Source organism: Dryas octopetala, chromosome 1 (assembly GCF_963921425.1).
Source record: "Dryas octopetala chromosome 1, drDryOcto1.1, whole genome shotgun sequence".
Taxonomy (NCBI): domain Eukaryota; kingdom Viridiplantae; phylum Streptophyta; class Magnoliopsida; order Rosales; family Rosaceae; genus Dryas; species Dryas octopetala.
In genome coordinates, this window is record NC_141366.1 from 17,665,719 (window position 1) to 17,799,200 (window position 133,482).

Below are 133,482 nucleotides of genomic sequence, written 5' to 3' on the forward strand. Positions count from 1 at the left end.
TTTGAAGAGAGTAGTAATGATGGAAAAGAGAAGCTTCGCATTCTGTGCTTTTAAAGAAACTGGGGTAAGTCTTCACCTTCACTTCTCAGTCTTCACTGCAGCTCCATTAACTTATATGCATGTTGGTCCCTTTGCCTCACTCTCATTGGAAAAGAAAACAGGATAACTTGGGTTAAATCTTTAATAAATTTTTTTAAACCCCCTAGTAGAGAATAGAGAAAAAAAAACATTTCTTTAATGATATTCCTATTTAAGAACATATAGTATATGTTCTTCAACTAAACAGTATGTTAGGACCATTAGTCTTGTGTGTAATCATAAAGTTTGACAACATAAAATTTAAGACAGTCGGAAGTAATGTTCTATAAAAGGAAAATGACCTATAAGAAGTCATAAGTCAATACGTGTCAAATTATATCCATTTTGTTAGTTAAGTGTATTAACACGTGTTAAATTGTAATTGGCTTGTAAAAATGAATGACTCCTTAAAGGTAAAGAGCTAAATATTGTTCTATGAACCAATCTAACAAGAAGTCAAGAATCCAAGTTAAAAACATGCATTCCAATTGTTAAAACTATTAGCATGAGTGAAAACTGCGGAAGTTTAAAGAAGTTATAGCCTTCCAAATGGGAACTTGCTATCAGAACATAGTTAAGACCAACCCAAGTTAAGAACATTAGTTGTCAAAGCAAAACAATAATCACACATTCAGACCCCTTAATTGTGGATCTAGTTAATGACCAGTACAAGTTTATTGATGCTTATGCAATGAAAATTTAAGAATACGAATGACTTGTCAGACCAAAACAAAAAAAGCAAAAAACAATGACCAAACAGCTGATGAGTCAAACCACTTTCTGAATCTAACATTCACCCTAAATTTCTTTATTCTGTTGCGAGCAATTCAAAGTGCCCCTGACTTTTTATTTATTCTGTAAGATGCGAATTAAGTATGGTAATTACTTCTTTGTTTTGGGCAATGGGAAACAATAAGTACAAAACTGTGTTAACTCTCACTTTTTCTGGGTATGTGTGTAGTTTACACTCACAGTGCGGATTCAGATTCTTCAGAAATCAGGATGAGGAAGGCCATCTCTCACTCTTTGTGGCATGACTGGATAACCACATTTTTGTAACTGGGTGATTGCTGTTTGATGTTACTACTGTGAGACAATCACCGGATTCTAAAAAGTTAAAATTGTCAACAAATAAGTCAACAATGTAAATAAATTAATAGATTCTCTCATGTGGAATCTCAACTTGCATACAAAGAATAGATATATATAAACATGACAGAATTGGGGATAGAGAATTTAAACCTAAAACCTCCTACAAATAAGATTCTGATACCATATTAAATAGTTACTGAACCCCAATAATATTTTAAGCAATTAAAAAATATGTTAACAATATAAATCAAACTAACAAGTATTTTATTCAAATCAATCGGTTTGAACTTTGGAATGAAATGAGTCCTAGTGGGAGTGAACAAGTTGTAAACTAAGGACCTGTTGGGGGGCGCGCTGAAGCTAATTGGATAGTATGTTCTAATGAGAACAAACAAATAATCGGAGTACTGAAACTAAATGATTTGGATCGAAGAGTGAATAATTATGATGAGCAGAAGAAGGACAAAGTGGTCCCTTCACACATCCCACGAAGACGTGTTTAGATAGAGACACAGACAGTTGTGGTTTATATCTTCCCATTGGTCCGGGATAAACGCCGGTAAGTTTAGAGCAAGCCTACTAAATCCATCGCTAAGTGCACACTGCATTCAGTAGTAGCAGCAGCAGCAGCTGGCATTCATCATTCTTTTGTTAGCTGAAAAGAACCATATACATCAAGTACTAATATGTAAGCATAATATATTGTTTGTCTCATTTTCGAACATGATCTTAAGCTTTTGAAACTTAGCAGTTGTACAGTCTAATAAGATATTAAAGTCTTGTTTGCATGAGGTACTAACATTTGACCATGAGCATCTCGGAAATATTTTGTCATAGTTAGAGCGGTTAAATCGACTCTCATACGAGTTTTCAGCAGTAATCATATATTTAGATTTTGCAATATTTTGTTCATTAATTGGTCAGATTCTTTTCATTTCCATGTAAAAATCATTTCCTTCACAAGTACATTCACCAACTCCGCCAAATACGGACATGCCCCCATGAGCTTTGACAATGTTGTTGATTAATTCCTTAACGAGTATTGTTTTGTACACTTCAGCTCCTTTGAATAATCCTAATTTTCTTCTACAACGATAAGGGGCTAAACCTTTAATCTACATTCTCTACTTCTTTGTTAGTTTGCAACGTACATGATAGGATTGCACCTATATGTTTAATTACCTCTCTTCTTTCATCTATCTACATTTTCACATGTAAGATGGAATTGCGCCGCTTAAACTTTTTGGGATATAGTGTAAGGTTACATTCACCATTAGGTCCACCACACAAGGAGATCGAGGTGCCTATGTACTTATCTTATAGTAAACCCCTAATTGTTTGAGAATAATTTCCTACAACGACATGACTTTTCCCTCCAACATCTCAGCTAACTGTAGGAGTTCATTAATCAGATATCACATATAGGCACTACAATATTTTCACATGTAAGAACAGTACGATGGGACTGGGCGGCTTAAACTTTTTGGAATATAGTGTATACTGTATAAGGTAACATTCACCATTAGGTCCACCACACAAGGAGAGGTGCCTATGTGCTTATCTTATAGTAATTAACCCCTAATGGTTTGAGAATAATGTCCTACAATAACATGACAGTATTTCTTCTCCTTTTCACTCCTCCAGTTAGCTGAGATGTTGGAGGGAAAAGGAGAAGAAGTACTGTCATGTCATTGTAGGAGTTCTTTAATCAGATATCACAGACTAAATCTTGTATTGGGGCATGCTCTATTGAAGACTCTCTTAATATCACATACAGGCGACTTAATTAAGTACTACATATTATTGATTATGTTTTCTTTATTTAAGAATATATAAACAACTTTAGTAGTCAATCAACGTGACTATTTTTTTATATTATTGGAGCAGCCTTTGCTGGTGCAGCACTATCACACTTACCTAGTTACCTGAGCAACTACTCTACTACGTGCCGAGCCATTTGTTTTCAAAGCCAGTTAATCAGAATTTAAGAAATTAATTAGAAATTTGCAATGGGAGCGTTTTTATCATCACCTGAAATTGATTGATTGAGATGGTTATTCATGTGTCAAATCACTCTATTTCACATTTGAAAAATCAGGAACCCCATCACATTGAATCTTTTCTGCGAGATTAGGCACTGGGGCCATTTGGGTTTCATACCAGTCCATTACCTCTACATGTGACTCACGAGTGTGCAATAAATGCCAATATCGTAATGCCATTAATTTAATGTTGAAGCTTTTGCACAGTGGTAATGTATATAGACAGGTGATGAGACCATGTTGATAAGAATTTTGCAATTGCCAACCCAGAAAAGATCGATGAGCACAACCCCACCAAAAGGGATCTCAGATTCATAGAAATTTCCCATGCCAATTGAACCCCACCACTAAAATATGTCTCAGATTCACAGAAATTTCCCAATGGAAATGCTTTCATTGATTCATTACCATTCAGAAGACCAATTGAAAAATTGGGCAATACTTGTGATAAACTTGCATGTTCTGAAGAGAAAAGTTTGAGAGAGAGAAATTGGTTTCTTCTCTCTTTTTTCTTTCATTTCCATAGATAACCAAATAATGAAAAGCAAAATTAATAAAGTAAAAATGAATTAAAAATGGGTGTTGGGCAGCAGAGGAACACATAAATAAAGGACTCATTAATGTCACCTACCAAGAATTACAAAATAGACAGCTAAAGTAGTAAGCCTTGAGCCCTTTTTATGCAAGGATAAAGACAAGTAGACTATCTGGATGTTGCACAACAAACCACACACAGCCATTCCAATTGAAAGCTTATTTTGTGATTTTTGATGAATCATTCTTGAATTTAAAGATCATAGAAACCGTGATACTGGTCTTTCCTTGTCATGGCAGGAGTGACAGCTTGGGTTCAAGTCCTTGTTTTTAATGTGAGGCCCTGTTAATTAATTACATATCTTAATTTCATGAATTTTCTAGGCCCCATACAGTGCCCAATATAAAAAACTAGTACTAATAGTTATATATGGTTTAATTAATTAGGCTTATTCACGTCAATACTCCTTGAAAGTAACTTCAATTTTCAATTTGTCCCATAAAATTTCATTCCTCCCACTTTGTCTCTCAAACTTTACAAAATATCATTATTCCATTAAGTCTATTTATGAATCCGTCAAAAAAGACTACATGACACTTATGTGGAAGGGGCAATAAACTGCCATGTCAGCTTATTTGACGGAGTTTGTAACGGACTTGACGAAATATGATATTTTGTAAAATTTGGGAGGTAAAGTGGGAGGATTAAAATTTCAAGGGGTAAATTGAAAATCGAAGTTAGTTTCAGGAGGCATTGGCGTGAATAAGCCAATTAATTAAGACTAAATCTTTTAAGGCTATTTGCAAGTCAAGAATCAATCATTTCTTCGGTATATTATCATGTGTGTCATCATTCAAGTTAAATATGTAAACAATTCACATTGAAGACGTGAAAGCTCATATGGTGGTTTGATGTAACACATGAATAGCGTGTGTTTAATTAATACTACGAAGAAATTTAAATATTCATCATAAAATCAATTAGTAATGGAAAGAGAAGTCTCATACCTTTATAATTAAACTACTATGCAAAGCCATACATTCTTTTTAGGAGACTTTCTCTCCACATCATATACTGGCTTAATATTTTTTTCACTAATTGATTATAATTATTTCAGGAAATTAAGGAGATCTGAGAGGTATTGCATGCATGTGCCTAATTAGAATTTGAAATTCATACAAAAGTTGGGAAGCTGTCCATACAAACTGAATTGAGCCCTCCCTAGCTCTTGTCCATTGAATAAGACATGCATTCATCAATGTGCAGAAGCAGAATTAGACCATGTCATGTGGTTGATGTCAGTGATCTTTATATCATATGAAAATAAGATCAAGCTGGATGTGAATACATGCACAAAATATGTGCCATCCATGAATGGTGAGATTAGTGAACTTGAGCCTCTCATTTACATTTTTACAGGATAACAGCAGCTCAGTTGCAGACTTGCAGACCCACATAACAAAGAAAAGGAGCTAGCTGTGGGAAACTTCCAAAGTGGAGCATTCGTGAATCGTGACTTTTTGCTTTGTCCCTTAATCAAAATTAATTAAAATCTTGTTTTCCTTTTGTGAGTTGTATGGTTTAACGTATTCGATCATAAATGTGAAACATGCTTTGCCAACTTAATGTATGTATATCATTCATGAAACAGAGTCCCTATAATTCTTACGGGCTAATATAGACACTTATATCTGTATTTTTAATGTAAAACTTTTGTGCAAAAGGTATATATACTCATTATTTCTATCTCTCTCATCACATAATCTAACACATGGCATAAAAAGAAAAATAAACACATAAGTGTATACATCGATGATAGGTGAATTTTTCTCTTGTCTTTTTATTTGCACATATATATGATCCTATACACAACACAAAAATTAGGTCTTGGGCCAAATTTTCAATTCTGTCAAATTATGACCATTCTTAGTTTCCAAATTATGGTATGTTTAGAGCCAATTTAATTCTCATGCTGATTAATTTTGTAAGAAGCATGTATATGTGTGTGTGTGTGTGTGTTCGTGTGTTTCATCACCTAAAGCTCATGTCATTCGGTAAATTTTTCCTTTTAATTATCTTGATCTAAAAACGCTCCTAATAAGAAGAAAAGACAGCGGATATTAAACTTCGATAGTAATATGATATATAAAATAAGATTTGATGAAATCTACATGAACGAATAGGAAGAGGGTGAAGAGGGAAGGAGCCAAATAGCTATTAATGCACGTACCTTTTGTAGCAACAGCTCTGGCCTTTATTTGTTGTTTCCTTGCTTTGCTAGTGAGTGTCTTCTTCTTTGGGGACGCATTTTGTGCTACTGTTTTGGCCATTGGCATCGGTACAAGAGAAAGCCTAATGCTTTTCGAATACAAATCCCACTTTAATAATTAATACGATGGAAGACTGATAAATTTACTTTTTCTTTTGCCCTTTTCTGATTTTCGATCCCTCTGCCTCCGTCTACTCTACCCTCTTCTATATATAACAAACTCATATTTTAAAATATGTATATACATTTATATAATCATGGAATAAAAGTACAAAACATAATGTATATCATTCTCAAAAAATTAACAAAATCAGAAATTGTTTAGTTAACTATTAGCAAGTTAATTGTGCTCATGTAAATGGACGAACACAAATTTTCAATAAAATATGAAATGATTGTAATGATAATCAAATGGCTAAATGATTTCTGATTTGGTTGATTTTTTGCAAGATTGATTTTTGAATAAAGACCTAAAATATGAACGGTTTCGATTATGAAATTACATTGTGTAGTTGGCTCAAAAAGGTAGATAGTACCGTATTATCTTACTAATCTGTTAGTTCTAGAGCATTTTTGTATATATATAAAGATAATAACATACATGTTGCCTAAATTTAAATTTGGACTATACTTTCAGGTGAAAGTTGACCTAATCATTAACTTATTGGACCCTTAACTGAAGAACATTTTCGAGACATATGATATGTATATAACATATACGAAGAAAGCAACAATGAGTGCGTGCTTATATATATATGGCATGTGATGTGAGGATGCATATCACGCTTTGCTCCCATGCAGATAGCAGCATCATATCGTTCGTGGGTAAGAGTGTAAGACAATCAAGTGGGCCTCCTCCATTTCGGACAAAATCATCTCACAATGAGAGAGAAATAGAGACAAAGACAGAGATTTGTCCCATTGAGACAACTCAAACAAAAAAATATGGCATGCAGATACTGAAACTTACCCCCTAATTATAAATAAATTGTTACGATCACAAGCTTTTGGGTTTGCTTTGGCTATCTGACTGTAATTTGGCCTGTAAGTTTTCTTAAGAGAATCTGAACGACTCTGCCAAATTGGTAGGGTCAGCACATAGAACCCCCACAATAAGAGAATTCTCTTAGCTTATTGATAATTGGTCACTCCAAGTACCACTGTACATGTGAATGAATTGAAATTGGAGACATGCATAGAAATGCCAGGCCTCTTCTTTTATTTGCTTCTTCTTGGGTCATGTTCATTGGGTCGAATCTTGAAATTTTTTTGGTGGACTCGGCCCAATATCTTAATCTTCCTCATTCCATATCACCAACCTATAAGTCCATTAATAGTGGAGCTTGTGAGTTTAGCTGCTATAGAATGAGTAGGTCAATGGCATGATTGAGCCCGTCTGCTGACGTTTCCGGCTTTTCTTATTTATTTATTTATTCAAATGGAGGAGGGATCAAATTTAGATGTAAGGGCAAATTTTACGGTTTTTTCAATTGGGCTACTTCAACAATTACGTTTTTTTTAATTGCTTGACCAAGTATAATATTTGTTAGATGGCGCAAATGTGTTATGGATTTTATATAATTGATAGTTGTGGGTGCATATATCAACTTTGTTTGAGTTATATTTTCACACGCAAAAAAAAAGTTTTGGGATTATTATTATTTTTTATTTTTTTTTTTTGGGTTTGAAGAAACTTCATGGAAAGAGCAACAGAAGGCCAAAGCCAAACAGTTACAAACACCAGTGGGAAATATTTGAGTGACAAAGTTGAAGTGCCCTCAAAGTTTGGTTACTAGCCAAAACATTTTGTGACCAACCAAGTGATTTTGCGACCAAATGACTCATTGGATGAGATCATAAGACTGTCTCTCTTATGGCCAAGGGCCCAAGGTCATTCTTGCCCAACATCACCCATTAGTCAATCATGGGAAGTGGGCGTAATGGATAATTTAAATAAAGGAGTTAAAAAATAGCCTTACTTTAATAACGCCAGCCTAGCCCATAACTATTCATAATCCATATCCATAGGACAAGCTGGGTAAAGAGGGTATTTACAACCTACTCGTTTCACTCTGATACTAATCATATTTACATAATATATTAATTTGATAGTTCGATTATAAATAGATTTAAATTTGTCAGCATATCTATACTTGTATTTAAAAGATAGATAATTCAAATTTTAGGACTTCTCAATATTGTGTTGTAGAGATATTACTTGACTAATGCCAAAGGGTAGTTGCATGCGAAGGCATACAGTGGATGCTATGCTAATAGTGAAAATTTAGTGGTTTACCATCAAACACGTTTGGTCCACTAATTTTAATGGCATATCTTAACATACATAACTAGAGATAAGGAAAATATAAGAAAGCCCTTATTTTTGGTTTTAGCTACATTTTCCTTTCTAGTGTCTTTTTGATATTATTTCTTATTATTTTCATCTTACAGTATAATTTCATAATCAAAATTATTTATATTTAATATTACCCTTTAAAGATAATATTTATAAAACATAAACCAAATTGAAAATCGTTTAGTGACATTTAACTGTTATCAAATAACCAGACGATAAATTTAACTATTGTCAAAATTATCTGTTTATTTGATAACAGTTACATGATCAACCAAATTATTTTAAATTTGACTATTGTTTACTGTGATGATCTTTAAATATGGTATTCAAGAAATAAACGGTTTTGATCATTAAATTATATTGTAAAATAATAATAATAAAACAAAAAATGGAATGAGAAAATAAAAAAGAGAAAGTAACTAGCATTGCTTTCTTTAAGAAGTATATACAAAAAAAAAAAAAAACCTTTTTTATGCACAAAAGATAAAAATATTTCAAATAAAGTTTTCAATCTTGTTACTTGTATACCATTTTTCACCTTAAAAAAAGCCATTCACAATTTCAACAAAATACCAAATTCTATATATACTAAACGCGCAGATGAGGCTTACTGTAGCTAGACTGTAGCTGGAAAATTCATTTTGGCCCTTGGGTTTTTTTTGCTGTGTTGGTGGGGGTTGTAATTTTCGGGGTAAGTTTGGCCTTTTTTCGTTTTTTCGCGGTTTTGTAGTTTCTGCCCTTCGACTTTCCGTTTTTTTACCCATGCTGCCATTTGTTCATGGTTCTCTCACATCTTTTTTTTTTTTTTTGATCTAATTGCCACTGTGCAATTATCGAATTGGGCCTGCCCCTTTTAGTAATTCTGCCCCGTTTGCCTTTTCGTTTCTGGGTCTGAGGGAAAATTCTATTTGGCCCTTGGGTTTTTGTTGGTGTGTTGGTGGGGGTTGTAATTTTCGGGGTGAGTTTGGCCTATTTTCGTCTTTGCAATTTTTTGTTATTTCTGGCCTTCGGTTTTCCCTTTTTTTACGATTGCTGCCATTTGTTCATGGTTGTCTCACATTTGTTATCTTTTTTTATCTGATTGCCCCTGTGCAATTGTCGAATTGGGCCTGCCCCTTTTGGTAATTCCGCTCGATTTGCCTTTTAGTTTCTGGGTTTGGTCGGTTTCTAACTGTGCAATTCTTTTGTGAGTGGATGAACGATGCATTTGAGAGAGGCGTTTGCTAACGAGATTTGCATTTCGTCGTCGCGCGACTGGGGTGGGTGAGGAGTTCAGACTATCATGTCGTTGATTGACGTTGGAGGTAAGGTCTGCCACAAGTTTTTAAAAGAAATTTCCCTCTTTTTAAAAAAATTAATAATCAGTGATTGATGATAAGAAATATTGCAGGCTCTGCATCCGAGGAGATAATCACTGTTTCATCCTGATCTGGCGTTGCGATCGTCGTTGATTTGTGTTTGTCATTGCGATGAGTCAATCTGTCCGTTCGCTGGTTCTTCAAGAGATAAGTCTAATTTGCATTACAGTAGCTCTGTTTTATTTGTGTGCTTATGTTTCCTTGCTTTCTGTATTTGTTCTGGGTTCATGTGATTGCCTCTCAAGGGTTTGTGAGTTTTCGATTGTCTTGGGTAATTCTCTTTTTAACTTATTTTGTTTCTGTTGCATGATTGTTTGTTATCAGTTTTTGTTTATCTTGCTGACTGATGTTGTTGCTATGCAGTTATATCGGTGGAGTTGAGTGCTATTGTGTGATTTATTTTGGTTTAGTTTTTCTGTCGCTTTATTTTTATCTAAACCTGCACATACATGGCTTTTGTTCATATGGGAATTTAATGGTTCATATAATACGCTATCATCTTATTTATGTTTTATGAATATATACTAAGTGTATACGGGCTAAGAGGTTGAAGAGATGGAGTAAAGTAAATGCATATACTTCATTTCATCCACATCGTGAGCGGTTCTCTTCATGTATGCATTTAGTCTATTTGATTTCCTTGATTATCTTTTACTATTTTTTGAAATTTACAATTATTTGTTTTCTTTTATCTTCATTATTTATCATTTGTTTTCTTTTATCTTGGTTATTTATCATTTATAATTATCATTTCTTTTGTCAAATATCATTGTTCATTGTTCATGATTTTCTTTGTTTCAAAGGTTTTTTTTTTCTGTCTATTCCCTCTGTGGTTCATTCATTTTAATTTGTTGTTATTGTTTGGTCCATTTCTATCAGAGTCATTTAATGTGTTTCGGCTTCTATCATAAGTGTATTATTTTTTTTTCTTTTCGCTGGAACTTATTGACAAACCTTTAGATGAAAAACTGTTACTCTGGAGGTTGTGTCTCTTTTGGTTCATCAGTACACTAAATGTTTTCACAAACAACATATGGCGCCCAGGCAATATCTTCGCTATCAAATTCACTTTCTCACTTTTGTGCTGCTTTACATATCCAATCATAATTTACGACTGCCTTTTGGATCATGCTACTGACGTCTGTATGTATTTTATTATCTTTATACTTCTGCTAATATATCTTCTACTTTTTTCTAGGGACATGATATACCAATTGTTCATACGGTAATTAAGGTAAGAATGAATGAGTTACTTTTTTCTTTTCTTTTTCCAGTATCATTATTAGAGACAACCAATGGTTTATCTATTTTTCAAACCATTCCCATTTATGAGTCTATTTTCATTCTTATATCTGCGCACAACTGACCATTTGGCCAAAAGCGTGTCCCCTGTATGACATTATATCACCTCCCCACAGCTTAGTTTATATTGTATTTAATGTTCATGGTCATTTTGTGGTAGGTTCATCAGTGAAAAGATATTGGAGACGTTTATATCGTCACAAAAGGTACTTTCTTTTTATCTACATAAATAGATTAAACCATTTTAATTGGTCTGTTCCTATCAATTGTTCCCAACAAATTCTTTGCACTTCAATCATTCTTATATATAAAAAAAAAAACAAGGTCAAACAAAACAAAAGTCTTCAAGTCATTGCATGATTGCATAGTGATACCTGATTAAGTTATATTCATATGTTTCAATAATTTTGGTTTCTTTGATCTTTTAATGATGTGTATTTATGGTGACATAACTTCAGCTAAACCTCAACGTTCATAAAAGCTAGCAATTAATTTTAACAGTCATGAACCAATTTGACTAGATATTTTCAATGTTATGAAATGCATGTGCAATCAATTATTGTAAACCAGCCGTACATTAGTTTGTATGTATGTTAAGTGCATCAACTACTTAAAACATACATAACCAATTTTGATGGTTTAACAAGATCAATCATATCTCCATAGTATTATTATTTCACGCTTAACATACTTGAACAGTTCCATGGATACCTGTTTCTTAAAATAAAGACAATGCTGTGGAAGCTAACAATAACATTCTATGCTTAAATATGAAATCCTTAAATACAAACAAATGCTTATTAAGCAATTTGAATCAACCAAAACAAATTAGTTTGGAGTTATGCTGAAAAAGGATTTTTTGGACCTGGAATTCAATTACTATTTTTCAGACATTTGTGTTCATTTATTTGGTTTGAAATTTGTGCTAAAAAAAGAGTAAAAACTATCATTCAATGGCTTTTTCTTTGCCTCTGGAATTCAATTACTATTTTTCAGACATTTGTGTTAATTTATTTGGTTTCAAATTTGTGCTAAAAAAAGAGTAAAAACTATCATTCAATGGCTTTTTCTTTGCCTCTTTTGTGTTTCCTTGATGAATGAGTCAAATCTATATATCTAATCATAAAAACAAAGGCAAACATTGAGAGGGTTTGAGTGAGCTCAATTTGTTTCCTTTTTTGGCTGAGATTTATATAATCTTTCACAACTGGCATTAATTTTTTTGGTCGCTGCAGCTTTGGGTACATTCATTTAATCTTTAATAACTGTATACATTTTATTGACTTTGTTTTTCATATCAGTATTCAATTTTTTCAAAGTTTGTCAATCGAGCTTTTGTCAATTGTGACATAGGTTCTCTTTATTTTCTAATTTGGAGAATACAATTTGATAGTTTCTTTTTATATTGTTATGGTTTGAATTTTTAAATTTATTTCGTGCTATTATGTTTCGTAGGTACTATTGTCGTGCTTTTGCAACGGTCACCATTGAACTCACGTTTAGGGAATTCCTTTCCTGCTTTTGTGAGAGTTCTGCGCATTAAGCAAAAGGTAAGTATCTGTTTAATCTATTTTTCAAACATTTTATTTACAGTATCATTACAATGTCCATCTTTTATTTTTACAAGTAATGTATCATTTAGAGATGCTGTTATATATTCATACATATTTTTTTTTCCAGCCATCAATCTACTGCTTCCAATATTTTTCTTTGAATTCAATGTTGAATTTCCAGATATGCATACAAAAGGGACTGACCTTGTGAAGCCATCTCAACACACACGACAAAAGAATAGCTGCAGCAAAAGTGTTTGTAGGTAAACCTTGATCAGCCCAAGTCTTCCTCTCTCTCTGTATCTCTCTATGCACTCCTAATATGGGGTAGGAATAATTGTGCTTAATTGGTACATGAGAGAGGGGACCTAAGCCTTATATTTATAGGTGAAAACCTCTAGATTCCTTGCCCATAAAGGAATTCTCGATGCTATCCTAATCACCTCCTGATTTTCATGACCTTATAGTATAGGTATTCCATATAGAATAAAACTTCAACTTCACCAAAACATATCCGACTGTCTAAATTGATTTCTATCTTGTATTCTTAGTTAATTAGGTGTTTAAATAGGATGCAAACTCAATTAGGTTCTTACATTCTCCCACTTGAGTGCCACACCTATTTAAACAAACCCTTCTTCACAACCAAAAATCAATTTCCTTATGTGCACAATTAAGAAAACAATTTAGACAATACCTATTTCAAACTCAGCATTGATCACCACATACTTATAGAGCTACAGACATGATTTCCAATAAACATGGTATCATCCACCTATAACCACCATAAGTAATGACAACCACACAGAGTACCAACAAGCCATGAACAAAATCATATGACATGTGAGCTAAAATGTGAAGTATTTCACTTGTCATACAAATGGTCCTCCTTATGATCACAATGTGATCTATCCTTAATGCTTAATGAAAAGCCCTTATGTCGACAAGGACATCTTTATTATGTTGCATGATAAACTGAAAATTTTAAAAACCTGAAATTTAATCCATTAATAAGCTTGAAAGAAAATATAACACTCCTTAACTTTAATGCATATCCATGAATCACCAACAAATAACTTAATCAAAAATAGAAAATTAAAAGCTAAATAGCTCCCACTGAATTAGGGCATCTTTAAAACTGGATAGTACCCCATGTTGGTGACATGCTCCTGGAAAACTGAATTAGCTAGGGACAACTTTATTCGATGGGTACTATATCCCAAGAATTCCTTATAGATAGGTACAAGAAAAACAAAGTACCAAAACAAATAAGAATCCTAGCTCAATGGAAGTATAATTCATAGTAGAAGAGTTCATGACTGAATATATAAGCACACCAAAATAATGTAATCATAGAAAACTTTGTGCATTAAAAACCAGGAACGCATGATATTTTATGTTATGTAGTACTGTAAGAAAATCAACTCAAGCTCCCACAGATCGGTCCTACCTTTATGGTTCTTTTATGAACCCCTTTAATGTTTCTTTAAGAAGCCTTTAAGTTTAATCAAAATAAGCAACTTAATAGTCATGATAACACCTTATATATGACAGAACATCAATATATGTAAATATTCTAAAAAAAAGCTGAACTCCTACATTTCTGTCCAAAACCTTCTTTATGCATCAAAATGAAGCCCTTACATCTTTATTATAAAGACATAAAACAATAAGATTCAACTTAAATAATACAATGATTTTCAAGATATTCCTAAATTTCTATCAGTCATGTATATGTGAAAAGATCACAAGATCACAAGATCTCCCCCTAGGTGCATAAAACAAAACTTTGCTCTTTATTCCTTATCAATTAAATTTACTACATTCATTAGTGGTATAAATCTTCCCCCGAATGTAGAGAAGTTTAATTGTTCACACAAAACTGTAGAAATTTATATATTTGTTTAAACTGTTGTAAACCGAATACATTCATTAGTGTTAAGAAATTAGGAACTGTAGACAGAATACAAAGAAAATTAAAAACCGTCTTTCTTGAAACTATAATTTATTCGGTCAAGTAATTAACACCAATCAATCAATAAAAGCTTTACAACTCATCAAAGCCAAAATCTGTAAATTAAAGAAATAGCCACTTCTATATAGTGGACAGAAAACCTACAAAGCTCTAATTTTCTGTTCTAGTGTACAAATTTAATATATAACTAACTAAATAAAAGCATCAAATCAAATTCATATCCTCCATCATCAAAATTGCATTATACAGTGACTTTAAGCATCAACCAAATTGATATGGTAGCACCACTGTCAAGCCACCAAGATTCACTAGCATTATGCTTCCAACAAAATATATATAAATAGCACATATGCATGACTTTAAGCATATATACATACTTAGTGAAAACCCTTACGATTGATTCAAAATAAATGAAATAAAATAATTTAGAAATGGAAAATTATGAGAGTTCTCAACCAGCTAAGTCATGATAAAAAAAAGACTATAAAGTAATCTTAAATCTCGCTTTCCACTTCTTAAAAATTCCTGCCAGTCAAGGGTTCAATGGAATATGCAACATGATCAATCTAGCTTTAACCCCAATAATCTTTATGCATGAAAGATACTCATCTGTGGACAGAATATCAACATGCCCTTCGTTTCTTTCACAAGACTAAAAGCATGAACTTAACATGATAATCTTTTATCAAACCCTTATCATCTGTGGACAGAAAAGAGCCAATTGATATTCATATAAGTTAATGTAATATCTTGTTCCATCATAAGTGACATCCAATTAGGGTTCACACCTGTAGGCAGAAAACTCTAATTGACGGTGCCTTATGATGCAATTATGTCACTGTTACCTTGAATTGATAAACAATACCTAATTTATGATTATCTGTGGACTAAACAATAGATTAGATATTCCATATCAAAATGTGACATTCTTATTGTTCATAATTTCTTTATGCAGAATTTAATATATTCATGCTTTATGAAAAAAAGAAGAACATGTGCAATACATGCACAAACTTGCAGTTTATACCATTACCCATATTCAATCACCAAAATATTTAAACACAAATAGTTAAAGGCTTCTTATTTCCTTATTGGTCGTAATTTTCCTTGGCATGCAAACATGTTTCTATAAAAGCAGTAGATTAATTTAGCCTAGCAAAGCATAGAAACAACAAGAAAAATTTCGTGCAAGCAAGCTTCAAATTTTAGATCTTTAGATGCATGAGAGTTCAGATGTGATAAAGAAATAGACAATATGAACTAATGTGTTAATCTTTTATCAAAAAAAAAATTTCATCTGTGGACAGAAAAGATTCGGATATGCACATCAGTTTATATGTCATCTCTTCCATCATGAGATATGTTTCAATTGAATTCACACTTACGAGCAGGAAATTCAATTGATAGTCTCTCATGATACAATTTTGTCAGTTTCACTTTGAATTGATTAACAATAATTGATTAATGATTGTCTGTGGACTAATCATGAAATAATTACCATTAATCAAAGCCTGAAATCCTTACAAGATATTCTCTTTTTGCGGAATTTTAGTTATACTAATGTATAAGAGGAAGATCATACAATATAATAGGTTCTTTAAGCAATTATCTTTATATGTAAGAAAACATGTTAAGGCAGCGAATTTAAAAGGATATGTTCTTACAATGAAACTCTTACAGTGAAACTTGATTGCTTTAAGTGTGACTGATATGATTTAAATATACTGATATGCAAACATATAAATGGCACAACCATGAATTTCAAAATTAACTTTATCCCATAATCAAGAAATTCACAGCATGTGTTCAAAGGCATATCAGTTTCAGCAATTACAACAATGGGGCAGAGTGCTTGGACAGAAAATAAACCTATATGCACCTAATTCTTTAGTTTGTATTGAGATTACACCTGTGGGGCAAGAGAAACAACAATACCCTTAAATTCCTTATCATAACACAGACTTTAAAAACAGAATTTAGAGATTTCCTACACCTGTATGGCAAGAAGGAAATATCTACCATATGTTATTAGAATAATGCAACAAGTTGAGCTAGTCCATAATAAAAATTAACTAGCAACAATGAATTTAAATTTTCTCCAATCAACATGCACACAAGAAAAACATACCTTTGTGCGTTTGGTTCCTGCAAACTTGTTAGAGTTGAAAAGCAAGTAAGAGTAATCTGACTCTAACCCATAATTGAGAATTTAAGCAAGAATAGAAATTCGAAAATTTTCAACAAAACCGAGAAAATCAAACAAAATTGGAGATCCCAGAGTCGATATTGTTTAGTTAGCTTTACGAATTGAGCATTAAAAACAAACAATCAACCAATTTCGAAATTTTCCCAAAAATTCCCAAATTTTTTTTTTTTGAAAATTATCATCGATTCTTAGCATGAATTGGTGTGAATTAAACACAACATCTATGAATAATCTGTAGCAAAACCCAATCTTAATTTCAACAAAATCACATACAAAATCGATTTTAATTCTTGAACCCGAGAAAACCTCAATTTTTGAAATCAAACATGCTTTAATTCGAATAAACCTTGAAGTAAACAAGCATACCTTAGTCGAAATCATGAGTTAAACAAGAACCCCAAGCAAAAACGAACAATCAAGCACCCAATCAAAAACACAAAAAATAAAAAAAATTTAGTTTCCTTAATTTTTGAGCGGGTCAGCAAAAAGAAAAAAATACCACAAAAACTTGTCCTTAGTCTTAGTGGGCTGTCCGTATGCATGTATGGTAACCATCTGTGGACTGAGAACCATACATCCCTTTGTCAATATTACTTGATTTGAACAATAACAATTAATTTATGCTTATCTGTCGACCAAGCATGAGATAATTATTATTGAACAAAAACTAATTTCTTTATGGGATATTTCTTTTTGCGGGATTCTTTTATCATACATAGAGGAAAATCAACACATAAAAGCAAATATAAAGCCTATACTGCTTGTAACGTGTGAATAAACAATCACATATTATATATATGTATATATATATATATATATATATTAGTGACAACTTGAGTAAACAAAACAATCAGAAAGATAGTTTTTTTTTTTTTTTTTTTTATCAACTTGCAAGTTAACAATCATGTATATAAACAACTATATATGTGGTGGCACTGGCAGTCATCAAAGTCAAAAGGAACAAATAGTGCAAATTGTCTTAGCATGCATATATGTTTCGTTAGTCAAAAAAAAAACCAAAATTTGCAGGCAGATTTCTAAGTAACCAAAAATTTATGCACATAGACTCCACAAAATAGACCTTAAGATGCATAGAACCTAAAGCTCTGATACCACATGTTGAATTTCCAGATATGCATACAAAAGGGACTGACCTTGTGAAGCCATCTCAACACACACGACAAAAGAATAGCTGCAGCAAAAGTGTTTGTAGGTAAACCTTGATCAGCCCAAGTCTTCCTCTCTCTCTGTATCTCTCTATGCACTCCTAATATGGGGTAGGAATAATTGTGCTTAATTGGTACATGAGAGAGGGGACCTAAGCCTTATATTTATAGGTGAAAACCTCTAGATTCCTTGCCCATAAAGGAATTCTCGATGCTATCCTAATCACCTCCTGATTTTCATGACCTTATAGTATAGGTATTCCATATAGAATAAAACTTCAACTTCACCAAAACATATCCGACTGTCTAAATTGATTTCTATCTTGTATTCTTAGTTAATTAGGTGTTTAAATAGGATGCAAACTCAATTAGGTTCTTACATTCAATGCGTAAAAAGCCTAGGCTGTGTGATAGAACTTTAATAATAGAACAAAGCCATAGTTCCAATATATCAAGTAGCATTGATATAGCTAGCAAACAAGTATGTGATACTAATTGTAGCAGTGCCTATAAAAAAAAAACAAATAACTCAGAATAAAAGACAGAAAACTGCTGATAGTGGATTGTCTAGCTATGTAAATGCACTTGAAACAAGCACATATCAAATGCTTCTAGATCAAGTGGATTCTCATTCTAATGCTTTCACCTCTGGTGAAAGTCATTTTGATTCTGGTACTGGAGTTTCCAGTTCCTCAATCATTTCTGATTCTCATGTTTTAGCCTCTAATCAAAATCACTTTGATTTGGCTATTGGAGCTTCGATTTCCTCACCTATTGAAGATAGCTCAAATCACATGAATAGGGGTCAAGCACATTATCATAACAAGAGACAAAGTATGTCTTTTTTTTTGTTCCAGTTTTCTTTCCAATTTCAAGATTGTTGATATATTAGTCATACTTTGTAATTCTGATTTTTCCCTCTTTTCTGTGTGTATTTTTTTTTTTAGGAACTCTTCACGAATATGTTGATTTTGGAGATAAGAATTATAAGTGTATATATTGTAATGCACTGTTTTGGTTAAATGAATCTATTCTAAGAAAATCTAAAAAGAATGAGCCTCTATTCACTCTTTGTTGTCAAGAAGGAAAGGTAAAACTTCCAATTGTCAAGCCAACACCCCCTTTTTTAGACACTTTACTTAATCCAGCTAAAGGTCAATCAAGTTTAGCATTTAGGGAGAACATTAGAGCATATAATTCTATGTTTGCATTCACTTCAATGGGAGCCAAAGTTGATAATTCCATTAACAATAGACCAGGCCCTTACATCTTTAAAATTAGTGGTCAAGTTCATCATTTAATGGGTTCATTAGTACCACCTGAAGGAGAATGTCCAAAATTTGCCCAACTTTATGTTTATGATACAAATAATGAAGTAATTAATCGCCTTAGTGCTGTTAACCGTGTTCAGACTAATCAAAAGTTGGATGACAATATTGTTAAAAGTCTTATCAAGATGTTTGACGAATCAAATGAATTGGTTAAATTTTTCCGCACAATGAGGGACAAATTTGAAGAAAACTCTCTTTCTAATGTCAGAATCAAATTGTTAGCTAGGCAGCCAAATGACACCAAACAATATGAACAGCCAACATGTGATGAAATTGGTGGTCTAATTGTGGGAGATATAGGACTTTTTGATTCAAATAGAGATATAGTCATGGAATTGCAAGGTGGAGAATTGCAAAGGATAACAAAATTACACCCAAAATTCATGTCTTTACAATATCCTATTCTCTTTCCCTACGGTGAAGATGGTTATAGGCCTAATATCAAATGGAATAATATTTTGAAAAATCATCAAATGAAAAGAGGTAGAGTGCCTATGAGAGCTTTTATCGCTTATCAAATTCAAGAAAGAGAACTTGAGTTCAGTACATTGTTAAAGGGTGGAAGATTATTTCAACAATTTTTGGTAGATGCTTATGCAACACTTGAGGAAGACAGATTAGATTATATTCGAAAAAACCAAAAAGTTTTGAGAAGTGAGATATTTAAAGGCATTTATGATGCTATTTCAAAAGGTGATAAAAATGCAAATGATATAGGTCAAAAAGTAATATTGCCAAGTTCATATACTGGAAGTCCTAGAAACATGATAAATAACTACCAAGATGCTATGGCAGTTTGTAGAAAATATGGAAATCCTGACCTATTCATTACATTTACTTGCAATGTAAAATGGCCTGAAATTGTTAGAGAATTGGATATAAAGCCTGGCTACAAACCAGAAGATAGACCTGATATTATTTCAAGGGTTTTCAAAATGAAATTAAGTGATATGATTAATTATATCAAATCAGGTAAACCTTTTGGAGACACTGTAGCAGGTACTATTTACAAACCTAAGAAGCTTCTTTTAATTACTTTTTTCTTTTTTCATTATAATCATACTAATTACACTTATATTTTTTTTAACTTATTCCAAACAGAAATCTGCGCAATTGAGTTTCAGAAAAGAGGATTGTCTCACTGTCATTTGTTAGTTTGGTTAGAACAGCAATATAAGTGCACTTCGCCAGTAGATTTAAATAGCATAATTTCTGCCGAAATACCAGATAGGACTGTGCATCCAACTCTTTACAATATTGTGAATCAATTTATGATTCATGGTCCCTGTGGAGAATTGAATTTTGAATCTCCTTGCATGCGAGGAGGTAAATGTTCCAAGTTTTTCCCAAAGCAATATAAGAGTGAAACAATTTTGGAGACAGATGGCTTTCCTGTGTATAGGTGTCGTGAAAATCCAGACAAATTTGTCTTAAAAAATGGAATTAAAATTGACAACAGATTTGTAGTTCCTTATAACTCAGAATTATTATTAAGGTACAATGCTCATATCAATGTTGAATCATGTTGTCAATCAATGCTCATAAAGTATCTTTTTAAGTATATAAGCAAGGGTTCAGATAGAGCTAGAGTTGTTCTTGAAAATAAACCAGAAGATGAAATCCTAGCCTATCTAAATTGTAGATACATATCTCCGTATGAAGCTGTTTGGAGATTGTTTCAATACCCTATTCATCTTAGAGAACCTGCTGTGGAACGATTGCCAATACATTTGCCTTTAGAGCAAAATGTAGTTTTTAGCGCTGATCAATCACTTGAGTCGATAGTTAATCGAGAAAGTGTTCAAATGACAATGCTTACAAGTTGGTTTGAAGCAAATAAAAATTATCCTCAGGCACGAGATGTATCTTATGCAGAATTCCCTTCAAAATTTGTGTGGGATTCTCGCAATAAAATTTGGAAACCTAGGCAAAGAGGAACATCTTTAGGTAGAATTGCTTATGTTCATCCTGCATCTGGTGAATTGTATTATCTTAGGATGCTTTTGAATTTGCAGAAAGGTGCCTTAAACTTCAATGATATCAAAACTGTTAACGGCATTCAACATTTGTCATATCAATCTGCATGCCAATCTTTAGGTTTATTAGGTGATGACAAAGAATGGCTTCAAGCCTTAGGAGATGTTATTAGTACAGCAACATGCTCTGAATTAAGACAACTATTTGTTACAATCATTTTGTTTTGTAATGTGGCCAATCCTAAACTACTTTTGGATACTCATTGGCAAAGTATGTCTGAGGATATTTTGTACAAAGTTAGAAAAATTTTTTACATGCCAAATCTAATTGTGCCAGAGTCTGAGCTCAAAAATTCTCTTTTGTATGAATTAGAACAACTTTTTAATGCATCATCTACCTCTTTAAAAAATCATAATCTTCCACTGCCAGATGAAAATAAGATGTTAGAGCTAAAAAATAAACTTTTGACAGAGGAGCTAAATTACAATATTCATGAATTACAAAGTGAATGCTTGAACTTAATCTCACAACTAAACATAGAGCAAAGAAATATCTATGATTCTGTCATAGCTGCTGTGAATGAAAAAAAACCAGGCCTATTTTTTGTCTATGGACATGGAGGAACTGGCAAAACTTTTTTGTGGCACACAATCATAAGCAAGATTAGATCTGAGAGCAAAATTGTTTTAGCTGTTGCATCATCAGGAATAGCATCTTTGTTATTACCAGGAGGTAGAACAGCTCATTCTAGATTTAAAATTCCATTAAATGCTACAGATTCTTCTATATGCCAAATAAAAAAAGGAACACATCTTGCCAAATTAATTCAAAAAGCTCATTTAATTATTTGGGATGAAGCACCGATGAATCATAAATATTGTTTTGAGGCATTGGACAAATCATTGTGTGATATCTTATCAGAAATACATGATTCATGTAATGCCAAACCATTTGGTGGAAAACCTGTTTTGCTGGGAGGTGATTTTAGACAAATCTTGCCAGTAATTCCAGGGGGAACAAGAGAGGAAATAGTCGATGCCTGTTTTAATAACTCTTATTTATGGCCTTACTTTAAAATATTTTTTTTGAAGCAGAATATGAGATTATTAAAAAAAGATTTGGACATTAATGAAAAGCAAAGAATAGCATATTTTGCCAGCTGGATTCTTAAAATTGGAGATGGTCAAATCAATGATATGGATGATTTAAATGATGGAGAAGCATCTTGGATAGAAATTCCTGAAGATTTGCTCATTCAGCCATCTAAAAATCCCATTCATTCAATCTTCTTGGCTGCATACCCAAATTTTGACAACAATTTTGAAAACATTGCTTATCTAAGAGAACGAGCCATCATTACTCCTAGAAATTCAACAGTTACAGAAATAAACAATTTTGTCATTAATTTAGTACCTGGAACTCATCGAACTTATATGAGTTCAGATTCTTTATGCTCCTCATCTAGCAATTTTGAAAATCTTAGTCTAATGTATCCTGTAGAATTTCTTAACCAACTTGAATTTAGTGGTCTGCCTCCACACATTTTGACATTAAAAGTAGGTATGCCTATCATGTTGTTAAGAAATTTAAATCAATCCTCAGGCCTTTGTAATGGAACAAGATTAGTCATTACTCAAATGCTTGACAAGGCCATTGAAGCAAAAATTGTCACTGGTAATAACATTGGCCACAAGGTATTCATACCTAGAATTATTCTTTCTGCCACCGAAAAAAAATGGCCTTTCATTTTTAAAAGGCGTCAGTTTCCAATCAGGTCATGTTATGCAATGACAATAAATAAAAGTCAAGGACAATCTCTTAAAACAGTTGGTTTGTATCTTCCACAGTGTGTGTTCACTCATGGGAAACTCTATGTTGCATTATCTAGAGTTACATCTAGGCAAGGACTGAAAATCATGATAGAAAATAATGGAGAAGCACCAAATAAATTTGCTAAAAACATAGTCTACAAAGATGTTCTCCAGCCTTTCTTAACAGGTTAAATACACTATAGACATATTATAAAATAATGTCATTTTATTCATGCATATTTGCTATTACAAACATTTCATTGTTTTGTTTTTTTTCTAAATCACAGTTATCTTATGTTTGCAGATCTGCAGCGCAATGAGCTTGGTTCCAATCCGCAATCTAATACCTTTTGAAGACAATAAAAAAATCAGGGTCCGCATTTGCAGGCTTTGGAGGCCAAGGGCATATGGATCTAATGACCAGTTTGCTGGCTTGCACTGCGTGTTGGTAGATTCGATTGTAAGAAAATTCTTTTCTTATACTAATTTATTCATATTGTCCTTAATTTTCAAATACATAAATTTACAATCATTAATATCTACTATATATTGCATTCACTATCCTTTAATCAATATTTACTTTTCATTTCTGTAAATTATAACTGTTTGTTATCCATGCATTGTATCAATTGTCTATGTTATTCATTTTCTTTCTATTTCACTTTCATTAATGACATTCAGTTGAACTTTTCTTTTTCTACATTATCATACCAAACCTACCTTGGCATTTTACTTACAATTGTGTTTCATTCAATTTATGTTTATTTATCAACTTAGCTAATATTACAAAACATAAATCAATGATCTATCTAGCTGTGATAACATATAATTAAAATACACCAACTATAGTAAAATGGTCTCACAAAAATTTAACCACCCAAGGATGCTATTCACAGTCTATCCATCATACTTAGCTGATTAATCTAATCCATACTAAATTTGCTGGAATCAGTCAAATTAATCTTCTTAGATCAATTTTTGTCTCATGTCTGGAAAACCATAATCAAATTTCGTTAACATCTATAACCAACTTATTTGCATTGTTTCGTATAGCCTAACTCATCACATACATCTATCAAACAAATTCTATTACTTATTAATCGTATCCTTACTATTAATTTGGCTCATATATATATGTATATACATATATATATTAACTCAAACATTTCAGCAATCATAATTGTAAATGTATAATACTGCCTGACAATAATGCAACTTCGACATCACAGTCCAATCACTAACTGAATGAAAATAACTTTTCCAAATTTTAACTCTTACCATAACAATTCTACACGAAAATAAATCATCTCAACTAGACCCAACTAAAGCACCTTATGAAAAAGGAAAGCTAGATAATATTCTAAATACTTTTCTGCTGCACACACGCTATCAACTAAACCCAACAAAACTACATTTCGTTTTTTCACTTGCTTATTAGTTAGTCCACAACTAAACTACAATTCACTTTTTCACTTGCTTATTATCTACAATACTATCAAATTTTCGAAATCATCTATGAGTACAAGAAGTATACTTTTTATTCACTTCATTACAATTCAGTACAGATCTACCCATAACACAAAAAGATTCATGTAATAAGATTACTTACTACTCCATTTATTTAGTGCATTGTCAATCTACATTCCCACAGTCAGTTTTGCTATTGCATGCCCCTCATTTATTTCAAACTGCTCCCCTGTGCCAAAATGACCCATGAATAACCAAATAAAAAAAATTAACAATTTATAAATTGATGACACAGCAATTTTCTACCTTCATTACCATACAATCTCCTCATTGGCAGCATCGACTGTGCAATCTACAAATTAATTATATTGTATATTTATACAAATAAACAAATTAGAATTTTCATATAAATGTAATACACTTACTACACATTTTATAGACTTTTAGAACATTTCTTAACCTTTGTACGTATCTGTACATTCTAAACACTTCATACATCCACATTTATCCAATTACATCAGTGCACCTTTTTATACCTTTTATTCCAATCAACACTTACGCTTATTTTTTAAAACCTTACTCCATTACGCTTCTTTTTTAAAACCTTACTCCATATTTTATAGCTCTTTTATTCCATAATCATATTAAACCTACCATCAATTAATTAAAAAAAATCCTTATAATTAAACTTCCTAAATTACTAACAATTTCGAGCATCTTAACAATTTCAATGGCCAATTTCAATTTCCTAACACTATCAAATTATCTTTCTATACATTGTTCACAAATTCTCAGCTTAACTTCATTCCTCTTTTCAAATTACATTGCATTCCTTAAATTCCTAATCATTTAAATCAATTATGATAAGCTCTTATAAACAACTCGCACTTAAAATAATATCCATTTCAATACATTCAATATCTTGAGTTTATACCGCAAGTATAAAACATAAACTAACATCCACAGCCATTTAAAAAGTAAACCAATCACAAACAAATCCAAAATTCAATTACTTTCCTTCTCTAATTAATTTGTGTTTTTAAACATTTGTTTTTTTCTTTTATTTTTTTGGTAAACCTTACAACATGACCATACTTATTGATGATTCTAAATTTTTTCCACTCATTTTCTCTAACACATTTAAAAAATTTATTGTCCAATAATAATTTTCGTTTATAATGATTTTAACTCTGATGCTTATGTGATTCACTTTATTTGCTCACCAACCCTATCTTTTTTGATTAAAACATAGTACTCTTAATCCGTAACTCCCATTTTAAATTCCAACATCTATCCTAATATCTTCTCAACTCTATACTTAACACACTCTCTAATCCAATATACTCATGTGCACAGCAAAATATTTAATTTCACACTGCAAATTTCAATTAGTTCAATCCCTTCAAAACTTGGTTATATCTAACACTGCTCTTAAAAATAGCCAAACCAATCAAATAACTATATATCTCAGGCCCTCAGATATTTAAGAACCCAAAATTTTATATATCCATTACATATTATTTCTGCTTTTAGCAAGCTTCTTCCTAAACAACAGAGTTAATAAACACATACCATATCATGTTTCTTAAATACCTAATCACATAACCAACAATAAGATTGTTTAATGGTGAATATTCTCTATATTATAGATATAATTACAAATTTGAATTACTTTTATTGCTTAAACAATTCGTTATATCTAAGTTTGATCTTCAAAGTACACAAACAAATCAAATCACTCTATATTTCAAAACCTCAAATATTTACACCACCAAAATTCTCAAATATTTACACCACCAAAATTTTATAGACTCATTGTAATAATATGTCTGCTTTTCACAAGCTTCTACATCAGAATAAACTTAATAAACACGTACACATGTTATCAAATCATTCATTTTATCATCACCATTCTTAAATAGTTGATCACATTCCCAAAAATTAAATTATTTAATCATGAATATTATCTATATATAGACATTGCTACTTCACTCACTACAGACATTGTTGCATTCATTTTCAAAACTAATTCATTACATTCCTTAACTGAATTCTCCAACGTAAAATGGACTTACAATCATCTCAAGCATGACTTTAAGTCTCTTAAAATACAGACTACACTTTCTGCTTTTCTTTTTTTTTTTTATGCTCAACCCTACTCTACAAAAGTCATTCCACTTTTTGCCTTCTTATATACCTTATAATTTAACTATGTATCTATTCTCAACAATTTTCCGGACCAAGCTTACTTTTGTTCATTCATTATTATTAATATTTAAACTTTTCTTTCCATCTATTGATTATTCAATTATTTTTTTCCCAACCTTTTTTGTCTCTCACCATCAAGGGAGATGCAATCCAAGCAACAATTAAAGAGATAGATTATGATATTGTTGGTCCAAAAATTGAAGCTGGGTGTATTTATGAGATTTCTCATTTCCATACTGTCAACAATCGATCATCTTACAAAATTGTACCTCACATTGGAATGCTCATCTTCAATGAGAGAACAAATTTCAAAAAATTGACAGCCATTCACCCAGCCATCCCAATCCATCGTTTCCACCTCCTTGACTACAGTCAACTTCCATCACGGATCAATGTCCATACACTTCTTACAGGTAATCATGACACTTAATGTCATAGTTTTGGTTACAAATTTACTTAAGTTCAATTTCCTAATTCTCAGTTGCATTATTTGCTTCAAGATACAATAAATTATTTAACTTTGCTCACTTTGTAATGCCATCAAATATAAAATTACGTGCTGTCATTTCATTCTGCTACCTATTTTACAAACATATCAGTTAATTATTTGCTTTTATGTTTTTTTCCAACTATCAAAATGCAAATTATCATTTAATTATGAATTCTTCCTAATGGTAACATAATTAATGCATGGCAAATTGTCAAATCAGTTCTCCTAGGTTTAAATCTTCACACTGGTGAAAAATCATTTGAATTTAAAGATCAAATATCATTTATCCAATTTCAAATCATTCAAACTGTTGAACATCTCATCCCAATGATTACCAGATTTAATGGGGCGGATAATTGCTATCCAACCTTTGGAACACATGATGGTTGACAACGCAAGGATTGAGAACAAGTGTGAAATTCACATAGAGAATATGAGGTACAATCTTAAAAACTGTCTATCAAATTTCAAATTTTTCATATTAATGCTTACACATGCTGTTTTATCTCTATTACTGTAGAAGAAATGAGGTCAGGGTTACACTATGGAGTGATGCTGCCAAAGACTTTGATCATGAAGCTGTACAACAATTACCACCGCCAGTGTTCGTTGTTTTCACCAGTTTAAAAGTCAAGGAATACCAGAGTAAATAAGCAATTGCTTTATCCTTTTTCCTATTCAATTTATTTATAATCTTATAGTAAATATGATAAGTTCACCCTCTTATAAACATGTAGAAAAACCAGTTCTGAGCAGCACCAATGCCACTGCAGTCTTCCTCAATCCAGAAATACCAGAAATTGATTCATATAAATTAGCGTATGATTCTCACACTTTTTCACTATACAAACATTACTTTTTTTTCCTTTTAATTAACAATTTTCATTCCTTTTTAAATATGAAACATGCAGTTTTCGTGGTTTTGCAATGCCTATCAACATCTTACCACCTTCCACAGCCCCACGACTACCTCCTCAGCAGCTAGAAACTACTGACAGATTAACTGTCAAGGCTTTGAATCGTCTTGATCCACAACTTTGCAAGGTAAACATTTATCTACAAAATACATTTAACAATTTTCATGAACTCTAACTCTTATTCTTTATCTCTAAATCTAATGCAGAATAAGATTCTTACCTGTAGAGCTACAATCACGCGTTTTGACACGCATGCTGGATGGTGGTATAAAGCTTGCCCAACTTGCTTCAAACAACTAAGAATCACTGCCCAAAATGACAAACTCATCTGCCCGAAGCACAATGCAATCAATCCAATCCCTTGGTATAATTAACAACTATTAATGTGGAAATTTCTTTACATGATTTATACTAATTTCAACAATTATACTTGATTGATGCAACATCTAACAAATTGAAATTACAGGTTCAAAGTAAGCTTTGTAATTGCAGACCAAAGTGATGTGGCCAATGTGATTGTAATTGGAAAACAAGCAGAACAATTATTCCGGGTTTCATGCTACAATCTGGTTGTTGAAAGTGGTTTCATTGATCAAAACCAATTTCCAGAGGCGCTGCTTCGCGTGAGAGGAAAGGCAAAAATTTTTCAGCTTCGATTTGGAACCCTGAAAAGTGATTTGAATAGGAATGATCTCCTTATACATGCTGTGTTTGATGAAGAACCCCTTTTGATTGAATCATCATCAACTCCAGCTGCTGAGCAACTACCCATTCCAAAAGAAAATCCATTACCTGAAAAATTGCTTCTCTATAGCCCATCACCTTCTGCTAAGATAGCTCCAGTTACACCCACTCCTAGCTCATCTACCAATTTGAGGAAAAAAGACATATCAAAAGCCAACCTCACAGTGAGAAGAGCTCTTTTCAGCGCTATCAAACAACAAAGGAAAAAATACCAAAGGTAATTCCTCTTCCAATAATTTACATTTTTTTGTATTCTTGCTCTTTACCTATAACTTACACACAAACTCTAATACTTATTAACAGCTTTTCATTTTTCTTTTGCTTTGCATCTCATTAAGTATTAGTGAAACTGAAGAAAAAGCTGAGAAAAGTGATGCTCCAAATCCTCCAGAACAATCTGATTCAGCTTTCGACAATATTCCACTCAAGGAATTGAAGACTAAACCAGCAGCAAAGAAAGCTAAAATCAGGTTTGTTTTTCGCTACACAATGCTACACACTCTTGAATATATCCCCCTCCTATTTATAATTCATAATTTATTCAACTGCAATTAAATTATCTCATTTCTAATTTTTATTCATTACATTAGAACCAACCTAATTCAAAACCAACATAAATTTTGCTTCATTCACACTATTCTTCAACTCAACCATCTTAAACAAACATAGAAAAAATATTAGAAATAAAAGAAACTACGAGTTTTAACACTGTGTATGTGTATCTATCTTTTGTAAACCATTTTCGCTGGTTTCACAATTCCAAACATTTACAATCTGCTCAATATATCTAACAAAGAAATTGTTCAAATCAGCTTGCAAGCAATATACCAATATAGAGAACAATTCTAAAATTTCTTTCCCTTTAAACCGTCTATTTTCCATGTTTCTTTAAAATAGTTTAGCTGCTATATAAAATAATATAATTATCAAATAACTAAATCTATGCCAAAATATATCAGATAACATAAAACACACAAGATACCTTCTCCCAACTATCTACTTTAGATGAAACATTGCACAAATTTTTTTGTTAACTAAGTGCTTTAATAATACTACTTACATTCATTCATTTATCTTTGACTCTTATTTACTTTATCATTAGTTTCCAGAAATCAATTCTTAATCTATTATGCGAAAACAAACTATATACTCTGCTGGACAAATTATTTTTAGGCCAACATTGTTTTCAGAAAAAAACATATACTCCACATTATTTTCACATGCACAATCCATTCAAACCATATTACTTTCAACTACCAACTGTTCTTAACTCCACACAGTCACAGTTTCACTATTCATGTACACCTAACAAATAACATATTCTAATTTTCCAGCAAAACAGAGGAGCATCCACCTGCAGGAGACAACAAAGAGGATGACCAACCACCCAATGTTGAACAAAAATCTCCTCAAACTCATACATCAACCTCTCCAGATCCATAAAACAACTCTTCAACAGTGCATCTTGCTCTTTTTGTTATGTATCACATACAATTCTATAATCAAGTGTTGTAATATTTTTTGCATGCTGTTTGCTTTATTAAGATATCAGCAATATCTTAATCTCACAACCAGCATAAAAAACATACTGTCAACCATCATTTTGTAACTTTAAATGCATCAGAAACATTGATGCTACTATTTACAAATATATTTGTTAAATTTTATTAAGTTATTACAACTTAAAACTCCAGTTCTACACATTTATCATATCTTCACATTTTCATACTTCCATGCACTTCTAGAAAAATTCACTTGATAGAGTCTTTACACATTTTCTCATTACAAATAATTTGTTTATTTATTGCTTCAAATAATTAATTTATGTTTATTGCTGTATTTATATTGCACACACATAACTATAACTTAATTACATAAAATATGAATTTAACAAACCTTAACAACATTTCCAAAACTTTAAACTTAAATATTATAACGTTCAAACACATTTTTAACTTTTTCAGACCCGCGGCATCGCGCGGGCACGAACCCTAGTTTAAGCTAATTACGTACAGTTGTACCATCACTCACTCAGCATCAACCAACAAACCTCACACCAAGCATTGACAAAATGAAATTATAATCGCGCCCCAATCACAGCAACTAGTGTTTCCTGCATTGTCAAGAAGATGCATTGGAGACCCGACCCGTATTCATATCGGATCCAGTTCCTTCCCCAGATGGCACCACCATACCCGGATTATATGCCGAAACCACAGCACCATTCCTGACCCCATAGTACACCTGCTGCTTCTGGTTCACCCCATCATATGGATGATCCAATGCCGCCACTGGCCTCAACCCTCCACCATATACTTGGCCCATGGCCAGTATCGGATTATGGTACCCGACTGGAATTGGACCCGCTACACCCTGGTATTGCTGATGATGAACATATGGGCCCCGTATAGGAACTGGTTGCACTGGTAGATTTGCGGGTGGAACCGGGTACGCAGAACCCGGATAGTAATAAACGGGTACAGAGCGTACAACATGCCCCGGATAATTAGGATCCGGAATATAATGCAACCCGGGGTTGCCCGAAAACCCGGTTGCTTGTGATACGGGTAACTCAACTGTCTCTGCCGAAAAGCCCTCCGATTGGACATTCTCTTTTGTCTCCACAACCGGAGTGTAATCGGGTCGGGTCTTCACGGGCCGAAGATTCGGCATCGACGGTATAGAAGGCGCAGATGAAGTCGAGCAGAAAGGCGACGAAAGAGCCGGAGCGGGAGAGCCCGGGTCCGAAACCGACACGTTGTCTTGCAATACGGGTCGGGTCTTCGCTTTAGTGTCGTCGGAGTTATCCAGCCCGAACAGATAGTCGGGCACTTCGGAGATAATCGAGGAGGCTTCCGAGTGGCCGCGCTCGAGCAGCCCCGAGGAATTACCCGCGGCGCCGCTGTTGAGCGCGTCGAGGAACCAGAGCTCGCGCTTAGCCGAGCCGTCGTGGAGTGAGCTGATGCTGGAGGTTCTCGAGTTGGAGTCGTCGTCGCCTTTGGGGAAGAGAAAGAGGCGGAACCGAGCCGCCTTGGGGGTTTGATTCTGTGCGATGCGGTCGTACTCGTCCATCATGTTGTCCACGTCCTCGTCCGTTGTGACGGAGATCAACGCGTCCAGGTCCTCGTTCGGCAGCTGGTACTTCACCGACACGTTGCTCAGTCCTGCATATAATTAATCAAAGTAAATTAACATTTAATTAAGACAAATTTGCAACCGCATAATTACGACGTCGTTTTGGGGGTCTGCCTGAGAGTTTGGAGAGCTTGGTGAGGAGGGCGGAGAAAGTTGTGGCGCGGTGTACGGCGACTATTCGGGTGTCGCCGCCGACATAGCGGAGCTGATTGTCGTGCGGGCGCGGTAAGATCTTGCCGCCAAAGCTGCACATGAACCGTATACGTGGGTTGAGATCGTGCGACGGGTGGTCCGAGCGTGGGGTCGACGCGACCGAGTCGATGTCTAGCTCAGATGGGTGGTGTGACGTCATTCTCCGACGACTATATAACTCTGCACGAAACTTATGAAGGGTCAGTTTTCGGTGTAGTGGAATCTACGCTGAGAGTTTTATCGACGGTCCACGACTGCCGCAGGAAAAAAAAAAAAAAAAGATCAATAATGAGTCCGAATAATTGGAGTTGGAGTTGCAGACTACGGTGAGGAATGTCTGTGTGTGCGTGTGGGATTAGATTAGATTTAGATGTCTGTGATGGATTGGCGTCACAGCCCCGACCCCGGTTTTCAGTTTAGAAGTTGACCATCGTTAGTTCGTTATTGGGTCCCACTTACTACATTTTCTCCTTCTTTTTACCTGATTGATTTTGCTCTTTTTTATTTTTATTTTCTGGAAGATTAAATATTCCCCACTAGTAGTTGAAAAGTGATATACTATCAGAAGACTCGGAACCACTGAAGGGTCGATGTTCTTTTTCCTTTTTTTAATGCAATTATTGCTTGAGCAATTGTGGTGTTTGATCATAATTCATTAAATTTTTTATCAAAAATGGAAACCCAATTTGGGAAAAGAAGATGAAAGATTGGAAACTTCAATAAACCACAATCGATCAAAAACTCAATACCAGAATCATAAACAAGAAATCATCATAAAACCCCCAATCCCACAATATGATCTTATATTCTTTTAAGTTGTATACGAAATTTGGTACATGCATGTTATATTTTGCATAATTCGATTTTGAAACGAAGTTTCTGGTCTGTTATGGCCCTTAGAATCAAGATTTTGAGATACATACAACAATCGACTGTGATTGGATACAATTTTCAAACTAGGAATTAAAATTAATTAGAAAGAAAAAGGAAGAGATTGATTACTCACTTGTAAATTGCAGTACTGGTTATGGGGATTGGTGATCTTCTCTGGCTGGTGACTTGGTGAGTGATGAGAGCAGAAATGCAGAGATGGAGTGCAGAGTTTAAGAGTTGGGTGAGGTGTTGGTGAAGGTGAAGGTGAAGGTGAAGGTGAAGGTGAAGGTGGGACTTGTTGGAACCTTGGAGGTGGTGGTGGGCAACAATTTACATGACCAGTTATGTGGGTCCAGGTGGGCCCAACTGTCCCTGTCTGTTTGTTAGATGCAACGTGGCAGTTTGTCACCACTTTGTCCCAGGTCACGGGATAATGCTAAGCCCACACTCGCCTGCTCCCATTAGCCCCTAACTGTCCAATTACAGAAGATTGTCTGAATGGTGCTATATAATTTCATTAGGGATTAAATACAAAATAATCCATAAATTTTACAATGAATTTTAATTTAATTCATTAATTATAAAAAGTGTCAATTTAGTCCATACATTTTTTAAGTTGTACCAAAGCAGTACAAACGTTAACTTCCATAAAAAAATTTAAGGAAATTAGTCATGTGCACAACAAGTGACTACATTTTCAGAGGCATTTCAGTCCGTTCATCATATTTTCATGTGACCAAATCCGTTAATTTTGTAATAGAAATTAACGTTTGTACTTCTTTGATACAACTTGAAAAATTCGTGAACCAAATTGATACTTTTTAATTTTTATAATTAGTAGACCAAATTAAGAATCAGTGTAAAGTTCATGAACCATTTTTATATTTAACCCTTTCATCATTTATAGGAAACCGAATAATGGGTCCCATTTTAGCTTTATACAATTGGTGAGTACTGAGTAGTGATCCTACTGATTCTATTTCTAAAAAAAAAAGGTGTGGAAATATATTCACCCAAATTATAACATCATACCAAAAACAAATTACAACAAGTGTATCGTTTTAATGGTTGTTTAATGCTTAAAATTTTATTAATAATTGTATACGTACTATAATTTCAATTGATTGGCCCCACCCTCACATGATGTTACGATCATATAGAATAAAAATATCTTTTTTTTTTATGTGAGCGTAATAATTCCCAATTTAGAGAATTATTACAGTGCGGACACCGCATATATGCTAACAAATTGAATGGTCCAAAAAATATATATCTAATGATAGAAAAAAGTGAACACATCAAAATCATGGTAGTAAAATATGCCCCAATAACATGCGGTGTCCACATGTTAAAATGTTCCCTTAATTAAACTAAGGACCTTTGAAGATAATGAAAAGAATTTCTATAGTGCAGCCACCCTATGTGAGAAAACAAATTTGAGGATAAAGAATTTATATTGCAGTAGGGGAAAGGTGAATCCGTAAACATCCAAGGATCAAAACTTGGCCTCATGTATAGTGATTGTATTGTAGAGTTTTCCAATAATGAAGTTACTACTAATTTACCTACATCTTTAATAATTTCTTTTATAGCAAATTACAAATAAAATAATAAAAAATTTCAAAATTGCATAATAGTCAATAAGTTTTTTCGTTTCCCATATTGGTCACTCGATTTTATATTTTTATCCCATAATGATCGTTATGTCATTTACTATTTGGTTGGGCAATGATATTTTCGCATCTTTTTTTTAATGCCCATGTTTGTCTCTCTCTCTCTCTCTCTCACTTGCATATCGGCCCACCGATCTCTCTTTTTCTCTCTTTCCCCCTCACTATCTTCACTTCTCTCTCTCCCTCACTTTCTACACTTCTCTCTCGCCTGCAGATCGACCCACTGATTTCTAATCTCCAATCCAAAGGTTGGTGAGCTTAGCCAGGATTCACAAATCTCCAACCCAAAGGTTGGTGAGCTTGGCCACAATTCAACCATGACGCCCCTCCTCCTAAGCAATAGCTTCCGCAAATCCGCAGCAGCCTCAACAAGAAGAATCTCTAGCTGCAACTGATGCCGCATCATCCACAGTGTGGAGGTAAGGAGGTCCTTGATTTTTCGGCGGTGGAGAATGAAAATTTGGTTTCCGATAAAGGCCAACAACTGCCACCACAACTGCAGCCCCAACCGAGAAAGAGACGAGTTCCTTTAACCCTCTTCTCCAGAGCACTCGGGTGGGAATTTGATGAATTATAAACAAGGGTTTAAATTTCGAAATTTTCGGCGAAATTTCGCCGAAAATTTCGATTTTGAAGGGGTCCGAAATTTTAACACTGATTCGACAAAAATTCGAAATGTTTCGGCGAAATATTCGAAATTTTGGGCGAAATTTTGAACCCCCTAACAGCCAAAATCTTTTGAATTTCGTCGAAATTTAGCGAAATTTCGACACCTACACAGCAACCCAATAACCCAGACCAACTTACTTCACCTGCACAGTCGAGGGAGAAAGAAGAGGTGGCGGGGGGCGGCAGGGAAGCAGCAGCAGCAGCAGCAGGGTTGCAGAGGCAGCGGCATGGGGGAGATCGAAGGAGAAAGAGGCGATGGCAGAGGGGCGACAGGGGGGGGACGGCAGGGGGGCGACGGCGGGGGGGCTACGGCAGGGGGGCGACGGTGGGGGGGCGACGGTATGGGGGATGGCAGGGGGGAGAGAGAGAGAGAAAAAAAAAATGGAGCTGAAGCTGCTGAACTCGGGGGGAGAAGAAAGGAAAGGAAGGAAAAAGAAGAAAAAAAAAAAGAGAAAAGGAAAGAAAGAAAAAGAAGAAAAAAAAAAAAGAAAAAAAAAAGGAAAAAAGGAAAAAAAAAAATAAAAATAAAAAAGATAAAAAAATTAAAAGGTTTAGGATTGATTAGGGATTAACCCTAAACTAGTAAACTATAATATATTTTTATATAAAAACTAATTTAAAATACCCTTAATGGCCTAAACTCTAATATCATATACCATATCTTAAACAATATAAAATATAGATTATAAAATACATAGGGTTTAGTGTATAGATTATATAGTATAAATAATATACTAATTTTATTTAACAGTATTTGTCTCCAGCGTGCATTATATTCATCTTATATCACATAAAACCTACTATATAATTTGGTTTCTTCAATTTTTTTTTTATCAATTTAGTAGATAATATGTTAAATAAACATATGGTAAAGTTTCATTCAAAATTTCCGTATTTTGATAGAAATTTCCGTCATTTCCGTCTAATTTTTGTCGAAATTTAAAAATTTTCGAAATTTCCGTCGAAATTTCCATCGAAATTTCCTCGAAACCCGAAATTTTATTCCTTGATTATAAATGGGAATTTGTGAAGAAAATTAAAAATTGTTTGGGTTTCTAGAGTTGTAGTGAAAAAAATTGGGATTATAATTAAGAAATTGGAATAAGAGACAACAATTCAAATTCGGTGATTGTGTATGATTCAAAATTGATGACTGTTACACAGTTATTCGTTATCGATGATTGTGTGATTCAAAATGGGAGACTATTTCACATTTATCAATATCGGTGATTTTGCGACTCAAAATGAGTGACTGTCACATAATTATTGATTCAAAATCAATGATTATGTGATTCAAAATCAGTGACTATCACACAGTCATCATAATTAGGGTTAAGAAAAGTGTAAAAGTTGACGTGGACATTGCGTCAGCAAGATGGTAGTGGCAGCAATTATAAGAGTCTTTGAGGCTAGTTTTTAGGATCCACATTTTACTTTATTTTATTTTGGTCAATGGTGAGTAAATTAATATTATAAAATAGTACCTTGACTAATATGTAATTATGATATATTTTATTGATTTTTTTTTTTTTTGTAAATAACCCTTTTCTTTAACATGCAATAATAAATTACGGAAAGTGCTTATAACATGGTAAGTACGTACGTAAGATATTTTCTTGCTTTACATCTTTTACCACCATAGCATCAATAGTTCCAGTTGGAAAAGAAAAAAAAAAAGGTGAAATTTTGAAGTTTCTCTTTCTTCCCTTTAATTGGGCATTTTCTTGAGAAAGTTCGGATTAAATATCATGAAATATTTTCTTCATAAAAATATTGGGTAACAATTATTATTATTATTATTATTATTAAGTTCAGATACTAATCTAATAAAGAAGAACTAGTTTGGAGCCAAAATCTTGTATGAAGTGGAGATTCTTTTGTTGCCAACGGATCAGCTACTCCACGAAACACTTCGTAGTGTTTTTTTGTGTGACCATCTCACAATCATAATTGTAATTTTTGTACAACTATAGTTGTGAATAGACGAAGTTTATAAAAATTTATAGATTATAAGGGTTTATGGCTTAAATAGCTTCATATTTGGATATATATATATATATACAAGAATACTCTAAAACTAATTAGTTAGTAAGTTAATACAAAACTAACCACCATGTTAGGCCCACAGCATAATGTAATCTTAAAATATGAACATTTTATTTTTTAGGCCCTACTTCAAAGATCATTCCTGTAAAAAATCTCTAAAATCGGAAATCATTTAGCCATTTAATTATAATAACAACTATTTCTATGTTTTTATCGAAAATACTGATCGTCTATTTATTTGATTTTAATTAGATAACTACATGATTTTCAATTTAGTTGATTTTTTGCAATGATGATCTTTGAAGTATGGCCTAAATAATTGATGGTTTGGATTATGAGATTAGTGATGTGATTGGCCCAAAAGCATGGTTAGCTTCGTATTAATTTGTTAACTGGTTAGCTTTAGAGCACTCATTTATATATATATATATATATATACAAAAGTGCTCTAAAACTAACTAGTTAGTAAGTCAATACAAAACTAACCACACTGTTGGGCCCACTGCACAATGTAATCTCAAAATCCGAACCATTTATTTTTTAGACCCTACTTCATAAATCATTCCTGTAAAAAATACAAAATCAGAAGTAATTTAGCCATTTGATTATAATAACAACTATTTATATGCTGTTATCGAAAATACTGATCGTCTATTTATTTGATCTCAATTAGATGACTACATGATTTTCGATTTAGTTGATTTTTTGCAATGATGATCTTTGAAGTAGGGTCTAAATAATTGATGATTCAGATTATGAGATTAGTGATGTGGTGGGCCCAAAAGCGTGGTTAGCTTCGTATTAACTTGCTAATTGGTTAGCTTTAGAGCACTCCTCATATCAACATTGTCATTAAGGGCTCACTTAAATGATACAATTAGATACATATCATATTTAAGAAATGAGTTAAGATGTAAGTTTTTTTTATTTTATTAATAAACTAGCATTCATGAGATTTAAACCCTACTCTGACAAAGGGAGATTTGATGTCATCTACTAGACCAAATGTCATTAACAATAAAAAATGTAAGATAAAAGTAAACTGGCAGAAAGTGGAGTAATGTAATTACGATTTTATGATTTTTATCATAACCTTTTATAACCACTATATGCAATTGTTGAATAATTAAATGACATGTGGGATTGAGACATATCCTTTCAAAAGTAAGTTATGGTTTATGAACTAATGCAACCCTTCACATATGAGTTATATTATTGAAACAGTACAGCCTTTCATAGAAAGGTGTAACTCCTAGATGTTTTGAACCATTGCTTCTTTTGGTTTGAGTTTCAAATGAAATGGTGCTTCACCAAATGGTGGAGACACCTACATGAAAAGTCACCTCTCAAATCAAAAGGTGACTTAAAAGTCTATAAATAGCAACCTAATGCAGTTATTTTCATATAACAAAAAAAATCTTCCTCTTTTATTTATTGTCTTTAAATATTCAAGTTATTCTTATGTAGTGCAAATTTTAAGAATAATATTAAGTGAGTTTAAATCCATAATATCCTAGAAATAAGTTGTTTTTAAACTCTTTTTGTACAAGGAAAGAGCGACAAATTAGTTTTAAAGAAAAAAAATTTAATTCGTGCTTTAACTCAAAGTTCTCATTTTTCTTTTGTTATTGCCTTCATATTTCTACATTCTTCCAACATCAATAAGGGTTGACATGAAATTTTCCAACAATTGACAAATATAGTTTTTCATAATAAGAAAAAAAAATATGTTTGTCTATATCAAAGAGCTAGGGTGAGCACGGTATGAGATGGAACATGATGGACCCCATATCGATCCCAATACCGAAATATGAGTTCGGTACGGTATGATACGAGACAATATTGGAATTTTTGGAAATTGCATCCGAATTATACCGTACCATACAAGATCAGTATGGGTTAGGTACCATTTCGGGATGGGCTCTTTTATATATAAAAAAAGAATTGAATCAGATTTGGAGGAGGTGGCAGGCGGAGGAGAGAGAGGAAGGGAGGGAGAGGGAGGGAGGGGAGGATGGTGGAGATGGAGGGGATGGCTGCTTGGAATTTGGAGGATGAGTCTAATGAAGAGGTTAGGGTTGAGGCTTCGGTGGTGGCAGTGGTTGTGGTGGTAGTGGTGGCAGCGGTCGTAGAGCTGGTGGTGTCTTGATCTGGGTTGGTGGTGGAGTCTTATGGGATAGAGGAGAAGGAGGTGGAGGGGTCATTTAACATTGGTTGATGAGAAGAGAGAGAGAGAGAGAGAGAGAGATTTTGACATGGGTGAGCTTTATTACAAAGTAGCAGAGCAGAGCAGCATCCATGGCTTCCCAGCTGGGGTTTGTCCCACAGTAGGAGTTGGAGGATGTTCTCGCCGGAGATGAGGGAAAAGGAAGAGAGTATGTCACAGGGAGAGAAAGGGGAAAAGCAAAAAGAAAGAAAAAGAAAGGGGGCGTTGGAAGATGAAATGTTTGTACCGTTACCATCCCATTGTATCCCGTATGATACGAAATAATTCCAAAAATTAAAACAAAAAACAAAAAACAAAATACAAAACGGGACGGAATCAATATGGTACGGGACAGAACCGGTGGGTTTGGTATTTCGGGATTAATGCCCAGCCCTACATAGAACCTCTCTTCATAATAATAATATAGATATAAGAGATAATTAGACTTAGGTCCTTTCGAAAAATAGTTTTTAAATGAAAATTGGGAGTGTTTTAAAACTTATAAGAAAATCTTTTTAATTCATAATAAAGTTCTATTTGTAAATTTTTTCCAATTATATAATATGCAAAGACAATATCCATAAAGTAATAATAGGAAATTTAAGATAGTTTCTTCTTAATCTTTCTTTTAAAAAAGGAAAAATTCAACCCGGTCCATATATACGGCAGCTTTCAGAATTCATGTGGAGTGAACTTATCTGGTATTATTATATAATAATATGATACTAGTATTTCTCTTTTAGCAAGTTGGGATGATTCGATCATCAAAGGGACGTTTATGGTAATATCTAATTTGGGCGGTGGATAACACCCTTTTCATAGACAGAGACATTTTAAGACCTCCATAAAGATATACGAGAATTAGGCTAACCTACTTATTAATTAATAATTAAAAAGCAACTTACTATATCAAATAACCTATATAAATTATTCAAGATGATAAAAAGTAGTACACATTATTGGATTATTATCCATGTTCGAAAACGTTACCTTAAGTTGAGAGCATGTCAATGTCATATATATCAGCTTAATTGAATTCGTCCACGGCTCTTTTATACGACTTTCAATTTGTGGAAAAAAAATAAAGGAGCTTTGGATTTGAGTTAAAAAGGGTTATTCTTCATTCCCATATATATATATATATATATATATATATATACATACATACACTCGGTCCAAAATTAACATTACCTGACAATGGGAATGAAACAAAAACTTGGTGAGGGTGATCAACCACTTGCCAATGAATCAAATTGTCGATCAATTTTTTGTTTCAAGCTTTGGTCATTCCTCAATAGCTTCACTAGCAAAGGATTGGGTGACCAATCTAAACGTTGACCTATAAATTTGCTACCTTCCAAAAAGACACCATTGTGGTATATATAGACTTTATATGAAGACGCATACATTAAACGCAAGAAGGCTTAGGGTAAGGTTCTTGAGGTCGATCACCTTCAGGTGGCCTCAGAAGATGGTGGTTGGCTCCATCTCCAAGGAGTTCATGCCAAGTTGCACTCGTTTCACACTTATCTGTCAAGTGCTTGCGTTTTTTATGGAAGTAGGGGCTTTTTTTTTTTTGGTCAAATGGAATTAGGGACTTAAAGGCCCAAAACAACAGAAGGTTTAATTCCAAACAAACTGACTCCTGGTGAGTCCAATAACATCATCAACTGCTCACAATACTTGAGGAGGGAAGTCAAAAACTGAGCAGCTAGGCCCGTTTGGTTCCTATAATTGAATTATAGGAAAATTAATTCTTATGCATTTTTCATGGGAAAGAGAATGCAATGTTTCTCTTAATATGTTTGATAATGCTGTGATAGTAACTAGGAAATTTCTTTTCATTCTCATTTCCATATATGGTTTGTGCAGTAATAGGAAACAAAATTGTTAAGGTTTTTAATTACACCATTATTTATTTTAGGATAAACTACTTTTTTGGTCCCTGTGTTTTGGCTAAAAATTATATTTGGTCCTCATTGTTTCAATTTTTTTAATTTGGTTCATGTGTTTTATGTTGTTTTCAATCTTTGGAAAATTTTAACAGAACTCAAATCTTTAATTTGAGGATAAATTATCCACTTATTTTCAAGAAAAATTTTGTTGGGGAATTGAAAAATCATCTTATGAGCGTTCTAAAACTAAGGCTTAGTTTGGGATTGCTGTGAGAAAAAACAGCTGTGAAGTAAAGCAGTTGTGAAGTGAAGTCAGTTGTGAAGTAAAGCAGTTTAGTATTTGGTAAACTATATTTTCAAAAGTTGTGAGTACAAAAAGCAATATGAATGTGTTTGATAAGTTGTAATGTAAAACTGCTGTGGCTATTTATAATTACTAAAATAAGGGTATTATGGGTAAAATAAAATTTTCATTGTTGCTGTGATTCACTGCAGCTTTCAAAAGCACTTATAAACCTTCTTTTTATTTTTGCTATGGGGAGTTGAGAATTGTGGGGCAAATCACTTTTTCATTTTTTTACCAAATAACAAAACTGTTGTGGGTGATTGAGAATTGTCATCCACAGCAGCTTTTGAGTCCTTCACAACAATCCCAAACGAGGCCTAAGTTCAATTTTTATTTTTGTATTTATTTACAAAAGAAATTGAGGCTCACAAATTTTTTAGGGTTTGAACTTTAAGTTTGTGATTTTTTTAATTCTTTTTTGAAAATAAAAAATTCAAGGTTATAAATATGATTTTCAGTCATTGTAAAATAAAACTTGTTAGTTTAAACAAGTTATTAGTTTTGATTTAAGAAAAATTTTCATCTTAGGTGCATAAAGTCCCAATATTGCAAAAAAAAAAAAAAAAAAAAACACACATGAACTAAATTAGGAAAATTGAAATCACGAGGACCAAATGTGTTTTCCGGCCAAAACATAAGGACTAAAAATGTAGTTTACCCTTTATTATATACATCTATAAATAAGAGTATGTAACATAATTGATATTTTCAATTGTAACGAGGGTAATTTGGTATTGAAAAATTGTAACTAATTATTTTCCATGGGAAGGGAAAATGAAGCCTAAGGCATCACTTTTCTATGAAGCATGAATTATTTTCTCAAGTCTGCATTTACTAAACATGAGAATTTCCCAAGTCTCTAATCCATGAACCAAACAAAGGCCTAAGGCCTAAGTATTTGTGTTTTAGTCTTACTTAAGTATGAACCATTTTAAATACCGTGGATAAGTGTTAGACCACATGTAAGGAGTTTATTGGCTTAATTGGCTCGGTTGGATTTATCCATAAATATCCTTTCTTTCTTTTTTCCATTTGAGGGGAATAAATATTTTTTCTTTAAATTTTTTTTTAAGTGCGATTGATACTAAATGTGACATTTTAATGATTAATATTAGAATGACCACATTTTGAGTACAACTATCAATTCTCATAACACAAGTGTATCTATTAGAGAAATACATCCTTTTTTTTGGTCGGAATTAGAGAAATACATCCTATACTAAAAATGTGATAAGCTTAACATTCTTGCAAATTAACAATGTGAGGGGCTTCAACTAATTTTACCTCAACCTTGTTCTCCTCAATCAGACTCTAATCAACATAATTGATAATCACAGGCTCATGCACAATTTGGTATTCAAAATTTTTCTTTTTCTCAGAACATCTTGCTGGTGAACAGAGTGACACTGAAGCACTAAGTGCCACCTTGTGCTATTATTTTGGTGTATTCTATATGATACACATCCCGAGGACCAATTGACCCGTACTACAGTACAGTATACACAGGCTAGTCTAAAGATTTTTTTGTTTTAAAAAAATATATGGACCCAAATTCACATAAGTTCATGTCCATGTTTGATGTTTCTATTAATTTTGATTTTGATTATAGCTAGAACTAAAGCAAATATAATTTTGATTTTATCAACAAAATGGTGCACAATTCCAGGGCAAAAAAAACAATATGGTGCCCTAAATAGTAACCTATATCATTTTTTAGTGCTACTATTTTCACTCACGTTTTCTATTTTCTCACACACTCTTTAAATTTGTCATTCTTTAAAATTACTCTAAAAAGACATATCTGAACATTTCAATGCAAAATAAAAAATTAATTAATTAATTAAAAGGCTAGGCATCAGCCCATGACCCAAGCAGCCAAACACTCATATGAGGAATTAGGATGTTGCCATGGAGGTTCCAACTTCTAAGCCAATTTATAGTTAAGTTAAGTCCTTGCTGAGCAAGTGAGTTTGCAAGACAGCCAACGCCTTAGGGACTGCAAAGATAGATATCTCACACCATCCATAGGAAAATCATACCTATATTTTTTTTTTTTTTTCGAAATATTGGAAAAAATCCTTCTTAGCAAAAGATTTATCTATTTGGAAAGATTCAACTAAAGATTTATCTAATGCCATTATCACTTATACTCATTTATCTTTCCTCTTATTAAATGAGTTTTTTATTTGAATTGATTCTTAATTAATGAGTTGGCAGTGCCTTCAAATAGGGGATGCCAGCAAGAACATTATTACCATCCTTCAAATGAGTTTGGGAAGGTAGATTAGTGTATTTTAAAATTTGACAAGTAGGGTGGGTGAAAATATAGGACACGAGGGTGGGAATAACATCACTCATAAGTTTTCTTCCCGTTCCATAACTTGGGCTGTTTTTGTTTCATCGAAAAACAGCAGACAAGGAAAAAAAATATAATTTAGAAAAAAAGTAATTTTTGGTTGTTTGTCTGACTCAATTGTCTAAAGCTCAAGAAGGGAATACCCTTTATTATTTTGTCATGTGTAAAAAGAAAGAAGGATATTTTGTCAACAAGTAGGAAAATCTTTAACTTTTCCTTCTCAAACAATATATTACCGAAAATATTTCACTCATAAATAAAAACTGTAAAATTGATTAATGTACCTTTCAGATAGTTTAGGAAGTAAATCCAAATTTTCAATTAAAATTAAAAGGGCTTACGGCAAGTGCCGGGCACTTGTTAAAGACTGCAACAGGATCTTCAACTCAAACGGCACCGTTTTGAAGGTTCTTTTGTCACTTTGTATTGCTTGCATGATTTGCATCTAGTGAAGGTTCACTTGTAGAAGACAATCTCAAGAATGAAGATTCTTTTGTGACACTTGCCTAGTTGCCTTCCCACTCTTTGATCTTTTAGCCATTCGCCATTCGCCATTCACCATTCACCATTCACATCACAACCATATCATCCACTTTTTCATAAAACACAAAAAACCCTTTTGCTTTTAAATTCCACAGCCTGCTGCCATTTGTGCTTTCAGACTCTCACTCAGCCTACTTTGCAGCCACCCTCTAATCCCATCCTCATAAAAACGTCTTCCCATTTTCTTTTCTTCTGTGCACATGTGATGGATAAGGTCCTTTTTCCCTTTAGCTCATTTTATATTGGTATGATGTTTTCTGTGCCATTTTTAATAAAAACATGCATTGATTTCTTTTATATTTTATTGCTGCTTGAATTCAGGCAATGCGTTTATATATTGGTTGAACAACTCACACCCTACTGTCCAGCTTGGCATGAGTTCTGCATCTTTTGGTTTCTTAATCATCTTTTATATTCTTGCTTCTGGAAGCAGAGAAAGGATATACTATTGAGATTTGAGAACCCAGTTGCTTATTCAATTCAGCTTTAAGAATATAATCTGGTAATATAGAAAATTACCTTTTCTTTTCCCGGGTTACTTTTTTTTTTTTTTTCCTTTGGATTACGTTTTAATTCTGGGTACCCTTTTTCATTTTATGGTTTTTTTTTTTCCTGCATCTGTAATTTGTTTCCAGAATTCCAGTTGACCATTTTCAACAATAACCATGCTGAAGTCGTAAAAGAGTCAAATTTATAGTCTACACGAAATCTATTTAACATTCCAAGATTGTTCTTTTAGCTACAGGGAGTAGCTATGACCGAAAATAATGAAAACGAAGCTCCAATAAAGCTTGAGGTTTGTGCTTAAAGGATTCAACTTTGTATAATTAATTCATTTATGAGACCTTGGAATTTCTCTTGAGAATTTTTTTACCTTTTCCAATTAAAAAGTGAAATTTGACATTTTGTCCATAATCTCCATTGATGCAACAAGCAGGGACAGTATAAAGCTATAGCAGTTTGTTGGTTTCTGGGACTAGGGTCCCTTGTGGCGTGGAGCAGCATGCTGACTATAGGAGATTACTACTATAACTTGTTTCCGGTGAGCGGTTCATTTTCATTTCTCTCTGGAGCTGAAGCTGCTGAACACAACTTACTAGAAATGTTCTGTTTTGTTTTAAATTAAAAAAAATGATTTTTTATTAATTTAAGCATATGGGTGAGTCTAAGAACTTGTTGAGATTCATGGTTGATGCACTGTTCTATAACTTTGTAAATTAATTAGACTTCAAGTCAGATTATCATTGCCCTTTTATAATTTTGTAAAAATTCCTCTGTTTCTTGTTCTTTTCCCTTTTGGTATTCTGCACAAGAAAAAGGAAAGTCTCTAGACTCTGATGAACATCTCTTTTTCTTGTAGAAATACCATCCTTCAAGGGTTCTTACTCTTGTTTATCAACCATTTGCACTTGCAACAATGGCAACACTAGCATACAATGAAGCAAGGGTTAATACCAGAAAGCGGAACTTAATTGGATACAGTCTCTTCTTCCTTAGTACCTTGATGCTAGTAGTAGTAAGTAATGCCTACACTTTATATTGTGTTACTTTCCACTCCATGTTCCCAGTTGTCACCATGTGCTTTATGTGGTTCACATTCAACTTCACGGTCACCTTTGTAATAGGTGGATTTAGCTACATCCGGGAGCGGAGGAATTGGACCTTTTATTGGCATATGTGCAATTGTTGGCGCATTTGGGGTTGCAGATGCTCTTGTTCAAGGTGGAATGGTCGGCGACCTATCTCTTATGCGCCCGGAATTCATCCAGGTTGGTCTTCTTCAAAGAAGTTGTTTAATGTTTTTGACAACTTCTGTTTACACCACCTTTTATGTGACCTACCTTCAATTTTCCATTAGTGCATGTTGTTATTAATAATATTCTGCTTTTGCAGTCCTTCTTTGCTGGCTTGGCTGCATCAGCTGCTCTAACCTCTGCCATGAGGCTGATGACAAAAGCTGCATTTGAGAAATATAATAACGGTTTTCGCAAGGGAGCAAGTATGTGAATTTCTTTACTAAAACTGAAATGGTGATACAATAAATTATAGAGTTATACTTTCTAATGAATTTTCAGTACCTTGAACAATGACAATTTCTTGTATAATTGGTCTTTTGTAGTTATCTTCCTATCAATTTCCACATTCATTGAGTTCCTGTGTATCCTTCTATATGCAATTTACTTCCCTAGATTGCCTATAGTTAAGTACTACCGCTCAAAGGCAGCCTCAGAAGGCTCTAAAACTGTATCAGCTGATCTTGCTGCTGCTGGCATCCGAACACAAGCAGACGTTGAAGTATTGCAACTTTCTTTGATCTCATAATGTGTGTTCTTCAGGACATACTCAGATATATCTAATTACTAACGTCTCTTCCAATTTTCACAGGTCGAAAATGATGCTAAAATTCCACAACGATTGAGCCTTAAGCAATTATTCATTCAGAATAAAGATTATTTACTTGACTTGTTTCTGATATATGTGCTGACATTATCAATCTTCCCTGGTTTCATATTTGAAAATACTGGAAATCACCAATTGGGCTCATGGTAAGTTTCAATCCTTCTGTTTTAAATGCTTGTTGGGTTCATATATGTGTTGCCAAAGCCAAAGCCAAACAACTTCTACATGTTTTAATATTATCACCCTTATCAGCATGACTCATATATTATCCCCCCTTGTAAATTACAAAACAAGAAGTTAATTTGGGGTGATGGGCTGGTGAATTCTCAGGTATCCACTTGTTCTGGTGGCAATGTACAGTGTGTTGGATTTGATATCAAGATACATACCTCTTGTGGAATGCCTGAAGATTGAATCGAGAAAGGTCCTCTTCGTTACTATTCTATCGCGTTTTCTGTTCGTTCCGGCATTCTACTTCACAGCAAAATACGGTGACCAGGGATGGATGATCCTGCTCACATCGGTGTTGGGATTAACAAATGGTTATCTCACTGTCTGTGTCATGACAGTGGCACCGAAAGGCTACACGGTTGGTCAACATGGTTTATTAGTTGTTGCTTATGACATATTAGTGGTTGCTCATGAATTTTTTTTTTGGTTCTTTGATTTGCAGGGGCCTGAGCAAAATGCCTTGGGAAATTTGCTTGTGCTGTCTCTTTTGTGTGGCATATTTGCTGGGGTTTCACTTGACTGGTTATGGCTCATTGGTAAGGGCAAGTTTTAAGGAGCCAGAGTACTGCAATAATGAAGAAATAAAGCTGGTCTAGTCTGAATGCCTAATGCCATGCTTGGATGAAGACAAAACAGGAACTATGAATTGAGACCATGTAAATTATTGATTTTATAGCTTATAGTTAGATTCAATATTTAGAAATCCGGGGAATCGTATCATTGACAAAGAAAGTCAATTTCCAGGATTCTTACTGTTTCTTGTTTTTTGTCAATAGTGTTGTAAATAAACAGGAGGTGGCTATTTAGTTGGTGATCGAGGTGGCTGTCCACAATTTACTGTTTATGTTTTGTGGACATGTGTCTTTTTATGCCAGATGTCTTTTACTTGATCTTTGCTTACTGTTGTAAACTTATACCACCGAGTTTCACCACTGCCTATAAATAGGCTACCTCTTGGTTGATATAGAGACACAGCTTACTAAGAAGATTTTCACTCTCCTATTACTTCTGTTCTCTCTACCTCTCTCTCTCACTGATCTCCCACTATCAAACTAGCAAAATTTATACTGTTTTCACATCACGTTATCAGCACGACCAAGTGCTATTCTCGGTATCTTTTTCTACTGCATGCTTTGTATACTAGTTTTTATAATAGCTAGTAGGCTCCTGCATGTTTTAGTTTAATCTCTAAGCTATTGTATGCATGCATGTGTTAGTTTTATTTAATATTTCATGATGTTTTCTTATACTGTTTGTTGCACACATATCATTTACCTACATAGTCTGTATATAGTTTTATTATTATACCATTTAATTATACAAATGAGAAAGGACCTGAAGTTCCTTAAATCTCAAAATTACAAGGACCGGCCTGAAGTTCTTTGATCCATATAAGGACCTGAAGTTCCTTATATAAATAATTGGAATCCGAATTTTTCCAAAACCTATTTGAGAACAAAGAGTTATAATGTAGACATATATTCCGAACCTAACATACCTATTTGATCTTCTATTTATTTGATCTTAATTAGATAACTACATGATTTTCGATTTAATTGATTTTTTGCAATGATGATCTTTGAAATATGGCCTAAATAATTGATGGTTTGGATTATGAGATTAGTGATGTGGTTGGCCCAAAAGCATGGTTAGCTTCGTATTAATTTGCTAACTGGTTAGCTTTAGAGCACTCATTTATATATATATATATATATATACAAAAATGCTCTAAAACTAATTAGTTAGTAAATCAATACAAAACTAACCACACTGTTGGGCTCACTGCACAATGTAATCTCAAAATCCGAACCATTTATTTTTTAGACTCTACTTCAGAAATCATTCCTGTAAAAAATCTACAAAATCAGAAGTAATTTAGTCATTTGATTATAATAACAACTATTTATATGCTTTTATCGAAAATACTGATCGTCTATTTATTTGATCTCAATTAGATGACTACATGATTTTCGATTTAGTTGATTTTTTTCAATGATGATCTTTGAAGTATGGCCTAAATAATTGATGGTTCAGATTATGAGATTAGTGATGTGGTGGGCCTAAAAGCATGGTTAACTTCGTATTAACTTACTAATTGGTTAGCTTTAGAGCACTCCTCATATCAACATTGTCATTAAGGGCTCACTTAAATGATACAATTAGATACATATCATATTTAAGAAATGAGTTAGATGTAAGTTTTTTTATTTATTAATAAACTAGCATTCATGAGATTTGAACCCTACTCTGACAAAGGGAGATTTGATTTCATCTACTAGACCAAATGTCATTAACAATAAAAAATGTGAGATAAAAGTAAACTGGCAGAAAGTGGAGTAATGTAATTACGATTTTATGATTTTTATCATAACCTTTTATAACCACTATATGCAATTGTTGAATAATTAAATGACATGTGGGATTGAGACATATCCTTTCAAAAGTAAGTTATGGTTTATGAACTAATACAACCCTTCACATATGAGTTATATTATTGAAACAGTACAGCCTTTCATAGAAAGGTGTAACTCCTAGATGTTTTGAACCATTGCTTCTTTTGGTTTGAGTTTCAAATGAAATTGCTTCACCAAATGGTGGAGACACCTACATGAAAAGTCACCTCTCAAATCAAAAGGTGACTTAAAAGTCTATAAATAGCAACCTAATGCAGTTATTTTCATATAACAAAAAAAATCTTCTTCTTTTATTTATTGTCTTTAAATATTCAAGTTATTCTTGTGTAGTGCAAATTTTAAGAATAATATTAAGTGAGTTTAAATCCATAATATCCTAGAAATAAGTTGTTTTTAAACTCTTTTTCTACAAAAGAGCGACAAATTAGTTTTAAAGAAAAAAAATTTAATTCGTGCTTTAACTCAAAGTTCTCATTTTTCTTTTGTTATTGCCTTCATATTTCTACATTCTTCCAACATCAATAAGGGTTGACATGAAATTTTCCAACAATTGACAAATATAGTTTTTCATAATAAGAAAAAAAAATATGTTTGTCTATATCAAAGAGCTAGGGGTGAGCACGGTATGAGATGGAACATGATGGACCCCATATCGATCCCAATACCGAAATATGAGTTCGGTACGGTATGATACGAGACAATATTGGAATTTTTGGAAATTGCATCCGAATTATACCGTACCATACAAGATCAATATGGGTTAGGTACCATTTCGGGATGGGCTCTTTTATATATAAAAAAAGAATTGAATCAGATTTGGAGGAGGTGGCAGGCGGAGGAGAGAGAGGAAGGGAGGGAAAGGGAGAGGGAGGGAGGGGAGGATGGTGGAGATGGAGGGGATGGCTGCTTGGAATTTGGAGGATGAGTCTAATGAGGAGGTTAGGGTTGAGGCTTCGGTGGTGGCAGTGGTTGTGGTGGTTGTGGAGGCAGCGGTCGTAGAGCTGGTGGTGTCTTTTATGTTGTTTTCAATCTTTGGACAATTTTAACAGAACTCAAATATTTAATTTGAGGATAAATTATCCACTTATTTTCAAGAAAAATTTTGTTGGGGAATTGAAAAGTCATCTTATGAGCGTTCTAAAACTAAGTTCAATTTTTTTTTTTCGTATTTATTTGCGAAAGAAATTGAGACTCACAAATTTTTTAGGGTTTGAACTTTAAGTTTGTGATTGCTTTAATTCTTTTTTGAAAATAAAAAGTTCAAGGTTATAAATATGATTTACAGTCATTGTAAAATAAAACTTGTTAGTTTAAACAAGTTATTAGTTTTGATTTTAGAAAAATTTTCATCTTAGGTGCATAATGTCCAAATATTGCAAAAAAAAAAAAAAACACACATGAACTAAATTAGGAAAATTGAAATCACGAGGACCAAATGTAATTTCCGGCCAAAACATAAGGACTAAAAATGTAGTTTACCCTTTATTATATACATCTATAAATAAGAGTATGTAACATAATTGATATTTTCAATTGTAACGAGGGCAATTTGGTCTTGAAAAATTGTAACTAATTATTTTCCATGGGAAGGGAAAATGAAGCCCAAGGCATCACTTTTCTATGAAGCATGAATTATTTTCTTAAGTCTGCATTTACTAAACATGAGAATTTCCCAAGTCTCTAATCCATGAACCAAACAAAGGCCTAAGGCCTAAGTATTTGTGTTTTAGTCTTACTTAAGTATGAACCATTTTAAATACCGTGGATAAGTGTTAGACCACATGTAAGGAGTTTATTGGTTTAATTGGCTCAGTTGGATTTATCCATAAATATCCTTTCTTTCTTTTTTCCATTTTGGGGGAATAAATTTTTTTTTTCAGTGCGATTGATACTAAATGTGACATTTTAATGAGTAATATTAGAATGACCACATTTTGAGTACAACTATCAATTCTCATGACACAAGTGTATCTATTAGGGAAATACATCCTTTTTTTTTGTCAGAATTAGAGAAATACATCCTATACTAAAAATGTGATAAGCTTCAACTAATTTTACCTAAACCTTGTTCCCCTCAATCAGACTCTAATCAACATAATTGATAATCACAGGCTCATGCACAATTTGGTATTCAAAATTTTTCTTTTTCTCAGAACATCTTGCAGGTGAACAGAGTGACACTGAAGCACTACGTGCCACCTTGTGCTATTATTTTGGTGTATTCTATATGATACACATCCTGAGGACCAATTGACCCGTTCTACAGTACAGTATACACAGGCTAGTCTAAAGATTTTTTTGTTTTTAAAAAAAAATATATATATGGACCCAAATTCACATAAGTTCATGTCCATGTTTGATGTTTCTATTAATTTTGATTTTGATTATAGCTAGAACTAAAGCAAATATAATTTTGATTTTATCAACAAAATGGTGCACAATTCCAGGGCAAAAAAAACAATATGGTGCCTTAAATAGTAACCTATATCATTTTTTAGTGCTACTATTTTCACCCACGTTTTCTATTTTCTCACACACTCTTTAAGTTTGTCATTCTTTAAAATTACTCTAAAAAGACATATCTAAACATTTCAATGCAAAATAAAAAATTAATTAATTAATTAATTAAAAGGCTAGGCATCAGCCCATGACCCAAGGTCCCAAGCAGCCAAACACTCATATGAGGAATTAGGATGTTGCCATGGAGGTTCCAACTTCTAAGCCAATTTATAGTTAAGTTAAGTCCTTGCTGAGCAAGTGAGTTTGCAAGACAGCCAACGCCTTAGGGACTGCAAAGATAGATATCTCACACCATCCATAGGAAAATCATACCTATATTTTTTTTTTTTTTTCGAAATATTGGAAAAAATCCTTCTTAGCAAAAGATTTATCTATTTGGAAAGATTCAACTAAAGATTTATCTAATGCCATTATCACTTATACTCATTTATCTTTCCTCTTATTAAATGAGTTTTTTATTTGAATTGATTCTTAATTAATGAGTTGGCAGTGCCTTCAAATAGGGGATGCCAGCAAGAACATTATTACCATCCTTCAAATGAGTTTGGGAAGGTAGATTAGTGTATTTTAAAATTTGACAAGTAGGGTGGGTGAAAATATAGGACACGAGGGTGGGAATAACATCACTCATAAGTTTTCTTCCCGTTCCATAACTTGGGCTGTTTTTGTTTCATCGAAAAACAGCAGACAAGGAAAAAAAATATAATTTAGAAAAAAAGTAATTTTTGGTTGTTTGTCTGACTCAATTGTCTAAAGCTCAAGAAGGGAATACCCTTTATTATTTTGTCATGTGTAAAAAGAAAGAAGGATATTTTGTCAACAAGTAGGAAAATCTTTAACTTTTCCTTCTCAAACAATATATTACCGAAAATATTTCACTCATAAATAAAAACTGTAAAATTGATTAATGTACCTTTCAGATAGTTTAGGAAGTAAATCCAAATTTTCAATTAAAATTAAAAGGGCTTACGGCAAGTGCCGGGCACTTGTTAAAGACTGCAACAGGATCTTCAACTCAAACGGCACCGTTTTGAAGGTTCTTTTGTCACTTTGTATTGCTTGCATGATTTGCATCTAGTGAAGGTTCACTTGTAGAAGACAATCTCAAGAATGAAGATTCTTTTGTGACACTTGCCTAGTTGCCTTCCCACTCTTTGATCTTTTAGCCATTCGCCATTCGCCATTCACCATTCACCATTCACATCACAACCATATCATCCACTTTTTCATAAAACACAAAAAACCCTTTTGCTTTTAAATTCCACAGCCTGCTGCCATTTGTGCTTTCAGACTCTCACTCAGCCTACTTTGCAGCCACCCTCTAATCCCATCCTCATAAAAACGTCTTCCCATTTTCTTTTCTTCTGTGCACATGTGATGGATAAGGTCCTTTTTCCCTTTAGCTCATTTTATATTGGTATGATGTTTTCTGTGCCATTTTTAATAAAAACATGCATTGATTTCTTTTATATTTTATTGCTGCTTGAATTCAGGCAATGCGTTTATATATTGGTTGAACAACTCACACCCTACTGTCCAGCTTGGCATGAGTTCTGCATCTTTTGGTTTCTTAATCATCTTTTATATTCTTGCTTCTGGAAGCAGAGAAAGGATATACTATTGAGATTTGAGAACCCAGTTGCTTATTCAATTCAGCTTTAAGAATATAATCTGGTAATATAGAAAATTACCTTTTCTTTTCCCGGGTTACTTTTTTTTTTTTTTTCCTTTGGATTACGTTTTAATTCTGGGTACCCTTTTTCATTTTATGGTTTTTTTTTTTCCTGCATCTGTAATTTGTTTCCAGAATTCCAGTTGACCATTTTCAACAATAACCATGCTGAAGTCGTAAAAGAGTCAAATTTATAGTCTACACGAAATCTATTTAACATTCCAAGATTGTTCTTTTAGCTACAGGGAGTAGCTATGACCGAAAATAATGAAAACGAAGCTCCAATAAAGCTTGAGGTTTGTGCTTAAAGGATTCAACTTTGTATAATTAATTCATTTATGAGACCTTGGAATTTCTCTTGAGAATTTTTTTACCTTTTCCAATTAAAAAGTGAAATTTGACATTTTGTCCATAATCTCCATTGATGCAACAAGCAGGGACAGTATAAAGCTATAGCAGTTTGTTGGGTTCTGGGACTAGGGTCCCTTGTGGCGTGGAACAGCATGCTGACTATAGGAGATTACTACTATAACTTGTTTCCGGTGAGCGGTTCATTTTCATTTCTCTCTGGAGCTGAAGCTGCTGAACACAACTTACTAGAAATGTTCTGTTTTGTTTTAGATTAAAAAAAATGATTTTTTATTAATTTAAGCATATGGGTGAGTCTAAGAACTTGTTGAGATTCATGGTTGATGCACTGTTCTATAACTTTGTAAATTAATTAGACTTCAAGTCAGATTATCATTGCCCTTTTATAATTTTGTAAAAATTCCTCTGTTTCTTGTTCTTTTACCTTTTGGTATTCTGCACAAGAAAAAGGAAAGTCTCTAGACTCTGATGAACATCTCTTTTTCTTGTAGAAATACCATCCTTCAAGGGTTCTTACTCTTGTTTATCAACCATTTGCACTTGCAACAATGGCAACACTAGCATACAATGAAGCAAGGGTTAATACCAGAAAGCGGAACTTAATTGGATACAGTCTCTTCTTCCTTAGTACCTTGATGCTAGTAGTAGTAAGTAATGCCTACACTTTATATTGTGTTACTTTCCACTCCACGTTCCCAGTTGTCACCATGTGCTTTATGTGGTTCACATTTAACTTCACGGTCACCTTTGTAATAGGTGGATTTAGCTACATCCGGGAGCGGAGGAATTGGACCTTTTATTGGCATATGTGCAATTGTTGGCGCATTTGGGGTTGAAGATGCTCTTGTTCAAGGTGGAATGGTCGGCGACCTATCTCTTATGCGCCCGGAATTCATCCAGGTTGGTCTTCTTCAAAGAAGTTGTTTAATGTTTTTGACAACTTCTGTTTACACCACCTTTTATGCGACCTACCTTCAATTTTCCATTAGTGCATGTTGTTATTAATAATATTCTGCTTTTGCAGTCCTTCTTTGCTGGCTTGGCTGCATCAGGTGCTCTAACCTCTGCCATGAGGCTGATGACAAAAGCTGCATTTGAGAAATATAATAATGGTTTTCGCAAGGGAGCAAGTATGTGAATTTCTTTACTAAAACTGAAATGGTGATACAATAAATTATAGAGTTATACTTTCTAATGAACTTTCAGTACCTTGATCAATGACAATTTCTTGTATAATTGGTCTTTTGCAGTTATCTTCCTATCAATTTCCACATTCATTGAGTTCCTGTGTATCCTTCTATATGCAATTTACTTCCCTAGATTGCCAATAGTTAAGTACTACCGCTCAAAAGCAGCCTCAGAAGGCTCTAAAACTGTATCAGCTGATCTTGCTGCTGCTGGCATCCGAACACAAGCAGACGTTGAAGTATTGCAACTTTCTTTGATCTCATGATGTGTGTTCTTCAGGACATACTCAGATATATCTAATTACTAACGTCTCTTCCAATTTTCACAGGTCGAAAATGATGCTAAAATTCCACAACGATTGAGCCTTAAGCAATTATTCATTCAGAATAAAGATTATTTACTTGACTTGTTTCTGATATATGTGCTGACATTATCAATCTTCCCTGGTTTCATATATGAAAATACTGGAAATCACCAGTTGGGCTCATGGTTAGTTTCAATCCTTCTGTTTTAAATGCTTGTTGGGTTAATATATGTGTTGCCAAAGCCAAAGCCAAACAACTTCTACATGTTTTAATATTATCACCCTTATCAGCATGACTCATATATTATCCCCCCTTGTAAATTACAAAACAAGAAGTTAATTTGGGGTGATGGGCTGGTGAATTCTCAGGTATCCACTTGTTCTGGTGGCAATGTACAATGTGTTGGATTTGATATCAAGATACATACCTCTTGTGGAATGCCTGAAGATTGAATCGAGAAAGGTCCTCTTCGTTACTATTCTATCGCGTTTTCTGTTCGTTCCGGCATTCTACTTCACAGCAAAATACGGTGACCAGGGATGGATGATCCTGCTCACATCGGTGTTGGGATTAACAAATGGTTATCTCACTGTCTGTGTCATGACAGTGGCACCGAAAGGCTACACGGTTGGTCAACATGGTTTATTAGTTGTTGCTCATGACATATTAGTGGTTGCTTATGAATTTTTTTTTGGTTCTTTGATTTGCAGGGGCCTGAGCAAAATGCCTTGGGAAATTTGCTTGTGCTGTCTCTTTTGTGTGGCATATTTGCTGGGGTTTCACTTGACTGGTTATGGCTCATTGGTAAGGACAAGTTTTAAGGAGCCAAAGTACTGCAATAATGAAGAAATAAAGCTGGTCTAGTCTGAATGCCTAATGCCGTGCTTGGATGAAGACAAAACAGGAACTCTGAATTGAGACCATGTAAATTATTGGTTTTATAGCTTATAGTTAGATTCAATATTTAGAAATCCGGGGCATCGTATCATTGACAAAGAAAGTCAATTTCCAGGATTCTTACTGTTTCTTGTTTTTTGTCAATAGAAATTTCATTTCAAAAAAAAAAATATTTTGAGAATAATAATGCTACAAGTTGTGAATTCTCATTTTCCCCTCAATGTTTTTAGCATTTTTAGGAATTGTGGAGAGAAATGAAAAGTGTATTTCCAAACCCAAAAAAGGACATCAACCAACTATTGATCTAGTGGTATTTCTCTCCACAATATTGGAGAGTCCTATGTTTGATTCCTCATTACCCAACTAAAAACCCCAAAAAGGGCTGCGGGCTGCGCGCAAAGAGGACAGCATAACAAGTTCATTAACAACATATTTTTCCATAGACTAGGATTTCAAGGATTCACCTTAATTTGCAAACGCTGAAGCAAAAGGCCTAAAAGAGATGAAGACGAATAAAGCATGCAGTAAAGAAATTCTGACATTGTTAATTACTTTCAGGCTTCAGCTCCCTCCCCAGCAAGCATAGATTATAAACCAAAGTTTTTGTGACGGTGTCTTGCATTTAGTGACGGCTTTAAAGTCCATATCTTGGTAGATTCTTTTGCTACACTTGCCTTCCCCTTCTTTGTTCTCTTCCCTCAGCTTTTAGCCATTGGTCATTCATGCATCAGTCACAGTTCACAACCATCTTTCTTAAAACCCAGAAAACCCTTTTCTTTTTTTCTGCTTTTAAATTCCACAGCATGCTGCCATTTTTGCTTTCAGACTCACTCAGAGTACTTTGCATGCAGCCCACCCCCGTCCTCATAAAAACGTGTTACCTCATTTCTTTTCCTCTGTTGTGTGTATATTTGTTTGATAAAGTCCAAACCTTTTAGATCATTTTGTAACACGTTGTATAATATTTTATATGCCATGTGGATAAAAGCATGCAATGGCAATTATATATGGCTTCAACAACTCAGAACCTACTCTCCAGCTTTGCATGAGTCTGCATCTATTGGTTTCTCAATAATCTTTTATATTCTTGTTTCTGGAAGCAGTTAAGGATATACTGTTGAAAACCCAGTTGCATATTCAATATTATGAGAAAATAGAAAAATTGCCTTCTCTTTTCCTGGATTAAATTTCAATTCTGGGGACCCTTTTTCATTTAATGGTTTTTTTATTTGTCCTGCATCTGTAATTTGTTTCCAGTTGACCATTTTCAACAATAGTCATGATGAAGTAATACAGGAGTCAAATTCTAAGATTGTTCTTTTAATTACAGGGAGTAGCCACTAGCCATGACCCAAGACAATGAAAGCAAGGCTCCAATAAAGCTTGAGGTTTGCGCTTAAGGGACTGAACTTTGTTTAATTAGTTCATTTATGAGAGAGTGGAATTTCTCTTGTTTTTTTTTTTTTTTTCTTCCTTTTCCAATTAAAAAGTGAAATCTGATATCTTCTCAATTGCTGCAACAAGCAGGGGCACTATAAAGCTATGACAGTTTGTTGGGTTCTGGGACTAGGGACCCTTGTCGCCTGGAACAGCATGCTGACCATAGAAGATTACTATGGTCACTTGTTTCCTGTGAGAGGCTCATGTTCATTTCTCTTTGCAATTTTGATATAATTTTGTAAATTAATTAGGATTCAACTCAAATTATCATTGCCCTTTTGAAATTTCAGGGCAACAGAAAAAATTAGGAATTTGCAGAGTCTGATGAACTTTTCTTTTTATTGTAGAAATACCATCCTTCAAGGGTTCTTAGCCTTGTTTATCAACCATGTGCCCTTGTAACAATAGCAACACTAACATACAATGAAGCAAAGATTAGTACCAGAAAGCGGAACTTAATTGGATACAGTCTCTATTTCATCAGTACCCTTATGCTAATTGTTGTAAGTAATATATGCCTACACTTTATTTTGTGTTACTTTCTGGTTTATGTGGTTCATAATTTATTTTGCTTCTGATCAATTTAACTTCACTTTCATCTATGCAATAGGTGGATTTATCTACATCTGGAAGTGGAGGAACTGGACCTTATATTGGCATATGTGCAATTGTTGGTGCATTTGGGGCCTCGGATGCCATTGTTCAAGGTGGAATGTCCGGCGACCTATCTTTAATGCACCCTGAATTCGTCCAGGTTGGCCTTCTTCTCAGAGTTCCTTAGTGTGTTTGACAACTTCTGCTTATACATTTAACCTTTTCAATTCTTCATCTCAGTGCATGTTGTTTTAATACTGTTCTGCTTTTCCAGTCCTTCTATGCTGGCTTGGCTGCATCAGGTGCTCTAACCTCTGCCATGAGGCTGATGACAAAAGCTGCCTTTGAGAAATCCACTAATGGTCTTCGCAAGGGGGCGAGTATGTGAAGTTTCTTTCTGAAACCAAAATGGTGGATTCAATCAATTATAGAGTTATACTTTCTAATGAACTTTCAGTTCCTCAATGAATGACAATTTCTTTTCTAATTGGTCTTTTGCAGTGCTGTTCCTATCAATTTCCACATTCATTCAGTTCCTATGTATCCTTCTATATGCAAGTTACTTCCCTCGATTGCCTATTGTAAAGTACTACCGCTCAAAGGCAGCCTCAGAAGGCTCTAAAACTGTATCGGCTGATCTTGCTGCTGCTGGCGTCCAAACACAAGCAGACATAGAAGTATTAGTTGCAACTTTCTTAACTTTCTTTTATCTCATGATGTGTGTTCTCTAGGACGTACTCAAGATACATCTAATTATTAACAATCTCCTAAAATTTTCACAGGTTGAAAATGATGCTAAACTTCCACAGCGATTGAGCAATAAGCAATTATTCATTCAGAATATAGATGTTGAAATTGACTTGTTTCTGATATATGTGCTGACATTATCAATCTTCCCCGGTTTCATATTTGAAAATACTGGAAACCACCAGTTGGGCGAATGGTAAGTTCCAATCCTTCTTTTTTAAATGCTTGCTGAGTTCATTTATGTGTCTCCAAACAACTTCTACATGTTTTGTCATTATCATCCTAACGAGTAAGACTCATGTACTATTACTCCTTGTAAATTACAAAACAAGAACTTTGTTTGATATGATTGGCTGGTGAACTCTCAGGTACCCACTTGTTCTGGTGGCAATGTACAATGTGTTGGATTTGATATCAAGATACATACCTCTTGTGGAATGCCTGAAGATCAAATCGAGAAAGGGCCTCATAGTTGCTGTTCTATCACGCTTCCTGTTCGTTCCAGCATTCTACTTTGCAGCAAAATATGCAGACCAAGGATGGATGCTGCTGCTCACATCAATGTTGGGATTAACAAATGGTTATCTCACTGTCTGTGTCATGACAGTGGCACCCAAAGGTTACAAGGTCGGTCACCTTGGTTCATAACTGTCCTGATATAAGTTAGTTTTAATGGTTGCTCATGAAATTATTTTTGGTTCTGTGATTTGCAGGGGCCTGAGAAAAATGCTTTGGGTAATATTCTTGTGATGTGTCTTATGTTGGGCCTATTTTCAGGGGTTTCACTTGACTGGTTATGGCTCATTGGTAAGGACAAGTTTTAGAGTGTAACAATGAAGAAATAAAGTTGGTCTGGTTTGAATGCTAATGTCATTCTTGGATAAAGAAGAAATAGGAACTTTGAATTGTGACAATGACCATGTAAATTGTTTGCTTTTGTGTCTTATAGTCAGATATGCAACATTTAAATAGTCAGGACATCATGTTATGGACAAACAAAGTCAATCGCCTGAATGATATGTACTATATATGTAGAGACACTGTATAATATAGTTGGTCCAATTCAACCCCAAACCAAAACAACAAACAACAAAGTGAAAAGAAATATTATTTGACTAATAACTTAGTTTGTACAAAACATTTATAATCATGATATGCATAATAGGCTCAACAACATAATTATATACAATAAATAATGTCATGTTGAAAAATGAAAAAAAGCCATGGATGGATGCTAGATATCTAACCAGAGCTAACAGTTGACCAAGGTCAAGGCCCGTATTATATGCTTTCTCTATATCTCCTCGGCGCTTTTTCCATTTGATATTTTGATCCTATATTCCTGAAGGCTCCAATTAAAAAATAAGCATCCATATTTTTCGGATATCCCACCAATATATTTATAGGCAAATACAGTTAATTTCCGGTTTTTTACTATTGGGATAAAATCAGTGCTTTTAACTGTTACCAATTTAATGGTAACTGTTTTCTCCTCATGCAAGCATGCACTTCCTCAAAAACTCATTAAAAACAGAGAATAATGTGTTTGACAGTTCTTGAAGAAATCTGTCTGGCAATTTTGATTATCTTGGCATATTAAAATGCTGCCTTGTTGTTGTAAACTATGAATCTACATTGCCTTCCCTCCACTCCAACTTCTTTAGTACGCATAATTACGTGAACCAATAGTTTGTTATTTATGTTCCAAAGAATTAAGGCCTCTGGTTTTATTGCATAACAGAGGATAGTTTTATCTTCATTTTGAGTTAAATGCTGCAAAAACATGTTTAATTAGAACAGTGTTTAACAAATATATACAAAACAAAACATGTTGGCCTTGACTAAGATTTTGAAGTTCGAAAAATTAATACAAAACCCAGTTTCAGTTTGTCTGTTCCGGAGCTTGCACAAGGAGTCAATCCCAGTGGCATGGGAAAAGCCCAAAATTGGGTGGACCAAGTTGAATTTTGATGGATCTTCAAGAGGCAAAGTAGGCAAAGCCAGCATTGGAGGGCTATTCAGAAACCACAAGGCTGAGTTCTTACTTGGGTATGCCGAGTCCATAGGCAGAGCCAACAGCGTCATTGCAGAACTGGCTGCACTCAGAAGAGGCCTCGAGTTGGTGCTCGAAAATGGTTGGAGCGATTTGTGGCTTGAAGGAGATGCCAAGACATTGCTTCACATCATTTCGGAGAGGAAACAGGTTAGGTGTGTAGAAGCACAGAGGCATATTAGTCATATAAACTTGATCATTCCAGAGCTCAACAATTGCATTCTGACTCATATTTATAGGGAAGGCAATAGAGCTGCTGATAAATTTGCTCAAATGGGGCATATGTGTAAAAAGCCTAAGATTTGGCAGTACATTCCTCCTCATGAAGTTTCATCCATCATGCATGAAGATGCTGCGGGTAAGATTGTTTTTCGTAAAAAATGATAAAGATATGATGCTCAATTTATATATGCATCTTCTTCATTTATTGTGTAAGATGTTTATTTTCTTAGCCACGTACCTGATCTTGTTCTTCATTAGATTAGTTGATACTTGATAAAGGATCACCTAAGCTTGTATATATATATATAGTTTATGCAATTTTTGTGAATGAAATATTAATGCAGTGCATACTGCCTTGTCCCTTTTATATATGTTGTTGTTGCTTTTCATGTAATGCTAGGGAGCCACATTTTCGGTATCACAGCTATAATAGATGTGAGACATACTCACATAAGTGAATCTCACCTCTGTTAGGTCTTCTACTATGGTGAGAGCCAAAATTTGTGATTCAAACCCATTTTGGGCCTTAAATAGTGTCAAAATTTTGGGTTTCGGCTTTTACAACATCAATGGTGCTAAGGCCCAAATTTGAGTATTATACTTTTGTTCCCATTTAAAAGTGAACGTTCATTTATAATTTATAAACATTAATGCACATGAAATTATATCATTGTTAATATTTCAATGAGCTCTTCAAAATGAAAATGATATTAAATTTATTTAAGTACCCCTATTATATTTTCTCTAATTTACTTTGATTTGATTAATTTTCTATTCACTAATTTTTCTTTACACTTGTTCGGTGATATTGCAATGTTTGAAAGACTTGAAAAAAGTAATTTTCATAAATTAGACAACATGGGAAGTACAATAGCTAGGTCGTCTAGAACCATATGAAAATATATAACACAAAATTAACAACAACAACACCTAACAACAAAGAAAGTGATGATACATCTTATTTTGTTGGTGGAAACCATCCACGGCCTTCGTCGGTGGTTTTTATGTGGTGGAGGCCAATCAGAGTGTCTTGGACGAATGGGCACCATCAAACCATTTTCTCAATCTTTGATCAGTTTTTCGACTTCACAATCTGAGCAAGGTTTACTGGGAGGGCCTACTATGATGCACGAACATATGACTCAGTCATCAGGATCAGGCAAGTAGTTTTTCTAAGAATGGAGACCACTAGGGTGAAGGGACAAGATGTCATCGTCCAAACTACAACAGTAGTCACAAAGAGTGAATCTGGTTGGGTCGTCACACTAGTCTTGTTCTTGTTTGCTTGGAGCATGGGGCTCTTGGATGTCGGTCGCTTGGCATTATTTAGGGAGGATGGTGTCATTTCTAACAATTGAGGATGGGTGTGTCGAGCTACTAATAGATGCTTGATATTTATGGTGGCAAAGGTTTGGGCCTGCCTCTTGGCCATTACTTCAGCCTGTTTCTCCTCCCAATAACTCTTTTGCATGTCATTCATGTTGGAAAGGTCTTTGGCCATAATATGCATTTCTTCCCATTTTATCTGCATTTCGATCCTCACCCTTTCTCTTGCTTGCTTCACTAGTTCTCTTTCTTGCCTTGCCCGGTCTCTGTCAAGTCTCCTTTTATCCGCTAGCCTTTCTTTCATCAAATTGGTCAACTGCCTTAACCATTGCCACTTGGTGGGGTTCAAGTACCTTGGCCCGCTTTGCAATATATCTTCCTGGTGGCCTTGGCCATGCAGGACCTATTGGTTGAAATGTTGATAGGTCGTCATCTATGTCAAGTGCTATGCTTGAGCTGACATTGTCACTCTCATGTGTTTCGTCAACGTCGATGGGTGTCTCTGGTTCACTCAACCGCACCGGTGTATTTGTCGCCGCATACTTAGCGATTTCCCTTAAATCGTCCCAAACATGAGTTAAGAGAAACTTTTTTCTAGTTTTGCTTTATATATTATAAGTGCATTCACAAACTACAAAAATAATATGAAGTGAATAATTCATTAATAAAAAACTGCGCAAACATATGTCATTCAATTAAATATCAAAAACAAAAAAATAATAATAATAAAACTTTGGTATCATTGGCACTGCTAGGCCGTGTTCTATCGACCTCCATCAACGAACAGTAAAATTTTTTGCAAACCCACACTATGTCCCTTCACCGAGATTTCAAGCTGCCAATCTCACGTAAGGTTGAAGTCTCTAAGTTACGCTTAAAAATATCATAGATTTGCTCTTAAAATACTAGGTTTCTTTGATTGGCACCAAGTGCCGCATTTAGACACTTCTCCAGTCAAGCCTTCACTAGAGCCTCATCTTCCTTTCCTAACCACGAAGCACCTCTAACCATAGTAAAAACTAAAAATTTAATGAAAATTCGATGTAAAAGATAGAATGATGTGAAGAAAAACTATGAATGAATGAGGTATATATAGAGTGTTGGGTTTTCTAGCTGTTAGAAATTTAGGGGAATTTTTTAAATATTTTCTCAGATTTTTTAAAGATATTTTATGATATTTGAAATTTTTTTTAATGATTAAAATACAAAATTAGAAAGGAAAAATAATATGGGTTGTTGATTTGCAATGACCCATTAATCTGAGCTGTATATCTTCATCAACCAAAAAGTGACTTTTTCATTTGAAAGTGGATCATATGTTCCCAACTGTCGAATCGTGTGGGTCGTTTGTCCTACACACGCGCTAGTTCTCTCTCCGCGTTAGAGGCGAGGCCCGCATGGTGTGTCGACCACCATGTCTTCTTCTCTCTCCTCTTTGCATCATCACTTGGTGGGCCAATACTTGTTTTGGGTTTGGGTTTCATTGTTGCCCATATATGGACATTAGTTTGGGTATACACCCTATTTTGGGTCAATTTTGGCCCATAAATGTTGTATGACACCTAAGGGTGTAACTTGGGCCAAGTCAACCCAAACCCAGCCCGGTGTTTAAACCCATGTGGGAGGGTTTGAAAAGGTCAAAACTCGCCCGAACACGAACCCGACCTCAACCCGAATTTTTTGGGTTGGGCTTGGGTAGAGGTCATGCCCGCCCAAGCCCAAGCCCAAGCCGAACCCGAATTCCTAACCCAAATTCTCAACCCGATTTGTATTAGTATTATGCTATATATAATCTATATATTAGATTGCATTTTAGTTTACATTAGTAATATAATATTTAGTTTATATATTGTTATTGAAGATGAACTAGAGATTTGAAAGGAGGTCGAAATATGTATTTAATCTTATATATATTTTTGTATAGAGTAAAATCTAAACTATAGTGCTTGGTAGACATATGGTTGTGGTGTTGTTATTATTATTTTATCTTCATATATATAAAAGCCTTGAAGGTATTTTTTTTATTTGAACCTAGTCGATATTTGAAGTTTTGAACTATGATGATTAATTAATTGAAGTAATTGTGTTATACTTTTAATAAGATTTTTTGTTCACAAGTTGATAACCAACCCATTATTTGATTTTGCGGGTTGAGTCCAACCCAAAGAAATTGGGCAACTCAAACCCAACCTGAATTGAGGTTGGGTTGTGATGGGTTCACTTATTTGCAACCCGCCTAAACCCAAACCCGAGCCCAAACCTGAAAAATAAAGCATGGGTTGACCTTTCAACCCATCCAAGTTGCACCCCTAATGACACCCAATTGTTATCCAAATTTGGGTATGAGCTACACTTCGGACAACCATAATAGAAGACTTTAGAGAGGCGGTACACATTTGGTACCAAAAATATGGTACACTTAGCATTGTTGTTTCATGTCAAAGTTCAAATTTAAGAGCTGCAGGTGCCTCCAAATGCCATATTATATATAGTTATACATATTGTTTTTCAAAGGGTCTGATGGTAAAATCCAATCTACTTGTTATAAGAAAATTCCGGTTTGAACATTAGGTTGTTGCCTTGTTAATTCAAAGACTCTTTTAACTATATAACTGGCTTTGACCAAAAACTATATAACTGGCAGCTGGTACTAGGATTTGAAAATTATGCATCTGAGTTTCAAGATTGGACCCACCAATTAATTAATAAGTAGGTTATTTGAAATATAAGTATGTGAATAATGAAGTATAAAACGACTAATCTAATCATGAATTAACTAAAAAGAAAATAACAGAGAGGGAGAGGGACAGAGAGAGAGAGAGAGAGAGCTTTTGGGGTTTAGGTGGAAATGTAGTACAACCTTGCAGTACTATAAACCAGTACAGAGAGAAGAAGTCTTGCACTAGCAGAGATGAAGCAGCAATAGCTAGTTAGGGGTGAGAGTTTAGAAAGTGAAATGGTAGTACAAGATGGATCAAGATTCAATACAAGAACTGGGTGTGGTACTACATATATTTCTACAGACTGCAGCCAATGTATAAAAGGCATCAATATGTATTATTATTAAGCACTGGAGGTTCCAGATTGAAGAAACGTCATTGAGTGCAGCGTTGATGAATTAGCCCTTTTTTCGTTTCCCATTTCATGGGGGCATGGGAAATTTCGTCAGCGCTGCACCCAATTATGTTTCTCTCCTTTTTGGAAAGTGCATGCGAATACGCTATTCATTTCATTTCATCCAATGTAATGTAATTATAAAACAATATATGTCACAACTTCTCTACTGCTTCATATATTGGTCTTCGATCTTCCTTTCAGGCCTTCATCTTCCACCTTTGGATTCTGGAAGTAAATGGTAATTATGGTATGGATATTAAATCTGTTGTCTTTCATTTTTTATTAATCAAATGTCGTTCATGAATTTTGAACTCAGAACTTTTTTTCGACAAAAAAAAAAATTGAGTATCTACTGAATTATATTATTCTTCGGAGCATATTTTAAAGGAGAAGGGGTTTGGAGAAAAACTTTTCATTTCTCTCCCTAGCTCATTTCAGCCCTTAATTTAAAGAGTTTTTTTTTTTTTTTGGTGGCCAATCAATATGCTAAAGGTTTAGTATAGAAATGAAAAGTTCTTCTGAGGAGAGAATGATTTAATTGACAACTTAATTTAGTATTATTGTTCTTTCTTTTTTGGTAAGAAGATACTTCATACAGAAAGTCAACACAAGGGAGGGAAATTGTGCTGACGCAAACCCAAAGAAAGAAGAAAGCATATACACAACTAAGATAAGGTAGATAACGGACAAGCCAAAGTCACAGTAACCGGTCATCAAGCACTTGCAAAAACAGGAGAAAGGGGGCATGGAAGTCCATCTCATGACAAGACCCAAGACATTGAACAAAGGCTGCTGTACTATACTTTTGAAGTAATAATTAGTAATTGAAAATGTTTAGTGGTCTAATAATTATTTCAATCATACCAACAAGTTATTATTGCTCTATTGATTTCTTTCTCTCTATTTTGTTGCAAGAGATTCTAAATTTGAATTCTCTTTATTTTAGATCAAAAGAAAAAATTATAACTCTAATTTCACTAAATCATGCATTGCAAATACTATAAGAGTCACTAAATTTTTTTACCATATTTGTTCACCAAATGGGGTGTGAATAGAATTTTTCTTTTTGTTTGGGCCAAAAATTACATTTTTCAGTAAATTGGTCAAGGATGAATAGAAGTTGGGCCTTCGCAAAGTTGGCCCAACAAATGGAAGAAACCACCAGGATAGAATGGGCCAATAAAGAATATGGGCCGAGCCCAATCACAAGGATCATATCAAAGAAGACAAGTCTCATTGAAACAAAGAGCCGAAGTATCTCATAACACCAAGAGTCATAACTCTTTGAGATTCTTACTAGTTACAACTCTTTGAAGAACCATAATTCTTGGAATCCAAGACATTTGTTATGGTTTTATCACTATAATAAAGGCATTGCGTCACCAAGAGCAAAAAACCTTGACCCCTAAAAAAATCTCAATCACAAGCAACAAGAACCCTAATGTTTCGACTTCCATAGGTTGTTACTATGTTATATTAAAATCTTTTCAATTTTTAGCTGTTCTTAAGAAAAATTTATGGTTTTTCTCAAGAACTTAGGATTAAAACTCTTGTTTTCTTCAATTTTTGTTGGAACTAATATGAGTATGGTATTTTAATTCGCATATTAATAGTTTAGTTTTACTTTCTTGTTCTTTAAATTCCGCATAATTAAGTAGGCTTATTACTTTCTTAGATTAAAGTAGTTTTTAGATTATGCGTTTTACTGTTCATACTCGTATTATTACAATTAATTTCGAAGATTACTTGTATTTTGATTTTATTTTTACAGTTAATTTTTATTTGTTTGATTTTAATTTTGCACCCATCACTCTCACATTTACCTTCACTCACCGTATCACTGTTAAACCAACCCCGGCCACACTACCCTAAGTTCTTGCAGCCAAGGCATCAGAACCTTTGCGACTGAAAGGTGTTCCTTCCTCGGTCCATGGTCGCCTTACCATAATTCAATTTTGTGCAACATCATCACTTGTACGCTTGGCCTCTCAACCATGTACTGGCATGCCCAACGCAAATTTGAAGGAAGTAGTTTTCTTAATTCGCAGCTTACTCAACATGTGGCCTTAGGAATTTTGAGGCAAACACTTTCGTAAACAAAATTCAATTACTTACCAACTAACTATTGATCTAGTAATATTTATCTCTATAATATTGGCGAGTCCTAAATTTGAGTCCTCCTATCCTAAAATCAAAAACCAAAAAATTTGGTTACTAACAATTTGGTCAATATTGGACTCTAATTGGATCTGGAGACTGGAGTGTGTTGTATAATTCCCCTCCGCAGCCCATTACTAAAGTCCTTGTACTTTGTAGAAGATCTCATGGGTATTCTTGGCCCAGAGCTGTTCCTTGTTGGGCCGTTTTGTTGTTTGGGCCTTGAGCCCCCCATATTACCAAAATAATAATAATAATAATAATAATAATAACGTTTACAGCCGTATATGGTAAAGCTTTGATATATAGTAGTCGTGCATGGCATGAACATATATATATATATATATATGGTCACTCCTCATCTCATGCAACCCTTTTTGTATGTTATAGAAGTCGTGCACTTAATCTCAAGCCTAATTTTCTTTTAAAAACTCCATCATCCATGCATACTAACACAGAATATGCTTTTGAATTTTTGAACAAAACTGATAAATTTCATGATTCAGAATTCAAAATTCAAAATTCAGAACACAAGCTGCGTTTGCGTTTCAGAATTCTAAATCTTGCTTGCTTCGCTTAATTGCTTCCCCTCCACTCAACTGCATAACTAGCTAGGAGCTTACGTCAAGAAATAGTTTTTTACACGATCATCATGCATGCATATACAAGATTAAGTACTTTTTTGCATGATCACATATGCATGCATATATGTATAAATATAATTTCAGGTTGTCCTAAAAAAATTGAATATTTCAGTTGGTCTAAACCTAGCTAGAGAAATGATGTTAAATTTTTGGAGGTGCCAAAGTCTACCTAGCATAACAAAACCCAGTTCATTTTTGGTCAGAAATTATCATAAAAAACCAATTCCAGTGAAATGGGAAAAGCCCAAAATTGGGTGGACCAAGTTGAACTTTGATGGATCTTCAAAGGGTAAATCAGGCAAAGCCAGCATTGGAGGGGTGTTTAGGAACCACAAGGCTGAGTTCTTGCTTGGCTTTGCCGAACCCATTGGAGAAGCCAATAGCACCATAGCTGAACTCACAGCCCTTCGAAGAGGCCTCGAGTTGGTCTTAGAAAATGGTTGGAGCCATGTTTGGCTTGAAGGAGATGCCAAGACATTAATTGATGTTATTGTGAAAAGAAAACAGAATGTTAAATGTGCAGAAGTTCAGAGGCATGTGAATGATATAAACTTGAATATTATGCCAAAGCTTAAGAGTTGCATTGTGAGTCATGTTTATAGGGAAGGTAATAGAGCTGCTGATAAATTAGCTCAAATGGGGCATCAACTAGAGGAGCCTCAGATTTGGTGGCACATTCCACCTAATGAAGTTGTGCCCATTGTGCATGAAGATGCTGAGGGTAAGATTGTCCTCCGCAGAAGATAATTAATAGAGATATTCTTGGTATATATAAATATTGTTTCATTTATTGAGATTTGTTGTAAATATGAGTAATGAGTATGTAGATTTTTAATGAGTTTATTGTATCAAATATACGTTAAAGAAAACATGAAAAGTACAGAACATAGTTTGGTTGTTTAATTTGAACTCTAATAGTTAAATAATGAATTGGAGAATAAATTTGGCTATTCATGATAAGATCTAAAAAGTAATCATACATATACGCCATTTTAAATTTATTATATTGCACTGGAAAAAGTCAATGATATAGATCCTGACAAAGGGTAAGTATCATTAATCTTGAGAAATAATGTCATTTGGAAATAGCTATAAGAAAATTGAGTAATTAAGTTCACATGCTGCATAATATATATGTTGGACCAATATGATGGTCAATCAATCACTTATATAAAGAATTAGTATACATATATCATGCATGCATCATTGGGACCTGCAGAAAATAATGAATGTTGCTCCTCGATTGATATAAAATTGATTTGTCCCATCTGTTATCACAGTAACTCCAACAATGGTACACAAAAAAGCAGGAATATATACGCATATTTCATATTTAAGCCCTTAATTCACACTGTGCTATCTTTGGCATTTACCAAGCAAAAGAGGCAGCATTTCCTTGATGGAAAGTGCATGATACAGTTCTTAAATCTTACCAAACAAGAATAAACGTATATAACATGCCTAGTGATATATCCATTACTTTCCTTTGACATGGTCCATAATAGTAGTAGATAAGGTGTATATATGCATATATAAAAACAGAGAAAGCAGAACCTTGCTCCAATCCTAAAACCTAGTGCAAAAAACAAAGAAGTTGTCAGATAAGGAAAAGAAACAATTTTCATAAACACAGTTACTAATTTCATTGCTCACATTTTCTGTTTTAACAATAAATATCAACCCAAAAGAAAATGCAGCAAATTAAATTTTATTTGTTCTGCATAAAAAGATAAGATTTTAGTACATATATAAAAACACACTAATGACCATCCCATAATAAAAAAATTGCAGTCCTTATTCATTGCAGTACTTGTCATCCAAGATTAAGGATTATACTGAAGATTTCAATTCCCACATCAATATCATCAAATCCAAAACAATACCTGAGAATAAAGCAAAATGCACAATTTCCATCAACCAAAACTTGATGAAAAATACCCAAAATTGATTCAAGCAAATTTGCACAATGTGATTGGAAAAAAGCAACTGTGAAGCCCAATATGGTCACTGTCACTTATAGCAAGTCTGAGGTTTTGTTTGTTTGGTTTGGACTGTCAAAACACAAAAATCATTTGCAAGATGAAATTTGCACATAATATCAGTTCAGTTCGGAGTCCAGACTTGAGAGTAGTCCTGTCTGTGATTGGTGGCACTATCATCAATCCTGAATCAGACCAAATTGATGATTTCGAGACCAAATTGGACTCTCTTTTTCCCTTTAATTACGGAATCTGCCCTTTTGCCTCACTCCATTTTAAGATTAGAGCTCTAACTGTTTCTCCCAATAAATACTCTCCTGAAAAACCCCCAAAACTCTTCTCTGCACTGCTCTCCTCGCAATTAAAAGCCTTTTGGCCCTTTTTTCCCGAGAAAATCAGACATTTTCCGGGAAAATCAAATCAAGGTTCCGGAATGGACGAAGAGGGAGCGTTGCCGGACCATCTACGGTGCAGCCGGACCGACGGCCGGCAATGGCGGTGCAAACGGCGAGTCATGGACGACATGAAGCTCTGCGAGATTCACTATCTCCAAGGTCGCCACCGTCAATTCAGAGAGAAAGTCCCGGACTCACTCAAACTCCAGAGGAAGCCCAAAAACGCACCCCGCAGAGACCAAAACGACGGCGTCGGCGGCGGCGTCAAAATTAGGGCACAGAAAGTCGAGAATTTGGTGAAACTGCTGAAGAGGAAGCGCTCCGACGACATTTTGAAGAATAAGAAGAAGAAAAAGATGAAGAAGAAGCTGAAGAAGTGCGACCTGAATTTGGAGCTGATACGAATGGTGCTCAAGAGAGAAGTCGAGAAGAGGAACACGACGAAGACGAAGAAGGTCGTGGAGGAGGAGAGCGAGGACGATGATGATCTCACCAGAGACTTGCCGAATGGGCTAATGGCAATCTCTTCGTCTTCGTCGCAGTCGCCGCGGCATCGTTCCGGCAATGCAGGTTCCAATTCTTCTTCTGATGTTAAGGTTGGGGTTGTTTCGGGGCCGGTGGGTCGGCGGCGGTGCTTTCGGTCCAAGAACATCGAGCCAATGCCTGTTGGCGCATTGCAGGCGAGCTGTGACTTCAAGCATTTTTTGATAATGTGGGTTTTGTGTGATTTTGAGTTTTTGATTGAGTTTCTTTGATTCTCTTCTTTTAGGTATTTCCAAATGTCGGGAAATTGAGGAGGGGGAAGAGGAAAAGGTGCCATTTTTGTCAAAGAAGTGGAAGTGGTGCTGCTTCGTCCTGTTTAACTCAGTGTTCGAGTTGTCGGAAACACTTCTTTTGCTTGGGTTGCATCAAACAAAGGTTTGTCTAGTGTTTTGTTGATTATGGTCGTCAAATTTATGCTTCAAACTGGCGCTTTAAATCTTTGCCTATGGGAACTTGCTAAATTGCTGTGTCACCAGTTAATCATCAAAATGCCAGCTCATGATACAAACATCAAAATTCAATCTTTTCTAAGAAAGTACAACATTAGTGGGAAATACTGAACTGCACATACATTTCATCCTTATCTTGCATCTTTTCAAAGATGGCAATGCATTGTATAGAATTAACACTGAGTAAAGATAATATCTTTATGCTCTTTAGCTCTATGCTTTAATCTTTCTCCTTGTTATATGAAATGAGGTTTCATAACTCTTGGCGCTTAAAACAATTTAGGTATTTTGATACACAAGAAGAAGTAAAAATGGCATGTCCAGTTTGTCGAGGGACGTGCACCTGTAAGGAATGCTGTGAAAACCAATCGAAAGACGCTGAAAGTAAGGTCTGACATTAAAGTGAGATGATTTGTGAACTAGAGCATGCTTATTATGATTTTGGATGATGCTGAATTGCTCATGCTTGAATTTGCATGCACACTTTTTTATTTTTTTCAGGATTATTTGGGGGTTAAAAATAAAGTTGAAATAATATTACAGTTTCATTACCTCATATGTATGCTCCTTCCTGTGCTGAAACAAATAAACCAAGATCAGAAATTTGAGCTAGAAGCAGAGGCAAAAATAAGAGGTAGCATGTGATTCTTCTCAGAATGTTGCTCTTTGCATCAATTTTAAGGTTGATAACAAACAAGAACTTTTTTTTTTGTCTCTCTTTTTCCTTTCATCTTTGTAATGACAGGGAAAGAGCTATCTGAAATTCATATCAAGCAGGCTGAATTTTGCTGCAATGAGCAACACTGCTGGTATGTTCTCTGCTGCTGTAAATTTTAATGGTTCAAATGAAATTTACCTAATCTTCTAGCACTGATTCTCTGGTGCATCATTGACTTTTGGAACAGCAATAAATGCAAAGCTTCCATTGTGGATCTCCATAGAAGCTGCCCAAGTTGTTCCTATAACCTTTGTTTAAGTTGTTGTCGAGATCTTTTTCAGGGGAGCTTTCATGGAGGTATAAACACATCTCTCTCAAAGTGCTCTAACAGGAAGAAAACTTATGTATCTGGTAACGGGAAACTTTTAAAGAAGCCAATAACCACCCGTAAGCAAAATGTTCGCAGTACATACCTTTCTTCTTCTGCATCAGTACCCAAGTGGAAGGCTTGTAATGTTGTTGATGGTATATCTTGCCCGCCCAAGGAGTTTGGCGGATGTGGTGACACCCTCCTTGATTTGAGATGTGTTTTCCCATTAAGTTGGATCAAAGAGCTAGAAGTAAGTGCGGAAGAAATAGTTTGCAGTTATGATTTTCCAGAAACTTCAGACATGTCTTTGTGCTGCTCACTATGTTTGGGCATCGACCAGAAAGTTGATGGAATTCAACAGTTGCAAGAAGCTTCTGTGAGAGAAAATTCAAATGATAACGCTTTATACTCCCCCACGCTTTTGGACATACATGGTGATAACGTTGAACACTTTCAGAAGCATTGGAGTAAAGGTCATCCTGTTATAGTCCGGAATGTGCTTCAGTCTACATCAGATTTGAGTTGGGATCCGGTGTTCATGTTCTGCACTTATCTTGAGAGGAGCATTGCTACATATGAAAATAACAATAATTCAAATGAAGCTATCCACTGCTTGGATTGGTGTGAGGTCAGTGATAGAATGTTTCTCTTTCAATTCACAAATTGTCTACATCTAAATTCCATTCTCAGTTCTTATCCTTAAAAAGAAAACTGATTGCGCTCTTTGTGCATCTTTATCTCTAAACTCTTCAATTACACATAGGTATCCTACTATCTACCCTTGTTTTTAAGAACACAAAAAAAATATCATATGGCAGGTGGAAATAGGAATCAGGCAGTATTTTATGGGTTCATTGAAGGGGCGAACGCAAACAAATATGTGGAATGAGACACTGAAATTGAAGGGCTGGCTTTCTTCGCAGTTATTTCAAGAACAGTTTCCGGCTCATTATGCTGAAATATTCCAAGCTCTACCACTTCAGGAATACATGAATCCCACATCTGGTCTTCTAAATCTTGCAGCAAGGATGCCACAGGAAATCCCAAAGCCTGATCTAGGTCCATGTGTTTATATTTCATATGGCTGCACTGAGAAACTTGTACAGGCTGATTCAGTGATAAAGCTATGTTATGACTCGTATGATGTGGTAGGCCTTGTAATATTCCCATGTGCATTGCTGTCAACTTTTTTCTTATTTCCATCATTTTGGAAATGCCTTTTTCTTTTGATGTATGCAATGACGCAATTAGGCACAATATTGTATCAATTGTGAAAGTAACAAACTGTTTTTCATGCGTATTATTTATAAAATCCGTAGATGTGGCACTTCATCAGTCCAACTTCACCATGTATTACTCCAACTTTTTCATAATTTCTATTAAATTGGAATTTTCAAACTTATTTAGTTAACATTTGAGTTGAAGTCTATAAAAGAAAACCATAAGCTTCATCTCTTGCATCTCTAATATTTGCATGGATGATCATCTGTTTTTTTTCTGTTATAGAATAGTATTGCATAGGTAACATTTCTTTTTTAAATACCTTTGTTCCATGCCATTTATTCTGTTGGTCTTTGTATCCGCAGGTTAACATCTTGGCACATACATCAGATGTCCCTATCTCTGAAGAACAAGTTTCTAAAGTACGAAAGTTACTGAAAAAGCACCAAGCTCAAAGTCAGATGGTATCTGCTAGGACTACTTCTGAACAAAGTATAGCAAAGCAAGCGAATGAAAAATCAGAATTGCATAGTGAACACATGGAAGAAGCCTCACATAATCTGATAGGAGAAGAGATGCATTTACGCAAAAGAGTTGCTAGAGAATCTTGCATTTCTGCTGCCACACGTGCAGCATGCTCTAGGAATCTCAAGGAAAGTAATATGTCCCATGATGGGGGATCTGATTCTGATTCTGAAGCCACATTAAGTAGCTCCGGGACTATCCATGGCGATGAAACATCCGAAGACAAAAAGTGCCAGCTTCTCCTTGATAGCTCCAATAGCTATAAAAAGAAAACCTTGTCCAAGTCTTGCGGTGCCCAATGGGATGTCTTCCGCAGACAAGATGTTCCCAAACTTATAGAATATCTCAGAAGGCATTCTAATGAATTTACTTGTAGATATGACTTCCATAAGCATGTAAGTCCAAGACCAAAAGTAACTACATTTTAGCAGATCAGATTAAACTCTAAATTGCTTTTTAACTTGCACATCTACTGCAGGTAGATCATCCAATTCTTGATCAGAGTTTCTTTCTTGACTCAACTCACAAAATAAGGCTTAAGGAGGAATTTAGTAAGTATAATTTTTATGGTTTTCATCACTTGTTGAGTTATGAATAACTGAAATTAACTCATCTCTCACTACTACCAGAAATTGAACCTTGGACTTTTGAACAACACATTGGAGAAGCTGTCATCATCCCTGCTGGATGCCCATACCAAATTAGGAATCCTAAGGTACCATGTGTAACACTATTATGATCTAGTATTTAGAAAAACTTTTGAATCTTTTTGTTTTTAACTCTTTTGATTGAGTACGAAGAATATATATACACGACTATCGCTTACTAGCATACAAGTTGATTGTATTCACCAATTACCACACATCATTTGGCATATTAGTTAAATTTTTCGAATTTCATGTGCTTCTTTCCATCTTATTAAATTTGTTTGAAAATATTTGCTAAAGAAAAGAAATTTTGAGAGAGGAGGTTTGCATTACTAAGTGCCTCACGTTTCAGTAGATGTGCAATTGATAAAACAAAACAAACAAACAAACACTGTGCATATTTTAATCTAACTTTGGTCTTAGTCTAAGGACTGAACATATTCTAATCAGTTGTATTACTCTTACTTCTCTTGTTGAATGACGGAATGCCATCCATGATACAATGTCATAATACTGTACATTCTGTTTATTTTGACATGCAGTCTTGTGTACATGTGGTGCTGGACTTTGTGTCACCCGAAAATGTTACTGAGTGCATCCAGTTGACGGATGAAGTCCGTCTGCTTCCAGAAGAGCATAAAGCAAAAGTTGACAAGCTAGAGGTGAACTTTCAATGATCCTAGTACCTGTCTTTCTTTTTTCTCCATAATATGCATACAGAATTGATCAATGATAGAAAAGTGTCTTCACCTTTGTCATGAAAAGCAGGTGAAGAGAATGGCCCTTTACAGCATTAGTTCAGCAATCAAAGAAATACGCGAGCTTACATGTGCAATGTAAGTGCCCAAGAGCGGAACATAGAAGAGACTCAGAGGAGCCATGGCCCCTGCAAACTTTTGAAAAAAAAAAATCAATATACATTGTAGAGAATACCATTTTGTTGGAGATTGGATGCAGTTACTAATTCATGATCTAGCTTGTACATAGTGTACTACAAACTTCATTCTCGATTCAACGAGAATTTTTATGAAAGCCTTTTATTTGCTTCTCTTTCATGGAATTTTTATTGTTCCATAATGTATCCTAGCTTTTGGCCATATGTGTCACTTTTGTAAAAGCTTTTTGTCTTCTCTTTCACTCTTCTCATAAATATTATAGTGATTCTTTAAATTGGGATTCTCTAACCGTTCAAATGCTTCAAAGATTTCAAGTGGAAAAAAAAAAATTTAAGTACTCTACTAAAGACATCAAAAAAACATTTCAAGTAAAAAAAACAAAAACAAAAAAAGTCTTTTAGGGCATCTTGATTTTTACAACACTTCCACTAAATAGCCTTAATAACGGGATTTTTTTTTTTTTTCTAAATTTCTTAGTTTAAAGCCCTCTCATTCTAAATATTAATAATAATAAAATTAGTCCATGAACAGTTATATCAATTCAAAAAATTAAGTATACAATTAGATCAAATTGGAAAATTAATATTAATGAACGGTCGGGACCAAACTTTCATCTCTTTATATTTTAAGCATTACAATGATTAAGATAATATTTTTTTTTGGTCGGAAATGATAACATAATTTCGTTGATCAGTTTTACAATTGATTGTAACCATATTCATCTCCTTCAGTACAGTCATGTCACGTATATAGTGCAACATCCAATGATTTATTTTATCTTAAGCTTTATTTTATCTTAAGTTTACAATTTTTGAAACAAACATAACTACAAAACCTTAACATTAGATAGTCGTATCATAAATGTGGTAATGTTGTCCTATTCAATACCGTTTTCGATAGGAAAGCATTCTCTCTCTACCGAGACAACTATCAGCATTTGGAAGAGTGCAAATAACATTGCCATTATTCTACGCTCACCTATATTTTATACAAATCTGTCAAATAATAAATAAAAAAGAAGTGTAGATTGGAGGTTCAAATCTCATAACTTTATCCAGATAAAAAATGAATTCAATTGCTCCAAGATAAGGAATTATTCAATTCCTTATTTTATGTGGGCTCCACACTTTTTTTGTGTAAATAAACAAGGAAATCGGAATGTGAATGACTCCCAAATATAAGTAAACACATGAATGAAAATTCCGATTAAGGATAAATAAACATACCCTTAACATTTGGGAATCATTATCATTCTCATTCATGTGTTTACTAACATATGAGGGAATGAAAATGAATGTGGAACCCACATGAAATTAGGAATGAGATCCATGATTTTGGAGGAATTTGATTCCTTATGAGGCCGGAATCAGAATGAAAATTTTATGTCAAAAATATCCTCACATATTCTTTGATTATCCAAATACCCTATATAGATAAAATCCAAAAACCATCAGATGACACCATATTCAATTTAGATGAGGTTAATATTTATTTTTTGTATAATGAGGGCCTTTTTTTTTTTTTTAATATAATGAAGGCCTTTATTATTAGCATTTTAAAAGTGGTTATATCAAATTTCTATTTTTTTTACACCACATCAATATTTCCAAAATATTATAACTTATAATTAAAAGTATAAAAATGAATTTCTTTCAAAATATTGTGGTAGGATTTATTTTTGGCAAAATTAATTTTTTTTTCATATAAAAAATTGTGATTATTAATAGTTGACATAAATATTATTAATTTTTTATGAGGGGATTTTCATAATCAAACTAGTTTTGATTCTGATTCCTGCCAATTAGTAAACATGTTTATGAGAATCAGTTTTATGTTAATGAAAATTGCTGATTTCGATTATTGCTGATTCTAATTCATGCTGATTCTAATTCTTGCTCATTCCAATTCATATTCATTCCGATTTCCATTTAGTAAACATGCCCTAGGAGTGCAACTATATACACACCACTGACTAGGAGTGTACATAGCAGCCATCTTATTCTTGCCTAATGACTATACCTCTGAAACACACCAAGTACCAACTACAAATTGTTATACGTCCCAAGATATTAACAAAGCAGCTGTTCCCTGATGGTCAGGGCCTCTCCTTAGTGGCTCATTTACAAATGGTAAAAGTGGCATCAAGAATTATTCACTTTAATGGTCAAGCGGTAAAATAATAATTAGCACTCACCATTAGAAAAATAGGATTACTAAAGGAAATGGAATAACATGAACCACACAGTCACAGAGTTGTTGGAATACACCTAGAAATTTATTTTCTTTTCCTTCAAATGTAATAAAATGCAAGCTGTAGCTGCTGTACAGAAAGGTTATATAAAAATGAAAGAATAGAATTTCACTTTATTTCTTTCCTCTACTTCTACTGTCTGCGTGTGAATTATGGGGCTTTAAAAAACAGCAATGCTTGATGAAAATCAAGGTAAATACAGAAGGATTAAACCTTCAAAACAACATATTGCAATTTCAAAAATAAAATAAAATAAAGACCTAAGACAATCATGTCCATTTCTTAGGACGGGTATATTTTGGGTTTTAGAACTGTCAAAATTGTTTAGTAGTAGTTGACAATCATGTCCATTGACAAGACCTTACGGAGCCATTAGACCCTCAATTGTGTAGGAAAGGTCCTTTGCCCAGTCAGCTTTGAGAAGCAGCGTTTGCAACGTCTGCATCACATTGTACGCAGGATCAAGTTTCCGCTGCCATCCCTGAAAACCACAATCAGTGAGATTGTATTAGATCAGCTATTCATCAATCATGATCACACAAATAATAATATAAATTGGCGCAAAATCTCTCAGCATGTCCATGTCATTTCAACCAGTTAGCCAAATCTCTGTTATTACTCTACTTGGGCTACTCATAGGAAACCTAGTATAATACAAAAAAGTATCCCATTTATTTTAGTTTTATATGAACAAAATTAACTTTATAGAGAAGAAATAGAAAGGAGTGAAGGATATCATGAAGAGACAAAAAGGCAGGGGAAAAAAAAGTGTGGGAGTAAAAGAACAAAATTACTAAACAATTTTCCTGTATGTTTACGTTTTTGGAATCTATCAGGACATACATTCTGTAAGATCTGCAATATAGGCATGGGCATGTGAGAATCTAACTTTATTTTTCATTTCATAAGAGAATTGTCAATCTTCAGCTGCTGTGGATAAAGGAAAAAAAAATTACCTCAAGAACCAAAGTAGTTACCATGACAGTACAGACATTGCCATCAACATTGACTCTATGACGCCTAACTTTCTCCAGTAACTGCTGCATGCACTCAGCAGGATGGACCAAATCACCTTCTGGAGTTCCCCAGAAGCTGAATGACTCCTCCACTTCCTGTTAGAACAAGATGATTAGAAACTTTGGCCAAAAATGGATTAAAATTGTATACAGAAAAGTACATTAAGGAAAACTTGTAAAAGAAGTTTCCCAAGTTCATTATATCGTTGAGGAACTGCATTTGTCTAACAACCATTACACACACACACACACACAAACATGAAAAATCTAAATACGTCTGCAAAAAATAAAAAATAAAAAATCAAATGAACATAAGCAAAGATGAAATTACCAATAAACCTCTGAGCACCATTTGAAAAATCAAATCATGCAACCTTATCCAAATCATTCCTAGTAAGAAAGTTAAGTTGCCCAACAATTTTACCTCAATGAAAGCCTTTGGATCTGGGCAATTCTGTTTCTTAGATAGTCTGAGTGTGCACTCAGCAGCAGTGCGCCCATCACGACGAGCAACAGCCTTGAAAAATTCCAGTAAATTTACTCGGTCATTTTTGGAGAGTTCAGCAGTCATGCCTACATCAAGGAAAATAACATGAGGCTTCTTGGATTTGAAGAGTCGCTTCCGAGAAGACTTGGTCTGAGGCACCCGGACAAGGATATTTCCAGGATGCATGTCTGCATGTATAAAGTTGTCCACCTGAAAGAAGAAATTCTGATAAGTTGGACCATGCTATATCATAGTTAATGCTTCAAAGTAACAAATATCAGAAGTTCTGACTAATAATTAACAAGATGATCACCAAGAAATCAAGTATAATCAAGTATATACTAAATGCACTTCAGGTATATCATTAGCTGGCAGAAACCACTAACTTTACAGAAACAGCAAGATACTTATGATATTGCTACATAAAATAAATATTACATGAGAACAATGCAATCACCACCAACTTCCAAAATCACAAAACCATTGCAAGCAACATCAAAAGTATATATATGTTACCAGGAGCATCTTCAGAAGTGCATGTGTCCCAATGTGAGCAAGTGCGGCTTTAGTCCGATCATTCCCTTGAAGCTCATCAATATAGTGTGAAACACATTCCCCTTGCTCATAAGTTTCCACCAAAACAGCTGGATGCACAAGAGGATAACAAGGCTTTGGGAAAGAGACATCCCTCCAGCTACGAAAATTATAAATAAAGCGGCTCAAATGAGCAGCTTCCCTTGCAAGGTCAACTTGAGACATCATAAAAACAGAAAACTGCTGTACACTTTCATCCAATCTCCACCACTTTAAAGCAGGAATGAACTTTGACATTTTTGCTACCAGATTGATTATTACAAAATCTCTCCTAATTGATTCACCAACACCAGGATGTCTAACCTTTACAGCAACTACTATAGGCTTCGCCTTTTGACCAGGGTATCGAAATCTCAAAGTAGCTCGATGCACTTGAGCAATACTTCCAGATGCTACTGGGGTCTCTTCAAAATTCTCAAAAATCTCATGGATTTTGCGGCCAAAAGCTCTTTCAATAGTTTTCCTCGTGAAGGCAAAGCTATGTTCAGGAGCTTTGGTGTGAAGCTCTGAGAGCTTGGTGCATAAATCTCTAGGGAAGAGATCAGGCCGTGTAGCTGCCCATTGGCCCCATTTGATAAACGCTGGACCTGCTCTTTCCAATGTACGAAGAACGACATGCAGCCAAAATCTCCTAAATTCAGGTCCACAGCAATCGGCAAAAGGAATCATCATTAAGCTGGGTGAGAACAAGATCCCTAGATAGAATGCTCTCAGTAATAAGATTACACCTTCGTAAACCGAAAATATTAATGAGGTCACAAGAGCATGTCCATCTTGTGCACGCGTGTACAAACTATTCTGTGATGAGTAGTGGTCCGTTTCTGCCAAAGAGCTCTGTGCCAATGCTAGCTTCCCACTTGTGAAGGCAAAAATACTGGGAAATAACATGTTAGAGCGAGTTACGGCCAAGCTGACTGCTTGAGCAATATTCTGTATGCGGGAAAATCTATGACCTTTTAAAGAAAAGTTTTTGGAGAGCCTTCTCCAAAGAAGTTGGGCATGATGTGACACTGCACTTCTTGGTGGGATGACAGCAAAATTCCTGGACTGATTACGCTGCAAAAAATTCTTGGTGGTATTGTACAATGAGAATGGGGCATGTTCTCTAGTAGAAAAGCTATATTCCCGGTAAAATCTGTATTGCGGAAGACGTAGGCCAACTCTAGCAATTGTCCCATACTTGCCCGGTTCAAGATAGCTTTGTCTCTTGCTTGTAACAACGGAATTAGCAACTCTCCTAAAGTTTCTGAACGTCAAAAATCTGCGTTGCAAATGTCAACCCAATTAAATTAGCATAATAGCCAATTACCCATTCTTGGAGACAATTGAAAAAGTCATTAAAGCTTGCTTGTTTTTTCAGCCAAATGGGCAGCACCCCCTTCCCATTGTCAACATGAATTCATATATTAAAAGGATCCACTAAGCAACAATTACCCAAATTCCATTGTTGCACCACAAATCAATCCCTGAATAATGAATATATACTCAAAAGCAATTCCATTTTACTCACAAAAATGAATAACAAAACCCTACCCCTACCTCAAAAAAAATAATAATAATAGAGAAAACCCAAAAAGAATAACAAAACAAAGCGACCACCGACCTTGACATGGCGATTGAATCTGGAGGGAACTGGTTGGGGCTACGGTGTGCAGGAGGTGTAGAGTTGTAGTAGTAGCCAGCATTTTCTTCTCATGGACTCGGCCTTGGTTGTTGAAGCTGAAGGAGCTGTTTAAGTTTCGTTTATGGTCGATTAGTTTTAGGGTTTGGGTTTCAGACAATGTAAGCGGCTAATCAAAGCTTGGAAGGAGAAGGTGCAGGGGGCCTTTGCCAGTTTGCTTTGTCGATTGGGTCTTGCTTGGGCCCAGTCTCGTGGGCCTCACGTAATGTTTTTGCCGACTTTACCCCCTTTATTAATTCCTTCTCCCCCAAATATTGGGAAAGAGCCTCCTTTTAAATGGACATGCATGTATTATGAATGTACTTAAATTATAGGCTTAATTGGAGGCTTTGGAGATATATTCCTTCAACTTTTCCTCAATTCTCACTTTAGTTATCCAACTCGTTTTTTAAATTAAGAGGTTCCTAAATTTTTCAAGTTTTTCCACTTTAGGCTGTTTCGTCTATTCCATGCCTCTCACGTGACCACATTTTAAGAACAAAAACGTTCATCCACATTAAAATATTAATTTAAACTATTAGCCTAAGTCGACATTGGCTCTTATTCCATGCCTTCCCACTTTTTGCATTGTCACGATATCAGTACCCTCCAAATTTCTTTCAATGCGAGATTAGTTTCGCTCAAGGAATGAAATTTCGAAATTTTCGCCGAAATTTTCGTTTTTGGGGAGCCCCGAAATTTTATAACATACCCATTAATTTTATATACATGTGTAGGGTATATAGAGAGTATGGCCTTATAGGATATATAGAGGGTATAGCCTTACATGATATAAGGTATATGGAAGGTTATAGCCTTATATGATATATGGTATATAGAGGGTATATAGTTTAGGTTTTAAGGTATGAGGTGTTATTTATATAATTATTAATCAGTAACCCATTTTTCTAATAGTATTTGCATCTAGCGCACATTATATTTACCTTATATCACATGAAACCTATTATATAATTTGGTTTCTTCAATATTTTTTATCTATGTAGTAAATAATATGTTAAATAAACATATGGTCAAGTTTCATTCAAAATTTCCGTATTTTGATAGTAATTTCCATCGTTTTTGTCTAATTTTATCGAAATCGAAATTTTAATTTAAATTTCCGCGAAAATTTCCTCGAAATCGAAATTACACTCCTTGGTTTCGCTAAACCCAAATAATTCTTCAACCTATTTTATGTTAAATAGAGATTTAAGATTGGGTGTAGATTTTTGGCACAAGTGGAGGGTGAGAATGGAGGGACTCTAGATGAAATAACCAGGGTTAGAGGATGGCAAGGTTAATAGTGTTCATGGACGTATTTGCCTTTTAAAAAGTGATAACGTGAGAGGCACGTGACCAATTTTAATAGAAATCTAAATAGAATAGACGGAATAGATTAAAGTGGAAAAACTTGAAAAGTTTAAGGACCCCTCAGTTAAAAAAACAAGTTGGAGGACTCAAGTGGGAAAATTGTAAAATTTTAAGGAACCCTTGGTTTAAAAAACAAGTTGGAGGACTAAAGTGGGAATTGAGGAAAAGTTGAAAGACTATTGCTCTAATTTATCCTAAATTATAATATGGGTATAATTATTAAGAATAAGGTTTTATAGTTTAAGTTTTAGCTTATTAATAACGCACACATTTTTTTTTAAATGTATTATAATTTAAATGAATTAATCACATTATAATTTGAATGAATTATTACACTTTACCAATCTGAATTTTGAGTTCAATCTCACTTCACCACCTAAACAAAAAATTGTGTCAATTTACCACCTGAATTAAAAATTTGTTACAATGTACCACCTATGGTTCATTTTGTCTAAATTTTTGTTAAAAAAAAGAGTATTTTAGTATTTTCAAGTCAGTTTTTTATTGTGTCAAAGCATATAAAGTGTAAAAAACCTTCTTTTTTTTTTCTAATAATAGGAACTTGAAAAGGACTAAAACACTCTAATTTTTAACAAAAATTTAGACAAAATGAGCCAAAGATAGTACATTACAACAAATTTTTAATTATGGTAGTAAATTGACACAATTTTTTTTAGGGTGTTGAAGTGAGATTAAACTCAAAGTCCAGGTAGATAAAATGTAAAAAATCCTTACAAATATCTAAAATAATCTATTAAATTGCAACTATCACCCAATTTATTTTTTTCTTTTGAAAACTAACCAACGAAGAAGGCAGCGTCCCAATACCAGCTTTAACAATGATTCTGCTATATAAACTCTACCGTTGAAAAGTAGACACAAATTTAAAGGTTGAAAAGTGTTCAAAGTACAAATTTGTGTTATAGAATTTTCTTCTAGAAGAAAGAAAAACAAGTCTTGCAGATGAGCAAAGTTGAAAATCGAAATGATATGCGTGTTTGGCTCCTAGCCTCCAAAATTTGCTACCATGTAGGATGGAAGTCCACAAATACGCACCACCACATTTGAGAGAAATATAGGTTTTATATTAAATACTGATAAATATTCTTTATACTTACTTATATTGTTATATAATTAATTCATTTCAAGCTTGTAATAATATTTATTTTCAATGAGAGTCTATTGTGATGATTTTCTTTACCATCACTACTTTTCTAGTTTGTCTTAATTAAAATAATTATCAAAAAGTAGGACAATCACGGTACAAATTAGTTTGATACTTGTCTAAAACTTTGAACTGAACCAATCTAATAGGTTTGGAATTTTCTCAAACTAAAACCTAATAAACCATATATTAAACCAAATCAAAGGTTTTTAATCAAATCCTTTTTTTTTCTTTGGTTTTAACTTCGAAATTTTGGGCGGAGGGAAAATATGCTTTAAATCGGGAGAGGACTTTATTATAAATTAAAAAGATTTTATTAAATTAAAAGAACTTTATTCCCAAAATCCGGAGTTAATACCTAACATGCAGCCTTTACAAATCTCACTCTACACCCGAAGAGAAAAAACATTCTTCAAATCGGGGGAAATACTCTTCAAATCGGAAAATGACTTTATTATAAATTAAAAAAATTCTTATAAATTAAAAAAAATTCTTATAAACTAAAGGACTTTATTATGAATTAAAAAAAATTATAAATTTTAAAACATCTCTGGTCTTCATTTAAAAATTATTTTTAAAAATACCCAAGCCTAATTATCTCTAATTTAAATTGCTAATTGATTTGCAAATAGCGATTTATTTTTATACAATTGTCGAATTAAATCACACCAAATGATTTGATTGGTTTAATTGGTTAAATGCCCATCCCTTAGCAAAAGGAAATGGGCTGCTACAGCTTGAGCAGATTCATATATTTCACTGGACTAGAGCCCATCCTAGTTTCATATCAACAAGTCGCAACCTACCTGTGAGTACAGAAATATCCAAATTGGGCCAACATGAAAAGACAAACCCTTTAAGTAGTATCCAGCCCATTTTCCATTGAAGTCCACGTACATGTTTGGTAACAAGAAGTCTGCTAAATTTTGTCATACAAATCAATTAAAACCAACAAAATTAAATGACCTCTCCATGGAATTTTGACCAAAAAAAACCCTCTCCCTGGAAGGTTTGATGTCGTAATCTGCCGCTAGCATTGTCAATGACTTGACGGAGCTTTTGAAAAATTAGAGAAGAAATGGAGCTTCTCTGTGTGTCTGGATTTTGGGGTTGATCAATGTGAACTCAGACTCAATACATCACATCATAAACCTTTAACTTGAGAAAGGTTTGAATTTTGACTAATTATAAGAACAATAATTAATCAACAGGCCTTGGCATTGTATCATGACCATCTCATATATAAAAGTATAAAACCATGGGCAATGCCTCGGTAGATTTCCAAGATATATATCCTATTTTCAATTAAGTAGCCTAGCTAGCGAACTGTTCATGTAATTAAGTCACCATTAGAGTGCGCCTAGAATCAAATATACTTGGTGAAAGAAGTCATATATCTTCCAAATAATAATTATAATTAATGATGTTAATTAATTAAGACTTGTACATTCAAGTTAATTTCAACCACAAATGTTTTGATTCTTTGACATGAAATGGACAGTTACTAGCTTCTTTCTCACAATGATTAATTATCAGTTTAGGCTAGAAATTAACCAATCAAATTAATTCACACTAATTATATATATAAATGTTCCAATAAGCTTTCTTTGACTCAAAATAGTAGTCTTATATACATGTAGCATTAACGAGTTCGATAATGACAAGATGATGAGGTGATGTTCCAAAACCAAAATTTCATCATCCCGCCGAAAGTTTAACCTCACACTACTCTGGGTCACAGCGCCATTGATAGATATGTTCCAAGTCAGAGGGAGAACATGCTGAAGACGAAAACTTGGAAATTTGGTACATTAATGCATTAGTTAGAAATCGCCAATGAATAAACATTATTGTAAAAGACACTACTTAATTGCATATACACATATTAAAAAGTTTCGATGTACGTTATGTTGAACATTAATTGCACATATAATGCAAGTGGGGTCTACCATGTTATAATTTTCATACCGGCCACTTATGAGATTTTGAACAATTTGGGAAAGATACGTTTAGAAATGGACAATTCCATGATCTTGTGAAAACTCATAATTTTGTGTGCGATTTACAGGGCAGTACTGGCTTGTGCATTAACAATGTATCATTTTAACAGATTCCTACTTAATTGGTTACTTATTAGACTTAATTAGAATTGTCTACCCCAACTAAACCATTAATTCCAATTAACCTCAATTCTTACTATTCAGCGTTTAGGGGTGGCCGATTTATCAGTGGGATACTAGATGCTCTCCGCCCAGCGGCCCTACTCCATTGGGCTAAGTTTAAAGCACAATAATCAAGTAATATTAAAGACATCAACTATTATCTTAATTTTATAAATCTCAATTGATGTGACAGTTTTTCATTTATTTATTTATGAGTCAACTTTAAATTTTATTTATTTACAGACTTACATTTCATCTTCAACATCAGTTAGTGAAAAACACAACAACATGGTAGGATTGAACATGAAAATACCATGAAATTGAGAATAAAAAGTTAAAGAAAAATAGTTGGACTAAATAGTATTCTATATTTTGAGTTGGGAGGTCCCCGATGACATTAAGTAAAGCTTGGAACATGCATCAATTAAGGTTGCATATGCATGCACCTCAGATTTGTCTACTTTAATTTAACCCCCACATATACATTAAAAGCTAGCAATATTTAGTGCTTCTCTAACTGCAACAGAAACTCTCTCTGTCTCGAGCTCGATCTTTCCAAGTGTGAGGAAGCCTCCAAAAGACCATGGGTTGTTTGTCAAAGAAGCCGTCACACCTCAATGGACAAATTGTCACGTACGAGACCCCAGTTGGCTATATATTTCTCATCGTGCATGATTTCGATGTTTGTGCAAATTTTTCTCATTACAAAGAGTAGTGCCCATTTTGTCATCTTAAATATGCCAATTAAGACACAGACAAAGAAAACATGCAAGAAAGTTGAGGAAGCTAGAAAAAGAAAAGAGAAAACTCAGGCGCTGAAAGACACAAACCCACTTTAGGAGTTTACTTATTCAAAACGTTGAAGATGGAGCTTTTTCTTTGGGCGGTCGAGGGTCTCTGTCTTTATGCTGTGGTCGGCTGCTAGTCAAAGACCAGCCGTACCATTTATATACCACTAAATTGTCAGCATCTTTGGACTCGATCAAGCTCCAAATTTGATCTTAATTCTTATTGTTCGTACAAAAAGCAATTTTAGATTTTAGATTATTTATAAAAAATAAATAACAAATATATATATATATTAAGAGAAAAAAACTCGTATTAAGAAACTAAAGTCTTATATCTATAGAGTGTTTGGCTTTTTAATTTTTATTTATTGTCAATTAATTTTGAATTGAATGCTAAATTTTTTTAATAGCATCAGAAGTTTAGAGCAAACACATAAGAGACAAGTGTCATTTTAGGCCTCACACTATTATTCAATATACTTACGTATAAATGAGGTATGGCTTACATATATACATAGTGTATGCATATGAAGGGGTTTGACCTTGAGGTGGAATCAATTAATAATGAAATCGACCTTCTAATTAATGGGGTGATATATCGAGTAGAAGACGAAGAAGTGGCTCTCCATTGTCCTGCAATTGTTGGCGATTTATTGACATTAATTTGAGATGTATGCTGTTCTAGACTTCTAGGTACTTGGTAATTTCCAACTTTTTAATTAATTAGAATTGGACCTTATACACACACATAATTTCATGCATGCATGATTGAGGAACCACGCGGCACAATCTCGTGGAGCACAGTACGAATCGATATTGACCCAAGGTTTAAGCATGTAACAAGTTTCTCACCGTTTCTATGCATTAGTATTTAGAGAAAAGATTTTGTGCCCTATTTTAATGTGGCAAATATACATTATTATTTATTTTTCACATTAAAATTATTATTGTTATAAAAAGACTATTTTATCCAACTCAATTTTAATTCAAATTAATTAATATATTCATAGTTTAAATTAATTTCAAAAAATATATTCATTTATTCATAGTTTAAATAAAATACTTAGACATATACCGTTACATTATTTGAGATCTATATTTGAAATGCAAATTTGAGATTCTTAATATCCTTCTTATGTTTATGTCTTGCTGAAGAAGAATTGAAACTTATCATCAAGGTTTACCGAATTGTTGGATATGTATACACCAAGCTGCTTCGAGAATCATATAAAATCCACATAACACGGTTATGATATGAGAGTCATATCGGTCTTGTACTGTCGTGCTAGTAGGAGAGAGCACACACTATTATCAACTATATACACTTAGCTAGCCAGACACAACATAATGTAGGTGCACAAAATGCTAAAACCATGGGAGAGACAAAGCCCAAATTGTCCATAAATATATATGACCACGAGTTCAATGTGTGTTAGCTAGCTAGCAAATCTGCAAGCAAAGGATGAGTTAGAGACGTGTGGCCGGAGAACACATACCTAAACACACAAGGACAGGAACAAATTCATGATCTTATGAGAAATGTTAATGGGACCCGCCTGAGATACACATATTGATCGATCTCGATCGATCATTAAGGCCAGGCCAAGCCAAGCCAAGCTTCAAATTGAATCATCATATATATCATGGCCATCATGAGCTGTCAATAGCTGATTTAGAGATTAATATTTGCATGAAAAAAAATTATATAAAAAGTATATATATATATTGTCAATGAACATCAAATTTCCATATCCCAATTTTGAAAACAAACTTTTGAATTCGCTAGCTTCCACTAGCTGTTTGTTGATATGCAATATGCATGGGAATTTGAATATCATGTATTCATGTCCAAATCTTCTTCTTCTTTTTTCTTTTTCTTTTTTCCAAGAGAAAAAAACAGTAATTGGACCCACTTAAGCCTATGCACTACAAAATCGATTGTAGAATTAATTTGTAAGCCTCGGCACCATGCACTTTCTTCTTCTTTTGTCACAGGCCCCTCAGCACCACTTCTAAAAGTAGTATAGTACCAAAGTGGATAAGACGCTATACTTAACCGGGTCAACCTATCACACCCAAACTCCATCACGGGACCCACCTCTCTATTATTGAGTCCACGTGTCCCATATGCTGACGCCATTAATACTAGAGGCATACTATACTACGATGGAGTCGTGGAGCATCATAGCTAGTAGCAGCAAAGGATATAAAAGAGACAAAGCCAGCACAAGAAGCACGCAATGATTTTTCAATAAAGCAAGAAAGCAAGGGCTTCCTCTGCGTGGTCCCCACAACATAAAGAATACTCCACCGCTCGTGTCGCGACACATACTTACCCCCATTTTAGTCAAACTCACATTACAACAATGAATAATCCCCCCATGCAAATTATTACTTTATTAGTACGTGAAAACGACACTTTGCCATACAGGTGGCCTGGACAGGTGTCGCCCCCACGTGCTCCGGCAGCTTTCTGCGGCACCATCGCCGGAATCTTGGACTCACTGTCGGGATCTAAGAAGCCACTCGCTCATCTTTTTTCTATTGAGCTTTTCTCTCTTCTTTCTCTTTGTTACTATGTCGAACCTTTTAGCCTTTTCTCTTAGATTTTCCCTTTCCTCTTATAGATTTATATATAAATATTAGCAATAAAAAAAAGATAAAACGAAGTTGCTTTGCTGCAACATATATATTTATTAAAATACCACGCTTCTTGTGAATTTTGAGTCTGCCAACAACATAAAATTATTGTAATAATTGAACTATTATTTATGATCAATGTATGGGGCAATGTGCATATATAATATTATACTTTATGTTGTTTGTATTGGGTTTTGTCTTTGGTAATGGGCATAAGTCGTTGAGTTAATTTGTCTAAGCATTTGACGTGAATTCAATATATATATATATATATATGTATATATATAAGGAATCTTATTCAAGTGCGGACAAGTGAACGTCCCGCCAAGCGCTTAATAACTTCACCGAAAGCTTGGTAGTTTATTTTTTATAATAGTCGAGCACTGCAACAAGCATTAGGTACCGCTTCGGCCTCCGATTTTTGAGAATATTTTTTTGATGATTCACTTCATACTCTCTTAAGATGTAGAATGAGACTTGTGGAAGCTGCATATAAGTTTTTAATTTTGAAATTAAAACTTAACATAAAATTGACAAACCAGTACCAAGTGCTTGAAAAAAGAAGAAAATGACACTGCCGAGCGCTCGGCGACACTACTATGTGCTCGGTGACACTACCATGTGCTCGGCGCTGGGTGCGAACATGCGGACTTCCGTACCTAAATGGACTTGTATATATAAGATAGCTTTTGCTCATATATATATATATCGATAAATGATACATAATTTCATAATATGATATGATTCATATGAAAGGGGACAATTGTTGTACCAAAAAAGAGAGGGGACAGTTGAACATTTTAAAGGCTACAATAATGACATATCATTATGAACTTTTCCATCAATAAAAAAACAAGGGGCAAGATCTTGCTTCCGGATACAGTAAGATTATATATGGAAATTGCACGAATATATATATTATTAGCAAATTTTGCACCTATCAAAGCAACAGCATGAATTCCATTAATGTCCAGAAAATTGGAAATTAATTGAAATCCTTAATTAGGATATTACATGAATTCACTAACAGCCAAGATGTCTGGGATGTCGAACTTCAACATGTTGCTGCAGTAGCTAATTTCACGTTCGTCCTCTGTGCTTGTGCAGCTATTGAAATGATATGTGGTCGAATTTGAATTCAAAGGTGTCGGGCTTGACGAAGGCGTTGAGAAAACCGAAGTGAAACTGAAATTCTGGTTGCTGGAGTTGAAGTTAGAATTTTCAGATGATGGAATGTCTACAATAGTTTGCTGATGATCATTTTGGTCATCATAGCCAAAATGGGAAAAGCTTGGTAATGGAACAACATATTGATCTTGTTCAGTGAAGCTTGTACTTTGTTGCCACTCGCTTAGGTCAGCATTGGGGTGCTGCATGAGTACTTGTGCTTCATTAGGGAATGGGACAGAAGGAGTAGTGCTGGTGCAAACTGGACTATTATGCTGAAGGGGGGCTTGAATTTGGTTAGATTGGGCTAATTGGGGATTATTGCAAAGTTGGTTTTGATCTTGACCATTTTGAAGGAAGAAACTTGGGTTTGAGTTATTTTGATGTTCTCTTTGAGATTGAATGAGAGAAGTGGCAAGCCTTAGAAGCTCAGGGTTTAGTCCTATGGGTTGTTGTTGGTGGTGATGGACCCCAAGAAACCTTGAAATGTTGTTGTGGATTTGAGATGAGTTGTAGAGGATGGAGGAGAAGTCAAGAAGATCAAGACGAGGGCTGTGAGTGACGGGGTCGATTCCCATTCGGAGAAGCCTCTTTCGAATGTGGGTGTTCCAGTAGTTCTTGATTTCGTTGTCGGTTCTTCCAGGCAAACGAGCAGCAATAGCAGACCACCTGTACATAATTAATTGTGTAACTAATTAAGCATATATACATTTATATTAATTTTGAATTAGAATGTTGAACAAGTTGCAATTAATTAATATTTGATTCATGAACTTACTTGTTGCCCAATATGCTATGGAGTTGAACAATTGTCTCCTCCTCTTCAAAGGAGAATCGACCTCTTTTGATGTCTGGTCGGAGATAGTTGGTCCATCGAAGACGGCAACTCTTTCCACACCTTTGGAGTCCTATAATTCAAAGTAATATTAAACAAAACCCGATTAGCATATATATTAATTCAACCATGCAAAACCAGTAAATTAATTTTAAAAATAAAAAGCAATTAATTGAAAGCATGCATACCTGCATTCTTTGGAAGGGTCCTCCAATTGCCATACCCATGTTTCTGAATATAATCGATGAGTTTCTGATCCTCTTCAGGAGTCCATGGGCCTTTCTTGAGCCCATTTTTGTCACAACAAGGTGCTCTTCCCATGGTGAAATACTAGTGCTCGAAGCTTGAATATAGCTAGTTAGCTAGCTAGTGTTGGTTCCAGTAGTACCCAGAAACTTAAATATTAGCTTAATTAATGTAATATTGGATGAAATTGGTGGGGGAGGCCTGCAGAGCAAGAGAGAAGAGAGATGGGGTCCGTATTGAAGACGTAGGTGTATAAATAGGGTAGAAAGAGATGAAAGAAAAAAGGAGAAGTCAAAGGGATTCGGTACCGTCCTCTGTTTCTCAATGTGTCGACGTGTCCCTTCTCCTTTGAGAGACAAAATTATTTTTTGTCGTCATCATCAAGCTAGTATTAAATTATTAATCGAGAGAACTATTAATTCAAGTCCAATATCCCACTCTCTAGCTATTCTATTTTAGATGAATTAATTTGTACCTACCCTACCCATGCACTACCATCAATCTTTGCCCATGCATACATGCATGCATGCATATATTTTAATCACTTATTGTATATTATTAATTCTATATGTGGCCACCACATATTTTAATTAATTAGTGTATATAGAAATCAATGTTTGTTGTGTGACTTGTGTCTAATAAAAATATGTATAATAATATTAATAATTAATTACTTGGTTTCTAACTTTCTACTTGTTGGGTTATCGTTTTCCGGCGGGATGGTGTGATTTGATCACTCCTAGCTTTCTGGTTTCATATTAGATAGCTTAGCTGTCATCAACATGTTAATGGTGCCACGTACCCCCTTCAGCCTGTGACCTGACCAGTCCTTGTATTGCTGGAACTTCACGTTCACGGCGTTTCCATTGTATTCCCAGCTGCATGGCTCGGGCCATATATGATGATCACCAGCCATGGCTTCACCATCTTGATTTTCTCTGTGATAAAAAAACATGTACTATTTTATTTTTGGCTTAATTGTGTTTTTATCACCTAAAATTTACATTGATTCTCACTTTACCACTCAGAACTTTATTTGTCTCACTTTACCACTCAAAGTTTACATTGATTCTCACTTTACCACTCAGAAATTTATTTGTCCCACTTTACCACCCAAAGTTTACATTGATTCCCACTTTACCACCCAAAATTATTTTTTGTGTCCCAGTTAACCTTTTTCCGTCTATTCTGTCACTCTAGATTCATGGAGTAAAGTAGGAATCAATGTAAACTTTGGGTGGTAAAGTGGAAATCAATATAAACTTTGGGTGGTAAAGTGAGAATCAATGTAAACTTTGAGTGGTAAAGTGGGACAAATAAAGTTCTGGGTAGTAAAGTGGGAATCACCCCAAATTTTGGGTAGTAAAAACACAATTAAGCCTTTATTTTTATCCCACCCAAAGTGGTAGTTGGTATAAATAATTTAGAGTTCGTTTCCTATATGGGTAGGTGTGAATCAATTTTTAATTTGTAGGAAATTTTAACTTTAGTGTCAGAGCAAATTATTCCTTTCCCAAATTTGATAGCTAGTATATATGTACAATTCTTGAGTCCCAGATAATATTATTCAATATACTGTTAATATTTAATGCTTCAAAGTTCAAAAACATAAGCCAAATAATATGTTATTGAGACCAAGAAATAAAATTTTGGATTTCGAAGAAATTTCGATGGAAATTTCGACAGAAATTTCGAAAATTTTTAAATTTCGACAAAAATTCGACGGAAACGACGGAAATTTTGAATGAAACTTTACCATATGTTTATTTAACATATTATCTACTACATTGATAAAAAACATTGAAAAAACCAAATTATATGATAGGTTTCATGTGATATGTGATGAATATAATGTGCGCTGGAGGCAAATACTGTTAAAAAAATGCTTCACTAATTAATAATTACTTCAATAACACCTCAATTTTATTTTTACTACAATATTGCCACATGAATTACAAAAGCAATCAATACCACATAGAGTTTCTAGGAGGTTCAAAATTTTCGTTGTCTTCAGTATATCATATCAGTATATCACCAAGAAATTAATATCATATTAGTTATTACTAATTAGTAATTTCATATCATATTGATATTACCAATTGACAATTCTATATTACTAATTTGTAATTTCATATCATATCACCAATTCCATTTTCATATTACTAATTTCATATTAATTATTAATTTATTACCAACTCCATATTAATTTCACTAATTCTAAATTACCAATTTGGCAATTCCATACATGACACATATTAGATACTATTAACAAATCATACAAATTCAATATTAATTATTAACAAATCATACAATTTCAATTCCATATCATATCACCAATTTTAACTTCCATATCAATATTTATATATCATACAAATCAAAATTAACCTAAAATCATACAAATTATACAAATCAAAATCAACCCAAATCATACAATTAATTCCAAATCTATATAAATCAACCCAAGATCAATATAATTTACAAGTAAATCCAAAATATGTTATTCATCTTAGATAATATATTAATAGGTGATAATAATTTATCTTAAAAAATTATAACTGTAAAATTGTAAATTTAAATATCTAATCTATTAGATTTAGGACCGAGAGTCTAATAAATTGTAAATTTGTAACCCAATTTAATCTAATAAATTGTAAATCTATTAGATTTAGGCAGATTTAGCCATTTAGGCTTTACTGCTTTAGCCGTGATAAATTGATAATATACAGTATACTTATAAATTTCTACTTAATTATTTTCCTTTTTTATGTTTCCTCTCCCCATTTATGTAAATACTATTTCTTATCAAAAAATGAAAAATTATTTACATCACAGTTACTTTTTTATTGACTTTAGGCCTCAACTTATGGTCTTTATGTCTTTGGATAAAAAAGAACTTAGTCTTATACTCTTATACTGTCAATTGGAATTATTGTTTGAATGAGTCATCCATGTTAACAATTTCGATGGTTTGTTGAAAAAATATACATTATGGTTACAAACTTACAATTGTTAATAGTCTGTTAAGAGTCTTAAGACTTAAGAGAGAGAGAGGCCGAAGGCTGAGAGGTGGCCGGAGGCTTCGACATGTCAGGGGTTGGTTGGAGCAAAACCCTAGCTCGGGTAATGATGCCGAACTGGTCGAGTCCGCCCAGCACAGCAAAGAAGAGCTCTGAGTTTTCGGATCGTACCGGAAAGCCTGACTGCTCACGCCAGCGTTCGAAAGTGTCTCGCCCACGGTCAAGCTGAGGTAATCGGTCCAGGACCGCGAGGCCATCCCGAACTTCGAAACGCACCGTCGAATCTGACTGTGGCGGCGCACGGCAACGGCCACTCGATCAACGGCTAGGCGATGGCGGATCGGGGACTGGTCCTCGACATGCGGTCCACGAAAGACGAGCATTTCCGAGTGGTAAAGCTGAACAAAGGCGACGGCGGCTCGCTTTCTGGGTAAGTGACTGCGTGAGGTGGTGAGGGTTCGCTGGGCGGCTGGGTTTCTGGGTAAGTGAGTGAAATTTCGACGAAATTTCTCTGAAATTAAAAAAATTTGGCTGTTAGGGTATTTGAAATTTCGCCTAAAATTTCGGTGAAATTTCGGCAGAATTTCGAATATTTCGCCAAAATATTCCGAAATATTGTAGAATCAGTGTTAAAATTTCGGACCCCCTCAAAATCGAAATTTTCGGTGAAATTTCGCCGAAAATTTCAAAATTTAAACCCTTGATTGAGACATTCGAGCATTATATTATGTACATTTACATAACATGTATTGTACTAATAAATTAAAACACATGTTAGCTTAGAGTTCTATAGTGAAAATTCCTATATATGCATGTCATCTAAAATAGTGACTCACAAATTTAAATTCTATTATTTAAAGTTGAATCTGTAAGAATTAAGAGATAAGTTTTGTTGACATACAAATTTCTAATAATAGAGCAAATTACAACCCCTGAGGTTTGGAGGGTTTCATTAATGACATGGCAGTTGCGAGTCCCACATTTTGTTGATTTGTAAGGCCGAATGACCTCCTAGACTGTCCCATAAGAAGTGCTTCAGTAGTTTGGTATGAATTTTTAGTTTTTGAACGATCTCCCAAAATTCATATCAAACTCGATGTACTAAAAATACACATGCAGAGAGGTCATTCGGCCTTACATGTTTGCAAAAATGTGGGATTCGCAATTGTTAAGTCATCAATTAACGTATAATTAGACAGTCAAAAATATGACAGTAATCAATTGTAAATAAATCAAAACTTTAGACACTATATTAAAAAAATTAAAATTATAAAGTGCAAGTTGTGAAACACCCCAAATCTCATAATTTGCTCATAATTATTTGCATAAAGCATTGTCGTGTAAGTTTTGTGCTTGATATGCGGTAGAAGGGCAGGTTCAACATTTTGAGAAATTTGTGTCTTCGTAAACTGTACGGTCATTTCCAAATTCCAAACAGCAAGTCAAATATATATATATATATATATATATATTATATGGGGGTATTAAATTAAGGAAGATAAGATTGGTATGAGCCTATGAGGAGGGGAGCATTTAATACAAGATGTGGAGATGGCAATAATGGAGTTAGCTATTTGCCGAAATATAGGAGCATTTATTATGCAGATCAAAAAGGCTCCAGCAAATTTTTACTAGAATTTGTAAAAATGTATAAATGGCGCAAGTCACATGTTGCATCAGTACACAAGAAGCCAAATTTCCCAAAACAAAATAAATAAATACAAATCCAGTTTGGATTAGCCTAATTTTTTCTTGAAAAAATTACATGACCAAAATAAAATTCAAATATAATATTGATAGTCAAGTTAAAAACCCAATGAGATCGAGTTAAACTATATAAGTCATATAATATTGTTTTTCTTTTTGTTACTGTGGATAAGAAACAAAAGCAGATTGACTTTCTCGATCATTGATTAGTGAAGAAAAACCATCTTCTACTCTCACTCTCGAAGACTCAAACCTATTTACTATTTTAGCACTTTACTTGCTGTCAAGCAAAACGTCAAAAACTCAACTTCATTGACTTGAGGGAATTGAAACTACTGATTGAGCAATTATGTATGGCTCGTTCCCTACAAAAGTTCTTATTAGACTAACAATAGTACGGAAAACGACTGATAGAATCTTCATTAATTACTAAGATTTTAACTTAAATCCATCTTACATTCTTACCTTAAACCTATTCCACCTATTTAATTATGAAAATTAACTACTCTACAAAAAGATCTTCCAAAGATGACAAAATGAATATTCATAATGTTAAACACTTCAACTTAATTATGATCGAGATTTATTTCCTATCAGGTGTTTATAACTTTGTATATATTTCAGCATATTATTTTATAAAATGAAATAATGCAAATAACATTTAGCTGATAGAAAATGTTTGCAAAAATACAACTAGTTAATAAAAATTTGGCGAATCTGGCAGTACATTTTAATTACTCATTGAACCCACACCATGTAGCTTAATTATCATGATTGGCAGTGGGCTGGCTAGATTAATGTTTTGGGTATCTCGATGCCATTTGATTATTAATTGTAAATTGGTAACACAGATAGTTCGGCTTAATTAGCTAGCTCATGAGAGCCGACCCTAACAGCTTGGAGCCTTGGAGGCTTGGACAAATGCCACATACCTCACGTGCTTGATCACGTGCATGATCTATGTATTCCCCTCAACTTTTGTGATGTATACCATATTATTATATATGTAACTTATAGTCTTATATAAAAAAGCAATATAATGGAGGAAATTAAATAAATTGCATTGCATGGCATTGCATGCATGACGATGTTCCAATGTACGAACTACGAACCCGTTATTGCTTGCGCAAAATTCTTTGGGTATTTAATTTAATTTAGTTTATAATTAATTTGATGACGTGGAGTGGACCTTTGCCTGTTACGTGTCGGCATGCAAGACGCTACTTCCTAAAGCGAGTGGGTGGATCATTCATGGCCTAATTAATTAATCATCGGACCATCACCAGACTGCCACTTAAGGAAATCTGACGTCTCATATTTGCTCTCCAAGTCTCTCCTAACAACAAAACAAACACCCCTGCACGTATATATGCTCTATATTTTCTTTCTCTATCTTCTAACATTCAATTCAATATTATAATTAATTTCCTGGATTAAGGAAATGTTCAATGAGTTTCTACGTTTAATTTGGTTTTGAACTTCCTCTAATTGCCATCTGTTATGTACTTATGTTAATCTTATCTGGAGGCATTTTAATTTGGTCATCCAACCTGTAGTTTCTTGCTAGTACAGCATCAAGTCAACTTAAAAGAAACATTAATTCATTGAGTTTGTAAACTGAAAATGGTTAATTTGGACAGGTGTCCATTAATCAAATGCAGCATACACTTTATGGGTGTCCACAATTCGAATTATTAATTTTTGTAATATAGTTGCCATAAACGTGAATTCATGTGCACACAGTACTCTGTTCCCTGGCATCATTTTTTAATATTAAAAAATCATGTCACATTCATCTTTATTATCTATGCATCTCAGTGGAATACGGTCAAATATTATTTTAATCATCTACTAAGATCTTCTCCTTAATCTTTTAAGGAGTAGCCTATAATTTTTAACCAATCACACACCTTTCCTTGCATGCCCTTCTTACCCCTTTCTTTTAGAGTATCATTCTTATTATCCTGCCCTCAAAGCCAGATTAAATTTCATTGGTTCATAAGGAGTTACTTAATTAGTAGGAGAGGGACCAATTAATATATGGTTATATGTTTTTCACAAAAAAAAAAAAAATGATTATATGTTATGGAGTGGTACAAATATGCAAGAGTTCGAAAGTAAAACTTTCAACATATTGAGAGTTACAAAAAACAAAAAAACAAAAAAATAGTTGAAAAAATAGTTGGGTTTTCAAACAATATCGTATAAGAAAAGTACGTATTACTACCTTTAGTATTTCGTGATTAACACGACCGTAATCTTTGGCTAATGTCTCCATGCTTGGGGTCATGGAGACACTCAGACACCCAATTAATTAATTAATCAAGATTGCTTAGTATGTGGAAATGTGGATAAGTGTTATATGAATCCATGATTTATAATACTAAATACCAATGCTTACATCTCAACGTTACTGAAAACAGTAATTAGTTGTCCAAAATGTTGGGGTTTGCTTGTACATACATATACGGATATACCCAAAAGGGTTGCTACATACGTGTACATAGATCTGGCAGATGATCTAAAAAATGCATGTTTTACAACAAACGTTGAATTTTGAATAATGAGTGAGAATTCATTATTTGTTTCAAATGCCATTTTGTTGACAGAGTGCACATAAATTAGAGTATACTGAGATTCGAGATCCAAAGCGTTGCACTGTCACTATTATAAGTCATAATAAACAATACACCATGTGTACGCACAAATATACAATATTTTCTATAGCTTTCTTTCATTTTTTCTATATGTATCATTGTTTTTATTAGTACATAGTCCATATTGAATTATAACTATAATAATGTTAGTGATCAAAGCCTCAAAATTAATCAGATTTCATGAAGTTTCTCCAGGAAGGGTCTTGCAAGTCCCAACTAGATTTGTGTTCAACGTAAGCAATATGGGACACGTAGAGCATTCTGATGGGTTGATCATATATGGATGTCTCTAGAAATGATGATAGGATGAAGTGATGAACACCATTCATGAGACCAGGACGTGTCCAAAGCATTGTGGTTTGAGGTTGAAATGCCCCTTTTGATCTTCAATTGGTTGACTTTCCCTGGTATGCACCGATGCTTTTTCAACACGTCGATAACTTTATGGTGGGCTTAAGTTCATGCAAAGGAGAAGGTTTATCTAGAAGTGTTTCACTAAACACTCATGTGGAATTTACTGTGAAATTTACTCGAGTTGACGACTGATGCTAACATTCTTCTTACCACGAAAGGAACTAAGAACTGACCAAAATTAAAAAGTGGATAAAAAGGTCAGAAATTACAATTAAAAAATCAACATTACGTAGAAAAAAAATGCACCATCTGCCCCAATCACCATGGACCAAGTATCAGAGTGGGCAAGTACCAGATTTCAACAAACCCAACCGATCTTGTACTTTGAGGAACTGAAATTTGCTTCTAATCTAAAGTTTGGTTATAAGTTGACTTCTCAAGGATTTGGTTTCCCTTATCGTGGGATCTGGTAGCTGGAAAAGAAACGTGAATCATAGTTTTAGCGGACAACAGTGCACATGAAGAATTAATATCATATATATGACATTCCAAAAAAGTTTCTCATTTCATGAGAGCTGAACTAAATTCTATTTGCCTGATTTCCAAAAATAATAGAATCATACGTTGAAACCAAAACAACTACAATTAAACATTCAATTGAATATAATATAAAGAAAAAAAAGTACGGAAAAAAAGAATATATTGTATTGGGAATAGACTGAATAAATTAAATATAAAATACCCATCTGAAGAATTTATCGCTGTGAAACAGCTGACGAACGGGAAGATATCAACTCCAGAATCCGGTCGTGTAAGTTGCCATTAGTCACAAGGATACCACCTGAAGGGTATATAATCCTCCGTCCAACTTGATCTGCTGCAAGATCAACTTCATTCCCTTTCCAGTCAGTCACCTGATTAAACGGGATAATCTCTTAGATGGACAATATTGGGATTTTTCAATCAAATAAGTTCATTATTCCATATATTTAGATTCAATAAAAATGTTGCCCATGTTCCATAAAGCTTGTTTGCAATTCTGAGAGAATAATGTAAGGCGAAGCCAAGACATGATAAGTTTACATATGCTTTTTGACAACAAGCTTAAGAACAATGATCTTAACATGACCCAATTAATGTTAGAAAAGTAAACGTGAACATGATTATATCCTGAATAGAGATTGAAATTTATTAGTCATTATTATCCAAGGACCATGTCATGTCCGTATTACAATATCATGCCCATGCTAAACCAAAAGGTAGAAGTTTTGCGAATCAGCACAGACAAAGATATAGCATACAAGCAAGTACCATGTCATGTCCGTATCACAATATCACCCCCATGCTAAACCAAAAGGTCGAAGTTTCGCGAATTAGCACAGACAAAGATATAGCATGCATACCAGTACCAATGAAAAAAAGTACTGCCTCCTGTTGTACATGTATGTGTAAATTTGTTTTATTGTTCTATTTGGTCCAATAAAGCACGAGGGTGTCAACCTAGATGAGCACTCTGTAGGCATTTAAAACTATAAAATACCGAGAAATGTGGGGGAAATTTTTTTGCATTAGATATTTATTACATACATAACTTGAAAAGAAACATATACATACCAGAAATAATAAGTTTCATAGTCACTCAAAACTCAAAAGTAATATATATTTTATTAGTCAAATGCCTCGAATTTTGGTTTTTTGTTCCAAATTCTCGTCAGTTAACTTCTTTGAAGTTTTCATCAATCTTACAGTGTAGGCTAGCTAGCAGCAAATTCATATTTTCTAATATGTATTATGATTTAATATACCAAAATGGATACATCACACAATACTTCAGAAAAGAGCCATAGAAGAATCTACCTTTCCTCCTGCTTCATGCACACATATAATACCAACAGCGTGATCCCAAGCCTATATTGTAATAAGTTGAAGTAAGTCATACATACTGATGTAGTTTCTGTAATTCATTGACAACTAGAATGCAATGCAATACCTTGATAATTTTTTGAACTTTATCACGCTGAATGTAAACAAATGCCCTACCTGAAGCCACCATTAAATACTTGCTTAAACTGCATGTCAAGATAGAAGAAAAATAAAAGGGTGAATGAATACCTTCTACAGTAAGCATTAACTGAGAAGGAGTAAGAAAATTGTAAAGGATCTTGGAATTTTGGAAACAGGGACCCTTGACTTATTCTAAACTGTGAAGCTACAATTGTACAATGGTGAATCAACACTAGAATCAAACTTTTGCTATGCAAACTTTCAGAAAAACCAATCTGAACAGGACCATCCTATGCACACAGTGGCGACTGGACCATTGTGCAACACAGGCATGTGGTGATAGAGTAGATTATTTTTCTATTTTATGCAATCAATGAAAAGAAAGAAGCACAATTCTTAACAATCAGTCATCACTAATTCAATGTATTATGGCAATCTTATTTTCTAGTAGAAGCAGTCAAGTAGGAAGACAATAAACCTTCCACAACAAGGTTGCAAAACCAGAACTGACCATTGTCAATGCTATCAGCATCAGTTGTTGAGGTGAATAAAGATGACAGCGGTAGTAACTCCCATGCTTCACTTTCTAGGATACAAAAGCATGCCTCATGCACAATGCGACACTCAGGAACAAAGCATTGGGTCCAAGAATAAGGCATTTTGGCTGTGCTATCTAACACAAATGATAAACGTTTTGTCCATGTGCCACAGCCAATATGAGCAACCATAACAATCCCTGATCCAGATAGAATGTCTTTCTCTTCCTGTACTTCAGAGGTAGATTTGTTGGATATATCCTCTGGCCAGTTCGGCAGCCCATGACACCTAAACAATTCTCCCCATCAACTACAAGAGCCAAACCTACCTAAAAATATAGGTCATTTCATCAGAAAATGTACGAAGTTCTACACAGTGAACCTTCCTTTACATAAAATACGTTGAATCATTTATTACGCAACATAAAAGTGCTGTTACTACATTTCATTTGAAAGTTTGAAACCATTGGCCTTATAGCTATTCCCTTCTCATAAAAAGAGAACTACATGGAAACCACAATAATTTGAAACGTATGAATACCCTTGAAGATTTCTTTTTTATCTGACCATTAACTAAGGCATTCATTTAGCTCTGAATTTTTCTGCATAAAAACAAAAGTGGCATTATACAGATTTCTGTGAAGATAACTTGCTATTTGGGTTCAATTTTATCTCTGTCTTTGCTTCTTTTGCTTGGCTAGTTTGCGTGATTGCGTGTCTTTGATGACATAAGTTACTACAATTTCATAATGTCAGCAAGCAAGTTACAGGTGACATTAATCAAAACTCACTATAATGACCAAATCCCAGAAAAGAAAAAATAGATAAACAAATAAAAAAGCTGAATGCAACCTTTTTAAAGTTAGTCAGATATACATACCACATATAACGCCTTATTTCCTTTCACAAATCCTTTTGTGCCATCAATTGGGTCCAGTAACTGCGTAGTGTTTTTGAATTCAGTAGAAGCTAACAAAGTAAATGCACAATCCAACCGACAATAACAGCAACCATGAAACAAAAGCATGATTACCAAGTAGAAAACAAGGGGCACATTTTCAAAACTGCAATCTGGGTAATGTTTAGTTTAAGACTTTAAGCACATTCAAATGCAAATGAAATCCAGTCGAACAAACAAACCCAATACGTGGCCGGCTGATTTCCAAATTCAAAAGCATCCTCTCCACCTCTGTCAATGGCTGCCAATACTTCATCAGGCGTCAATGGGTTTTCTCCCAAGCTAGTCTTGTCAACAACCGCATTGAACACTGGTTCTACTAGATTATTCGAACGTAGAAACGCAGAGTCCTCTTCAGCCACCAATGGAATAGAAGGGAAGCGTTTACCCAGCTCTGTGAACACGAACTCCAATTAGGAGCTGAAAAATAAATACAAAAAACAAAAAGGACTAATTAGCAATTACCCAAACTGATGAGGGCCTGGACCCCAAAATCCGCCACCGTCACCGGAGACTGGTCGCTCTTCTCGATAGCTCGTCGTTCGCTTGATAACAGCGACGATTGCACGTCGGCGGCAAGCGCGCAAGCTCTTTCTACGACAGCGACGGCTGCTTCGAGCTCTCGGAAGTACTTGGCTTTTTCAGTCCCAAACGGCAGACTCGACGACGTCGTATGGATTGGAGTCGATGTGGACGAGTGGCAGTGGGTGCGGCGTCGGCGAGGGATAGAGCGGAAGCTGAAGAGTCGCCTGCGGAGAGGCGTAGAGGAAGAATCTGGATGAGTGAATCGGACGGTGGAGACATGGCGGGCTGAGTGGACGAGAATCATGGCCGATTTAACGGCCGATGTGTCAGTTTGTTAAACAGTTGTTGGATACAAGTGGCTGCTGGAGACTGGAGAGTACAGCAGAGAGGTGGATATTTGGGCCCGGTGTGAGTGGATGCATTTTACATTTTTACCCCAAGCCCAACAAATATCATCTTCAGTTCCCACGCACATTGTCCACATATGACATATCCATATCCAACCTACGTAAAGGGCAAACTCAAAGGGCTGTCTTTGGTTTGGTTTTTACCGAACCGATTGACTGAAATATTTTGGTTTGATAAACGGATTTTTATAATTTGAAAATTGAAAATTTCAAAACCAAAACAATCTAGAAAAGGTTGGTTTGATTTTGATAAAGTTGAAAAAAGTTAGTAAACTAACCGATTATTGAAAAAAATCAAATTAATTATTACCAAAAAAATTGAAAGATATATTGAAAAAAAAACTATAACAATTATTGAAATTTAATTATATTTATATTTATATAATACTATTATGTTAGTAATACAAAATACTAAACTTTTTTTTTTGTCAAATAAAAATACTAAACTACTATAAGAAAATATAATGTATAATGTTATCATATTAATATTATAAAAAATGTGAGTTAAGATATAAAATTTTTCTCTAATAAAGTAAAGGTTATCATTTTAAGGAAAATAAGAACTTGATCATAAGGTAAGTAATGCATATATATATATATCATATATATATATATAGTAATCATATTTATCGGTATATATACATACTAAATTAATAAGTAAATTACTCTCATGGCAAAAAAAAAAAAAAAAAGTAAATTACTCAAAACTTCATTTTACAGTCCTTAATGATAAACAAACTCACCTAAAAAGTTGTAATGACAAATAAATCCACTTTTTACAAATAAAGCCCACATTATATTTTCTTATGTATTTTTTGTGCCGAGTGCTCGGCGTGTTTTTTTTTTTTTTTAATTGGACAAATTGCCACTGTCGCATAGTGACAATTATTACCACTGTCAAATCATAACAATTAGTAACAATATAACACTGGTGTTTTATGGAATTCAAATAATTATTATTGCCCAGTGCCAATTGTCGAGCGCTCGGTGAAAGTACCGAGTGCTCGACTCATTAAAGTGGACTGATTTGTCACCATAATTTTGCAAATGGGCCGGCCGATCATGAGCTTTTTTCGTTTAGGACTTAAAAAAACACTAAATTAATAGGATATGTACTAATATATGTTATTAAACTACTTGTACTAATATATATTCTTTGAAATACAAAAATTAATATTATTTCTATTAATACTAGTACTATACCAATATTACTCGTGCAAATATATATCCATCAAACATTATATGTTATACATCATATTTAATTAATATATAATTTGTATTATTATAATTAAACCGAACATGAACCAAAAGTATTAAATATCAAAATTATCGATATCCAAACAAAAAATGAAGTTTACCAAAAATCACCAAACCAAGAAATATTGAAATCAAAATATACCAAAATCAAAAAAATACCGAAATTTTTTGTTTGGTTTTGGTAAACCCCAATATTGATCCGAATTGACCAAATGGTAGCCCTATGTCAAACTGTCGATCAAGCTAGCTAGGCCGGTACAATAACATCGGCACGACATGAAACGTTCGTAAAATAAGTTGTGTCCGTACGAGTACAACATAAATAAGTGGTTTAGACCAAATATTTTAACCCATTAAGAACAACACAACATAAACCAAGCACAGTATGAACCAAAAAATGAACCCGAAGTAAGCACGCCTTGTTTAATATTTGTTTTTTTACCTTTTTTTATAAAACTTTCAACAAAATAATTCAATTTTGAATAGAAAGATTAATCTTTAATTATGAGACAAAAAAAACAATATATGATAAGTTTTTAATCGTAAAAAACTAAAACAAAACAATAGGCTTTTAGAATTAGCGTGTTTAAAGTACAAAACGAACACAAATAAATTATGAGTCATAAGCTATGTTGAGTTTAACTCGTAACTATTTGATTCGTTATAAACACGACACAATTATTAAGTAAACAAAAACACAACGAAGAGTACGAATGAACCTACTTAAATAGTGGATCACTTAAAATGTTCACAACTCTAGACTCAACCCGAGATCAATAATAATTCAAAACATAAACATCCAAAATTATTCCAAAAAATTAGATCCACGTACGCATTCTTGTCCTTATCCAAACTTTTGAGCTAATCCTCAGACACGTGTCCCTGACCCATTGGATTGGACCCCACTGCCTCCAGATTTTATTGCAAACTCCGCTATTATTAAGTATCCATCAACATCGCAGCCGTTGGTTTCCCACTTCCCCGCCGTCAACGAGGCCAGAGATTTCTAAAACCTCGGATCTACTTCTTCTCTCTCTCTCTGTGCCTATATAACCAGCCCAAGCCGATTTGATCAAAAAGGTTTGCAACCCAACATTTGTTATCGTTCAAATTAATGAATAAGTGTGTTATTATTGAAATTGTGAATTGATTTGGGCATGAGCTTGAAGGTGACTACGAGGGTGGTGCAGGTGATGAAAGACCAGGCTCCAAACTGCAGCGACTCCACCGCGAAGTCTCTGAGGGATTCAGCTTCAGCTTCTCCAGGTGCTTTCATGGCTGCCAAGAAGAACGAGAAGCTAATTAAGCAAGCAGAGGAGTCTCTCAGGACTGTCATGTACTTGAGCTGTTGGGGTCCCAATTGAGTTTCTCTCTTTTTTTTTTTCTTTTTTTGGTATTGGGACTTCTGTATAGTTTATATACGTGTATGTATGTGTGTATGTACATATTAAATCTTTGAATCCAGAGGTTAAATATCTTATAAGCTGTACATTATTTGTACACCATTTCATAAGTTCATAACTAAATCCATCGATTACAAACATAATATAGGTCAAATTTAAGGTCAATATCATCTTCAAAACTATCCCATTTAATTTAACTGGACCCAATATTCCAATTGCTTATATAGTTATATCTCAAAGTTTATGAGAAAAACAACGAATTATCTATTACACAACATTGATGATCTTTTTGGTTGTGATTATGGATGAACGACGAATCCATCTTGCTTCATTGGAGCTCCACTTCTCCACTTTTGGAGTGTATGGAAAATGATTTTGATATGTGATGATTTTTGTCCCACGATTCATGAATTCAAGATCCATAAAAGTCTTATTTGAGTAATTAAGCATATATCTTTAACTTTGTAGATTAAATACGATTTTGTTGGGATTTAGACACTGGTGAAGTCAGAGACATATATCAATGGGGGCAGTGAATTCAACAACTTTCTCCTCCTCTTCAATTACAAATCAAATCGGCAATAACATTGCTATAGCCACAATATGTGTTTGAAACTTTGGAGAGAGCAGCGAAGAGGGGGGACGTGGGAGTTTGAAGATTGAAGAGTCCTCTTTTTTTGAGAAGAGAAGATTGAAGAGTCTTCTAGAATAGGGAAGACATAGTTGGAAAAATGTTGATTTTTAGGGGTATTTAAAGTAATATAACTCAACATCAGCACATGACATTGTTTCAAAAAGTAATTTTGCGCCAGGGCACGTGTCCCCACTCGTCCTCACGTGCCTCCACCCTTGGATTTGGATAAGGGATAATTTTACACCTCCAAAGTTGTACCAACTTTCAATTTGGTACCGCATCCTTAACATGTTACAATGTTACTCCTCTGTTTATTAGTACCTTCATTGAACTATATTATACTTTGATGTAGCAGTAGCATATGCAATGCCCACTTTTTTCTCTTACGTGTCACCCACATTGCCTTCCCTAATTGTTTTACTGCCAAAACATGCCACATGGGCTATGACTAGGAGAAATTCAGGCAAAATGCGCCACGTGGCATGACCCATTAATTAAAAAACAGAGAGAATAAAAAAAAAAAAAAAAAGCCACATACATACATGCTCCATGGGCTCATTTTGGAAAACTAATGTTGAAGTGGCCCAAACCCAATTTATTGGGCTTTATGCCACATGATCCAGTCAATGGTTGGGACTTAATTTGCACAAGGATAGCTTCCTCATCCCCTTTTTCTCCATCTCCACCGCACAAATAACAAGGCCTTCAAACTCCAAACCGATAAGCTTCTCTTGCCACTACGAACACATTAAAACCAGAGACCATGTTGTTACTGAAACCCTGTAAAATCCATCATCGCTCACCATTCCTCTGCAACCCTCGCGAGCTTCAAAAACCCACAAAAACAAAAACCCAATTTGCAGAATGCAAGACATTGGACCGCCATAAAAGAAAACTTGGGTTGAGGGTACGTAGTGGAGAAGGTGAAGCAGAGAAGAAGAGTCAAGAAAGACGACCTTTCTTGACTCTTGAAGAAGCGGGTCTCGTAGAAATGTCTGGTCTCGACACTCACGAGAGGTTTCTATGTCGTTTAACGGTATTAATTCATTAATTAACCAGTTAATTCCACTATTTTAATTTCTCAATTATATTATCTTTCATGCATTATATGTAATGGAAGCTCATTATGTACAAAACACACACACACACACACACAGATATCGTCTTTGAATTTGCTGAGAGTGATATCAGAGCAAGAAGGATGCCCAATTGAGGAGCTAAATGCTGGGAGGGTGTGTGACTGGTTTGTGAAGGACAAGCTCAAAAGAGAGCAGAACATTGACTCTGCTGTGCTTCAATGGGGTGATTCCGACCCCTTTTAGTTAATTACTCCCTTAATACAACTTAATTGTAAAATGAGATATTATTTATCTTCAACAAGTATTTTCTTTTTTAGGTTGCAACAACAAGTATTTTCTTCATTATCAATAGAATCAGATCAATCAATACTATTTTGTTCATATAGAATGATTAACCATTACTTTAACCAAAACATTCTTTATTTTGAACAACAATAATCCATGTTCTTTTCAACGCCAAGGCCATTCCAACGCGTTATTGACTTTCATTGTGAGTTTTCTATTGTGGGTGTGGAATCTAAAAACTATTGTTAACTCTCTTTCAAGTCTTGATCATTGAACTTATGACAAAAAGCCAAATTAATATATAGATGTCATGTAGCTCTGGAAACAAATTGGTTAAAAGAAATTGCATATTGAATATTCTTAATTAAACAATAATATATTATGTTATCACAATGTGAAACATATCAAATTGTTTTTTTTTTTTGCCAGGGAAACATATCAAATTGTTTAACAAAAGAGAAATTTTTCTCTAAGACGGATGCATTTGTATTTTTTTTCTAGATATTCATCACTGAGCGCTCGACAGCTTTTTTTAGGATATAGGATACGAGTTTACCTCATACTTTTGTAGGGTGTAGAATGAGACTTGTGAATGTTGCATGTTAGGTTTTAACTTTAGAAGTTATAAAATTTCAGAGTTAAAACATAACATAAAACCGACTTGAAACTTTTAGAATTAAAATTTAACATAAAACTGACAAATTAGTGCCAAACGCTCACGAAAGAAGCAAAAATGTATTATCGAACGCTCGACAATGACTATTAAGTGCTCAGCGTCGGCCGTCGAACGCTCAACAATGACTATTAAGTGCTCAACGTCAGCCGCCGGGCGTTTATAAAAAAAAAAAAAAAGTGCGAACGTGCTACAAAGAGAATTACTAAACAAAAGAAAAGTACTATAAAAGTATAAAGCATAAAGAAACTCTTCTTTTACTCATTTAAAAAGAAAAAATTGCCCAAAGCATATTGGTAATAAATTTGATGTGGGCTTAGTGGGTGGTACCGTGGTAGGCAGGGACATATTGGCCTTTGTCATATTGTAATTTTTATGTGACTTGATTGAGTCTCGCCTCCAATTTTGCCTTGATTGACTGCCATAAACAAAAAAAACAACTAACAAATCATGGAAATATTTAAAGAGACTTCAAAGTCCAAATGTTGTTGCGTCAGCTTGGAAGGAAAATAGCGAAGGTTCGACCGCACTACTCAAGTTTATCTCGTGTTCACAATTCCCATCCCGCGTAGGATTTAATTAATTAAATAAATACGCACTTAAGAATTTGTTAACCTTTCAATAAAAATCAATGATTAAAGTATAATCCCACTCAAACCCACCGTTAAGAAAAACAGAGCCTCAGATAAATTCTATCCAGTTAGAGCACCCAATTTACCTATGATATTTATGTACTATATTCCTAATAAAGATGTGACTCTTCGTCTAATTACTATGTATCTTACATATTAAAAAGATAATCTATAAGGTGGTTAATTAAAGAGATTTTTCAATGAATAGTCCTGCCACGTGTATATTGTGGCATCTACTTTTACATTGACATATGTTACATTTAAAGTAAAGTTTTACAAGTTCTAAGAAGAAATAAAATACACGTCGCGTTATAGCACTTCGTGATTGTATTATACACATGATACAACTCTCTTAGATTTTTCTGATTCGTTAAAATGATTCCAATAACATTACTCAAAGTCAACTCAACAACCCCACGTCAACGGTTTGTCTTTTGTGACTTTGCGAGCCAGCTTTGGGCACAGACGAACCCATTGTTTCACTTTCACGCAATGAGAAAAAAGGAGGAAAAAGCATTCCATGTCGAGTACGGCGTCGTTTTAATTACGTCCACCAGTCTAAGTGAGTACCAAAGCAAACAAAGGATGCCACAAAGCTAAGCAGCATAAAAAAGGTCGGACGTGAACTCAACCGGTCAAATCCAACTCAATCCTCTCCCTCAGTTCCGACTCGCGAAGGCGGTAGAGTGTCTTCAAAACGACGCCGTATCTGCTTCCTCCTAATGCTCTGAGAGTGTGTGAGAGAGAGAGATGGCCATAGCAGCTGACCAAAAGTCGTCGTCGTCGTCGTCGTCCGACGGAAAAGTCTGGGGCTTCTTCAAGCGACCGTTTCGGCCGTCGTCTGCCGCCAACACCAACACCAACACCACCAACAACAACGCGGTCGTTACGACGTCGTCCTCGTCGTCGTTGCACCACAACGGTCCCCACCAACTTCACCATAACTCTCAGCAGGCGGAGGGATCCAATCCCCAAACGACAAATTCGGTGTCGTCGGTCGCCAGGTCGCTGCTTCCCACTCGCCGTAGACTCAAGCTTGATCCCCACAACAAGCTCTATTTTCCTTGTACGTAGTCTTCTCTCTTCCATTTGCTCCTTATTTTTTTTTAATTTAAAATTTGTTCAATTTATATATTTGTAATGTTTCCGATTTAATTGCTTGCACCTGAATTAACTAATATAGATTGTGATAAATTGTTGCCAATTTTGAATTTGCTTTTAGATTATGTTGTTGATTTTAGGTAGTCTGAAATTGGTAAGTACCAGCATATCTTGTTTTAGCTTAATTTTTGTATAAAACATAAGGATTAAGGAAACTCAAATCGTGTGTTTGAGCTACTCATGTAGTAGATCATCTGCGATTGTCATTCGGGTTTTCAAAGGGTGTTTTCGATGATTTTTGTATTGCTACCACAGTTTTTAGAATGATTTAGTGGCTAAAGGGGACAATCGAGCCGGTTTCGACATTTGTTTTCTTGTTTGTTTGTTTTTGAAGATGTTTGCTGGTTCGAAAGATGTTTTTGTTGATTCATTTACTTATTTTTATGTTTGAACTGTATGTCTCTTGAAGGTGAACCTGGCAAGCAGGTTAGGAGTGCCATTAGAATTAAAAACACAAGCAAGTCCCATGTAGCATTCAAGGTACTGTTACACGTTTTACGATTTTCTTTCCCTTCTGTGGTCTCTAAGTATTCTTGTTATTATCAATCATTGCCTGGGAAGTGAATTCTGGGTGCTGTTACTTGAAAATGGTTACCAAAGAATAATGTGGTGGACATTGTTAATGTTCGCTATCCTGATTTATTTTTCTAATAAGTTTGCTCACTTTTCTTGCTTTAGTTTCAAACAACTGCACCAAAAAGTTGTTTCATGCGTCCTCCAGGGGCTATTCTTAGTCCTGGCGAGAGTATCATAGCAACGGGTAATGGTTTATGTATAACTTTGTGCAATTTCATTCATTGCCCTTTATGTTATTCTGTTGGAACCATTGTCATCTTTGTCTTTCTAACAAGTTTATCCACTTAATTTTGGATTGTTTTGATAGTGTTCAAGTTTGTGGAGCTTCCTGAGAACAATGAAAAACTAGTGGATCAAAAGAGCAAAGTTAAATTTAAAATCATGAGCCTGAAGGTGAAGGGACCAATGGATTATGTACCTGAGCTGGTGTGTTGCCTGCATCCTTTAAATTCTATCTTTAGTTATAATGTTAATTTATTAACTAAATTTGCTAAGCGTGTTCAGACGTATTTATTTGGACGTCTTCTATGTTGTGACTTTCCTTTATAGGCCTGAACATCTCTTTTACTGATCTGATTTGGTCAATCATTTTAATTTTCCCCGTATGTTTAATCTAATTCTTCCTTATGATGGTAATCTACCGTATATTACTGATTGCAGTTTATGATCTGGAGCTTACTACTTGAATTAATTTTAATGTATAATGAGCTTCTGGGCCCTACTATAGTCTTCCTGGACTAGATGTCCATAAATTCTGCCCCTTCAGTTGAATAATGTCTATAGGTAGTAATTATTGTTTTATAACAATCATAATGTGGTCTGCTGTGGTGATAATGTCCCTAATGTGACTGGTACACAGTCCAGACTTGATTGGATATGAAATTTTTGAATTAAAAGCTGATTGAATGTTGTTAATTTGACTTTTGATCTTGAAGAAGTCGTAGTCAGTCTTGTTCAGATTTGATTCTGTATAAAGGTTCATTCTTGTTCAGATTTGAGTTCTCTGAGCTGTTAATCGCACCTTTCTGTACAGTAGATATCAAATTGATATGTATTGGCAGGCACATGGAATCTTCTTTTGAAATGTTGTTGATGCACTAACCTAAGAAATTCTTTCTTGGGCACAGTTTGATGAGCAGAAGGACCAAGTAGCAATAGAGCAGATACTACGGGTTATCTTTCTAGATCCAGAGCGTCCTACTCCAGTAAGTGTTGTTGATGTGTCATTAACTTGATGTCAGTTTTTGTGTTTGTAAGTGTATATCATGAACCTGCTTATGCATTTATCTGCTGTTTAAGGGATTCTACCTTTTTGTTTCTTCAAGGCTTTAGAAAAATTGAAGCGCCAGTTGGCTGATGCTGATGCTGCGGTCGAGGCACGCAAGAAACCTCCAGAAGATGCCGGTCCAAAGATTATTGGAGAAGGGCTCGTCATAGATGAATGGGTTAGTACTTTGTACTGTAATTCCACGCTAAAAGTCCTTGTGAAATGAATCAACTTATCATGTGCTTCATCCATTTTTATCCTTTCTAATGTTGTGTAGAAGGAGCGGAGGGAAAGATATCTTGCTCGGCAGCAGGGTGAAGGGGTGGACTCTACATGAACTGGTGCCGCATTTGTTTCGCGTGGTTTTCTCTGATTGAGTGAAAATCAATAATCTACTTTGGTGTATCTTTTTGTAACCCTCTTTTATCTTTTCCTGTAATGTGAAGGATGTTGTATGCGAAAGCAAAAAAATGATGAGGACAGTCCAATATATTTCGATGTAAAAAAGAAAACAATTTGAATAGGAGAGTCTCTTGTAATTTGAGAGTACTCCGAACTTGGCTAGCAACAGCTGTCTGTAGATAATGCGATTTTGTTTCTCTTTTCAGGAATAAAATTGGTCTTTGTTGTGAGTTGCTACAGTAATCTGTTACTTTTGAGAAATATTTCTGTGGGCAAACTTGCATTGCCATAAAATTGTTTTTGGTACATTAAACTCGTGTGGTGCGCGTAGCACGTGATGAGGGAAATGAGGGTATGTGTATTTGTATTAATTAACCAATATACGATCCGAATACGTTTTTGCGTGCGTTTCTTGCTAAGTTGTTGTGGATGGGATTCCAAGAAATTGCCAACAAGGCTTTGGACACCGTCCAAATGGCCAATTCATACAAGAAACCACAAAACCCGCCACTGGTAAAACCAGAAACCATGGCTTCCACAGCTGCTGGTTTTTGGTTTTGGGGTTATCCAAAACCACTAAACCACCTTCCTCATCGCCAACTGATACTGACCAAAGCTCCCTCTACAAATACGCACTTGTTTGTACTACTCCAAACTCTTAAGGCTTTTATCCAATTCAGTTACAAGAAGAAGAAGATACACAACTTCACACTAAGAAAGCAAGTTTGAGAATGAGTTATTGGGGCAGAGATTGGGTAGGAGGCAGCACAGGTACTGTGGTGGAAGGCCATAGAAATGATGGGTCCAAATGGCACTCTGGGCTTCTTCCAACCCTTAATGCCAGCAAACAGAGACACATCTCATGCAGCAGGAGTAGTAGCAATCCAGTGGATGCAGGCAGAGAAAGCGATAGGAGAAAGCAGGAGGCTCAGGCTGAGGAGTCCCTTCACAAAGTCATGTACCTAAATTGTTGGGCACAAAGCTAACATCTTTCAACATTGAGAGCTATGAAATTATATTTATTTGGCTCTTATTGTTATGGGATGCCAACTCATCCTGATGTACAGATCATATCCAGAATTTTTAAAATCATTATTTTCTACTTGTCTAGTATACTCCGTGACATCTTTGTTGAACAGCTAGCAAGCAAGCAAGAAAGAAAGCTAAGACCAATAGAGCATGGCATACAAAGCTGGCTTCTTGTTTGGAACTCAATTATTAACGGCTTTTTTGGCTTCATTTGTTGGTATGCACCACATTTTTGCCAATATAAATACAAGGGGTTTTAATCAAAGATGGCAAGCCAAACCCAGATCAAATTCTCTATTTTAAAGCAAGAACAAAAGAAAGAAATGGCTAAGGCTAACAGCAATAAACCCATGATTATAAACTTGGTTTTGATGCTGTCTCTTCTCCTTGTAGTCTCTTTGGCTGAAAGCAAATTTCTTGGTAATAATCTTTTGATTTTGGTCAATTCTGTAGCATAAATTAAAAAACACATGCAATTCTTTGGTTATATTATTTAAGGCTTATATATATTGACATGTTTTTTGTTTTTGTTTTGATGTTGAAATTAATAAGAAAATGGGATTTTGAAGCCGCGTGCCACCCTAAAATGTGATTCAGTGTACGGTGTGAAAACTGGAGACACCTGTTTTGGGGTCACTCAGACTTTCAACTTGACCACTGATTTCTTTGCTTCAATCAACCCCAATCTCAATTGCACAGCTCTCTTCGTTGGTCAATGGCTTTGTCTTAATGGCTCGTTGAGTTAAGCTGCTAGTGCTGCTCAACTACTACTTAAACTCAAACAATTTGGGAACTAAAATGAATGATCGCATCAATAAGGAGATCACAATTCAGAACTACTCCTACTGCTATTTTTCATTCTATTTGTTGTGGGATTTTCTTTGTAATAATTTTCTGACAAATCTGTGTCTGTGGGTCCGCGCCATTTTTCATTGTATTTAGTGTTGGAATTATTTAATTTCATTGTGATTTTATTTATTTATTTGGGACTTCTTATATTTTGCCCATTTTCATCTATTATCAAATAGTTTTGAGTTGAGTATTTTAATTTCTTTATAATTTTAAAGTGCATGTTATCCACAGCCATACTATTCTCACGTCACTCAAATATTAATAAATTATATATTGAGAATATAAAGCCTTGCATGACAGTTTATACACTCTTGACACTTTCACTCAATATCAATTAATTTTAAAGTCTATTAAGTTTTAGGTCAAAATTAATAATTTACTTACCTAGAAGGATATTTCATTATTACCTCGCGCTCAACGCTCTAATTTACGTTGACAAATACCTTTAACACACACATTTTGTACTTAGCTTGATTATGTTATTGCCTATATTTATGGTTAAAATTTTTAATTATCTAATAGCAGAAAGTAATAAACCTTCAATTTTAAGTTGGATACTCGAATTTTTTGACGGGAGGCTGTTCAGACCACCCTAACATACTAAGTTGATCACCTCATTCAAATTTTACCCCTTTTTGCCCATTTTGCCCCTGCATAAAAAAAAACCCACCCCTCCAATTTTGGCCGGCCACCACTCCCCGCCGCCGGCGCAACGTACCCCCTCCCCATGGCCGGCGCGACCCCCCTCCCCACCGCTGGCGCAACCCACCTCTCCCCATGGCCGGCGCGACCCCCCCTCCCCTGGCCCGATCTCCCTTCTCTCTCTCTTCCCTCTCTCTACCATCTTCTCTCTCTCCCCTCTGTCTGCCTCCCTCCCTCACCGGATCACCATGGGTGGCCGGCACGACCCCATAGACCTCCAGATCGGGGGTCGCGCCGGCCATGGGGAGGGGTGGGATACTCGAATTTCTTGACTGTCTGAATAAATGCATATTTGACTATGGAGAATGGGCCCATGGCAAGCTCTTGGTGGTTCAATGGCTCTATGTTGCTGGCACAGCTAATGGACCTATGGTTGTTAATGGATGCCCAGGGTTTACATTAGCCCAAGACTTTCTAATTGGAGATACCATTTGGGTTGGATCTATCTAGCCCAGCCTTGTTTCCTCAATAAACTTCTTCATGGATACTGGATAGAGTTGTTACACTCTGAAAGTTCTCTTTTGGGCCAGTTGTGCATGGGCTGACTGAATGCAAATCCTAATGGAAAGCTCAAATCTTTCTCTAACAGCAAAATCCACGGAGAATTTTCCCACACACAAAAGTGCTTGGTATAAACTATAAAGGTAGTTTGATATCTTTTTAAATTGTTGGGAATCACACAAAAGACACTGTATCATGCAGCGTGTATGTTAGACTTGTTTAAGTAGATGTCTACTTTATTCTTCTCACCCCCAAAAGGGCTCAATTGTATGCATCCTATGCTTGTTGTATAGGGATATGGGGGACATGCATGAATGAACGGGCATCTAAGGCTAGAGAAAGAGACACAAAAGCACCAAACCCAAAAGAAGGATATATTTAGCATATTATCCCCGAGTTCTTATGAGATAGGGAGGGATAAGTAATGGAAAAAAAAAAAAAGCATCGCAGAGAATAACTATTTGTACTGTCTTAACTGACCATTTTGTGTACTATATTTTTGATAGAGATGAAACCTATTTATATAAGACAATTTTATTAGAAAATTTGTACAAGAGATGATTTGTTGAGATAGTGCAAATAGTTTTATTAGAAAATGAATTTCACTTATCCAATTCTATCCAAAAACATATCCATTTAGGATTTGGGGAGACCCAAAAAAGTGCCCCTATGCATTTAAAGGGTAGTCATGCGATTCTTCTTTTCCTTCATTGCAAGGCCGTGACCAAATTGACAAACACCTCTCTTTTCTGCTTTGCTACAAGGTTTTGGCCTGTGAATTGTGCTATACAATCCGTACATTATGTGTTGGATATATTCACTGTCAAGTTTGTAATACCGAAAGCTCTTGCAATCTCATAATTAGGTTGTGGAAAAAGAAAAAAGGCTACACCAAAAGCATGTGAAATTTGATTCCCCACTTGCAATAAAGTTGTGAATGATAGAAAATCTTCATTCAATGATGGTTGGATTTCAGTTTCCTTTTTTTCCGAGAAAGTCCCTTCTAATTTTCCACACAAATCATTGTTTAAATCCAATGTGCGCCATTATCTATTTTGAGTGGTTAGATGTTGTTGATCAATCGTGCCATCAATAGTTCATAATCATCCACAGCATCATGTAATCATGTGCATAGCTATTTTATTTTCACCAAACATTATTAGGGAGAAGATTCGAATTTAAAACCTCCATCAATACATAGCAAATTTAAGTACAACATCTCAATCTTTAGATAGTCTTATAGACGACTAAAATGCAAATGCAAGTTGTGTTTACAAATGAAAACTATACCATTAGAGCTACTGTTTATCTGCTATGGTTAAATTTCCCAAAGCCATGAACATCTAAAAGGACTAAAGATTTATATATAGTTGTGGTTGGTTCCACAGGAAAATGTGGAAGCCCATAATTAAGGTTGCTTGCAATGCTGTAAAGTTTATGTCCAACTCTTGTACGTATTCTTTAACTTAGACAGAGTGTCTTCAACTACTAGTTTGATTTCTGTTGGGTTTTATCTGCAACTACTAGTTTCTCTGTTAGATGAGCAAAACCAATGTCATTAGTTAAGATCTCACTCAAGACTCAAGAGGGCCCTAAACCAAGTTGAACATTACCATAGCTAGACCCAACTTGAAATGCCTTTATTCCTTTTAAGCTATTTTAAGTAATCCCATTCCCACCTATAATTGCATGGCACTCATCAAGAACTTGAACTCACTTTTGGTTCTAACTTCCTGGACACTTTGCCTCTCAAATTCAATTGCTTTTCTCTTTTTAATGATGGTTGGAGAAGCATTGCTCATGATGTTGTTGTTAAGTGGCAAGTCATTTTGGCCTGTTCTGGTATTATTTAACATTGTCTCTGGTTCACTTTTCTCTTTATTCGGTTTGCTGCAAAAGCCTTGCTGTAAAAGCCTGATTGGCTTATACAGCAAAAGTTTCCAACCAATATGGAAGTGGAAAAAATGAAACTAGAGATGGTGCCACAATCAGACGATCGAGTGCGCTTGTTAAAAGTCAATAGCACGTTTGAATATGATTCAAAAATCATATGATCAGAATTCAAAAAAGAAAATTTACTGCAATGTAATCAGTTGCTATAAAGCAAAGTACACAAATTTGAAGCAGAAAAAAAATTGGACATAAATTGACAACCATTTTATATAACCTTGCCATTGGAATTGAAACAATAGGTATTTACTTACTGCTACCAAAAACTTAAAAAAGTAAATGAACAGTAAATTAGGCAAATGAAGCCAATGACCAATTACACATTCTTGACTGCTTGACCTGGCTTGCCCATCTCATAACCATTGGGGTGATCTTCTTCAGGGACGAACCTTTTCCAGTACCAGTGTTCCCTCCATACCCTGCCCATCTCTTCAATTGGGATACCTCTGGTCTCAGGCAAGAAGTAGTAGACAAAGATGGACATCACAAACACAAAGAATGCAAAGAAAATGAAGAGCCCAAATTTCAAGTGGCACAGCATTGTTAAGAAGATTTGAGCAACAGCAAAAGTGAAGATCATGTTGACTGAGACATTGACACTCTGAGCAGCTGAGCGGATTTCCAATGGGAAAATTTCACTGGGGACTAGCCAACCAAGAGGTCCCCATGACCATGCAAACCCTGCAACATATGTGCAAATGAAAAGCACCACCACAATTGCATACCACTTGGGCAGTTCACCAGGGTTTCCAGATACTCCAAATTTTGCAGCAATACAAGCAGTAACAACAGCCTGCAATCAAAAAAACAAAAACAAAAACACAAACACAAACCCGATTAGTCAATTTGTTTTAGGACTCAAAAATACTTGCTTTGTAAAGTATTGCTGGAGAGGTACGTACCTGGCATATTAACATTTGAGCTCCACCCTCAAGGAAAAGGAACCTTCTACCCCACTTGTCAACACCATAGATTGAAACACAAGTTGCAAGTACATTAACAGTGCCGGTGATGACAGCTGACATGAGCGAAGCATCGTCTCCAAATCCGATGGTGTTGAACAGAACAGGCGCATAGAACATGATCACATTGATGCCAGTAAGCTGCTGGAAGAAGGGGATGAGAATTGCCATACTGAGGTGGGGTCTGTACTTCCTCTTCAGTAAGTTTCTCCATGGATCCTCTATTTGCTGTGCTGAGTCACTGGCTGCAACAAGGTCATCAAACTCCTCGCTGACATCATCCACACCACGAATCCTTTGAAGTTTGGCCTTGGCTTCATCGCGGTTGCCACGTTCAATCAGAGAGTTTGGTGTGTCTGGCAGGACCAGTGAGCCAATGGTGATGATAAGGGCTGGGACCATAGCACCACCCAAGCTCAAGCGCCATCCCCATCCACCTTTAATCTTAGCAAAGAAGTAGTTCAACACATTGGCAACAAGGATACCAATTGTAATGGATAGCTGGAAGCCTATGTTGAGAGCTCCTCTGTACTTGGCAGGGGCCATCTCAGAGAGGTAGAGTGGCACAGACTGTAATTACAAAACAAAAATACAAAAAGTGTTAATAGTTAATCCCCTGAATTTTACATTTGAATAATGGTGATTTACAAATAATTTGATACAAGTGAACAAAAAGGTCATGCTCCAGGGTCACATGGCTTTGACAAGTTGTCATGTTTTATTGGAAGATAACAATTCACATATTCTTTTATAAGCGAATCAAAGATAATGACAATTTGTATAGAATTTAATAACAAGCCGCTATCAATTTGCAATTTGCCATTCAACACCGTTGCTTCAAAAGTAAACGCAGGCCAAAAAAAAAGGTGCACAGTGAAGTCACACACAAAGAAAAACACAAAGTTACAATTTTTCCAAATTCTTGTCACACACCCCCCCCCCCCCCCCCCTGTTTGGTAGTGAATGGAAAAAATGAGCCATCTTTCTTGCCCACATTTTCTCAGCAACCAAACAGTGTATTATCAGTGACAAATTGGAATATATCCCAGAAAACAGATGAGCAAAAAAGATCCAAAAAGATCCCAGATTTTCCTAGTATTTGTCAGAATATTTCAAACCAGATCTGAAGAAACAGTTAACTTCTAAGGCATACAAATTCAGACACACACGTTAAACGACAAACCCAGAAAGAAAAAAATCGTAGCATAAATAAAACTCAGACACAAAGAGGAATAAAATCATTGGGCTCAGTTTTTTGTTTGTTTGTTTTTGGACAGCACATTCCTTGTTCTTCACTGACAACTTGTATATCAAACTAAAACCAAAACACAGAGAATATCAAAATTTCTTGACCCAATACAACAAAACAAACACCACAAAGATCCAAACAAACAGAGAGAGAGGAGAGACTGAGAATCCTATACCTGATTGGAGAACCCGATACCAAACCCGAGTAGCATCCGACCCAGAATCAACATCCAGACCGCTGTGGAAAACCCATTGATGATGGCACCAGCGCAGAACAGCAGACCACCAAACAACATCGACAGCCTCCGCCCAAACTTGCGCGTCACCGTCGCCGCCACAATCGAGGCCAGCAGAGCCGCCAAGTAGAGCGACGACGTGAACATGGTCAGTGTCTGACTGTCGTACTGGCAGTACTGGTTGGTGGTCTTGTCGTGTTGCTTCTTGCGGTACACGGCGGGAAAGAACTTCTTCAAGAACGAGTCCATGGACGTCACCCCACCTGAAAAAAAAAAACAAAACCCAAGAAAATCACATGAGAAACAAGTGGGTTTTTCGAAAAAGGAAATTTATCAAACAGTTTGTGATCTGAAGAAAGAAAGGTGTACCGGAAATCCCAATATCGTAGCCGAAAATCAGACCCCCCATGGCTGCAACAATACATGTTGCGAGGACATAGGGGGTGAGTCTTCCCGCGTAGACCTTGTTGTTGCCATTGGTGGCAATACCAACAGCAGGCATTGTTGGCGTTGTTGAGAATTGAGAGAGAAAGAGAGAGCAAGAAGTAAAAGAGAGTGAGGACTGAGGCCAAGAATAGCGAGATGAAGTTTTGGACGGGGGGTGGGCAGGTGTATATATAGAAGGAAATTTTTGAATTCCTAAATTTACAGGGTGTAGGAATTCTATTTTTTTGAGCTGTCAAAAATATATTATTGATAAAAATAATCATCTTAATTAATTATCAATCAACATTATTCTCATACACGGTATCTACATGTAATTTGTGGATAAGATTGGATATTGTTGGAGTAACCTCTAAACAAGTTAGTGAGTTACTATACTTGGAAATAGGATTTCCTATTGATTTTGCGTTTATGTCCGAAACAATTTGGGAGAGTAGAAGGGTTAAACTTTTTGTGTTTAGGATTTTCCTAATCGGTGAAGGATTAAAATATCCTAAGATCTTGAATTTAATTATATTTAAAACGACTTTGTTGTGAAGTTTTAAGTTAGGATTAGAGTTTGTATATGTTTCTGATTTCTTAGTTAATAGAGAATTCAGACTTTTTAAAGATTTAAGTCTATTGGATAGTCTTTTTGTGATGAGGTTTAAGAATTGAACGTTTCGTTGTTTTATAATTTTTTAATTAGTAGAGAATTCTGACTCTTTAAAGATTTAAGTTTATTTGATAGTCCTCTTGTTATGGGGTTTAAAAATTGAACGTTTCGTTGTTTTATTATTAGAGAGTAGGTAGAGAATTAAACATTTTATGTTAAGTGTATGTGATTTCCTATTCGAGGATCCAGACTAGCTTTAGATGCAAATGCACTTGATGGTCCTACAATTCCAACTTAAACAAATTGAAAAAACGAGAAGAAGGTTGGGGATAGAAGCAGGCATTGAATATGAAACATAACCAATAAATGTTTAACCTTTTGGCAGCAAACTTAAGCAGTAAATAGCAATGCTTGGAAGATAAGGTCATAAGGGTCGGTGACACCGTGACCAAATTTGTCAAATTACACGTCAGATGTTACTCAGAAAGATTGGGATGTTAATATTTGGTTAGGTGTGAATAGTTTCTTTGCTTGTTCATCACCAGAATTTGGATAATGTTGTGGATACTTGACATATACTATGGATTGGATTGGATTCGAATATGGATTAGATTAGTACAGTCGGCTACGTACAATACATAATTACATACCCATTAATCATGGGATTGTTTGTAATAAAGCGGGGAATACGTGACTTAAAAGGCCTTTACAAGTACAGCAAAGTAGTCGGTCCATGTGAATGGGATACGAGAATGCGACTTCAAACGGTCAAAATCAAGCGTGGCAGTATTGTAATTTGGGGCAATGTCCGGGGGTGTTTGGGATTGGGGCTGGGTTACGAAAGACAGGCGTAAGCCGCGTGAGTGATTGGACCATTGGGTGGTCCGTTTCCTCAAGTTCCGGAAAATACAGCCAAGACTCAGAAATTGATTCTCTCAGTCTCTCAGAGCTCTCAACTCACTTCCTTTTTGGGGTTAAATAGTAATAATAAACCTTCCTTTATGGGCTTTTATGACCCAACTGCACAATTTTTTTGCTTGCCATTTCAGCAATCTCACTAATCTTTTCGAAAGGGATGTTAAAAGATCAAGCACATTCTACTATTTGATTTCTTTTTTTCCTTTTCCAATACTTCTGAAATTTAATGTTTATAAATCTAGAATTTATTATATTTATTCAGCAAATAAAGAGTAAGTATGTGCTTAAACTCGAATATTTTAAATTTAAATCGTTACAATCACAACACATTCAAATTTACAATCACAACACATTCAAATTTAATTGATATGTGTCATTGTCCAATAATTACCCATAATCTTATCTTTTAACCAATAAAAAAGCCGAGTGGCCAAAAAAAAAAAAAAACCAATAAAAAAGCCGGTGTGAAAGTTTTCAATGTTGCATAAATTTATATTTAGTGTACCATAATACTAATGGAATCTATTCCAAAAAATGTCGTGTTGGATATGGAACATCATATAGAGACGTTGGTTTCCATACAATGCAACTCTATCACACAAGAGACAAGACTCAAACTTCTCTAAAATGGATTGATTTTCTAATCTTTTTTTTTTTTTTTTTAATTCGAGTTTTCCAACATTTATGGGAAGCTAGCTAGTCCTCCCTTAGGACTAACTTGCTAGGTTAAAAAATGTTTAAATCTTTGACGTTCATGGCAAAAGATGATTGAATATAGGAAGTCACATTTAAATGAGATCACATCGCATTATCTTCAAATATATAATCAAATCACATGCAACTAGGTGATGAAAACTAAACAATGTTGCCCAATCTTCTCAAAACATTATATTAAAATATTTATATATATAAATAATAAGGGATTCCAATGAGATATGCACTAGTCATTGTTTTAATTCGTTAAACTGCACCATTAAATCTCAGTTATGAATAACTTTGTATATTCTTCCAGGATTACAATTATTTATTTCATTGAGTTTGAATAAGGAATATATATATATGCAAAGTAACTAATTCAAAAAATTGAAAAGACAAAGAAGCTCGAATAAAGGAAAAGCGACAGAAAAAAAAAAAGGAAAAAGAAAATTGAATAATCTTTTTTAGTTATTCTCTTTTAGTTGTACCCGTAATCTTCTCCAAAACAACTTCACTTGATTTCTTACATGGGTTTTCCACTTTCTCTCGTCTTAATGATGGATAAATTATTTTATGTGATAGTAATATGAGATAATTAGACTTAGATTCTTTAAAAAATAGTTTTTAGATAGAGACTGAGGTGTTTTAAAATTTATAAGAAAATATTTTTAATTTATAATAATGTATAAAAAAATCATTTTAATTCATAATAAAGTCCTTCCCCGATTTATAGGGTATTTCCCTCTATTTGAAAGATATTTCCTTTTCTAGGGTGTAGAGTGAGTTTTGTAGAGGCTGTATGTTAGGTTTTAACTCCAAAATTTTGTTCGCACAAAATTTTGAAGTTAAAACCTAACATAAAACTAGCCGTCAAAGAAAATTTTGAAAGATATTTCCTTTTCTAGGGTGTAGAGTGAGTTTTGTAGAGGCTGTATGTTAGGTTTTAACTCCAAAATTTTGTTCGCACAAAATCTTGAAGTTAAAACCTAACATAAAGCTAGCAGTCAAAGAAAAAAAATAAAAGGACTTAATTAAAAATCCTAAATCACTACTAATCTTAGTCTAAAAAAAACTCATAAAATAGACTAAACTCTAAATTTTCTTAGTAATATTGATATGGACCAGATGATAGAAATTCATATACAATAGTTTAGATGATATACTGATATTAGTGTAAAAATAACTATTAGACATGAATTTTGTGTAAGTCTAGCTGTCTAGGTGATAAATGGCCAATTTTTTTTCTTTGGGATAATAAATTTGCACATGTCTAATAGTTTAACTTGTAGAGAAATGCTATTTATCTTCTTTTTATTGTTCTCATTTTGCAGTATAATTTCAGAATCGAAATAATTCATTTTTTAAATCACCATTTAATGATCATTTTTGTAAAAAATTAATCAAATAAAAAATTATTTTGTTATATAATTGTGAGATCAAATAAACCTACAATTTTGATAATAATTATATTCATTATCTGTTTATTTGATAATTATTATATGACCAAATAATTTTTGATTTAATTAATTTTTTATAAAAATAAACTTTAAAGAGTGGTAAAAAATAAATGATTTTAATCATGAGACTAAACTATAGAATAAAAAAAATAAAAAACAAGGTTTGTAAAAAAAGTGAGTAGCATTTCCCCTGAGTTGTATACTTGTATTAGTGCAAAAGAGGCTTATTAATAGGGAAGATGGTAAATCCTAAACATGTGCGTGTTATTATGCCCCGTACAATAATTTTTGGAATCGACCAAACGTCTAATCCCCTATTATTTTCATAGGTAACTGTGCTTTTTCAGTTTTGATAAACTTTTCTGTTGGATTTGGTTGGCTCAAAGTCCAAACAGAACAGAAAACTTGATTTGAACACCATATAGCCATATATGGTACTTTCAGTTTTCAAGTGGTGAGCTTGTAACTTGCACGGTTGCACCCATTATGGCTTATAGTTTCAAACATGGTTGGCTTGACTTGGTTGACTTGACCCCATGAAAACTGTGGGACCCACTGCAGTTGGAAATTTGGAATCATGGCCGTCCAGTCATCATCATCTGTGATCATCCTGAATGACATATATATGGCTTAAACCATTTCTGGTGGATCCCACGTGCCATGACTTTATTCACACGTGCGATACATCTTGAAAGAGTGATTGGTCGCATTCACACAGACTTGTTGCGTATGGCAGTCTAGTTTTACCAGTCGCAGAGGCAACGACTACTGTGCTTTTCGTTTGTATTGTCGTCACTTTCGTCTTTAGCAAAGAGTTCGTTTTAAAAGTCAGTCCAGCCCCTCCAAATCGATTCAATTTCGAAGGCTTTGTGTCACGGTCCGTGTCAGGGCCCAAACCGCACATGTAGTACGTATTTTAAGAATTTCAAGAGTAGAACTTTAATTGTCTGATATTTTATTCTCAAATTTTTTAAAATATATAAGCCTGTTTTGAATTTAAAATCAGAATTTATTAAAAATTATATTTTACTTGTAAAAACTAATATTTAAAGAACTACAATTTAATGAGCCAAATTAAAAACAATTAATATTTATATTTGAACTAGTCTCACTGCCTTGTTCTTTTTACGCTGACTCCTCAACTTAGTTAATCTAAAAAATACTCTACACCACGGTATGGTGTACTGGGTCATAGAAAGAACCCCATAAGTGGTGAAGCTCGTATGAGTGTAACCAAATCAACAGAATCTCAGTACACATTCAATTAGAAACATAACCACATTTCTCAGTTCTATTTTATTCGATTAATAATATGAAGACTATTTCGGCAACTCAAGCCAACTCATCAATAATCAAACTCTATCACAATTCCCCAACGACAAGAACATTAACATTCCTTAATAATCCAATTATTCAATTCATATCAAACATATTATCAATTAAATCATAGAACTACCATTTGATTAAATATACCGAAATATTATGTTATTCCAATTAGCAGTAAAAACCATCATTTATTTCAGCAAAACCAAACTAAATTAAATTCATTTAATCATGTATTCAATTAGCAATCCACAATTAGCAAAACCATTAACATTACCAATTCAACAAAGGCAATTCACATATTTCAATCAAATCAAGCTCAATAATGTCAGCGGCCTACAACCGAAATCAGAGTTCGTAAAAAAAATCACTATAAATATGAACAATGGCCGGAAATAGGGTTGGTTGCCACAAATGGTGGTTGCCCACACCATATTCCTACTCAAACACGAATTCATAATTCTCAAGCTATCAACCAGTTGCAATCCATCACAAACAAACCCAAAATTTGCAGAAAAGAACACAAAACCATCGAAATAGGATTACCAGCATTATCACACGCGGCGGAGCTCGCGGTGGCAGTGGGTGCTTCACTTGCAATTTCCTAGTTTACAACCAATTACACAATTTTAATCCAGCCAGCAGCAAGAACACACAAAGGGAAGCAAAACTCACCCAAACCTGCAGCCAAGAGTGGCCAGAGTCGCCACAGGCGACGGTGGCAGTGGCGTTTGGATCGGGGCTTTCCGATTCCGGTCCAATTGACTTCATCCGAACACACTCATGTGTTCAGTTCAGCGAAAGGGGACTAACCATACACTCAGAGCAGCAAGACAACGCCGGAAAAGCAGCATCGCCGCCGGGAGCCACCGACGACTTCTCTCCTTCAAAATAGCGGCGGTGGAAGTCGGTTGGATGATCGGAGACCACCTTCATGTTCGCCACGATGAGAAGAAGGAGACCTGACCGGTCCGACGTCGTAACTCCTTCGGGATCGGTGGATCGTCGACGAGAGCGTTTTCTGTCTCGCGTGGATTTTCCGTCTACAGTGGTCGGCCGACGATGGGGAGGGTTGCTGTGGGTCAGCAACGGCGAGAGGAACTTGCCGGTGCCCATCGATGGTCGAGGGGTGGCCGGACGACGAAGATACGGCCGGAGAAAGGGGTCCGACGTGAAAGAGGAAGGAGATAGAGGAGAGAGGGGTGTCCCGATTGAAGAGAGAGAAAATCCCCCATAGAAAATTCTGGATTTTGGGTATTTAAAACCCACTTATGCAAAATTATGAAATTGCCCCTCCCTTCAAATGCCCGTATCTCTCAAACCGTAACTCTGATTTATGCGTGCTTCGTGTCTACGAACTCGTGAACTCGAGATCTATCCACGGGCCCAAAGTCAAAATCAAAAGTCTACTAATTTTAAAAGTCAACTTTGGGTCAATCCCAATTTAAAACAAAATTTAAAATAAATCCAAAACTTTTTTAATTTCTAAATAAATTCTTAAAATATTTAAAATAAAACTTTGAAAAATACGGGATCTCACAGTCCGCACTTAGAGTTGTGCTTCTGTGACATTAATATGAAGTATGGAGGGTCAAATGATAAGAGAATGGCATTCGTTTGGCGAAGAGTGGTCAGGTTGCATGTGTAGAAGGGTAATTTTGTAATTTGGCTATTTCGGGGTCTTCTGATTGGTATTTGGGAAATCTAAAAATACCGGTAAATCAAAGAGGTTAAAACAAGTCCAACGCAACTGACGGTTCGTCATTCGGAGTTCGGATGAATTATTTATGACTCATTGCGCAAGTTGATGTTTCCTCCTGTTTTTTGAAGAAAGCCATAAAATGCTTTTTAGGGGGAGGCATGATGTCAGGCTCTCCACCACCCCCGACGCCCACACCCATGAAGCGTTAAGCAAGCTACTCTAGGAACCTTTGGGGACCTAGGGGGCGGGCACATGAGGTCCAGAGGGCGGTCATCCTGTCCCACGGACAGTACAAGCGAGCGAGAGTGCTTGTATTACGTAAGGCGCGCGCATACGAGGCTACAAGGGGAATTCCCTTATGCTACGCTGAATGCACATCACGCCCACTACATGTGAACTCCCGGAGACTCCCTGGTGCACAGTGGCCATGTAGTACTCAACGAGGGCATCGACTTGGGTTCGGCCATGCGTGATATATGATGCTAGCAGGCACGGGAGGGGCGACCCCGTGCCAACGAGAGAAAGCTAATGTGGGGCATCAGAGAAGAGTTGCTCACTCGGGCGGTATGCTTGCAAGTTGGCTTGCATGTTCAATTCGAGGAAATGACTATGGGCGTGAGCTAGCCCTTAGGGCCATGATAGTTAAGATGCGAAACAAAGTAAGACCCAACATGTAAAAATGGAATGCCGGGGTCATAAGACCTATCAATCGGGCGAGTGTCCTGGCTAAGAACCTTGACACAAGGAAGCAATCACATAGTCGTTACGAGCGAGACTCGAGATGAGTAGTTCTTGCTGGCAAACCTCGAGAAGGTAACGAATGGGTATAAATCTTGAAAAGAGTAAAGAAAAAGGATGGCTGGCCTTGATTCAGAGGAATCTTAGCGCCGCAAGGGCAAATTCTGCTGCTATGTGAGAGGACGAAGCCTTGTGGTACGACGATTGTGTCAAAGAGTTGAATGGTGCTAGCAAATGGGGAAATTAAGTGCCAAAGAAGACCAGAGAACAGAAGAAGAGCCAGAATGAGGGAAGGAACCAACAATGCAATAGTGTAATGGGTCCTTCCCACTACGAATGAGCATGAGGGTGCTGTAGAAGAGTGCGGTTAGCTTTCAAGCTACACCCAACGGGTTGCATCTCTCTTTGAGTGAGTCGAACAAGAAATACATGCGACTCCAAGTCCAAGAGTGGACTCATTTATTCTTAGAGGAGCCATCAAATAGCTATGGGAGAAATTCTATGTCTTAGAGTGGACACATCCAAGCTCGGAGGAGCAAAGCTGGCAAGTAAGTGGTGGAATCATTGAACAATGAGTTCAGGCAGAGGAGAATGAAGTTTGGGTGAATGCTTCGGTACATGTCTTTGGCCAAGTCCAAGAGAGGGCGCAAGAAGGTCGTCACAGAGGTGATTCTATAGAGGTAGATGGACAATACTCATTGTCATCAACCCTATTGAAGCGAGAAGACCTAAAGAGCGTTTTGAGCAAAGCCAGAGGCACGTCGATGAGGGCATCGACATGATAAGTGGGGGAGGATGTCACGGTCCACACTTAGAGTTGTGCTTCCGTGACATGAATATGAAGTATGGAGGGTCAAATGACAAGAGAATGACATTCGTTTGGTGAAGAGTGGCCAGGTTCCGCGCGTAGAAGGGTAATTTTGTAATTTGGCTGTTTCGGGGTCTTCCGGTTGGAATTTGGGAAATATAACAATACCGGTAAATCTAGGAGATCAAAACAAATCCAACGTAACTGACGGTTCGTCATTCGGAGTTGGGATGAATTATTTATGGCCAATTTTGACTCTTCGCGCAAGTTGATGTTTCCTTCTGCTTCGTGAAGAAAGTCATAAAATGCTCTTTAGGAGGAGACATGGTGTCAGGCTCTCCACCACCCCCGACTACCACACCCATGGAGCGTTAAGCGAACTACTCTAGGAACCTTTGGGGACCTAAGGGGCGGGCACATGACTTCCAGAGGGCGGTCATGTGTCTCCGTGGGACAGGAGGTCCCACGGACAGTACAAGCGAACGAGAGTGCTTGTATTGCGTTGGGCGCGCGCACACGAGGCTACAAGGGGAATTCCCTTATGCCGTGCCGTATGCACATCACGCCCACTACATGTGAACTCCCGAAGACTCCATGGTGCACAGTGGCTATGTAGTACTCAACGAGGGCATCGGTTTGGGTTCGGCCATGCGCAATATATGATGCTAGCAAGGGCCGTGCCAACGCGAAAAAACTAATGTGGGGCATCAGAGAAGAGTTGCTCACTTGGGCGGCATGCTTGCAAATTGGCTTGCATGTTTAACTCGAGGAAAGGACTATGGGTGCGAGCTAGCCGTTAGGGCCATGACAGTTAAGATGCGAAAGAAAGTAAGACCCAACCTGTGAGAATGGAATGCCGGTGTCATAAGAACCTATCGATCGGGTGAGTGTCCTGGCAATGAACCTTGACACAAGGAAGCAATCATATAGTTGTTACTAGTGAAACTCGAGATGAGTAGTTCTTGCTGGTAAACCTTGAGAAGGTAACGAATGAGTCTAAATCTTGAAAAAAGTAAAGAGGAAGGATGGCTGACCTTGATTTAGAGGAATCTTGGCGCTGCACCGGCAAATTTCGTTGCGTAAAAAGTGTGCCCGTGACACTTTGGCTACTTGGACGGATCTAACATAGAGGAATCGACCTAATTGGATCAATCAAATCATGTCCAATCCAACTGCAGTTGGTAACTTAGTACTTCATACAAATTATGAGTAATCTAAATCATTTAAAAAAATTATGTATTACAGAGTAGAACTACATGTCATATTCTTCACATAACGACCTTATTACAAGCTTCCACTATGACAAAACGACATTCGGCCACCAACAGACTTGAGACATGGTCCTTGCATAGGCACTACTCTATGTCACCTTCTCCGCATTGTAATAGAACTGTTGGAGTTGTTTAATTGTTTTACAACTTCATAGTGTTTTACTCTCTTAGTTGTTGAAGGAAATCTGCAGCCTAAGTAAAAAGTCAAGAGTTCAACAATTTCACCTTGAAGCTTATAAGGATTAGTTTTTTTGGTTTACTAAGGTTAAAGGGATTCCTATTACTTGAAGGACAATGAATTAATGTTCTAGGCTAGTAAGGCTATTCTATTGAGTCCAGTTGTGGGTTAGACTCTTAGGCAGCCACACTATAAAGCTGTGATCCCCTTGCACACACAGAACACACACGAAAGGACTGCTCCCCTTCAAGTAGCTAATGTTAAGGTCTGCAAGTGCAAGGAAGAACTCAGCCTTTGAGCATCATCAATGAACCCTGCCATGGTGAACTCTGGTATGTGTTTTATTTATACAACCATTTAAAGATAACAAGAACATATTCTAAACGAATGGATCTAGGGCTGCTCATCGGTCAATTCGGTATTGAGGCTTACAAAAAAAAATTTAGGTATTTTTCGATTTCAGTGTTTTTTTAATTTAAGTAATTTTTTGTACACTTCAGTTTTTAGTTAGATTTCGGTAATTTTGGTATCGAATATTTTCGGTTCATTTTTTATTTACTTCGGTATATTTTCGGTTCATTTTCAGTTTAATTATAATAATATTAATTATTATATACCAATATAAATTGAAATTTAATCAAATATGATGCATAACGTATATATAATGTTTGATGAATATATATTTGCACGAGTAGTATTGGTAATTTAGTATAGTACTAGTATTAATTGCAATAATATTAATATTAGTAATATATACTAGTATATATTAGAACATATCCTATTAATTTAGTATATATATATACCAATAAATATGAGTAGATATATATATATATATATGTATATGCATTACTTACTTAAAAATGATATTCTTATTTTCTTAAAAATAATAACATTTACTTTATTAGAGAATGACTCTATATCTTAACTCACACTTTTAATAATATTAATATGATAATATTATACAATTATATTTTCTTATAGTTGTTTATAATATTAGTAGTTTCATATTTATTGTACCATTAACATAATAGTATTATATAAGCATATATAACTAATTAAATTTCGGTAATTGTTTCAGTTTTTCGGTATATATTTCAGTTTTTTCGATAATAATCGATTCAGTTTCTTTCAGTAATAATTTTTGGTAATCGGTCGGTTTACTAACT

The 133,482-nt window shown here is 34.9% G+C and overlaps 14 protein-coding genes across 31 annotated transcripts in view; 8 read left to right on the forward strand and 6 right to left on the reverse strand.

Annotated features, from left to right (window-relative positions):
* Positions 1 to 69, reverse strand: part of LOC147298716 (putative cyclin-D6-1) — a 2,463-nt gene extending 2,394 nt beyond the window's left edge. Inside the window, exon 1 of the mRNA XM_086229171.1 lies at positions 1 to 69. This exon is cut by the window's left edge and continues 262 nt beyond it. Coding sequence (XP_086085297.1) covers positions 1 to 41 — 41 coding nt within the window. The 5' untranslated portion in view covers positions 42 to 69.
* A 19,064-nt stretch (positions 70 to 19,133) lies between these two features.
* On the forward strand, positions 19,134 to 23,243 carry LOC147298717 (uncharacterized). The gene is made up of 5 exons (XM_086227625.1): positions 19,134 to 20,262; positions 20,365 to 21,972; positions 22,162 to 22,241; positions 22,335 to 22,934; positions 23,088 to 23,243. Exons 1-5 carry the CDS (start codon positions 19,134 to 19,136, stop codon positions 23,241 to 23,243), a joined length of 3,573 nt encoding a protein of 1,190 aa, XP_086083751.1.
* A 124-nt stretch (positions 23,244 to 23,367) lies between these two features.
* LOC147298718 (uncharacterized) lies at positions 23,368 to 30,320 on the forward strand. The gene is made up of 10 exons (XM_086227735.1): positions 23,368 to 23,511; positions 26,866 to 27,139; positions 27,555 to 27,654; positions 27,737 to 27,861; positions 27,954 to 28,035; positions 28,128 to 28,260; positions 28,340 to 28,497; positions 28,600 to 29,094; positions 29,216 to 29,347; positions 30,212 to 30,320. The coding sequence occupies exons 1-10, from the start codon at positions 23,368 to 23,370 to the stop codon at positions 30,318 to 30,320; spliced, it is 1,752 nt and encodes a 583-aa protein (XP_086083861.1).
* A 518-nt stretch (positions 30,321 to 30,838) lies between these two features.
* LOC147298719 (Octicosapeptide/Phox/Bem1p family protein) lies at positions 30,839 to 33,354 on the reverse strand. 2 transcript variants are annotated; one of them, XM_086253401.1, is made up of 3 exons: positions 33,211 to 33,354; positions 32,127 to 32,384; positions 30,839 to 32,041 (listed from the first exon to the last, which is right to left on the reverse strand). In XM_086253401.1, the coding sequence occupies exons 2-3, from the start codon at positions 32,362 to 32,364 to the stop codon at positions 30,999 to 31,001; spliced, it is 1,281 nt and encodes a 426-aa protein (XP_086109527.1). In that variant the 5' UTR covers positions 32,365 to 32,384; positions 33,211 to 33,354; the 3' UTR covers positions 30,839 to 30,998. The 2 variants fall into 2 exon arrangements, with proteins under 2 accessions (XP_086109527.1, XP_086109517.1); XM_086253391.1 differs by having other exon boundaries at positions 32,127 to 32,458.
* An 11,432-nt stretch (positions 33,355 to 44,786) lies between these two features.
* Positions 44,787 to 48,334, forward strand: LOC147298720 (equilibrative nucleotide transporter 3-like). 8 transcript variants are annotated; one of them, XM_086239117.1, is made up of 11 exons: positions 44,787 to 45,056; positions 45,245 to 45,313; positions 45,447 to 45,607; positions 45,749 to 45,853; positions 46,172 to 46,327; positions 46,437 to 46,580; positions 46,705 to 46,810; positions 46,931 to 47,106; positions 47,197 to 47,357; positions 47,542 to 47,800; positions 47,885 to 48,334. In XM_086239117.1, exons 3-11 carry the CDS (start codon positions 45,566 to 45,568, stop codon positions 47,993 to 47,995), a joined length of 1,260 nt encoding a protein of 419 aa, XP_086095243.1. In that variant the 5' UTR covers positions 44,787 to 45,056; positions 45,245 to 45,313; positions 45,447 to 45,565; the 3' UTR covers positions 47,996 to 48,334. The 8 variants fall into 8 exon arrangements, with proteins under 8 accessions (XP_086095243.1, XP_086095258.1, XP_086095273.1 ...); XM_086239132.1 differs by having other exon boundaries at positions 45,551 to 45,607; XM_086239147.1 differs by having other exon boundaries at positions 45,557 to 45,607.
* A 5,126-nt stretch (positions 48,335 to 53,460) lies between these two features.
* On the forward strand, positions 53,461 to 57,028 carry LOC147298721 (equilibrative nucleotide transporter 3-like). Of its 10 annotated transcripts, XM_086241992.1 has the most exons (12): positions 53,461 to 53,512; positions 53,777 to 53,793; positions 53,982 to 54,050; positions 54,288 to 54,344; positions 54,486 to 54,590; positions 54,909 to 55,064; positions 55,174 to 55,317; positions 55,442 to 55,547; positions 55,668 to 55,843; positions 55,934 to 56,094; positions 56,279 to 56,537; positions 56,621 to 57,028. In XM_086241992.1, exons 4-12 carry the CDS (start codon positions 54,303 to 54,305, stop codon positions 56,729 to 56,731), a joined length of 1,260 nt encoding a protein of 419 aa, XP_086098118.1. In that variant the 5' UTR covers positions 53,461 to 53,512; positions 53,777 to 53,793; positions 53,982 to 54,050; positions 54,288 to 54,302; the 3' UTR covers positions 56,732 to 57,028. The 10 variants fall into 10 exon arrangements, with proteins under 10 accessions (XP_086098118.1, XP_086098095.1, XP_086098110.1 ...); XM_086241969.1 differs by lacking the exon at positions 53,461 to 53,512 and having other exon boundaries at positions 53,524 to 53,793; positions 54,184 to 54,344; XM_086241984.1 differs by lacking the exon at positions 53,461 to 53,512 and having other exon boundaries at positions 53,524 to 53,793.
* Positions 57,029 to 57,548: 520 nt separating this feature from the next.
* Positions 57,549 to 60,548, forward strand: LOC147298722 (equilibrative nucleotide transporter 3-like). The gene is made up of 10 exons (XM_086242029.1): positions 57,549 to 57,681; positions 58,138 to 58,195; positions 58,335 to 58,439; positions 58,595 to 58,750; positions 58,858 to 59,001; positions 59,116 to 59,221; positions 59,343 to 59,518; positions 59,624 to 59,784; positions 59,957 to 60,215; positions 60,302 to 60,548. Exons 2-10 carry the CDS (start codon positions 58,154 to 58,156, stop codon positions 60,410 to 60,412), a joined length of 1,260 nt encoding a protein of 419 aa, XP_086098155.1. The 5' UTR covers positions 57,549 to 57,681; positions 58,138 to 58,153; the 3' UTR covers positions 60,413 to 60,548.
* A 10,668-nt stretch (positions 60,549 to 71,216) lies between these two features.
* On the forward strand, positions 71,217 to 76,942 carry B160 (protein). The gene is made up of 12 exons (XM_086247292.1): positions 71,217 to 72,161; positions 72,251 to 72,399; positions 72,757 to 72,862; positions 72,975 to 73,107; positions 73,219 to 73,282; positions 73,379 to 74,129; positions 74,320 to 74,649; positions 75,088 to 75,642; positions 75,726 to 75,798; positions 75,877 to 75,962; positions 76,437 to 76,556; positions 76,663 to 76,942. Exons 1-12 carry the CDS (start codon positions 71,520 to 71,522, stop codon positions 76,732 to 76,734), a joined length of 3,081 nt encoding a protein of 1,026 aa, XP_086103418.1. The 5' UTR covers positions 71,217 to 71,519; the 3' UTR covers positions 76,735 to 76,942.
* A 2,101-nt stretch (positions 76,943 to 79,043) lies between these two features.
* On the reverse strand, positions 79,044 to 82,967 carry LOC147298724 (uncharacterized). The gene is made up of 5 exons (XM_086241196.1): positions 82,742 to 82,967; positions 81,061 to 82,399; positions 80,482 to 80,754; positions 79,998 to 80,153; positions 79,044 to 79,522 (listed from the first exon to the last, which is right to left on the reverse strand). Exons 1-5 carry the CDS (start codon positions 82,747 to 82,749, stop codon positions 79,403 to 79,405), a joined length of 1,896 nt encoding a protein of 631 aa, XP_086097322.1. The 5' UTR covers positions 82,750 to 82,967; the 3' UTR covers positions 79,044 to 79,402.
* An 8,822-nt stretch (positions 82,968 to 91,789) lies between these two features.
* LOC147298725 (transcription factor MYB102-like) lies at positions 91,790 to 93,367 on the reverse strand. Its single transcript, XM_086241206.1, has 3 exons — positions 93,115 to 93,367; positions 92,870 to 92,999; positions 91,790 to 92,760 (listed from the first exon to the last, which is right to left on the reverse strand). The coding sequence occupies exons 1-3, from the start codon at positions 93,245 to 93,247 to the stop codon at positions 91,935 to 91,937; spliced, it is 1,089 nt and encodes a 362-aa protein (XP_086097332.1). The 5' UTR covers positions 93,248 to 93,367; the 3' UTR covers positions 91,790 to 91,934.
* An 8,079-nt stretch (positions 93,368 to 101,446) lies between these two features.
* On the reverse strand, positions 101,447 to 105,300 carry LOC147298726 (Inositol monophosphatase family protein). The gene is given in 9 exon segments (XM_086237223.1): positions 101,447 to 101,821; positions 102,765 to 102,815; positions 102,898 to 102,976; positions 103,390 to 103,420; positions 103,423 to 103,719; positions 103,722 to 103,776; positions 104,328 to 104,387; positions 104,588 to 104,799; positions 104,871 to 105,300. Coding segments are annotated over 9 exon segments (1,308 nt in total). The 5' UTR covers positions 105,235 to 105,300; the 3' UTR covers positions 101,447 to 101,662.
* A 4,004-nt stretch (positions 105,301 to 109,304) lies between these two features.
* LOC147298727 (receptor-interacting protein) lies at positions 109,305 to 110,077 on the forward strand. Its single transcript, XM_086229427.1, has 2 exons — positions 109,305 to 109,667; positions 109,789 to 110,077. The coding sequence occupies exons 1-2, from the start codon at positions 109,395 to 109,397 to the stop codon at positions 109,951 to 109,953; spliced, it is 438 nt and encodes a 145-aa protein (XP_086085553.1). The 5' UTR covers positions 109,305 to 109,394; the 3' UTR covers positions 109,954 to 110,077.
* A 1,751-nt stretch (positions 110,078 to 111,828) lies between these two features.
* On the forward strand, positions 111,829 to 114,936 carry LOC147298728 (PapD-like superfamily protein). The gene is made up of 7 exons (XM_086237234.1): positions 111,829 to 112,366; positions 112,871 to 112,941; positions 113,140 to 113,221; positions 113,345 to 113,463; positions 114,165 to 114,242; positions 114,363 to 114,482; positions 114,582 to 114,936. The coding sequence occupies exons 1-7, from the start codon at positions 112,051 to 112,053 to the stop codon at positions 114,639 to 114,641; spliced, it is 846 nt and encodes a 281-aa protein (XP_086093360.1). The 5' UTR covers positions 111,829 to 112,050; the 3' UTR covers positions 114,642 to 114,936.
* A 4,989-nt stretch (positions 114,937 to 119,925) lies between these two features.
* STP12 (sugar transporter protein 12) lies at positions 119,926 to 122,772 on the reverse strand. The gene is made up of 4 exons (XM_086234831.1): positions 122,556 to 122,772; positions 122,127 to 122,449; positions 120,643 to 121,272; positions 119,926 to 120,533 (listed from the first exon to the last, which is right to left on the reverse strand). The coding sequence occupies exons 1-4, from the start codon at positions 122,686 to 122,688 to the stop codon at positions 120,057 to 120,059; spliced, it is 1,563 nt and encodes a 520-aa protein (XP_086090957.1). The 5' UTR covers positions 122,689 to 122,772; the 3' UTR covers positions 119,926 to 120,056.
* Between the last annotated feature and the right edge of the window lie 10,710 nt (positions 122,773 to 133,482).

Excerpts from the sequence above, each read along its gene's own strand:
- LOC147298717 (XM_086227625.1), top strand. The coding sequence starts at position 19,134 with ATGTTTGCATTCACTTCAATGGGAGCCAAAGTTGATAATTCCATTAAC. Across the intron at positions 21,973-22,161 it reads ATCTTTGTTATTACCAGGAG|AAATACATGATTCATGTAAT; the intron begins GTAGAACAGCTC and ends ATATCTTATCAG. Across the intron at positions 22,935-23,087 it reads GTAATAACATTGGCCACAAG|TGTGTGTTCACTCATGGGAA; the intron begins GTATTCATACCT and ends TATCTTCCACAG.
- LOC147298718 (XM_086227735.1), top strand. The coding sequence starts at position 23,368 with ATGAGCTTGGTTCCAATCCGCAATCTAATACCTTTTGAAGACAATAAA. Across the intron at positions 27,862-27,953 it reads AAAAGTCAAGGAATACCAGA|AAAAACCAGTTCTGAGCAGC; the intron begins GTAAATAAGCAA and ends ATAAACATGTAG. Across the intron at positions 28,036-28,127 it reads ATTGATTCATATAAATTAGC|TTTTCGTGGTTTTGCAATGC; the intron begins GTATGATTCTCA and ends TGAAACATGCAG.
- LOC147298719 (XM_086253401.1), bottom strand. The coding sequence starts at position 32,364 with ATGACGTCACACCACCCATCTGAGCTAGACATCGACTCGGTCGCGTCG. Across the intron at positions 32,042-32,126 it reads CAAGCTCTCCAAACTCTCAG|GACTGAGCAACGTGTCGGTG; the intron begins GCAGACCCCCAA and ends AATTATATGCAG.
- LOC147298720 (XM_086239117.1), top strand. The coding sequence starts at position 45,566 with ATGACCGAAAATAATGAAAACGAAGCTCCAATAAAGCTTGAG. Across the intron at positions 47,358-47,541 it reads AATCACCAATTGGGCTCATG|GTATCCACTTGTTCTGGTGG; the intron begins GTAAGTTTCAAT and ends GTGAATTCTCAG. Across the intron at positions 47,801-47,884 it reads TGGCACCGAAAGGCTACACG|GGGCCTGAGCAAAATGCCTT; the intron begins GTTGGTCAACAT and ends TTTGATTTGCAG.
- LOC147298721 (XM_086241992.1), top strand. The coding sequence starts at position 54,303 with ATGACCGAAAATAATGAAAACGAAGCTCCAATAAAGCTTGAG. Across the intron at positions 55,548-55,667 it reads TGGTTTTCGCAAGGGAGCAA|TTATCTTCCTATCAATTTCC; the intron begins GTATGTGAATTT and ends GGTCTTTTGCAG. Across the intron at positions 55,844-55,933 it reads GAACACAAGCAGACGTTGAA|GTCGAAAATGATGCTAAAAT; the intron begins GTATTGCAACTT and ends CAATTTTCACAG.
- LOC147298722 (XM_086242029.1), top strand. The coding sequence starts at position 58,154 with ATGACCCAAGACAATGAAAGCAAGGCTCCAATAAAGCTTGAG. Across the intron at positions 58,196-58,334 it reads AGGCTCCAATAAAGCTTGAG|GGGCACTATAAAGCTATGAC; the intron begins GTTTGCGCTTAA and ends TGCAACAAGCAG. Across the intron at positions 59,785-59,956 it reads AACCACCAGTTGGGCGAATG|GTACCCACTTGTTCTGGTGG; the intron begins GTAAGTTCCAAT and ends GTGAACTCTCAG.
- B160 (XM_086247292.1), top strand. The coding sequence starts at position 71,520 with ATGGACGAAGAGGGAGCGTTGCCGGACCATCTACGGTGCAGCCGGACC. Across the intron at positions 74,130-74,319 it reads ACTGCTTGGATTGGTGTGAG|GTGGAAATAGGAATCAGGCA; the intron begins GTCAGTGATAGA and ends ATCATATGGCAG. Across the intron at positions 75,963-76,436 it reads ACCAAATTAGGAATCCTAAG|TCTTGTGTACATGTGGTGCT; the intron begins GTACCATGTGTA and ends TTTGACATGCAG.
- LOC147298724 (XM_086241196.1), bottom strand. Across the intron at positions 80,154-80,481 it reads ATCCAAAGGCTTTCATTGAG|GAAGTGGAGGAGTCATTCAG; the intron begins GTAAAATTGTTG and ends TTGTTCTAACAG. Across the intron at positions 79,523-79,997 it reads TAACTACTTTGGTTCTTGAG|GGATGGCAGCGGAAACTTGA; the intron begins GTAATTTTTTTT and ends TGTGGTTTTCAG.
- LOC147298725 (XM_086241206.1), bottom strand. The coding sequence starts at position 93,247 with ATGGGAAGAGCACCTTGTTGTGACAAAAATGGGCTCAAGAAAGGCCCA. Across the intron at positions 93,000-93,114 it reads GACCCTTCCAAAGAATGCAG|GACTCCAAAGGTGTGGAAAG; the intron begins GTATGCATGCTT and ends TTTGAATTATAG. Across the intron at positions 92,761-92,869 it reads CATAGCATATTGGGCAACAA|GTGGTCTGCTATTGCTGCTC; the intron begins GTAAGTTCATGA and ends AATTATGTACAG.
- LOC147298727 (XM_086229427.1), top strand. The coding sequence starts at position 109,395 with ATGTTGTTACTGAAACCCTGTAAAATCCATCATCGCTCACCATTCCTC. Across the intron at positions 109,668-109,788 it reads GGTTTCTATGTCGTTTAACG|ATATCGTCTTTGAATTTGCT; the intron begins GTATTAATTCAT and ends ACACACACACAG.
- LOC147298728 (XM_086237234.1), top strand. The coding sequence starts at position 112,051 with ATGGCCATAGCAGCTGACCAAAAGTCGTCGTCGTCGTCGTCGTCCGAC. Across the intron at positions 112,367-112,870 it reads CAACAAGCTCTATTTTCCTT|GTGAACCTGGCAAGCAGGTT; the intron begins GTACGTAGTCTT and ends TGTCTCTTGAAG. Across the intron at positions 113,222-113,344 it reads CGAGAGTATCATAGCAACGG|TGTTCAAGTTTGTGGAGCTT; the intron begins GTAATGGTTTAT and ends TTGTTTTGATAG.
- STP12 (XM_086234831.1), bottom strand. The coding sequence starts at position 122,688 with ATGCCTGCTGTTGGTATTGCCACCAATGGCAACAACAAGGTCTACGCG. Across the intron at positions 122,450-122,555 it reads CTACGATATTGGGATTTCCG|GTGGGGTGACGTCCATGGAC; the intron begins GTACACCTTTCT and ends TTTTTTTTTCAG. Across the intron at positions 120,534-120,642 it reads CTCAAATGTTAATATGCCAG|GCTGTTGTTACTGCTTGTAT; the intron begins GTACGTACCTCT and ends TTTTGATTGCAG.